Genomic DNA, 124,582 nt, shown 5'->3' with positions numbered 1-124,582 from the left:
TATTGTTTGCTTTGTGCATAATTTTAGCTGTTTGGAAGTTTACCAGATCAGCTCATTTTAATCATTGTGATTTTAGAAATAAAGGGTTTAACTGCTCTTTTTTGTAGCACGCTTAGCGAGTGGAGTGTACTTGTATAATTATTTGCCCATATCTCCACACAATAAGTTAAATATAGCAATACCGGATAACAATAGAGAGTATGGAGTGATTTTTGGTTCAGGTCGAATTTAGCTTTATTCCCTATTGAAGTGTTTCTTTCCACTTAATGTTGTATATTCTTAATGTGGTGTCTCTAACTCATTTTGTCGTCTATTGCAACACATAGAAATTTATTTTGGCTCACCCTGTCAATGTCCACGCCATCTATTTGTATTTGCGTATGAATGTCCTTTCTGCTATTACCAAATAGCATTATTTTAGTTTTACTTAAGTTCACAGATAATCTGTTTTTATCAAACCCTTTTTTTGTATGATCATTTCATCTGTGACTTTATTTATTAGCTCATGTGTGCATCCACCAAAACAAAATGCAATAGTATCATCTGCAAATAATACCAGCTTCAGGTTCAGCTTCACTTTACTTTACAGATGTCATTTATATATAGGTTAAACAGCTTTGGTCCTAGTATTGACCCCTGGGGTACGCCACAAGATATATTTAGGCAGGCAGATGTATATTCTCCTAGCTTCACATATTGCATCCTATTTACTAAGTAGCTTTTTACTCAGTTCAAAACAGACCCTATGATACCATACCGTTCAAGTTTACTAATTAAGATATTGTGGTTAATTGTATCAATTGCGCCCTCTTTGCGGTCTAGCGTTGATCATTTCCTGGGTTATTTTGGTTCCTGCTATTGATGTTGAAATGTTAGTCCTGTATCCGTATTGGCTGTCTGCAAGGAATTCACTCTTATTAATAAATTGATCTAATCTATTGACAGTGTGACCTGGAGGGGCGTGATTGGGAGGAACGGCCTCTCCGATCTTAACTCGTGCGGTTTGATGTTATTTGACTTCTGTGTAAACCACAGTTTGTTCATAACAAACACCATGTTCGAACATAAGGATGTCCACAAGTGCACTTGGCAGATGGCGGGGTGCCGGACAGACCTGGGAGACCCAAATATGTTGTGAGGGTGTGCTGGGAACATCTGGCAGAGTCTCCTGTTTGTCGAGTCTTCAACTCTCACCTCTGGCAGAGCTTCGCCTGCAGGACGAGGATATTGAGTCCGAATGGGCCGTGTTCCATGCCTCCACTGCTGATTGGAGCTGCGGCCACAAGGTGGTCGGTGCCAGTCGTGGCAGCAAGTCCCGTACCCGGTGGTGGACACCAGAGGTCAGGGCAACGATCAAGCTGAAGAAGGAGTCCTATCGAGCATGGATGGCTTGTGGGACTCCTGAAACAGCTAACAGGTACTGGCGGGCCAAGCAGCATGCGACTTTGGCGGTGGTCGAGGCAAAAACTGGGCTGTGGGAGGAGTTCGGTGAGGCCATGGAGCACGACTTTTAGTTGGCCTCAAAGAGGTTCTGGCAAACTGTCCGTTGGATGGTGGAAAGAATGCATTGAGGCCATTCTCAATCCCACTGACATATCTTCCATAGAGAAAGCAGAGTCCGAGGACACGGACAGTCCATCACCGTGGCTGAGGTATCTGGGGTAGTCAAAAAGCTCCCCAGTGGCAAAGTTCCGGGCTGGACAAGTTTCACCCTGAATTCCTCAGAATTCTTTTGAGGGTTTGTCTTGGCTGACACATCTCTTCAACATTGCGTGGAAGTCGGGAAAAGTACCTGTGGATTGGCAGACCGGAGTGGTGGTCCACCTTTTCAAGAAGGCTGACCGGAGGGTGTGTTCCAACTATAGGGGGATCACACACCTCAGCCTCCCTGGGAAAGTCCAGGGTGCTGGAGAGAAGGGTACGACCATTAGTCGAACTTTGGCTACAGGAGGTGCAATGTGGTTTTCGTCCTGGTCACGTACCATTGGACCAGGATACTGGAGGGTACATGGGAGTTTGCCCAGCTGGTCTACATGTGCTTTGTTGACTTGGAAAAGACATTCAACCGTGTCCCTCATGGTGTCCTGTGGGGGGGTGCTCCGGGAGTACGGGATTGGTGGCGCGCTACTACGTGCCATTCAGTCCTTGTACGACCAGAGCAGGAGCCTGGTTCGCATTGCCCGCAGTAAGTTGAGCCTGTTTACGGTGAATGTTGGCCTCCGCCAACTCTGCCCTTTGTCACCGATTCTGTTTGTAATTTTCATAGACAGAAATTCTAGGCGCAGCCATGGCGTCGGGGGAGTCCAGTTTGGGGGCCTTAGGATCTCGTCTCTGCTATTCGCAGACGATGTGGTCCTGATGGCCTCATCGGGCTGTGACCTTCAGCGTTTACTGGGGTGGTTTGCAGCTGAGTGTGAAACTTGTGGGATGAGACTCAGCACCTTCGAATCCGAGGCCATGGGTCTCAGTTGGGAAAGGGTGGATTGCAGCCTTCTGGTCGGGAATGAGGTCCTGCCCCAGGTGGAGGAGTTCAAATATCTCTGGGTCTTGTTCACGAATGAGGGAAGGTTGGCGTGTGAGGTCGATGGGCAGATCGGCGCAGCGTCTGCAGTAATGCGGCCGCTGTACCGGACCCCTTCATATCAAGAGGAGCCAGTTGAGGTGGCTCAGGCATCTAGTCTAGATGCCTCCCAGACGCCTCCCTGGTGAGGTGTTCCGGGCATGCCCAGCCGGAAGAAGGCCCCGGGGCAAACCTAGGACACACTGGGGGGATTATGTCTCACTGCTGGGCTGGGAACGCCTTGGTGTCCTCCCTGTGGATCTGGAAGAGCTGGCCGGGGACCGGGAAGTCTGGACTTCCCTACTTAGATTGCTGCCCCTGCGACCCGGACCCGAATAAGTGGAAGAAAATGGATGGATGGATGGGTAGATGAGTGTTTGAGCCCTAAACTTATACAGAATGACACAACACAGGTCAAAGGTTTGAAGATGCCTTGTCATCTTATCGTATGAGAAAGTGTCCAAAATTTTGACTGGTAGTATACATCAAGCTGCTGCCATTTTGAACTTGTATGAAAATGAAGACAATTACAATTAAACTACTAAATAACTATTGACTTAACCTTCAGGGATTACAGTGTAATCAGTGTAATTAAGTTAGATAATAGTTACATACATACATTAAATATTAATATAGACCATGTAAACCAGGGGTGTCCACGTTTTTTCCAGCGAGGGACACATAGAGAAACATCAAAGGATGCAAGGGCAACTTGGATATTTTGTAATGCAACACATGTAGATATGCTAAGAAGGGTTTTTTCAATTTTTCAAATATTTCAACTTTCTTCGTAGTTAATCTTCGTAAATTTTTGTTTCACAATATTATGACTTTATTCCCCTAATATTTTGTTGTTTTGTTTGTCTGTCATAATATTACGACTTTTACAAAAAAGCTTCTTTTTTCTTTAATATTTCAACTTTATGCTACTAAAATTATGTGATTTTTCCTCATAAAATTGCATTATTCTTGTAAAAATACGATTTGTCATGTTAGATTACAACTTTTTCCTCTTAATATTTTGGCTTTACTCTTGTAAAATTGCAGATTTTACAAGAATTTACAACAATATTAAAAAAAAAGAAATAAAAGTTTTCTTGTTAAATTATATTTTTAGAATGTGCTGCAGGCCAGTAAAAAACAGCCGTGGGCTGCAAATGGACAGAATAATATTTTAAAAGACTGAAATAATAAGTAATTGCGTGTCTCCCGTTGAGAAACCACAAAAGCTGCAGAAAAGTTATATATGGGCCGTTGTGCTCAGTGGCATCAAAACATGCTTAAAGAACATGAAATCAAGTTTAATTGACATAAAAATCACGTTGGGAGAGAAAAATAATAATTACACGAATCAAGGGAAATAGCAAAATAATAATGACACAAATACATTGAAAAATAAATTACATGAAGATAAATAAATAAAGAGATTATAGATAGATGAAGGAACAAATAAGTACCACGGAAGTATTACAATAATATAATAGTAATATTATGAATGATTATGAATGATAGTCAGGATTAATTAGAGTCGTTGCCTGCTATTTGTGGGGGTTACCTTTACAGACCACACATGAACAGGGAAAAAAGGTGAGTAAATGTCTATTTTTGACACTTTGAATCAAGTCTGGATGATGCCGTACAGAACTGTTGTCATTATCAGGTTAGATTCTTTCTTTAATTGCCATTGTTTGCTCACAACGAAGGATGCTTACAAGCTAAATGCATTGACGCATAATGCAGGTTTATGCCCTAAATCTGCCTCACACACTTATGAAACACATGTAAAGCATAACATGTACGGGTTCTCCCGACCAATGAATGATAATGAAAGGTATTCAATAGAACAGATGGAATTGGAGTTACGGTCTGGCCTTTGGCTTGGTTGTCAGGTTAGCGCTAAAACCGCACGTCCATCTGTTGTGGCACCGCCTCCATCTCCCTCTGAAGGAGCTGGGCCACGCAGGCCTCTGGGCCACCCTACCTACAGTAACTATCATGCTGTCCTGGAAGCTAACCTAAATATTTTGTCTTGCAGGTGAAGGACGTGTTTCTGTGGAAGGATTTGTTTGATTTGCTTTGTGGTTTTTTTTCAAGTCAAGTTGAGGATGGTGCGCAATGTTGACGATCTGGACTTCTGCTTGTCCTCGCATGCTCAGAGCATCCTGGAGGGCCTGCGCTCGCTCTGCTCTCAGCCCAAACTGGTGGACGTGACGCTGAGGGCCGGCGGACGTGACTTCCCGTGCCACCGCGGCGTGCTGGCCCTCTGCAGCTCCTACTTCCGCTGCATGTTCTCGGGCGACTTTGTGGAGAGCATCGCTGCGCGGGTGGAGCTTCAAGACGTGGACCCAGATATTCTGGGCTGCTTGCTGGACTTCGCCTACACGGGCAAGCTGACCATCAACCAGAGCAACGTGGAGGGCCTCATCCAAACCTCCAGCCAGCTGCAGTTCCAGACGGTGCGAGCCGTGTGCAGCCGCTACCTCCAGCACCAGATTGACGCCACCAACTGTCTGGGGATCCTGGAGTTCGGCGAGATCCACGGCTGCCCCGAGGTGATGGCCAAAGCACGGGCCTTCCTGCTGGAGAACTTTGAGGCGGTTCAGCAAGGCGAGGAGTTCCTCTTACAGGAGAAAGAGCGGCTCGTGTCCTGCCTGCGCGACGAGGGACTGCAAGTCCGCTCCGAGTGCGCCCGTGTGGAGGCCATCCTCAAATGGGTCGGTCACCGCAAGGAGTCTCGGCTCTGCCACCTCCCAGAACTTCTGAGCCTGTGCCGTCTGGCCCTGCTCAGCCTGGACTACCTGGGGGGTAGACTGCTGCAGGACGGTCTGGTGCAGGCGTCCGCTGGCTGCAGGGAGGCTGTGGAGAAGGTTCACATGGAGGTTTGTGCTCAGGACTTTTAAAGCATTCAGGGTCTGAACCCCAAAAAATACAGTAGAGTGCAAAAGCCACCAGTCAAAGGTGACTGGTAGGACAATTCCAGGTTCCAAGATGACCCAAAAAACGACCTCATTTTGGATCAAATCTGGACAAATTTACAGTATTTTCATTATTTGACTGCCTACATTTTTTTCCCAGAAAATGCATTTGGTCCCGGAGTGCACAGGTCGAGCCAACTCGTCAACAAGTCCACAGCCCAACCTGCAGGAGGTGCTGTTCGTCATGGGGGGTCGTTCCCTGGACGACGACTCAGACGACGACGACTCGGAGGAAGACAATGAACAAAGTCCGAGAGAGAGTAGAGTGCAGCCCAGGAACTGCGGCTTCTACAACACCAAAACAAGTACGAACACGAAAGCTTCCTTTCCAGAATTTGAATTGTGGAGCTCAGTACGCCTTGAAGGAGGCAAAAATTCCCACAGACAATTCCCACAATTACAATTTTTTACTGATACTATGATATTATGACTTCTACTATTTTAACTTTATTCTTGTAAAATTTGTGCTCATTTTCCATTTTCTTGTTGCTTTTGTTAGTTTTGTTGTAAAAAAAATGGTCTAAAAAAGGTGCAGAGGACTGATAAAAAAAATGACCCTGCGACGCACTTGAGACACCCCTGCTGTAAATGATCATAACTTGGCTCAATAAGGTCAGATCTTCATCGCCACTCGAAGAAGCTATGCATCGGTCACTTCCTGAATTTGTCTCAGCGCCCCCCAGTGGCGACAGGAAATTTTAAAGAAGCCGACAAATTTCCTTCAAACTGGCGATACTGGCGTCGAGTCCTGCATCCCTTGTACCTGCCGACTCATGTGAACCGCAAGTTGTGTGGGTGTAATTTACTCTAAGTCAATAATAATTCATGAATTACTGTAAGTGTTGAGACTAAATTGGAGAACAATGGGAAGCTATCAGGAGGGTTTGGAGGGGGAGGAGCTAGCCGTGTGTCAAAAATAGATATTTTTATGGTCATATTAATTACTTGTGGATTTTCGCCATTTGCTGGTGGGTCCGGAACGGAACCTTTGCGAAAAGGTTTTCACTGTCTGTTTGCTTTGCAGAACAGTGGCACGAGCTCCCAAACTTCCCCAACCCCAACAAGTGGGGCTTCTCCATGGTGTCTCTCAACAATGACGTCTACGTCACAGGTGTGTGTGAGCACTTTGAAGGACTGCGTTTTTTTTATATTTATTTTTATTTCACCTTTATTTTACCAGGTAAAATCAACTACGATCAGTTTCTCATTTGCAATGATGACCTGGCAAGAGGCCCCAGCATAAAGTAAAAACAAAACATATATAACATTTGGCCTGCAGGAGGTTCGCGGGGCTCCAACACCAACACCTGGTCCACCACGGAGACTTGGAAGTACATCACGAAGGAAGGGAGGTGGGTCACCGTGGCGCCAATGCTCCGACCTCGCACCAACCACTCGTCGGTGGCACTCAACGGGGAGATTTACGTCATCGGAGGTAAGAAATCTGAAATTAGGAACCGCTCAAAAATCATTGGCATTAATAGGTGTGGCTGTAGGCAACCTCCGGATGTACCTTTTTAAATTAACTATTAACTAAGTAGTCGGTTTTACTTGACTCTGCATGCTCTTTAAAATGTTGCTACTCAGCTGGTTTATGTGTGTTACACTTGTCGTACTGCTGTTTACAATCAAATCATCAGTGCTATTAATGCTAACTGAGCACTTTGCTCCTCACAGCTATTACAACATTGGTTGTGTTGCTGCTGTGTTGTGCAATATACTTATTAAAAAATGAATGACCATGTGGTCAGAGAGCTACGGTATCCTTCCCACTTTCGCAGGCACTCCAAATGATTATTATTATTCATTATTATTATTGCCTGCTTCCAATTAATGCCTGTGTACCTAATGATGTGGCCGGTGAGTACGCACGGGTCGCTCATTTCTCCGCCTGCTGCCTTCAGGTACGACATCAGACCGCGTGGAGATGGAGCATTACGATCCGTACCACGACACCTGGGCCTCCACGTGTCCCGCCTTAAAATACGTGACCAACTTCACAGCCGCGGCGTGCCAGGGGAAGCTGTATGTGATTGGCTCCTGCGCAGTCAAGTACAACGCTTTGACCATGCAGTGCTACAACCCCGTCATAGGTAAAGATGCCAGACGATCTTTTAAACGTTTTAGCAAAGAAATCCTGTACTAAGGAGCCTAATGTTATTAATATTTGTGTTATATTATTATAAATAATCATTTGTATTTTTTTATTTACCATATGTATCTTTTTATTATAAATATTTTTATCAATTATAATTTTTACATTAATTACAAATCAATTCATAAAAAATAAAATATTATTATTATTCATATTTGAATACATTGATGTTAAATTACTTTAAGTATGTATTATGTATGTATTATTTTAAACATTTGATAATCTTTTTTGAGATTTAGCGGTCTATTGAGGCGTGATTGGAGGGGTTTGCTGTGGAAGAACACTTTTGGGACCTCACAAAAGTACAAAAATCCTTACAGACACACTCCGCTATCTTGTGGAAGCTGTTCTAGCTGCAGAGACTCCACGTTTTCTTCACTTTTCACACCTCGTAGGTGTCCCGGGACCGGTGTCCACGCAGTCATCCGTGTCATGCTGTTGTTTTATTCTGACAGACAGCTGGATGAGCATCTGCTCACCCTTCATCCCCAAATATCTGTCGTCTCCTCGGTCCGTGTGCGTGGAGGGGATCATCTATCTGCTGGCAGACAACACAAAGAAGGTCTACTGTTATGACCCGGATGCCAACATGTGGCAGAAGGTGGGTTCATGAATGATACCGCTGAGGTGATCTTATCTTAACGTTTCCAAGCAACACTGATAGGACTCTTCCGCTCTGCAGATCCAACTTCTGCACATGCTCCATGAGAACGGCGGCCTGGTCACCCTAGATGGGAGGCTCTTTGTAACCGGAGGCCACTGGAAGGGCATGGAGGGCGACTACGGGGTGGAGGTGGAGGTGTACAATCGGGCTTGCGACACCTGGGAGGTGGAGAGCTTCCTTCCCAGACTGTGGTTCTACAGCGGCCTCTCCACTATCTTCCTCGACCCCGCCCACTGGCCCGAAATCTTCCCAGCAGACGCTACGTAGCTCGCGCCACGTGGTGAAACCTGGGGGTCAGCGGGACAAGCTTGTGTCATGATAGGATCCGGAATGTTCGTCCCGGGATGGCCCAAAATAGCCGTCACATGAGCCACGCGTCCTCTCTGATGTTAGAACTATTTGGTGCTACTGAATGTGAATGAGTGTGCAGACTACTAAATGTGTTATAGGCTTTTTTTTTATTAGAAATATAAAAATAAGTGTTAAAATCACACCACTTGTGACTATTAATCCTAAGGAATCCAGTTCTCTCTCTCAGTAGCGTCTGTCTATATCCTGCCAAGGCAACACTTAAACAACACTCCATTTCCATGGCTACGACGCCAAGGCGTGTGGTCGCCATGGCAACCTGGCCTGTGGTCGCGAGGAAGTCAAGTCGGTGCTCGTGAAGTTTGAACAGCTGACTTTTTTCTTCCCACTTTTTTCATTTCCAGCTAATTTATATTATTTCTAATATTCTTTAATCAATCGCCATACTCTTTCATGAAACTCTTGATTTTGATTTTTAGATTTGACTGCTTTCGGTTTGAAAGTTTTATTTCAGTCAGGCATAGCGACATGCTGCTATATTTACGGTCCTTCATTTTCAGGGAGCTACAATAAAGCTTTACATTTATTGTCACTTTTTTTCACTTTTTTTTTCATTCATTTTTTTGTAATGAGTTCCTTACGGGAAGAAAACAAGCTTTCACCTGCATTGGATGTCATCATTCAGGTTGGTAGACCACTTCTTTCATTTTTAAACCTATTTCATTCATTATTTAACGTGAATAACTTTTCGCCATTAGTTCTCCTTAAGGAGAAGACTAAACGATTTATATACGGTTGTGGACAGAATCTTTACAGTGGTTTGAAAAAGTGTTTGCCAGCCACATTTGAGGGTTTTCCAGCATGAAGCGCCTTTTGAAGGTCATGCCACAGCATCTTAATAGGATTCAGGTCAGGTCTTTGACTAGGCGACTCCAAAGTCTTCATTTTGTTTTTCTTCAGCCATTCAGAGGTGGACTTGCTGGTGTGTTTTGGATCATTGTCCTGCTGCACAACCCAAGTTGGTTTCAGCTTGAGGTCACCAACAGATGGCCGGACATTCTCCTTCAGGATTTTTTCCTAGACAGCAGAATTCATGGTTCCATTTATCACAGCATGTATTACAGGTCCTGAAGCAGCAACACAGGCCCAGACCATCACACTACCACCACCATATTTTACTGTTGGTATGAGGTCTTTTTCTGAAATGCAGCGTTACTTTTACGTCAGATGTAATGAGACACACACCTTCCAAAAGGTTCAACTTTTGTCTTGAAATACTCTTTTTTTTCTCTCTTTTTAATTGACTTTGATGCTTGTTATAAAGCAAATTTGGAGCGACCGGACCGGAGCAGGAGGGGACAGAGAAGAAGAGAAAATGATGAGAGGGGGACAAAAAAAAAAGAGAGACAAGAGACAAGGACAACAGCAGCAAGAACAACAATTGTGACAACAAGAACAAAACAACAGAAACATACAGAACAACATCAGCAAATAAATGTCTGTGACAACTATAAAGATGAACAACGACATAAGGACAAAGGATAAAACAATATCAACAACCACAATGACAACGCTGTCAATGACAATCACACATAATAGTAGTCATGAAATGATGAACTATGATAATGATCACAATGACAATACTGCATTGAAACAGTCACACATAATAGCAGTCATGAAATGATGAATTATGATAGTGATCACAATGACAATACTGCATTGAAACAGTCACACATAATTGTAGTAATGAAATGATTATCCATGATAGTGAACAGAATGATAATTACTGGGATCATTGTAAAAAAAAACTATAGTCATACTGCTGATATCACCATTGCTGTAATAAAACCAACAACATAATAACACCCTGGTTAACTCAGTGAGTAATGTGGGGAAGTACCTATGTACTGTGAGTGTGCATATGTACAGGTATCTCTGTATGTGGGGAAGACTTCATATATATAAAGGTGCAAGAATGTGTGGGCGTGTAATTGTCACTGAGAATGCATGAAAGGAAAGGGGCCGCCTTCCACCTCCCAGAGAGCCCCGCCCCAAATAGCCAGGCCGAGCCCCCGCCGTCAGAAGGCCACCAGGCCCACAGGGACAGGCAGCACAAAGATCAGTGCCCCAAGAGCCAGCCCAGAGAGCCCTCACCCCCTGGAAGACCAGCAAGGGGCCGAAGAGAGGTAATCCCAGCCAAGGACAGGGCCCCGGCGGGCCGGAGGACTGCCGACCCCTGAGACCAGCGAAAGATCACACCCCACAAAGGCAGACGACTACCGGGGGCCACAAACCGGCAGGCCCAGAGACGCTCCCACAACCGGAAAGTAGCCCGCCCGTGCCGGAAGCGCCAATCCCCGCCCCCCCGCCACCCCCACCCCCAGGGAGCGGAGCCCGGCCTGCCCCGGGCCAACCCCCACCCGACCCCCGACACAGGGCCGCCCCGCCCAGGGATGCAGGAGGCACACCCTCCACCCAACCGGCGGAGGCACGGGCGGCAGAGATGTATCACCCAGCACCTGACCCCACGAAGCAAACCCCTGTATGCCCCTCCCAAAAATAAATAACTAAAATAAATAAATAAATAAATAAAAGTACACACACGCACGCACATACACACTCCTCTGCACCCACACGCACGCACATACACACCCCTACGCCCCCACGGGCATGCACATACACACTCCTACGCACTCAAGCGCGCACACACATGCACGCACACGCACGCACACACGCGCGCGCACACACACACGCACGCACACACACAGTGGTCAACTGCCCGACACCCGGGAGCCTCACCCTATCCTCCGTTGGTAACCCAAGGAGCAGCGGAGCCGGGGACCCCGGGGTCCCAGACATACAATCCAGATTCCCGGCGCGGAGAGCGCGGACCGCCGGGGAGCAGGAAGACACCAGGCCACACCCTCCCAACGGTAGGACGCCACCAGCAAGGCAGACAGGGGAGCCAGCGAGGAGGAAAGCGGGAAACTGAGCAGGTGGGCGGGAAAACGGGCGAGCAGCCAGGCGAACCACCACACAGCGCCAACCGACACCCGCGGGCCAGCAAACCCCGAAGAGGGAGTGGGAGCACCGCACCCCAAGCCGCAGCGAGCACAAGCACCAGAGCCGAGAAGGCGAGACCAGCAGCAGACCAGCCGACGGACCCCACAAACCACCAGAAGCCAGACCAGCCACATGCCACCAGAGCCGACAGCATGCCACCCGCGCACCGGAGCCCCACCCCCGACAAGCCCGCAGAAAGACCGGGGGAGGAGAGGACACAGACAGCGGCCCAGCAGAGCACAAAGCGCAACGGCGACAAACGCCCAAGCGCCCGGCAGAGCACAACCCCCCCAGCGGGCCCGGCCCCAGGGCAACCACCCCGCCACCCAGGCCCACAGTACCCGCAAGCATGACCAAGCCCCAACCCACCAGCCGGCCCGGCGCCCCAGCAGCACACAGGCCACCCGCAGCACCGGCACCGCCCCCGGGAGACCGCCGAACCCGCCCCAAGAGCGCAGAAGCGCCCGCAGCTCGTGTCAGTCCAGGAGAAGCACCGCAAGCCGCCCCCCCCCGGCGCACGCCCCGGCATCAACAGGCCGCAGAGGGCCACCCCAGGGAAGGGCAGGCAAACCAGACATAGGCATCCCACAGGCCAGGCCACCCCGGGCGAGCCACTGTGACGGCCAGGCCCCCGGCCACACCGCCGACCCTGGCGGGCAGGCGCCGCAGTGCACGAGGCACCCCAATCCAGCCCGCCCCACCCGTGTATGTGATAAGGTGTGATTGTGTCTATAATGCAATTTAAAAAAATAATAAATAAATAAAATAAAATAAAAGAGGACACCTATGAAAAGCTGGTCTCTGTGTCCCTGAGGGGTGTATCTGTGTGCATGTATATGGGGTGTATGTGGATGATAGCTAATGATGCAATTAAAATCGGAGGGTCCCTCACCTGACCAGCCCCCCCAAACCCTAAGTGTCTACTCTGCGATTAAAATTGGGGGACAACAGGTCAGTGGCACGGCAGGAGCAAAGGAGCCCCGCAAGGCAGCTCCCCTCCCCAACCACGCCCGACCGTAGGCCACCCCCCAAAGTCCGATATATATGTGAGGTGGTGCAGTGGCACAGGAAGGACGGGGGCCACACACCCCAACGCCACCCAAACCGAGCGGGGGGGGACCAAGGACACATGACCGACCGGCCACCCACCACAGCCCAGGCTCGGGCGAGCCACAGGCCGCAGGACACACCACAGGCCCTACCCGGCCCGCCAGGATGCCCAGTCCGGCCCACCCAACCCCCCAGAGGCGATACCCCCAGCGCCCCCCAACACCGGAGCCCCACCGGAGGTAGCGTCCACAGCGCCACCCCCAAACCGCCAAACACCACGGACCAGCCACGACCGCCACCAGGACAGCGGGAACCACGCCCACGCGCCTCCCGCATACCACCACGGCCGGCAAGGGAGCAACACCACGACGACCACAAGAGCACCGGACCCCACATAGAGCGGAGCACGGCCACACCCACGAAGCACGCAAGCCAGAGGCGCCAGGGAGGGACAGAGAAGCAAGCACCACACGACAGGGCCCACGAAAGGAGCGGCCCCCCCAAGCAGATGCCCCCGCCCGCCCCGCCCCCCGACACGCCGCAGACCGGCCACCACTACAGCCCCCGCCCATCCACCAACACGCCAAGGGAGAAACCCCGGAGGGAGAGAGACAACCGCCGGCCAGGAAGCAGAGACCAGCCAGACACCAGCAGGTAGCAGGGACCGCCCGCCAGCCCCCCGCCAACAAGACCCCCAGGGGCGGAGACAGACGCCCTCACCCCCCTGAGAGTCAGGTCAGGGAATTAATTATTGGTGCCCATATAGATTGAAATTCTGACATTTGTTCCTTAGATTCAGCAGACATTCTCTCCATAGCTATATGATCTAACAAAAGATTTTTGTAAAGAGCTATGTTCAGTTTCTTCCTTGATTTCCAATTGATGAGAATGGTTTTCTTGGCGATGCTTAATGCAGTGATGAGAAGCTGTGTTTGGTTTGTTTCTACATCAATTGTGGAGAGATCGCCCAGCAGGCACAGTAAAGGGGAGGTAGGAATGGAGAACCCAAGTGCCAAAGATAGGTACTCACACACTCCGTGCCAATAATTATTTTTAATGGGAGCACAGGTCCACATGGAGTGCAAGTAGTCATCTATTCTATGGTCTGAGCAGTGTGTACAGATGTTAGAGTCAGTTAAGCCCATTCTAAACATTCTATGTCCTGTGTAGTGTACTCTATGAAGGATTTTAAACTGAATCAGCTGTAGGTTGGGATTATTGATTAACCGGGAAGCATTAAGACATATTTGCTTCCAGAATTCAGGGTCACAGCTTGTAGATAAATCTGAGCTCCATTTGGAGATTGGTACTCTGATTGTGTTGTCATTTTTTGAAAGTAGAATATATAATTTAGATAATGTTTTAGGGGCAGATATTTTAAAAAAATCATTGGTCAATAGTAGTATTGCTTTCCCATGATATAGTCCTGAAACGTGCTTTAATTATAGATTTAATTTGTATGTATTCAAAAAATTTGTTATGATTTATTCCATACTGTGTAACAAGGTTGTTAAATGAGATAAAGTTGTTTCCTATAATTATATTTTTCATACAACTTATTCCTTTTTCGTGCCATGTTGGGAAATGTAATGGTTTCTTTTTAAGCAAGATGTCAGGATTAATCCAGATGGGAGTGTATTGGCAAGGAGTGAGCGAGAATTTTGTTATTTTTAGAAATTCCCACCAAGCTGTCAGAGTGGTGCTTATACCTGTATTTATACTTTTAAAACAATTATTTTTCCGGAGGATTTGGTTAATGAAGGGCAGGTTACAAATTGGGATTTCGTGGCTAAGTGATTGTTCTATGTCTACCCATAAATAATCCAATGGGTTAGGTTTGATCCATTTTAAGATATACTGTAACCTGTTTGCAAGGAAGTAGTTGGAGAAGTTTATTCTTTAGATTTTTGTAAAGTTTTGAGACTTATTCGTGCTGGCTTATTTTTCCAAAGAAATTTATTTATATATGAATCTAATGACTTGAACCAAATTATAGATGGTTTGGTGGGGATCATGGAAAATAGATAATTAACCTTTGGTAAAATCATCATTTTCACGGTGGATACTCTGCCTGTAAGTGAGATGGGCAAGGTTCTCCAACGTGCAAGATCATCCTCTATTGACTTCAATAGTGGAGTATAATTCAAGCGGATCAGGTCTTGTCTTGAAATACTCTGACCACAGAGTATTTTCCCAAAGGTTCTTGGGGATCATGAAGATGTTTTCTGCCACAATTGAGACGAGCCTTAATGTTCTTTTTGTGCAGCAGTGGTTTTTGGCCATGCAAGCCATTTTTGCCCAGTGTCTTTCTTATGGTGGAGTCATGAACACTGACCTTAACTGAGGCAAGTGAGACCTGCAGTTCTTTGGATGTTGTTGTGGGGTCTTTTGAGACCTCTTGGATGAGTCGTTGCTGCGCTCTTGGAGTCATTTTGGGTGGGCGGCCACTCCTGGGAAGGTTCACCACTGTTCCAGGTTTTCACCATTTATGGATAATGGCTCTCACTGTGGTTTGCTGGAGTTTTTTTGGGGTAAAAACAAGAAATCAGGAAGTGGCAAACACTTCCTGATGCCTTTTCCCAGCTTGGCAAGTGCTGATCCCTGCAGATAAAGTCTGATTGGAAGGATTGTGTTACTCCCCCATTTTCACTTTGTTCACAAGTCAATTCACTCAACTTTTTCCAGCAGGAAGATGCTTTGACAAGACATGCTGTTGTGTAACTGCATGTTTTGTAACTTCAATACTGTATGTCTGTAACTGTTTTTATTGAGTAAAATTGCATTTAAAAGGTTTAGATGATCAAAAATAGGCACTTTTTTAATAGTGCATCCGTTATCCATGTTTTTTTGCCATGAATACTGATGGTCTACTGTACTCTTTTAAACCCATTGGATAATTTAAGGCATGATAATTATTATCGAAACATTTCCAACTCTGGTGTCATTCCCAAGCTGCTCACTGCCTCTAGGAGGAATATTAGAATAGTGTACCGTCATGTTCTGTTATGGTGAATTTTGGCAATGAGTAGTATTTCATGAAACCTGTCACTTGAGTCCTGAGCCAATTTGTGCAATGTTGTCCTCACCAGGGGGAGCCCCTATTTTGGCCTGCCGCATGACAACACTTCCATGTGCTTCTCATTGCAGCAATAAGACACTCCACTCGACTTGTCAGTGGTGACACACTAAACAACTTTCCCAACCAGCGGGGGGCTTTGGGGCGATGGACATCCGCTCCAGCTGTGTTTAGCAATCTGAAGGATAGTGTGCTCCATTAATTCCCATTATTAAGCCTCTCGGCTCAGGCCAGGCCAAACGATTGCAGATGTAACCCTTTGCATGCCGGCCACACCGCCAGATGTCCTCAACGTAGTGTCAGGGAGGCTTTATCAGCTGACTGCAAGCTGACTGAAGTTGGCCGAAGTATTTATCCGAGGAGACAATATGAGGAGTGGCACAAATCATAGATATCAAGAAATATAAAAAGATAATTCAAAGCACATTTTAAGAGGCGTGGCACTCTTCCACTTTGGAAATATGAGCCGGGCTGTAGAAGCGGATACTCAGGGGTGTAGGGTGAAAGGCAACCATAGCAACCATATGGAGCCGTGAAATGACAAAAAGACTCCACGCTACATAAATATCACAGTGGACATTGTTGCAGAGCAGCTGTAGTGACGTTAGCAGAAGAGGTGTATGGTCCGGGAGCCCAGGAAGCCCACTTAGTTGGGAGGATTGGGATGACTGGCCTGTCCCTTGGGTGTATTTACAGACATCATGCATTGGGGATAATGAGCACGCTTGCAGGTGCTGAGATGTAATTATTAAAACGCAGCTTGGTAGGACATGATGATGCTGGTGGGGGGCAGGGTGGGGTCGCGACAACAAACTATTACAGCCCCCTCCTGGGAGCTTCCGGCATGGAGCATGGCTAATCCAGAGCAGCAGGCTGGGGAGGAAGTCCTTCAAAGAGACAACCCATACTTTAATTTGTTGGAGTCCGGCATAGTTTTTACATAGTTTTGTGTTTATCTTTATACCTCACCTTAAAAACGGTTTATCTTGGCTAGGAAGGTTCCCTTTTTTTCCATACAACCTAATGTGTGTGACTGTAGTTCGAGTTTCATTTTGACTTAAGCCTCGTTTCCACTTGCACACACTTTGTCCCTGCAGTGGTACGCAATTTTGCATGCCAATGGTGTGCCACTGAGTAAATTGGTTCTAAATAGGTGCGAAGTATGTGTAAAGTGTGTGGAGCTGCGTGCCAGTGTGCAGAAACAATTTTGAAATGTTCAAAATTTGGGGCACGCATAATTTCCATCGTTAATGCAACTTGCACGCACTGCGAACGCACCACACACAGCGAATGCACCGCAATCTACTGTATGTGCAAACAATGCGGGTGTATCAAAGGTATATCAAAGGGTGTATCAAAGCGTGCCCTAGCGTGTTTCATCCACATCATTCGCGTAATTTCTGTAGCCTCTCGGATTTTCTATTAACAAGTGATAATAATGCCCAAAGCGATGTATTTTAGTCAGAAATTCCCTCTCCCACACCGTGCGTCCTTTTTTCTAGTTTATTGCCTCCTTCCTGCTCTTTGTACATTCTTTATCTGTAGCTACAGGAAAATATAGACTTGCCTTTTTTTCCTACATGAACTTCTCCTCTGGAGTTTGATATCCTGTAGGTCTCTTGCAAATAGAGGAATTAATGAAGCTAGGGCTGATGCCTGCTGTTGTGTGGCGTCATGTGAGACACAGTGGAACCCAGCAGGACCAAATAATGCCATGACTGCTTCACTGATGAGGTTTTCTTAGGAGATGTTTCGCCTCCCATCCGAGCAGGCTTCATCAGTTCATGATCAGTGACTAGATAGGACAGCTCTAGTGTGAGGGGTTGTTACAGGATCCAAAGTATTTGTCCTCTAAAGGTAGAGAGAGACATGTCCGGATAAGAACGGTTTTGCTCTTTTGTGGCGTCAAATGAGAGTGGTTAAGATACAATAGAGTGGGACCTGTCATTAGGGTGGAATCACTCCGTTAGTATTTTGTTCAGATGTAATGATGGTCATCGACATGTCTGAAACCAAGGTGACTGAGTCTTTGTTTATTTGCTAGAGGTTAAATTATTGAATCTTTTAGGGAGAGATGAAAGGACAGCATTGTATATTTGGGATTGGTGGTGTCGCAGGCCTCCTCCTCTGTTCAGAGATGGTTTCTCAACTTTTGACCTAGCTGACCTCCCTCCCTACCCTTTCTCTGTGCAGAATATGTACAGTTTAGTCCTCACAGGAAAGACTATTAATACACTGGGCCTAAAATGACCCCAAAATTGTGACCCCAGTATTATTCAGTTTGGCGGGTGGCCACAAATAAATAAATGTGTGGGAAACATTGCTGATGCACTCAAAATAAGTATCAGTTAAATAATTAGTAATAAATACAAGTTGGCTTGCTATAGAACACAAAATATCAGTGTAATGATTGTGGTCTTTGATGGACATGATGCACGTCCATTGATGATGTGCACACTGCAAGCACAGCTACCTGTGTATGTGCGTGTGCGTGTGTGTGTGTGTAGAAAAACACCACAAGGCCAAAGCCAACGATGCACGATGTCCGTAAATTTGTTTAAACCTGTGAGCATAATGGTAACAAAGTGGTTGCGTGAGACTGTTTTTGTTGTTGTTCTTGCCTTGATTGGATACCTGGAGTTGAGATGAGGTACAGGAGTGGGGAGGTGGTTGGGGGAGGGTCACGGGGTTGATTTTGAAGAGTTTGTATGGTGCTTTGGTGACAGGATGGGGGTGGGTTATTTAAGGGAGAGGGGGTTCTGGGGCAGTGTGTTTGCCGTGCTCCTGGCCCATGTGGTTCCTATTAGTGAAGACAGGGTGTCTGGCACCGGCACACAGTGGATGCTTCACAACCACTTTGGCTTGCGTGAGGTTGAGAGGTTACAGGACTTTTGGAATGCAGGACTTGGAGGAACAGTGTCACATACAGTACATGCACATGATTATGATGATGTTCTCATCACTTCTTAGTTCACCGTGGATACTGTCAGTGTGGTCATTAGTATTCTTTACTGTCATAAAGTGTAGAAAGGAGTTAACCTCTGTTGGTTTTCGCAAAATGTCACCTAGTGGCATCTAGTAGTACTGCTATGCAGTCATCAGCGTTGGGTCGTGACCGAAAGAAGGAGATCACACGTACAAGCGGCTGAAATGAGTTTCCTCCGTAGGGTGGCTGGATTCACCCTGCTTATCTACACTACCACTCTGATCCTGTAGGTGGCACTGAAAAGACAACCAAAGCTTCCAACTGCATGACTGTCTGTGTTTGACTACAGCAATAAAGTGTCACAGAACAATTTTGTTTTTTATTTTTGCAAATATGAGTGACGATAAAGTGGCTTCCAAAAAAAACATCACTAAAAAACTTTGCTTGTAGCTAAGGTTGGGCATCGAGTCTCGAGCATCAATGAGAACCGGGACTAACATTCTAATTCTCCTTGCATCGTTCAAATTTTAAAATTTCAATTACTAGTTTGATGCCCAGTGCGCCGAGCGGAAGAAATACCCACGAACACCAACGAGGAAAAAGCCGGCAAACACCAAGGAAGCAGAAGGGGCTGCAAAGTTCGGCTTAACTTCATAAAAAAAGCAGTCGGCTCAGTGCAACATTTGCAACACAATGATATCATAAGGGTGTCATAAAAAATAGCTTACACCCTAGCTTCGGGGTACGCCAATTGTAATAGGGGGTACGTGAATAAAAATGAAAAGTAATTAACACTTAACACTCAAAATTAAGAATATGCGAGAACAGAGCAGAAGGAGACAGGATGAAGTTGTTCATTGCTTTGTGTGCATCATATGAACAAATAAGTAAGTTTGATGATTATTTTGTGTTTTAAGAGTGTTTAATCTTGAAGATTTCATTTATATTGGTGTTCCAATACCCGCACGGTGCAGGGGTGAAAACATGTCACTATGAGTGGGGATTCCCTCGAAAATCAAGCTTTGTCATTGGTTGTACAGTATATATTAGTTGGTTGCTTACACCAACATTGAGGCAGCAGAGTATAGAAGTGTAACACGTATAGCTCATAGACAAACCTTTTACAAACCTGCACCCAGGTTAGTGTATGTTTAAGTGCCTGCAGCCTCACACACTCACATACAAACAACAGCAAATGTGGAACTGTTTTTTCATGAGCACCTTTTGTGAAAGTGTGCTCCTGTGAAAATAGATTAGTGAGAAATTCATATTAAAGTTGATAAAGTTAATATCGTTAATAAATTAATGGGGGAATTTCAGACATTTCATTCAATAAGAACTGTGGTTAGCGCCCTCACACACTTTTATGGCCCTTAAAAGCATTTTAATTGTTAGGAACCGTAATCGAAACAAGGATTCGGAATCAGGACCGGAATCATTCAAATACAAGCAATGTCCGACCTTTCTTGTAGCCATACAGCCAAACGACACAATCACACATAATTCCTCCTTCCAGGAAGCTTTCTGACATGCGAGGTGAGTGTGCCGCGGCCAGCCAGCAGCTTCACATCACTTGTCAGAACCTTTAGTCCAGGGCGACGCAGGAGAGCGCCTCTTTTGGTGCGGAGGTGTCGGCACTGGAGAGGCAGCTGAAGGTCAAGCTCAGAGAGGCCATGCAGCTGCAGGGTCACAGCGATGCTGAGAAAGTAGAGCTCTTCTCCAGGCACGGAAGCATGACTAAGGGACTATTAAGGACAATTGTAATGTCTTGAGGAACTCTAGTCTGTCCATGTTGGTGCATTCAGGGTTGTAGAGCTGGTGGACACAGTACAGCACCTACGCAGCCAAAACAACGAGAAGTACTCCACCATCAGTAGCATGCAGACCAGCTTGGACATGATGGTGAGACGTGAACAATCAGGATTGGGGGTTGGAGATCGAATTGGTTTAACACTTCTAAAGTAGGGGCAGTCTGGGCAATTTCAGGCTCCTGTTGTTGGTTTGACCATTGTCGTTTCCTGCTCAGGAGATGAGGAGAACTGAGGACAGTCATTGAGAATGGCTAGCATTGATCCTTGACAAGCACAAAGACTGCATTTTTCAACATGTCTTCAGATTGTCTCTAGAATCTCAATCATCCAGATCAGGCAAAACCATAAAGGTTGAATCGAGGCGATTGGACTTTTCTTTTTTGTTGAAGACGCTTCACCTTTCGTTCAAAAGGCTTCTTCACTTTACAGCAGTTTAGAACTGAAGAAATCTGTTGGACGAAAGGTGAAATGTCTCAACAAACAAGGACAGTCTTTTTGCCTCAATTTCACCTTTGCGAAGTGTTCAAACCACACATACAAAACATTTTGCACCCTAAGCAAGAATCATACCCCTATGAGCCCTGTACAATGGAATAGAACTCCAATCAAAAAATTCAGACACAACTGGAAAAAGGCTTCTTTCTATCATAATGACTTTACAAAATCAACCCTTAGCGTGAAAGTGAGCAAGCAGAACTTAGGCCCTCCTGAACTGTTGGCTGCTTTCTTGTCCAAACCACTGAATCAAAACAAATGACAACAACTCAATCATGACTAATTTACTATACCTGGTCATAGAGTTGCAACTCAAGGGCTCGTCCGGCATTTGAACCCGAGACCTCTTGCACCCGAAGCGAGAATCATACCCCTAGACCAACAAGCCCTGTGTTAAAAGTCGAAGTATGTAAATCTGGGACCCTTCCCGCTCCCAGATTTGTTGAACAGATTTCGAGCAGCTTGGTTTGGCCGATTACATTTTACATTGGATCAAATAGGGTCTCCCCGTGTTGACCGAGCCCTCCAGTAGCCCTCTTCCAGTCATTGAGAATGGCTAGCATTGATGCTTGACTAGCACAAAGACTGCATTGTTCAACATGTCTTCAGACTGTCTCTCGATTTTCAGTCATCCAGATCAGGCAAAACCACAAAGGTTGAATCGAGGCGATTGGACTTTTCTTGTTTGTTGAAGACGCTTCACCTTTTGTTCAAAAGGCTTCTTCAGTTTACAGCAGTTTAGAACTGAAGAATGGTTTTGGAAATTAAAGACAGTTCATGCTTGCCTCCAAACATGAACTCAGCTACAATCAGTCTCCTGCTGAAACCGGATAAGGACCCAACACTACCTTCCAGTTATCGTCCAATTTCACTGATTAATGCAGATCTTAAAAAAATATGCAAAGCGTTAGCTATCAGGCTGGAAAAAGTTACCCCTCATATAATACACCCTGATCAATCAGGATTTATCAAGGGGAGAAACTCAACTAGCAATGTACGCCGTCTAATCAATCTGATTGATTACTCTATCATCCATAATTTAGAAACCACAATTGTCTCATTAGATGCTGAAAAAGCATTTGACAGAGTAAACTGGAAATTTCTCTTTGCAACACTACAAAAATTTGGCTTTGGAGATTCATTTAGAACATGGATTAAAATATACTGCTCAAAAAAATTAGAGGAACACTTCAAAAACACATCAGATCTAAACTGGGGGAAAAATGATCTTGAATATATTTCCTGACAATAATTGGGTGATGTATTAGTAACAAAATGATGCCACATAATTTGATAGAAATGAAAATGATCACCCTATAGAGGGGGGAAATCAAAGACACCCCAAAAATGAGGGGCATCTGCTTGGGCGCCGGGCGGGGAGCCGCTCCTCTTGTGGGCCCTGTTGTGCGGTGCTTGCTTCTCTGACCCTCCTTGGCGCCTCTGGCTTGCGTGCTTCGTGGGTGTGGCCGTGCTCTGCTCGATGTGGGGTCCGGTGCTCTTGTGGTCGCCGTGGTGTTGCTATGGCGCTGTGGACGCTATCTCCAGTGGGGCTCCGGTGTTGGGGGGCGCTGGAGGTATCGCCTCAGGGGGGTTGGGTGGACCGGACTGGGCATCCTGGCGGGCCGGGTAGGGCCTGTGGTGTGTCCTGCGGCCTGTGGCTCGCCCGAGCCTGGGCTGTGGTGGGTGGCCGGTCGGTCATGTGTCCTTGGTCCCCTCCTGCTCGGTTTGGGTGGCGTTGGGGTATGGGGCCCCCGTCCTTCCTGTTCCACTGCACCACCTCACATCCATATAGGACTTTGGGGGGTGGCCTACGGTCGGGTTGGGGAGGGGAGCTGCCTTGCGGGGGCCCGCTGGGGGTTTCTGCTTTGCCGGGCGCTTGGGCGTTTGTCGCTGCTGGTCTTTGTGCTCTACTGGTCCGCTGTCTGTGTCCTCGCCTCCCCCGGTCTGTCTGCGGGCTTGTCGGGGGTGGGGCTCCGGTGCGCGGGTGGTGCGCTGTCGGCTCTGGTGGCATGTGGCTGGTCTGGCTTCTGGTGGCTGGTGGGGTCCGCCGGCTGGTCTGCTGCTGGTCTCGCCTTCTCGGCTCTGGTGCTTGGCCTCCCTGCGGCTTGGGGTGCAGTGCTCCCTCTCCCTCTACGGGGTTTGCTGCCCCGCGGGTGTCGGTTGGCGCTGTGTGGTGGTTCGCCTGGCTGCTCGCCCGTTTTCCCGCCCACTTGCTCATTTTCCCGACTTCCTCCTCGCTGACTCCTCTGTCTGCCTTGCTGGTGGCGTCCTACCGTTGGGAGGGTGTGGCCTGGTGTCTTCCTGCTCCCCGGCGGTCCGCGCTCTCCACGCCTGGGTTCTGGATTGTATGTCTGTCTCCGCTGCTCTTTGGGTTACCAACGGGGGATAGGGCAAGGCTTCCGGGTGTCGGGCAGTCGACCACTGTGTGTGTGCGTGTGTGTGTGTATGCCTGTGCGTGCGTGTGTGTGTGTGCACGTGGGTGTGTAGGAGTGTGTATGTGCGTGTGTGTGTGTGTGTGTGTGTGTGTGTGTATTTTTATTTATTTATTTATTTTAGTTATTTTTGGGGGCAGGGGGCATACAGGGGTTTGCTCCGTGGGGTCGGGTGCTGGGTGATACATCTCTGCCACCCGTGCCTCCGCCGGGTGGGTGGAGGGTGTGCCTCCTGCATCCCTGGGCGGGGCGGCCCTTTGGCTGGAGTTGGCCCGGGGCGGGCCGGGCTCCGCTCCCTGGGGGTGGGGGTGGTGGTGGTGGGGGGGATTGGCGCTCCCAGCGTGGGTGGACTTCTTTCCGGTTGTGGGGGCGTCTCTGGGCCTGGCGGTTTGTGGCCCCCGGTACTCGTCTTGCTTTTGTGGGGTGTGATATCTCGCTGGTCTCAGGGGTTAGCTGTCCTCCGGCCCGCCGGCGCCCTGTCTTTGGCTGGAATTACCTCTCTGTGGCCCCTTGCTGGTCTTCCGGGGGGGGAGGACTCTCTGGGCTGGCTCTTGGGGCATTTATCTTCGTGCTGCCTGCCCCTGTGGGCCTGGTGGCCTTCTGGCCGCGGGGGCTCGGCCTAGCTATTTGGGGCGGGGCTCTCTGGGAGGTGGAGGGCGGCCCCTTTCATTTCATGCATTCTCATCCCACACATTCTTGCACCTTTATATATATATATGAAGTCTTCCTCACATACAGAGATACCTGTACATATGCACACTCACAGTACATACGTACTTCCCCACATTACTCACTGAGTTAACCAGGGTGTTATTATGTTGTTGGTTTTATTACAGCAACGGTGATATCAGCAGTATGATTATAGTTTTTTTTACAATGATGTGCATTACGGTAATTATCTTTCTGTTCACTATCATAGATCATCATTTTATTACTACAATTATGTGTGACTGTTTCAATACAGTATTGTCGTTGTGATCACTATCATAGTTCATCATTTCATGACTACTATTATGTGTGATTTTCTCAATGCAGCATTGTCATTGTGGTTGTTGATATTATTTTGTCCTTTGTCCTGATGTCCTTGTTCGTCTTTATAGTTGTCACAGACATTTATTTGCTGATGTAGTTCTGTATGTTTCTGTTGTTCTGTTCTTGTTGTCACAATTGTTGTTGTTGCTGCTGTTGTCCTTGTCTCTTGTCTCTTTTTTTTTGTCCCCCTCTTATCCTCGCACTCCCCCTCTGTTTCTCTTCTTCTCTGTCCCCTCCGGTCGCTCCAAATTTGCTTAATAACAAGCATCTGAGTCAAACAAATTCTGTATAATAGGGGAATTGTATATCACACTTCTCCCTGGCAGAGTAAATCTGTTAAGCACTTGACGGCATTTAGATCTGCAATTCTATCTGCTTTAAAGGCTGAACAGGACAGGGGTAAAACAACAACAACAAAAAAAAAAGAACGGAAGAAATCTTTTGGACGAAAGGTGAAATGTCTCAACAAACAAGGACAGTCTTTTTGCCTCAATTTCACCTTTGCGAAGAGTGTTCAAACCACACACACAAAACATTTTGCAACCTAAGCAAGAATCATACCTGTAGGAGCACTGTACAATGAAACTGAACTGCAATCAGACAAATTCAGACAGAACTCGAAAAAGGCTTCTTTCTCTAGTAATGACTTTACAAAATCAACCCCTTGTGTGAAGGTGAGCAAGCGGAATTGAGGCCCTCCTGAACTGTTGGCTGCTTTCTTGTCGAAACCACTGAATCAAGACAAATGACAACCACGACTAATTTACTATACCTGGGCATAGAAGTTCAATTCAAGGGCTCGTCCGGGATTTGAACCAGGGACCTCTCGCACCCTAAGCGAGAATCATATCCCTAGACCAACGAGCCCTGTATTAAAAGTTGAAGTATGTAAATATAGAACCGCATCCGCCCCAAGATGTATTGACCAGATTTCGAGGAGCTAGGTTTGGCCAATGACATTTTACATTGAATCAAATAGGGTCTTCCCATGTTGACCGAGCCCTCCAGTAGCCCTCTTCCAGTCATTGAAAATGGCTAGCATTGATGCTTGACTAGCACAAAGACTGCATTATTCAACATGTCTTCAGACTGTCTCTCGATTCTCAGTCATCCAGATCAGGCAAAACCACAAAGGTTGAATCGAGGCGATTGGACTTTTCTTGTTTGTTGAAGACGCTTCACCTTTCGTTCAAAAGGCTTCTTCAGTTTACAGCAGTGCAGAACTGAAGAAATCTTTTGGACAAAGGTGAAATGTCTCAACAAACAAGGACAGTCTTTTTGCCTCAATTTCACCTTTGCGAAGAGTGTTCAAACCACATACACAAAACATTTTGCAGCCTAAGCAAGAATCATACCTGTAGGAGCACTGTACAATGAAACTGAACTGCAATCAGACAAATTCAGACACAACTGGAAAAAGGCTTCTTTCTATCGTAATGACTTTACAAAATCAACCCCTTGTGTGAAGGTGAGCAAGCGGAAATGAGGCCCTCCTGAACTGTTGGCTGCTTTCTTGTCCAAACCACTGAATCAAGACAAATGACAACCACGACTAATTTACTATACCTGGGCATAGAAGTTCAATTCAAGGGCTCGTCCGGGATTTGAACCCGGGACCTCTCGCACCCTCAGCGAGAATCATACCCCTAGACCAACAAGCCCTGTATTAAAAGTTGAAGTATGTAAATCCAGGACCCCACATGCTCCCAGATTTGTTGACCAGATTTCGAGCAGCTCGGTTTGGGCGAATCATACGCCTAGACCAATGAGCCCTATACTAAAAGTTGAAGTATGTAAATCTAGAACCGCACCCGCCCCAAGATGTGTTGAGCAGATTTCGAGCAGCGAGGTTTGGCCAATTACATTTTACATTGAATCAAATAGGGTCTTCCCATGTTGACCGAGCCCTCCAGTAGCCCTCTTCCAGTCATTGAAAATGGCTAGCATTGATGCTTGACTAGCACAAAGACTGCATTATTCAACATGTCTTTCGACTGTCTCTCGATTCTCAGTCATCCAGATCAGGCAAAACCACAAAGGTTGAATCGAGGCGATTGGACTTTTCTTGTTTGTTGAAGACGCTTCACCTTTCGTTCAAAAGGCTTCTTCAGTTTACAGCAGTTCAGAAGAAGAAATCTTTTGGACGAAAGGTGAAATGTCTCAACAAACAAGTACAGTCTTTTTGCCTCAATTTCACCTTTGCGAAGTGTTCAAACCACACACACAAAACATTTTGCACCCTAAGCAAGAATCATACCTGTAGGAGCACTGTACAATGAAACTGAACTGCAATCAGACAAATTCAGACACAACTGGAAAAAGGCTTATTTCTATCGTAATGACTTTACAAAATCAACCCCTTGTGTGAAGGTGAGCAAGCGGAATTGAGGCCCTCCTGAACTGTTGGCTGCTTTCTTGTCCAAACCACTGAATCAAGACAAATGACAACCACGACTAATTTACTATACCTGGGCATAGAAGTTCAATTCAAGGGCTCGTCCGGGATTTGAACCCGGGACCTCTCGCACCCAAAGCGAGAATCATACACCTCGACCAACAAGCCTTGTACCAACAGTTGAAGTATGTAAATCTATAACCGCATCCGCCCTAAGATGTGTTGACCAGATTTCGAGCAGCTAGGTTTGGCCAATTACATTTTACATTGAATCAAATAGGGTCTTCCCATGTTGACCGAGCCCTCCAGTAGCCCTCTTCCAGTCATTGAAAATGGCTAACATTGATGCTTGACTAGCACAAAGACTGCATTATTCAACATGTCTTCAGACTGTCTCTCGATTCTCAGTCATCCAGATCAGGCAAAACCACAAAGGTTGAATCGAGGCGATTGGACTTTTCTTGTTTGTTGAAGACGCTTCACCTTTCGTTCAAAAGGCTTCTTCAGTTTACAGCAGTGCAGAACTGAAGAAATCTTTTGGACAAAGGTGAAATGTCTCAACAAACAAGGACAGTCTTTTTGCCTCAATTTCACCTTTGCGAAGAGTGTTCAAACCACATACACAAAACATTTTGCACCCTAAGCAAGAATCATACCTGTAGGAGCACTGTACAATGAAACTGAACTGCAATCAGACAAATTCAGACACAACTGGAAAAAGGCTTCTTTCTATCGTAATGACTTTACAAAATCAACCCCTTGTGTGAAGGTGAGCAAGCGGAAATGAGGCCCTCCTGAACTGTTGGCTGCTTTCTTGTCCAAACCACTGAATCAAGACAAATGACAACCACGACTAATTTACTATACCTGGGCATAGAAGTTCAATTCAAGGGCTCGTCCGGGATTTGAACCCGGGACCTCTCGCACCCTCAGCGAGAATCATACCCCTAGACCAACAAGCCCTGTATTAAAAGTTGAAGTATGTAAATCCAGGACCCCACATGCTCCCAGATTTGTTGACCAGATTTCGAGCAGCTCGGTTTGGGCGAATCATACGCCTAGACCAACGAGCCCTATACTAAAAGTTGAAGTATGTAAATCTAGAACCGCACCCGCCCCAAGATGTGTTGAGCAGATTTCGAGCAGCGAGGTTTGGCCAATTACATTTTACATTGAATCAAATAGGGTCTTCCCATGTTGACCGAGCCCTCCAGTAGCCCTCTTCCAGTCATTGAAAATGGCTAGCATTGATGCTTGACTAGCACAAAGACTGCATTATTCAACATGTCTTTCGACTGTCTCTCGATTCTCAGTCATCCAGATCAGGCAAAACCACAAAGGTTGAATCGAGGCGATTGGACTTTTCTTGTTTGTTGAAGACGCTTCACCTTTCGTTCAAAAGGCTTCTTCAGTTTACAGCAGTTCAGAAGAAGAAATCTTTTGGACGAAAGGTGAAATGTCTCAACAAACAAGTACAGTCTTTTTGCCTCAATTTCACCTTTGCGAAGTGTTCAAACCACACACACAAAACATTTTGCACCCTAAGCAAGAATCATACCTGTAGGAGCACTGTACAATGAAACTGAACTGCAATCAGACAAATTCAGACACAACTGGAAAAAGGCTTCTTTCTATCGTAATGACTTTACAAAATCAACCCCTTGTGTGAAGGTGAGCAAGCGGAATTGAGGCCCTCCTGAACTGTTGGCTGCTTTCTTTTCCAAACCACTGAATCAAGACAAATGACAACCGCGACTAATTTACTATACCTGGGCAAAGAAGTTCAATTCAAGGGCTCGTCCGGGATTTGAACCCGGGACCTCTCGCACCCAAAGCGAGAATCATACGCCTAGACCAACGAGCCCTGTACTAAAAGTTGAAGTATGTAAATCTAGAACCGCACCCGCCCCAAGATGTGTTGAGCATATTTCGAGGAGCTAGGTTTGGCCAATGACATTTTACATTGAATCAAATAGGGTCTTCCCATGTTGACCGAGCCCTCCAGTAGCCCTCTTCCAGTCATTGAAAATGGCTAGCATTGATGCTTGACGAGCACAAAGACTGCATTATTCAACATGTCTTCAGACTGTCTCTCGATTCTCAGTCATCCAGATCAGGCAAAACCACAAAGGTTGAAGAGAGGCGATTGGACTTTTCTTGTTTGTTGAAGACGCAGGACCCCACCTGCTCCCACATTTGTTGAGCAGATTTCGAGCAGCTAGGTTTGGCCACTTACATTATCCATTGGATCTTGTCCAAACCACTGAATCAAGAAGAATGAAAACCACTCAATCATGACTAATTTCCTGTTCCTGGGTATACACTTTCAACTTAAGTGCTCGTCCGGGATTTCAACCCGGGACCTCTCACATCCTAAGCGAGAATCATACCCCTAGACCAACGAGCCCTGTATTAAAAGTTGAAGTATGTAAATCCAGGACCCCACATGCTCCCAGATTTGTTGACCAGATTTCGAGCAGCTAGGTTTGGCCAATTACATTTTACATTGAATCAAATAGGGTCTTCTCATGTTGACCGAGCCCTCCAGTAGCCCACTTCCAGTCATTGAGAATAGCTAGCATTGATGCTTGACTAGCAAAAAGACTGCATTATTCAACATGTCTTCAAACTGTCTCTCGATTCTCAGTCATCCAGATCAGGCAAAACCACAAAGGTTGAATCGAGGCGATTGGACTTTTCTTGTTTGTTGAAGACGCTTCACCTTTCGTTCAAAAGGCTTCTTCAGTTTACAGCAGTGCAGAACTGAAGAAATCTTTTGGACAAAGGTGAAATGTCTCAACAAACAAGGACAGTCTTTTTGCCTCAATTTCACCTTTGCGAAGAGTGTTCAAACCACATACACAAAACATTTTGCACCCTAAGCAAGAATCATACCTGTAGGAGCACTGTACAATGAAACTGAACTGCAATCAGATAAATTCAGACACAACTGGAAAAAGGCTTCTTTCTATCGTAATGACTTTACAAAATCAACCCCTTGTGTGAAGGTGAGCAAGCGGAAATGAGGCCCTCCTGAACTGTTGGCTGCTTTCTTGTCCAAACCACTGAAACAAGACAAATGACAACCACGACTAATTTACTATACCTGGGCATAGAAGTTCAATTCAAGGGCTCGTCCGGGATTTGAACCCGGGACCTCTCGCACCCTAAGCGAGAATCATACCCCTAGACCAACAAGCCCTGTATTAAAAGTTGAAGTATGTAAATCCAGGACCCCACATGCTCCCAGATTTGTTGACCAGATTTCGAGCAGCTCGGTTTGGGCGAATCATACGCCTAGACCAACGAGCCCTATACTAAAAGTTGAAGTATGTAAATCTAGAACCGCACCCGCCCCAAGATGTGTTGAGCAGATTTCGAGCAGCGAGGTTTGGCCAATTACATTTTACATTGAATCAAATAGGGTCTTCCCATGTTGACCGAGCCCTCCAGTAGCCCTCTTCCAGTCATTGAAAATGGCTAGCATTGATGCTTGACTAGCACAAAGACTGCATTATTCAACATGTCTTTCGACTGTCTCTCGATTCTCAGTCATCCAGATCAGGCAAAACTACAAAGGTTGAAGAGAGGCGATTGGACTTTTCTTGTTTGTTGAAGACGCAGGACCCCACCCGCTCCCACATTTGTTGAGCAGATTTCGAGCAGCTAGGTTTGGCCACTTACATTTTCCATTGGATCAAATAGGGTATTCCCGTGTTGACCGAGAAGATGCGATTGCATTGTTCAAAATGCCTTCAGACTGTCTCTCGATTGTCAGTCATCCAGATCAGGCAAAACCACAAAGGTTGAATCGAGACAATTGGACTTTTCTTGTTTGTTGAAGACGATTACCTTTTGTTCAAAAGGCTTCTTTTGTTTCCAGCAGTTAAGAACTGAAGAAATCTTTTGGACGAAAGGTGAAATGTCTCAACAAACAAGGACAGTCTTTTTGCCTCAATTTCACCTTTGCGAAGAGTGTTCAAACCACACGCACAAAACATTTTGCACCCTAAGCAAGAATCATACCTGTAGGAGCACTGTACAATGAAACTGAACTGCAATCAGACAAATTCAGACAGAAATGGGAAAAAGGCTTCTTTCTCTCCTAATGACTTTACAAAATCAACCCCTTGTGTGAAGGTGAGCAAGCGGAATTGAGGCCCTCCTGAACTGTTGGCTGCTTTCTTGTCCAAACCACTGAATCAAGACAAATGACAACCACTCAATCATGACAAATTTCCTGTACGTGGCTATAGAGTTTCAACTCAAGGGCTCGTCCGGGATTCGACCTCTCGCACTCTAAGCGAGAATCATACCCCTAGACCAACGAGCCCTGTGTTAAAAGTTGAAGTATGTAAATCCAGGACCCCACATGCTCCCAGATTTGTTGACCAGATTTCGAGCAGCTCGGTTTGGCCGAATCATACGCCTAGACCAACGAGCCCTGTACTAACAGTTGAAGTATGTAAATCTAGAACCGCACCCGCTCCCACATTTGTTGAGCAGATTTCGAGCAGCTAGGTTTGGCCAATTACATTTTACATTGAATCAAATAGGGTCTTCTCATGTTGACCGAGCCCTCCAGTAGCCCACTTCCAGTCATTGAGAATAGCTAGCATTGATGCTTGACTAGCACAAAGACTGCATTATTCAACATGTCTTCAGACTGTCTCTCGATTCTCAGTCATCCAGATCAGGCAAAACCACAAAGGTTGAATCGAGGCGATTGGACTTTTCTTGTTTGTTGAAGACGCTTTACCTTTCGTTCAAAAGGCTTCTTCAGTTTACAGCAGTTCAGAAGAAGAAATCTTTTGGACGAAAGGTGAAATGTCTCAACAAACAAGTACAGTCTTTTTGCCTCAATTTCACCTTTGCGAAGTGTTCAAACCACACACACAAAACATTTTGCACCCTAAGCAAGAATCATACCTGTAGGAGCACTGTACAATGAAACTGAACTGCAATCAGACAAATTCAGACACAACTGGAAAAAGGCTTCTTTCTATCGTAATGACTTTACAAAATCAACCCCTTGTGTGAAGGTGAGCAAGCGGAATTGAGGCCCTCCTGAACTGTTGGCTGCTTTCTTTTCCAAACCACTGAATCAAGACAAATGACAACCGCGACTAATTTACTATACCTGGGCAAAGAAGTTCAATTCAAGGGCTCGTCCGGGATTTGAACCCGGGACCTCTCGCACCCAAAGCGAGAATCATACGCCTAGACCAACGAGCCCTGTACTAAAAGTTGAAGTATGTAAATCTAGAACCGCACCCGCCCCAAGATGTGTTGAGCATATTTCGAGGAGCTAGGTTTGGCCAATGACATTTTACATTGAATCAAATAGGGTCTTCCCATGTTGACCGAGCCCTCCAGTAGCCCTCTTCCAGTCATTGAAAATGGCTAGCATTGATGCTTGACGAGCACAAAGACTGCATTATTCAACATGTCTTCAGACTGTCTCTCGATTCTCAGTCATCCAGATCAGGCAAAACCACAAAGGTTGAAGAGAGGCGATTGGACTTTTCTTGTTTGTTGAAGACGCAGGACCCCACCTGCTCCCACATTTGTTGAGCAGATTTCGAGCAGCTAGGTTTGGCCACTTACATTATCCATTGGATCTTGTCCAAACCACTGAATCAAGAAGAATGAAAACCACTCAATCATGACTAATTTCCTGTTCCTGGGTATACACTTTCAACTTAAGTGCTCGTCCGGGATTTCAACCCGGGACCTCTCACATCCTAAGCGAGAATCATACCCCTAGACCAACGAGCCCTGTATTAAAAGTTGAAGTATGTAAATCCAGGACCCCACATGCTCCCAGATTTGTTGACCAGATTTCGAGCAGCTAGGTTTGGCCAATTACATTTTACATTGAATCAAATAGGGTCTTCTCATGTTGACCGAGCCCTCCAGTAGCCCACTTCCAGTCATTGAGAATAGCTAGCATTGATGCTTGACTAGCAAAAAGACTGCATTATTCAACATGTCTTCAAACTGTCTCTCGATTCTCAGTCATCCAGATCAGGCAAAACCACAAAGGTTGAATCGAGGCGATTGGACTTTTCTTGTTTGTTGAAGACGCTTCACCTTTCGTTCAAAAGGCTTCTTCAGTTTACAGCAGTGCAGAACTGAAGAAATCTTTTGGACAAAGGTGAAATGTCTCAACAAACAAGGACAGTCTTTTTGCCTCAATTTCACCTTTGCGAAGAGTGTTCAAACCACATACACAAAACATTTTGCACCCTAAGCAAGAATCATACCTGTAGGAGCACTGTACAATGAAACTGAACTGCAATCAGATAAATTCAGACACAACTGGAAAAAGGCTTCTTTCTATCGTAATGACTTTACAAAATCAACCCCTTGTGTGAAGGTGAGCAAGCGGAAATGAGGCCCTCCTGAACTGTTGGCTGCTTTCTTGTCCAAACCACTGAATCAAGACAAATGACAACCACGACTAATTTACTATACCTGGGCATAGAAGTTCAATTCAAGGGCTCGTCCGGGATTTGAACCCGGGACCTCTCGCACCCTAAGCGAGAATCATACCCCTAGACCAACAAGCCCTGTATTAAAAGTTGAAGTATGTAAATCCAGGACCCCACATGCTCCCAGATTTGTTGACCAGATTTCGAGCAGCTCGGTTTGGGCGAATCATACGCCTAGACCAACGAGCCCTATACTAAAAGTTGAAGTATGTAAATCTAGAACCGCACCCGCCCCAAGATGTGTTGAGCAGATTTCGAGCAGCGAGGTTTGGCCAATTACATTTTACATTGAATCAAATAGGGTCTTCCCATGTTGACCGAGCCCTCCAGTAGCCCTCTTCCAGTCATTGAAAATGGCTAGCATTGATGCTTGACTAGCACAAAGACTGCATTATTCAACATGTCTTTCGACTGTCTCTCGATTCTCAGTCATCCAGATCAGGCAAAACTACAAAGGTTGAAGAGAGGCGATTGGACTTTTCTTGTTTGTTGAAGACGCAGGACCCCACCCGCTCCCACATTTGTTGAGCAGATTTCGAGCAGCTAGGTTTGGCCACTTACATTTTCCATTGGATCAAATAGGGTATTCCCGTGTTGACCGAGAAGATGCGATTGCATTGTTCAAAATGCCTTCAGACTGTCTCTCGATTGTCAGTCATCCAGATCAGGCAAAACCACAAAGGTTGAATCGAGACAATTGGACTTTTCTTGTTTGTTGAAGACGATTACCTTTTGTTCAAAAGGCTTCTTTTGTTTCCAGCAGTTAAGAACTGAAGAAATCTTTTGGACGAAAGGTGAAATGTCTCAACAAACAAGGACAGTCTTTTTGCCTCAATTTCACCTTTGCGAAGAGTGTTCAAACCACACGCACAAAACATTTTGCACCCTAAGCAAGAATCATACCTGTAGGAGCACTGTACAATGAAACTGAACTGCAATCAGACAAATTCAGACAGAAATGGGAAAAAGGCTTCTTTCTCTCCTAATGACTTTACAAAATCAACCCCTTGTGTGAAGGTGAGCAAGCGGAATTGAGGCCCTCCTGAACTGTTGGCTGCTTTCTTGTCCAAACCACTGAATCAAGACAAATGACAACCACTCAATCATGACAAATTTCCTGTACGTGGCTATAGAGTTTCAACTCAAGGGCTCGTCCGGGATTCGACCTCTCGCACTCTAAGCGAGAATCATACCCCTAGACCAACGAGCCCTGTGTTAAAAGTTGAAGTATGTAAATCCAGGACCCCACATGCTCCCAGATTTGTTGACCAGATTTCGAGCAGCTCGGTTTGGCCGAATCATACGCCTAGACCAACGAGCCCTGTACTAACAGTTGAAGTATGTAAATCTAGAACCGCACCCGCTCCCACATTTGTTGAGCAGATTTCGAGCAGCTAGGTTTGGCCAATTACATTTTACATTGAATCAAATAGGGTCTTCTCATGTTGACCGAGCCCTCCAGTAGCCCACTTCCAGTCATTGAGAATAGCTAGCATTGATGCTTGACTAGCACAAAGACTGCATTATTCAACATGTCTTCAGACTGTCTCTCGATTCTCAGTCATCCAGATCAGGCAAAACCACAAAGGTTGAATCGAGGCGATTGGACTTTTCTTGTTTGTTGAAGACGCTTTACCTTTCGTTCAAAAGGCTTCTTCAGTTTACAGCAGTTCAGAACTGAAGAAATCTTTTGGACGAAAGGTGAAATGTCTCAACAAACAAGGACAGTCTTTTTGCCTCAATTTCACCTTTGCGAAGAGTGTTCAAACCACAAACACAAAACATTTTGCACCCTAAGCAAGAATCATACCTGTAGGAGCACTGTACAATGAAACTGAACTGCAATCAGACAAATTCAGACACAACTGGAAAAAGGCTTCTTTCTATCGTAATGACTTTACAAAATCAACCCCTTGTGTGAAGGTGAGCAAGCGGAATTGAGGCCCTCCTGAACTGTTGGCTGCTTTCTTTTCCAAACCACTGAATCAAGACAAATGACAACCGCAACTAATTTACTATACCTGGGCAAAGAAGTTCAATTCAAGGGCTCGTCCGGGATTTGAACCCGGGACCTCTCGCACCCAAAGCGAGAATCATACGCCTAGACCAACGAGCCCTGTACTAAAAGTTGAAGTATGTAAATCTAGAACCGCACCCGCCCCAAGATGTGTTGAGCATATTTCGAGGAGCTAGGTTTGGCCAATGACATTTTACATTGAATCAAATAGGGTCTTCCCATGTTGACCGAGCCCTCCAGTAGCCCTCTTCCAGTCATTGAAAATGGCTAGCATTGATGCTTGACGAGCACAAAGACTGCATTATTCAACATGTCTTCAGACTGTCTCTCGATTCTCAGTCATCCAGATCAGGCAAAACCACAAAGGTTGAAGAGAGGCGATTGGACTTTTCTTGTTTGTTGAAGACGCAGGACCCCACCTGCTCCCACATTTGTTGAGCAGATTTCGAGCAGCTAGGTTTGGCCACTTACATTATCCATTGGATCTTGTCCAAACCACTGAATCAAGAAGAATGAAAACCACTCAATCATGACTAATTTCCTGTTCCTGGGTATACACTTTCAACTTAAGTGCTCGTCCGGGATTTCAACCCGGGACCTCTCACATCCTAAGCGAGAATCATACCCCTAGACCAACGAGCCCTGTATTAAAAGTTGAAGTATGTAAATCCAGGACCCCACATGCTCCCAGATTTGTTGACCAGATTTCGAGCAGCTAGGTTTGGCCAATTACATTTTACATTGAATCAAATAGGGTCTTCTCATGTTGACCGAGCCCTCCAGTAGCCCACTTCCAGTCATTGAGAATAGCTAGCATTGATGCTTGACTAGCAAAAAGACTGCATTATTCAACATGTCTTCAAACTGTCTCTCGATTCTCAGTCATCCAGATCAGGCAAAACCACAAAGGTTGAATCGAGGCGATTGGACTTTTCTTGTTTGTTGAAGACGCTTCACCTTTCGTTCAAAAGGCTTCTTCAGTTTACAGCAGTGCAGAACTGAAGAAATCTTTTGGACAAAGGTGAAATGTCTCAACAAACAAGGACAGTCTTTTTGCCTCAATTTCACCTTTGCGAAGAGTGTTCAAACCACATACACAAAACATTTTGCACCCTAAGCAAGAATCATACCTGTAGGAGCACTGTACAATGAAACTGAACTGCAATCAGACAAATTCAGACACAACTGGAAAAAGGCTTCTTTCTATCGTAATGACTTTACAAAATCAACCCCTTGTGTGAAGGTGAGCAAGCGGAAATGAGGCCCTCCTGAACTGTTGGCTGCTTTCTTGTCCAAACCACTGAATCAAGACAAATGACAACCACGACTAATTTACTATACCTGGGCATAGAAGTTCAATTCAAGGGCTCGTCCGGGATTTGAACCCGGGACCTCTCGCACCCTCAGCGAGAATCATACCCCTAGACCAACAAGCCCTGTATTAAAAGTTGAAGTATGTAAATCCAGGACCCCACATGCTCCCAGATTTGTTGACCAGATTTCGAGCAGCTCGGTTTGGGCGAATCATACGCCTAGACCAACGAGCCCTATACTAAAAGTTGAAGTATGTAAATCTAGAACCGCACCCGCCCCAAGATGTGTTGAGCAGATTTCGAGCAGCGAGGTTTGGCCAATTACATTTTACATTGAATCAAATAGGGTCTTCCCATGTTGACCGAGCCCTCCAGTAGCCCTCTTCCAGTCATTGAAAATGGCTAGCATTGATGCTTGACTAGCACAAAGACTGCATTATTCAACATGTCTTTCGACTGTCTCTCGATTCTCAGTCATCCAGATCAGGCAAAACCACAAAGGTTGAATCGAGGCGATTGGACTTTTCTTGTTTGTTGAAGACGCTTCACCTTTCGTTCAAAAGGCTTCTTCAGTTTACAGCAGTTCAGAAGAAGAAATCTTTTGGACGAAAGGTGAAATGTCTCAACAAACAAGTACAGTCTTTTTGCCTCAATTTCACCTTTGCGAAGTGTTCAAACCACACACACAAAACATTTTGCACCCTAAGCAAGAATCATACCTGTAGGAGCACTGTACAATGAAACTGAACTGCAATCAGACAAATTCAGACACAACTGGAAAAAGGCTTCTTTCTATCGTAATGACTTTACAAAATCAACCCCTTGTGTGAAGGTGAGCAAGCGGAATTGAGGCCCTCCTGAACTGTTGGCTGCTTTCTTGTCCAAACCACTGAATCAAGACAAATGACAACCACGACTAATTTACTATACCTGGGCATAGAAGTTCAATTCAAGGGCTCGTCCGGGATTTGAACCCGGGACCTCTCGCACCCAAAGCGAGAATCATACACCTCGACCAACAAGCCTTGTACCAACAGTTGAAGTATGTAAATCTATAACCGCATCCGCCCTAAGATGTGTTGACCAGATTTCAAGCAGCTAGGTTTGGCCAATTACATTTTACATTGAATCAAATAGGGTCTTCCCATGTTGACCGAGCCCTCCAGTAGCCCTCTTCCAGTCATTGAAAATGGCTAACATTGATGCTTGACTAGCACAAAGACTGCATTATTCAACATGTCTTCAGACTGTCTCTCGATTCTCAGTCATCCAGATCAGGCAAAACCACAAAGGTTGAATCGAGGCGATTGGACTTTTCTTGTTTGTTGAAGACGCTTCACCTTTCGTTCAAAAGGCTTCTTCAGTTTACAGCAGTGCAGAACTGAAGAAATCTTTTGGACAAAGGTGAAATGTCTCAACAAACAAGGACAGTCTTTTTGCCTCAATTTCACCTTTGCGAAGAGTGTTCAAACCACATACACAAAACATTTTGCACCCTAAGCAAGAATCATACCTGTAGGAGCACTGTACAATGAAACTGAACTGCAATCAGACAAATTCAGACACAACTGGAAAAAGGCTTCTTTCTATCGTAATGACTTTACAAAATCAACCCCTTGTGTGAAGGTGAGCAAGCGGAAATGAGGCCCTCCTGAACTGTTGGCTGCTTTCTTGTCCAAACCACTGAATCAAGACAAATGACAACCACGACTAATTTACTATACCTGGGCATAGAAGTTCAATTCAAGGGCTCGTCCGGGATTTGAACCCGGGACCTCTCGCACCCTCAGCGAGAATCATACCCCTAGACCAACAAGCCCTGTATTAAAAGTTGAAGTATGTAAATCCAGGACCCCACATGCTCCCAGATTTGTTGACCAGATTTCGAGCAGCTCGGTTTGGGCGAATCATACGCCTAGACCAACGAGCCCTGTACTAACAGTTGAAGTATGTAAATCTAGAACCGCACCCGCTCCCACATTTGTTGAGCAGATTTCGAGCAGCTAGGTTTGGCCAATTACATTTTACATTGAATCAAATAGGGTCTTCTCATGTTGACCGAGCCCTGCAGTAGCCCACTTCCAGTCATTGAGAATAGCTAGCATTGATGCTTGACTAGCACAAAGACTGCATTATTCAACATGTCTTCAGACTGTCTCTCGATTCTCAGTCATCCAGATCAGGCAAAACCACAAAGGTTGAATCGAGGCGATTGGACTTTTCTTGTTTGTTGAAGACGCTTTACCTTTCGTTCAAAAGGCTTCTTCAGTTTACAGCAGTTCAGAACTGAAGAAATCTTTTGGACGAAAGGTGAAATGTCTCAACAAACAAGGACAGTCTTTTTGCCTCAATTTCACCTTTGCGAAGAGTGTTCAAACCACAAACACAAAACATTTTGCACCCTAAGCAAGAATCATACCTGTAGGAGCACTGTACAATGAAACTGAACTGCAATCAGACAAATTCAGACACAACTGGAAAAAGGCTTCTTTCTATCGTAATGACTTTACAAAATCAACACCTTGTGTGAAGGTGAGCAAGCGGAATTGAGGCCCTCCTGAACTGTTGGCTGCTTTCTTTTCCAAACCACTGAATCAAGACAAATGACAACCGCGACTAATTTACTATACCTGGGCAAAGAAGTTCAATTCAAGGGCTCGTCCGGGATTTGAACCCGGGACCTCTCGCACCCAAAGCGAGAATCATACGCCTAGACCAACGAGCCCTGTACTAAAAGTTGAAGTATGTAAATCTAGAACCGCACCCGCCCCAAGATGTGTTGAGCATATTTCGAGGAGCTAGGTTTGGCCAATGACATTTTACATTGAATCAAATAGGGTCTTCCCATGTTGACCGAGCCCTCCAGTAGCCCTCTTCCAGTAATTGAAAATGGCTAGCATTGATGCTTGACAAGCACAAAGACTGCATTATTCAACATGTCTTCAGACTGTCTCTCGATTCTCAGTCATCCAGATCAGGCAAAACCACAAAGGTTGAAGAGAGGCGATTGGATTTTTCTTGTTTGTTGAAGACGCAGGACCCCACCCGCTCCCACATTTGTTGAGCAGATTTCGAGCAGCTAGGTTTGGCCACTTACATTTTCCATTGGATCAAATAGGGTATTCCCGTGTTGACCGAGAAGAGGCGATTGCATTGTTCAAAATGCCTTCAGACTGTCTCTCGATTGTCAGTCATCCAGATCAGGCAAAGCCACAAAGGTTGAATCGAGACAATTGGACTTTTCTTGTTTGTTGAAGACGATTACCTTTCGTTCAAAAGGCTTCTTTTGTTTCCAGCAGTTAAGAACTGAAGAAATCTTTTGGACGAAAGGTGAAATGTCTCAACAAACAAGGACAGTCTTTTTGCCTCAATTTCACCTTTGCGAAGAGTGTTCAAACCACACACACAAAACATTTTGCACCCTAAGCAAGAATCATACCTGTAGGAGCACTGTACAATGAAACTGAACTGCAATCAGACAAATTCAGACAGAACTGGAAAAAGGCTTCTTTCTCTCGTAATGACTTTACAAAATCAACCCCTTGTGTGAAGGTGAGCAAGCGGAATTGAGGCCCTCCTGAACTGTTGGCTGCATTCTTGTCCAAACCACTGAATCAAGACAAATGACAACCACGACTAATTTACTATACCTAGGCATAGAAGTTCAATTCAAGGGCTCGTCCGGGATTTGAACCCGGGACCTCTCACACCCAAAGCGAGAATCATACGCCTAGACCAACGAGCCCTGTACTAAAAGTTGAAGTATGTAAATCTAGAACCGCACCCGCCCCAAGATGTGTTGAGCAGATTTCGAGCAGCGAGGTTTGGCCAATGACATTTTACATTGAATCAAATAGGGTCTTCCCATGTTGACCGAGCCCTCCAGTAGCCCTCTTCCAGTCATTGAAAATGGCTAGCATTGATGCTTGACTAGCACAAAGACTGCATTATTCAACTTGTCTTTCGACTGTCTCTCGATTCTCAGTCATCCAGATCAGGCAAAACCACAAAGGTTGAAGAGAGGCGATTGGACTTTTCTTGTTTGTTGAAGACGCAGGACCCCACCTGCTCCCACATTTGTTGAGCAGATTTCGAGCAGCTAGGTTTGGCCACTTACATTATCCATTGGATCTTGTCCAAACCACTGAATCAAGAAGAATGAAAACCACTCAATCATGACTAATTTCCTGTTCCTGGGTATACACTTTCAACTTAAGTGCTCGTCCGGGATTTCAACCCGGGACCTCTCACATCCTAAGCGAGAATCATACCCCTAGACCAACGAGCCCTGTATTAAAAGTTGAAGTATGTAAATCCAGGACCCCACATGCTCCCAGATTTGTTGACCAGATTTCGAGCAGCTAGGTTTGGCCAATTACATTTTACATTGAATCAAATAGGGTCTTCTCATGTTGACCGAGCCCTCCAGTAGCCCACTTCCAGTCATTGAGAACAGCTAGCATTGATGCTTGACTAGCAAAAAGACTGCATTATTCAACATGTCTTCAAACTGTCTCTCGATTCTCAGTCATCCAGATCAGGCAAAACCACAAAGGTTGAATCGAGGCGATTGGACTTTTCTTGTTTGTTGAAGACGCTTCACCTTTCGTTCAAAAGGCTTCTTCAGTTTACAGCAGTGCAGAACTGAAGAAATCTTTTGGACAAAGGTGAAATGTCTCAACAAACAAGGACAGTCTTTTTGCCTCAATTTCACCTTTGCGAAGAGTGTTCAAACCACATACACAAAACATTTTGCACCCTAAGCAAGAATCATACCTGTAGGAGCACTGTACAATGAAACTGAACTGCAATCAGACAAATTCAGACACAACTGGAAAAAGGCTTCTTTCTATCGTAATGACTTTACAAAATCAACCCCTTGTGTGAAGGTGAGCAAGCGGAATTGAGGCCCTCCTGAACTGTTGGCTGCTTTCTTGTCCAAACCACTGAATCAAGACAAATGACAACCACTCAATCATGACAAATTTCCTGTACGTGGCTATAGAGTTTCAACTCAAGGGCTCGTCCGGGATTCGACCTCTCGCACCCTAAGCGAGAATCATACCCCTAGACCAACGAGCCCTGTGTTAAAAGTTGAACTATGTAAATCCAGGACCCCACATGCTCCCAGATTTGTTGACCAGATTTCGAGCAGCTCGGTTTGGGCGAATCATACGCCTAGACCAACGAGCCCTATACTAAAAGTTGAAGTATGTAAATCTAGAACCGCACCCGCCCCAAGATGTGTTGAGCAGATTTCGAGCAGCGAGGTTTGGCCAATTACATTTTACATTGAATCAAATAGGGTCTTCCCATGTTGACCGAGCCCTCCAGTAGCCCTCTTCCAGTCATTGAAAATGGCTAGCATTGATGCTTGACTAGCACAAAGACTGCATTATTCAACATGTCTTTCGACTGTCTCTCGATTCTCAGTCATCCAGATCAGGCAAAACCACAAAGGTTGAATCGAGGCGATTGGACTTTTCTTGTTTGTTGAAGACGCTTCACCTTTCGTTCAAAAGGCTTCTTCAGTTTACAGCAGTTCAGAAGAAGAAATCTTTTGGACGAAAGGTGAAATGTCTCAACAAACAAGTACAGTCTTTTTGCCTCAATTTCACCTTTGCGAAGTGTTCAAACCACACACACAAAACATTTTGCACCCTAAGCAAGAATCATACCTGTAGGAGCACTGTACAATGAAACTGAACTGCAATCAGACAAATTCAGACACAACTGGAAAAAGGCTTCTTTCTATCGTAATGACTTTACAAAATCAACCCCTTGTGTGAAGGTGAGCAAGCGGAATTGAGGCCCTCCTGAACTGTTGGCTGCTTTCTTGTCCAAACCACTGAATCAAGACAAATGACAACCACGACTAATTTACTATACCTGGGCATAGAAGTTCAATTCAAGGGCTCGTCCGGGATTTGAACCCGGGACCTCTCGCACCCAAAGCGAGAATCATACACCTCGACCAACAAGCCTTGTACCAACAGTTGAAGTATGTAAATCTATAACCGCATCCGCCCTAAGATGTGTTGACCAGATTTCAAGCAGCTAGGTTTGGCCAATTACATTTTACATTGAATCAAATAGGGTCTTCCCATGTTGACCGAGCCCTCCAGTAGCCCTCTTCCAGTCATTGAAAATGGCTAACATTGATGCTTGACTAGCACAAAGACTGCATTATTCAACATGTCTTCAGACTGTCTCTCGATTCTCAGTCATCCAGATCAGGCAAAACCACAAAGGTTGAATCGAGGCGATTGGACTTTTCTTGTTTGTTGAAGACGCTTCACCTTTCGTTCAAAAGGCTTCTTCAGTTTACAGCAGTGCAGAACTGAAGAAATCTTTTGGACAAAGGTGAAATGTCTCAACAAACAAGGACAGTCTTTTTGCCTCAATTTCACCTTTGCGAAGAGTGTTCAAACCACATACACAAAACATTTTGCACCCTAAGCAAGAATCATACCTATAGGAGCACTGTACAATGAAACTGAACTGCAATCAGACAAATTCAGACACAACTGGAAAAAGGCTTCTTTCTATCGTAATGACTTTACAAAATCAACCCCTTGTGTGAAGGTGAGCAAGCGGAAATGAGGCCCTCCTGAACTGTTGGCTGCTTTCTTGTCCAAACCACTGAATCAAGACAAATGACAACCACGACTAATTTACTATACCTGGGCATAGAAGTTCAATTCAAGGGCTCGTCCGGGATTTGAACCCGGGACCTCTCGCACCCTCAGCGAGAATCATACCCCTAGACCAACAAGCCCTGTATTAAAAGTTGAAGTATGTAAATCCAGGACCCCACATGCTCCCAGATTTGTTGACCAGATTTCGAGCAGCTCGGTTTGGGCGAATCATACGCCTAGACCAACGAGCCCTATACTAAAAGTTGAAGTATGTAAATCTAGAACCGCACCCGCCCCAAGATGTGTTGAGCAGATTTCGAGCAGCGAGGTTTGGCCAATTACATTTTACATTGAATCAAATAGGGTCTTCCCATGTTGACCGAGCCCTCCAGTAGCCCTCTTCCAGTCATTGAAAATGGCTAGCATTGATGCTTGACTAGCACAAAGACTGCATTATTCAACATGTCTTTCGACTGTCTCTCGATTCTCAGTCATCCAGATCAGGCAAAACTACAAAGGTTGAAGAGAGGCGATTGGACTTTTCTTGTTTGTTGAAGACCCCACCCGCTCCCACATTTGTTGAGCAGATTTCGAGCAGCTAGGTTTGGCCACTTACATTTTCCATTGGATCAAATAGGGTATTCCCGTGTTGACCGAGAAGATGCGATTGCATTGTTCAAAATGCCTTCAGACTGTCTCTCGATTGTCAGTCATCCAGATCAGGCAAAACCACAAAGGTTGAATCGAGACAATTGGACTTTTCTTGTTTGTTGAAGACGATTACCTTTTGTTCAAAAGGCTTCTTTTGTTTCCAGCAGTTAAGAACTGAAGAAATCTTTTGGACGAAAGGTGAAATGTCTCAACAAACAAGGACAGTCTTTTTGCCTCAATTTCACCTTTGCGAAGAGTGTTCAAACCACACACACAAAACATTTTGCACCCTAAGCAAGAATCATACCTGTAGGAGCACTGTACAATGAAACTGAACTGCAATCAGACAAATTCAGACAGAAATGGGAAAAAGGCTTCTTTCTCTCCTAATGACTTTACAAAATCAACCCCTTGTGTGAAGGTGAGCAAGCGGAATTGAGGCCCTCCTGAACTGTTGGCTGCTTTCTTGTCCAAACCACTGAATCAAGACAAATGACAACCACTCAATCATGACAAATTTCCTGTACGTGGCTATAGAGTTTCAACTCAAGGGCTCGTCCGGGATTCGACCTCTCGCACTCTAAGCGAGAATCATACCCCTAGACCAACGAGCCCTGTGTTAAAAGTTGAAGTATGTAAATCCAGGACCCCACATGCTCCCAGATTTGTTGACCAGATTTCGAGCAGCTCGGTTTGGCCGAATCATACGCCTAGACCAACGAGCCCTGTACTAACAGTTGAAGTATGTAAATCTAGAACCGCACCCGCTCCCACATTTGTTGAGCAGATTTCGAGCAGCTAGGTTTGGCCAATTACATTTTACATTGAATCAAATAGGGTCTTCTCATGTTGACCGAGCCCTCCAGTAGCCCACTTCCAGTCATTGAGAATAGCTAGCATTGATGCTTGACTAGCACAAAGACTGCATTATTCAACATGTCTTCAGACTGTCTCTCGATTCTCAGTCATCCAGATCAGGCAAAACCACAAAGGTTGAATCGAGGCGATTGGACTTTTCTTGTTTGTTGAAGACGCTTTACCTTTCGTTCAAAAGGCTTCTTCAGTTTACAGCAGTTCAGAACTGAAGAAATCTTTTGGACGAAAGGTGAAATGTCTCAACAAACAAGGACAGTCTTTTTGCCTCAATTTCACCTTTGCGAAGAGTGTTCAAACCACAAACACAAAACATTTTGCACCCTAAGCAAGAATCATACCTGTAGGAGCACTGTACAATGAAACTGAACTGCAATCAGACAAATTCAGACACAACTGGAAAAAGGCTTCTTTCTATCGTAATGACTTTACAAAATCAACCCCTTGTGTGAAGGTGAGCAAGCGGAATTGAGGCCCTCCTGAACTGTTGGCTGCTTTCTTTTCCAAACCACTGAATCAAGACAAATGACAACCGCAACTAATTTACTATACCTGGGCAAAGAAGTTCAATTCAAGGGCTCGTCCGGGATTTGAACCCGGGACCTCTCGCACCCAAAGCGAGAATCATACGCCTAGACCAACGAGCCCTGTACTAAAAGTTGAAGTATGTAAATCTAGAACCGCACCCGCCCCAAGATGTGTTGAGCATATTTCGAGGAGCTAGGTTTGGCCAATGACATTTTACATTGAATCAAATAGGGTCTTCCCATGTTGACCGAGCCCTCCAGTAGCCCTCTTCCAGTCATTGAAAATGGCTAGCATTGATGCTTGACGAGCACAAAGACTGCATTATTCAACATGTCTTCAGACTGTCTCTCGATTCTCAGTCATCCAGATCAGGCAAAACCACAAAGGTTGAAGAGAGGCGATTGGACTTTTCTTGTTTGTTGAAGACGCAGGACCCCACCTGCTCCCACATTTGTTGAGCAGATTTCGAGCAGCTAGGTTTGGCCACTTACATTATCCATTGGATCTTGTCCAAACCACTGAATCAAGAAGAATGAAAACCACTCAATCATGACTAATTTCCTGTTCCTGGGTATACACTTTCAACTTAAGTGCTCGTCCGGGATTTCAACCCGGGACCTCTCACATCCTAAGCGAGAATCATACCCCTAGACCAACGAGCCCTGTATTAAAAGTTGAAGTATGTAAATCCAGGACCCCACATGCTCCCAGATTTGTTGACCAGATTTCGAGCAGCTAGGTTTGGCCAATTACATTTTACATTGAATCAAATAGGGTCTTCTCATGTTGACCGAGCCCTCCAGTAGCCCACTTCCAGTCATTGAGAATAGCTAGCATTGATGCTTGACTAGCAAAAAGACTGCATTATTCAACATGTCTTCAAACTGTCTCTCGATTCTCAGTCATCCAGATCAGGCAAAACCACAAAGGTTGAATCGAGGCGATTGGACTTTTCTTGTTTGTTGAAGACGCTTCACCTTTCGTTCAAAAGGCTTCTTCAGTTTACAGCAGTGCAGAACTGAAGAAATCTTTTGGACAAAGGTGAAATGTCTCAACAAACAAGGACAGTCTTTTTGCCTCAATTTCACCTTTGCGAAGAGTGTTCAAACCACATACACAAAACATTTTGCACCCTAAGCAAGAATCATACCTGTAGGAGCACTGTACAATGAAACTGAACTGCAATCAGATAAAATCAGACACAACTGGAAAAAGGCTTCTTTCTATCGTAATGACTTTACAAAATCAACCCCTTGTGTGAAGGTGAGCAAGCGGAAATGAGGCCCTCCTGAACTGTTGGCTGCTTTCTTGTCCAAACCACTGAATCAAGACAAATGACAACCACGACTAATTTACTATACCTGGGCATAGAAGTTCAATTCAAGGGCTCGTCCGGGATTTGAACCCGGGACCTCTCGCACCCTAAGCGAGAATCATACCCCTAGACCAACAAGCCCTGTATTAAAAGTTGAAGTATGTAAATCCAGGACCCCACATGCTCCCAGATTTGTTGACCAGATTTCGAGCAGCTCGGTTTGGGCGAATCATACGCCTAGACCAACGAGCCCTATACTAAAAGTTGAAGTATGTAAATCTAGAACCGCACCCGCCCCAAGATGTGTTGAGCAGATTTCGAGCAGCGAGGTTTGGCCAATTACATTTTACATTGAATCAAATAGGGTCTTCCCATGTTGACCGAGCCCTCCAGTAGCCCTCTTCCAGTCATTGAAAATGGCTAGCATTGATGCTTGACTAGCACAAAGACTGCATTATTCAACATGTCTTTCGACTGTCTCTCGATTCTCAGTCATCCAGATCAGGCAAAACTACAAAGGTTGAAGAGAGGCGATTGGACTTTTCTTGTTTGTTGAAGACGCAGGACCCCACCCGCTCCCACATTTGTTGAGCAGATTTCGAGCAGCTAGGTTTGGCCACTTACATTTTCCATTGGATCAAATAGGGTATTCCCGTGTTGACCGAGAAGATGCGATTGCATTGTTCAAAATGCCTTCAGACTGTCTCTCGATTGTCAGTCATCCAGATCAGGCAAAACCACAAAGGTTGAATCGAGACAATTGGACTTTTCTTGTTTGTTGAAGACGATTACCTTTTGTTCAAAAGGCTTCTTTTGTTTCCAGCAGTTAAGAACTGAAGAAATCTTTTGGACGAAAGGTGAAATGTCTCAACAAACAAGGACAGTCTTTTTGCCTCAATTTCACCTTTGCGAAGAGTGTTCAAACCACACACACAAAACATTTTGCACCCTAAGCAAGAATCATACCTGTAGGAGCACTGTACAATGAAACTGAACTGCAATCAGACAAATTCAGACAGAAATGGGAAAAAGGCTTCTTTCTCTCGTAATGACTTTACAAAATCAACCCCTTGTGTGAAGGTGAGCAAGCGGAATTGAGGCCCTCCTGAACTGTTGGCTGCTTTCTTGTCCAAACCACTGAATCAAGACAAATGACAACCACTCAATCATGACAAATTTCCTGTACGTGGCTATAGAGTTTCAACTCAAGGGCTCGTCCGGGATTCGACCTCTCGCACCCTAAGCGAGAATCATACCCCTAGACCAACGAGCCCTGTGTTAAAAGTTGAACTATGTAAATCCAGGACCCCACATGCTCCCAGATTTGTTGACCAGATTTCGAGCAGCTCGGTTTGGCCGAATCATACGCCTAGACCAACGAGCCCTGTACTAACAGTTGAAGTATGTAAATCTAGAACCGCACCCGCTCCCACATTTGTTGAGCAGATTTCGAGCAGCTAGGTTTGGCCAATTACATTTTACATTGAATCAAATAGGGTCTTCTCATGTTGACCGAGCCCTCCAGTAGCCCACTTCCAGTCATTGAGAATAGCTAGCATTGATGCTTGACTAGCACAAAGACTGCATTATTCAACATGTCTTCAGACTGTCTCTCGATTCTCAGTCATCCAGATCAGGCAAAACCACAAAGGTTGAATCGAGGCGATTGGACTTTTCTTGTTTGTTGAAGACGCTTTACCTTTCGTTCAAAAGGCTTCTTCAGTTTACAGCAGTTCAGAACTGAAGAAATCTTTTGGACGAAAGGTGAAATGTCTCAACAAACAAGGACAGTCTTTTTGCCTCAATTTCACCTTTGCGAAGAGTGTTCAAACCACAAACACAAAACATTTTGCACCCTAAGCAAGAATCATACCTGTAGGAGCACTGTACAATGAAACTGAACTGCAATCAGACAAATTCAGACACAACTGGAAAAAGGCTTCTTTCTATCGTAATGACTTTACAAAATCAACCCCTTGTGTGAAGGTGAGCAAGCGGAATTGAGGCCCTCCTGAACTGTTGGCTGCTTTCTTTTCCAAACCACTGAATCAAGACAAATGACAACCGCGACTAATTTACTATACCTGGGTAAAGAAGTTCAATTCAAGGGCTCGTCCGGGATTTGAACCCAGGACCTCTCGCACCCAAAGCGAGAATCATACGCCTAGACCAACGAGCCCTGTACTAAAAGTTGAAGTATGTAAATCTAGAACCGCACCCGCCCCAAGATGTGTTGAGCATATTTCGAGGAGCTAGGTTTGGCCAATGACATTTTACATTGAATCAAATAGGGTCTTCCCATGTTGACCGAGCCCTCCAGTAGCCCTCTTCCAGTCATTGAAAATGGCTAGCATTGATGCTTGACTAGCACAAAGACTGCATTATTCAACATGTCTTTCGACTGTCTCTCGATTCTCAGTCATCCAGATCAGGCAAAACCACAAAGGTTGAAGAGAGGCGATTGGACTTTTCTTGTTTGTTGAAGACGCAGGACCCCACCTGCTCCCACATTTGTTGAGCAGATTTCGAGCAGCTAGGTTTGGCCACTTACATTATCCATTGGATCTTGTCCAAACCACTGAATCAAGAAGAATGAAAACCACTCAATCATGACTAATTTCCTGTTCCTGGGTATACACTTTCAACTTAAGTGCTCGTCCGGGATTTCAACCCGGGACCTCTCACATCCTAAGCGAGAATCATACCCCTAGACCAACGAGCCCTGTATTAAAAGTTGAAGTATGTAAATCCAGGACCCCACATGCTCCCAGATTTGTTAACCAGATTTCGAGCAGCTAGGTTTGGCCAATTACATTTTACATTGAATCAAATAGGGTCTTCTCATGTTGACCGAGCCCTCCAGTAGCCCACTTCCAGTCATTGAGAACAGCTAGCATTGATGCTTGACTAGCAAAAAGACTGCATTATTCAACATGTCTTCAAACTGTCTCTCGATTCTCAGTCATCCAGATCAGGCAAAACCACAAAGGTTGAATCGAGGCGATTGGACTTTTCTTGTTTGTTGAAGACGCTTCACCTTTCGTTCAAAAGGCTTCTTCAGTTTACAGCAGTGCAGAACTGAAGAAATCTTTTGGACAAAGGTGAAATGTCTCAACAAACAAGGACAGTCTTTTTGCCTCAATTTCACCTTTGCGAAGAGTGTTCAAACCACATACACAAAACATTTTGCACCCTAAGCAAGAATCATACCTGTAGGAGCACTGTACAATGAAACTGAACTGCAATCAGACAAATTCAGACACAACTGGAAAAAGGCTTCTTTCTATCGTAATGACTTTACAAAATCAACCCCTTGTGTGAAGGTGAGCAAGCGGAAATGAGGCCCTCCTGAACTGTTGGCTGCTTTCTTGTCCAAACCACTGAATCAAGAAAAATGACAACCACGACTAATTTACTATACCTGGGCATAGAAGTTCAATTCCAGGGCTCGTCCGGGATTTGAACCCGGGACCTCTCGCACCCTAAGCGAGAATCATACCCCTAGACCAACAAGCCCTGTATTAAAAGTTGAAGTATGTAAATCCAGGACCCCACATGCTCCCAGATTTGTTGACCAGATTTCGAGCAGCTCGGTTTGGGCGAATCATACGCCTAGACCAACGAGCCCTATACTAAAAGTTGAAGTATGTAAATCTAGAACCGCACCCGCCCCAAGATGTGTTGAGCAGATTTCGAGCAGCTAGGTTTGGCCAATTACATTTTACATTGAATCAAATAGGGTCTTCTCATGTTGACCGAGCCCTCCAGTAGCCCACTTCCAGTCATTGAGAACAGCTAGCATTGATGCTTGACTAGCAAAAAGACTGCATTATTCAACATGTCTTCAAACTGTCTCTCGATTCTCAGTCATCCAGATCAGGCAAAACCACAAAGGTTGAATCGAGGCGATTGGACTTTTCTTGTTTGTTGAAGACGCTTCACCTTTCGTTCAAAAGGCTTCTTCAGTTTACAGCAGTTCAGAAGAAGAAATCTTTTGGACGAAAGGTGAAATGTCTCAACAAACAAGTACAGTCTTTTTGCCTCAATTTCACCTTTGCGAAGTGTTCAAACCACACACACAAAACATTTTGCACCCTAAGCAAGAATCATACCTGTAGGAGCACTGTACAATGAAACTGAACTGCAATCAGACAAATTCAGACACAACTGGAAAAAGGCTTCTTTCTATCGTAATGACTTTACAAAATCAACCCCTTGTGTGAAGGTGAGCAAGCGGAATTGAGGCCCTCCTGAACTGTTGGCTGCTTTCTTGTCCAAACCACTGAATCAAGACAAATGACAACCACGACTAATTTACTATACCTGGGCATAGAAGTTCAATTCAAGGGCTCGTCCGGGATTTGAACCCGGGACCTCTCGCACCCAAAGCGAGAATCATACACCTCGACCAACAAGCCTTGTACCAACAGTTGAAGTATGTAAATCTATAACCGCATCCGCCCTAAGATGTGTTGACCAGATTTCAAGCAGCTAGGTTTGGCCAATTACATTTTACATTGAATCAAATAGGGTCTTCCCATGTTGACCGAGCCCTCCAGTAGCCCTCTTCCAGTCATTGAAAATGGCTAACATTGATGCTTGACTAGCACAAAGACTGCATTATTCAACATGTCTTCAGACTGTCTCTCGATTCTCAGTCATCCAGATCAGGCAAAACCACAAAGGTTGAATCGAGACAATTGGACTTTTCTTGTTTGTTGAAGACGATTACCTTTTGTTCAAAAGGCTTCTTTTGTTTCCAGCAGTTAAGAACTGAAGAAATCTTTTGGACGAAAGGTGAAATGTCTCAACAAACAAGGACAGTCTTTTTGCCTCAATTTCACCTTTGCGAAGAGTGTTCAAACCACACACACAAAACATTTTGCACCCTAAGCAAGAATCATACCTGTAGGAGCACTGTACAATGAAACTGAACTGCAATCAGACAAATTCAGACAGAAATGGGAAAAAGGCTTCTTTCTCTCGTAATGACTTTACAAAATCAACCCCTTGTGTGAAGGTGAGCAAGCGGAATTGAGGCCCTCCTGAACTGTTGGCTGCTTTCTTGTCCAAACCACTGAATCAAGACAAATGACAACCACTCAATCATGACAAATTTCCTGTACGTGGCTATAGAGTTTCAACTCAAGGGCTCGTCCGGGATTCGACCTCTCGCACCCTAAGCGAGAATCATACCCCTAGACCAACGAGCCCTGTGTTAAAAGTTGAACTATGTAAATCCAGGACCCCACATGCTCCCAGATTTGTTGACCAGATTTCGAGCAGCTCGGTTTGGCCGAATCATACGCCTAGACCAACGAGCCCTGTACTAACAGTTGAAGTATGTAAATCTAGAACCGCACCCGCTCCCACATTTGTTGAGCAGATTTCGAGCAGCTAGGTTTGGCCAATTACATTTTACATTGAATCAAATAGGGTCTTCTCATGTTGACCGAGCCCTCCAGTAGCCCACTTCCAGTCATTGAGAATAGCTAGCATTGATGCTTGACTAGCACAAAGACTGCATTATTCAACATGTCTTCAGACTGTCTCTCGATTCTCAGTCATCCAGATCAGGCAAAACCACAAAGGTTGAATCGAGGCGATTGGACTTTTCTTGTTTGTTGAAGACGCTTTACCTTTCGTTCAAAAGGCTTCTTCAGTTTACAGCAGTTCAGAACTGAAGAAATCTTTTGGACGAAAGGTGAAATGTCTCAACAAACAAGGACAGTCTTTTTGCCTCAATTTCACCTTTGCGAAGAGTGTTCAAACCACAAACACAAAACATTTTGCACCCTAAGCAAGAATCATACCTGTAGGAGCACTGTACAATGAAACTGAACTGCAATCAGACAAATTCAGACACAACTGGAAAAAGGCTTCTTTCTATCGTAATGACTTTACAAAATCAACCCCTTGTGTGAAGGTGAGCAAGCGGAATTGAGGCCCTCCTGAACTGTTGGCTGCTTTCTTTTCCAAACCACTGAATCAAGACAAATGACAACCGCGACTAATTTACTATACCTGGGTAAAGAAGTTCAATTCAAGGGCTCGTCCGGGATTTGAACCCGGGACCTCTCGCACCCAAAGCGAGAATCATACGCCTAGACCAACGAGCCCTGTACTAAAAGTTGAAGTATGTAAATCTAGAACCGCACCCGCCCCAAGATGTGTTGAGCATATTTCGAGGAGCTAGGTTTGGCCAATGACATTTTACATTGAATCAAATAGGGTCTTCCCATGTTGACCGAGCCCTCCAGTAGCCCTCTTCCAGTCATTGAAAATGGCTAGCATTGATGCTTGACTAGCACAAAGACTGCATTATTCAACATGTCTTTCGACTGTCTCTCGATTCTCAGTCATCCAGATCAGGCAAAACCACAAAGGTTGAAGAGAGGCGATTGGACTTTTCTTGTTTGTTGAAGACGCAGGACCCCACCTGCTCCCACATTTGTTGAGCAGATTTCGAGCAGCTAGGTTTGGCCACTTACATTATCCATTGGATCTTGTCCAAACCACTGAATCAAGAAGAATGAAAACCACTCAATCATGACTAATTTCCTGTTCCTGGGTATACACTTTCAACTTAAGTGCTCGTCCGGGATTTCAACCCGGGACCTCTCACATCCTAAGCGAGAATCATACCCCTAGACCAACGAGCCCTGTATTAAAAGTTGAAGTATGTAAATCCAGGACCCCACATGCTCCCAGATTTGTTAACCAGATTTCGAGCAGCTAGGTTTGGCCAATTACATTTTACATTGAATCAAATAGGGTCTTCTCATGTTGACCGAGCCCTCCAGTAGCCCACTTCCAGTCATTGAGAACAGCTAGCATTGATGCTTGACTAGCAAAAAGACTGCATTATTCAACATGTCTTCAAACTGTCTCTCGATTCTCAGTCATCCAGATCAGGCAAAACCACAAAGGTTGAATCGAGGCGATTGGACTTTTCTTGTTTGTTGAAGACGCTTCACCTTTCGTTCAAAAGGCTTCTTCAGTTTACAGCAGTGCAGAACTGAAGAAATCTTTTGGACAAAGGTGAAATGTCTCAACAAACAAGGACAGTCTTTTTGCCTCAATTTCACCTTTGCGAAGAGTGTTCAAACCACATACACAAAACATTTTGCACCCTAAGCAAGAATCATACCTGTAGGAGCACTGTACAATGAAACTGAACTGCAATCAGACAAATTCAGACACAACTGGAAAAAGGCTTCTTTCTATCGTAATGACTTTACAAAATCAACCCCTTGTGTGAAGGTGAGCAAGCGGAAATGAGGCCCTCCTGAACTGTTGGCTGCTTTCTTGTCCAAACCACTGAATCAAGAAAAATGACAACCACGACTAATTTACTATACCTGGGCATAGAAGTTCAATTCCAGGGCTCGTCCGGGATTTGAACCCGGGACCTCTCGCACCCTAAGCGAGAATCATACCCCTAGACCAACAAGCCCTGTATTAAAAGTTGAAGTATGTAAATCCAGGACCCCACATGCTCCCAGATTTGTTGACCAGATTTCGAGCAGCTCGGTTTGGGCGAATCATACGCCTAGACCAACGAGCCCTATACTAAAAGTTGAAGTATGTAAATCTAGAACCGCACCCGCCCCAAGATGTGTTGAGCAGATTTCGAGCAGCTAGGTTTGGCCAATTACATTTTACATTGAATCAAATAGGGTCTTCTCATGTTGACCGAGCCCTCCAGTAGCCCACTTCCAGTCATTGAGAACAGCTAGCATTGATGCTTGACTAGCAAAAAGACTGCATTATTCAACATGTCTTCAAACTGTCTCTCGATTCTCAGTCATCCAGATCAGGCAAAACCACAAAGGTTGAATCGAGGCGATTGGACTTTTCTTGTTTGTTGAAGACGCTTCACCTTTCGTTCAAAAGGCTTCTTCAGTTTACAGCAGTTCAGAAGAAGAAATCTTTTGGACGAAAGGTGAAATGTCTCAACAAACAAGTACAGTCTTTTTGCCTCAATTTCACCTTTGCGAAGTGTTCAAACCACACACACAAAACATTTTGCACCCTAAGCAAGAATCATACCTGTAGGAGCACTGTACAATGAAACTGAACTGCAATCAGACAAATTCAGACACAACTGGAAAAAGGCTTCTTTCTATCGTAATGACTTTACAAAATCAACCCCTTGTGTGAAGGTGAGCAAGCGGAATTGAGGCCCTCCTGAACTGTTGGCTGCTTTCTTGTCCAAACCACTGAATCAAGACAAATGACAACCACGACTAATTTACTATACCTGGGCATAGAAGTTCAATTCAAGGGCTCGTCCGGGATTTGAACCCGGGACCTCTCGCACCCAAAGCGAGAATCATACACCTCGACCAACAAGCCTTGTACCAACAGTTGAAGTATGTAAATCTATAACCGCATCCGCCCTAAGATGTGTTGACCAGATTTCAAGCAGCTAGGTTTGGCCAATTACATTTTACATTGAATCAAATAGGGTCTTCCCATGTTGACCGAGCCCTCCAGTAGCCCTCTTCCAGTCATTGAAAATGGCTAACATTGATGCTTGACTAGCACAAAGACTGCATTATTCAACATGTCTTCAGACTGTCTCTCGATTCTCAGTCATCCAGATCAGGCAAAACCACAAAGGTTGAATCGAGGCGATTGGACTTTTCTTGTTTGTTGAAGACGCTTCACCTTTCGTTCAAAAGGCTTCTTCAGTTTACAGCAGTGCAGAACTGAAGAAATCTTTTGGACAAAGGTGAAATGTCTCAACAAACAAGGACAGTCTTTTTGCCTCAATTTCACCTTTGCGAAGAGTGTTCAAACCACATACACAAAACATTTTGCACCCTAAGCAAGAATCATACCTGTAGGAGCACTGTACAATGAAACTGAACTGCAATCAGACAAATTCAGACACAACTGGAAAAAGGCTTCTTTCTATCGTAATGACTTTACAAAATCAACCCCTTGTGTGAAGGTGAGCAAGCGGAAATGAGGCCCTCCTGAACTGTTGGCTGCTTTCTTGTCCAAACCACTGAATCAAGACAAATGACAACCACGACTAATTTACTATACCTGGGCATAGAAGTTCAATTCAAGGGCTCGTCCGGGATTTGAACCCGGGACCTCTCGCACCCTCAGCGAGAATCATACCCCTAGACCAACAAGCCCTGTATTAAAAGTTGAAGTATGTAAATCCAGGACCCCACATGCTCCCAGATTTGTTGACCAGATTTCGAGCAGCTCGGTTTGGGCGAATCATACGCCTAGACCAACGAGCCCTGTACTAACAGTTGAAGTATGTAAATCTAGAACCGCACCCGCTCCCACATTTGTTGAGCAGATTTCGAGCAGCTAGGTTTGGCCAATTACATTTTACATTGAATCAAATAGGGTCTTCTCATGTTGACCGAGCCCTCCAGTAGCCCACTTCCAGTCATTGAGAATAGCTAGCATTGATGCTTGACTAGCACAAAGACTGCATTATTCAACATGTCTTCAGACTGTCTCTCGATTCTCAGTCATCCAGATCAGGCAAAACCACAAAGGTTGAATCGAGGCGATTGGACTTTTCTTGTTTGTTGAAGACGCTTTACCTTTCGTTCAAAAGGCTTCTTCAGTTTACAGCAGTTCAGAACTGAAGAAATCTTTTGGACGAAAGGTGAAATGTCTCAACAAACAAGGACAGTCTTTTTGCCTCAATTTCACCTTTGCGAAGAGTGTTCAAACCACAAACACAAAACATTTTGCACCCTAAGCAAGAATCATACCTGTAGGAGCACTGTACAATGAAACTGAACTGCAATCAGACAAATTCAGACACAACTGGAAAAAGGCTTCTTTCTATCGTAATGACTTTACAAAATCAACACCTTGTGTGAAGGTGAGCAAGCGGAATTGAGGCCCTCCTGAACTGTTGGCTGCTTTCTTTTCCAAACCACTGAATCAAGACAAATGACAACCGCGACTAATTTACTATACCTGGGCAAAGAAGTTCAATTCAAGGGCTCGTCCGGGATTTGAACCCGGGACCTCTCGCACCCAAAGCGAGAATCATACGCCTAGACCAACGAGCCCTGTACTAAAAGTTGAAGTATGTAAATCTAGAACCGCACCCGCCCCAAGATGTGTTGAGCATATTTCGAGGAGCTAGGTTTGGCCAATGACATTTTACATTGAATCAAATAGGGTCTTCCCATGTTGACCGAGCCCTCCAGTAGCCCTCTTCCAGTCATTGAAAATGGCTAGCATTGATGCTTGACAAGCACAAAGACTGCATTATTCAACATGTCTTCAGACTGTCTCTCGATTCTCAGTCATCCAGATCAGGCAAAACCACAAAGGTTGAAGAGAGGCGATTGGATTTTTCTTGTTTGTTGAAGACGCAGGACCCCACCCGCTCCCACATTTGTTGAGCAGATTTCGAGCAGCTAGGTTTGGCCACTTACATTTTCCATTGGATCAAATAGGGTATTCCCGTGTTGACCGAGAAGAGGCGATTGCATTGTTCAAAATGCCTTCAGACTGTCTCTCGATTGTCAGTCATCCAGATCAGGCAAAGCCACAAAGGTTGAATCGAGACAATTGGACTTTTCTTGTTTGTTGAAGACGATTACCTTTCGTTCAAAAGGCTTCTTTTGTTTCCAGCAGTTAAGAACTGAAGAAATCTTTTGGACGAAAGGTGAAATGTCTCAACAAACAAGGACAGTCTTTTTGCCTCAATTTCACCTTTGCGAAGAGTGTTCAAACCACACACACAAAACATTTTGCACCCTAAGCAAGAATCATACCTGTAGGAGCACTGTACAATGAAACTGAACTGCAATCAGACAAATTCAGACAGAACTGGAAAAAGGCTTCTTTCTCTCGTAATGACTTTACAAAATCAACCCCTTGTGTGAAGGTGAGCAAGCGGAATTGAGGCCCTCCTGAACTGTTGGCTGCATTCTTGTCCAAACCACTGAATCAAGACAAATGACAACCACGACTAATTTACTATACCTAGGCATAGAAGTTCAATTCAAGGGCTCGTCCGGGATTTGAACCCGGGACCTCTCACACCCAAAGCGAGAATCATACGCCTAGACCAACGAGCCCTGTACTAAAAGTTGAAGTATGTAAATCTAGAACCGCACCCGCCCCAAGATGTGTTGAGCAGATTTCGAGCAGCGAGGTTTGGCCAATGACATTTTACATTGAATCAAATAGGGTCTTCCCATGTTGACCGAGCCCTCCAGTAGCCCTCTTCCAGTCATTGAAAATGGCTAGCATTGATGCTTGACTAGCACAAAGACTGCATTATTCAACATGTCTTTCGACTGTCTCTCGATTCTCAGTCATCCAGATCAGGCAAAACCACAAAGGTTGAAGAGAGGCGATTGGACTTTTCTTGTTTGTTGAAGACGCAGGACCCCACCTGCTCCCACATTTGTTGAGCAGATTTCGAGCAGCTAGGTTTGGCCACTTACATTATCCATTGGATCTTGTCCAAACCACTGAATCAAGAAGAATGAAAACCACTCAATCATGACTAATTTCCTGTTCCTGGGTATACACTTTCAACTTAAGTGCTCGTCCGGGATTTCAACCCGGGACCTCTCACATCCTAAGCGAGAATCATACCCCTAGACCAACGAGCCCTGTATTAAAAGTTGAAGTATGTAAATCCAGGACCCCACATGCTCCCAGATTTGTTGACCAGATTTCGAGCAGCTAGGTTTGGCCAATTACATTTTACATTGAATCAAATAGGGTCTTCTCATGTTGACCGAGCCCTCCAGTAGCCCACTTCCAGTCATTGAGAACAGCTAGCATTGATGCTTGACTAGCAAAAAGACTGCATTATTCAACATGTCTTCAAACTGTCTCTCGATTCTCAGTCATCCAGATCAGGCAAAACCACAAAGGTTGAATCGAGGCGATTGGACTTTTCTTGTTTGTTGAAGACGCTTCACCTTTCGTTCAAAAGGCTTCTTCAGTTTACAGCAGTGCAGAACTGAAGAAATCTTTTGGACAAAGGTGAAATGTCTCAACAAACAAGGACAGTCTTTTTGCCTCAATTTCACCTTTGCGAAGAGTGTTCAAACCACATACACAAAACATTTTGCACCCTAAGCAAGAATCATACCTGTAGGAGCACTGTACAATGAAACTGAACTGCAATCAGACAAATTCAGACACAACTGGAAAAAGGCTTCTTTCTATCGTAATGACTTTACAAAATCAACCCCTTGTGTGAAGGTGAGCAAGCGGAATTGAGGCCCTCCTGAACTGTTGGCTGCTTTCTTGTCCAAACCACTGAATCAAGACAAATGACAACCACTCAATCATGACAAATTTCCTGTACGTGGCTATAGAGTTTCAACTCAAGGGCTCGTCCGGGATTCGACCTCTCGCACCCTAAGCGAGAATCATACCCCTAGACCAACGAGCCCTGTGTTAAAAGTTGAACTATGTAAATCCAGGACCCCACATGCTCCCAGATTTGTTGACCAGATTTCGAGCAGCTCGGTTTGGGCGAATCATACGCCTAGACCAACGAGCCCTATACTAAAAGTTGAAGTATGTAAATCTAGAACCGCACCCGCCCCAAGATGTGTTGAGCAGATTTCGAGCAGCGAGGTTTGGCCAATTACATTTTACATTGAATCAAATAGGGTCTTCCCATGTTGACCGAGCCCTCCAGTAGCCCTCTTCCAGTCATTGAAAATGGCTAGCATTGATGCTTGACTAGCACAAAGACTGCATTATTCAACATGTCTTTCGACTGTCTCTCGATTCTCAGTCATCCAGATCAGGCAAAACCACAAAGGTTGAATCGAGGCGATTGGACTTTTCTTGTTTGTTGAAGACGCTTCACCTTTCGTTCAAAAGGCTTCTTCAGTTTACAGCAGTTCAGAAGAAGAAATCTTTTGGACGAAAGGTGAAATGTCTCAACAAACAAGTACAGTCTTTTTGCCTCAATTTCACCTTTGCGAAGTGTTCAAACCACACACACAAAACATTTTGCACCCTAAGCAAGAATCATACCTGTAGGAGCACTGTACAATGAAACTGAACTGCAATCAGACAAATTCAGACACAACTGGAAAAAGGCTTCTTTCTATCGTAATGACTTTACAAAATCAACCCCTTGTGTGAAGGTGAGCAAGCGGAATTGAGGCCCTCCTGAACTGTTGGCTGCTTTCTTGTCCAAACCACTGAATCAAGACAAATGACAACCGCGACTAATTTACTATACCTGGGCAAAGAAGTTCAATTCAAGGGCTCGTCCGGGATTTGAACCCGGGACCTCTCGCACCCAAAGCGAGAATCATACGCCTAGACCAACGAGCCCTGTACTAAAAGTTGAAGTATGTAAATCTAGAACCGCACCCGCCCCAAGATGTGTTGAGCATATTTCGAGGAGCTAGGTTTGGCCAATGACATTTTACATTGAATCAAATAGGGTCTTCCCATGTTGACCGAGCCCTCCAGTAGCCCTCTTCCAGTCATTGAAAATGGCTAGCATTGATGCTTGACAAGCACAAAGACTGCATTATTCAACATGTCTTCAGACTGTCTCTCGATTCTCAGTCATCCAGATCAGGCAAAACCACAAAGGTTGAAGAGAGGCGATTGGATTTTTCTTGTTTGTTGAAGACGCAGGACCCCACCCGCTCCCACATTTGTTGAGCAGATTTCGAGCAGCTAGGTTTGGCCACTTACATTTTCCATTGGATCAAATAGGGTATTCCCGTGTTGACCGAGAAGAGGCGATTGCATTGTTCAAAATGCCTTCAGACTGTCTCTCGATTGTCAGTCATCCAGATCAGGCAAAGCCACAAAGGTTGAATCGAGACAATTGGACTTTTCTTGTTTGTTGAAGACGATTACCTTTCGTTCAAAAGGCTTCTTTTGTTTCCAGCAGTTAAGAACTGAAGAAATCTTTTGGACGAAAGGTGAAATGTCTCAACAAACAAGGACAGTCTTTTTGCCTCAATTTCACCTTTGCGAAGAGTGTTCAAACCACACACACAAAACATTTTGCACCCTAAGCAAGAATCATACCTGTAGGAGCACTGTACAATGAAACTGAACTGCAATCAGACAAATTCAGACAGAACTGGAAAAAGGCTTCTTTCTCTCGTAATGACTTTACAAAATCAACCCCTTGTGTGAAGGTGAGCAAGCGGAATTGAGGCCCTCCTGAACTGTTGGCTGCATTCTTGTCCAAACCACTGAATCAAGACAAATGACAACCACGACTAATTTACTATACCTAGGCATAGAAGTTCAATTCAAGGGCTCGTCCGGGATTTGAACCCGGGACCTCTCACACCCAAAGCGAGAATCATACGCCTAGACCAACGAGCCCTGTACTAAAAGTTGAAGTATGTAAATCTAGAACCGCACCCGCCCCAAGATGTGTTGAGCAGATTTCGAGCAGCGAGGTTTGGCCAATGACATTTTACATTGAATCAAATAGGGTCTTCCCATGTTGACCGAGCCCTCCAGTAGCCCTCTTCCAGTCATTGAAAATGGCTAGCATTGATGCTTGACTAGCACAAAGACTGCATTATTCAACATGTCTTTCGACTGTCTCTCGATTCTCAGTCATCCAGATCAGGCAAAACCACAAAGGTTGAAGAGAGGCGATTGGACTTTTCTTGTTTGTTGAAGACGCAGGACCCCACCTGCTCCCACATTTGTTGAGCAGATTTCGAGCAGCTAGGTTTGGCCACTTACATTATCCATTGGATCTTGTCCAAACCACTGAATCAAGAAGAATGAAAACCACTCAATCATGACTAATTTCCTGTTCCTGGGTATACACTTTCAACTTAAGTGCTCGTCCGGGATTTCAACCCGGGACCTCTCACATCCTAAGCGAGAATCATACCCCTAGACCAACGAGCCCTGTATTAAAAGTTGAAGTATGTAAATCCAGGACCCCACATGCTCCCAGATTTGTTGACCAGATTTCGAGCAGCTAGGTTTGGCCAATTACATTTTACATTGAATCAAATAGGGTCTTCTCATGTTGACCGAGCCCTCCAGTAGCCCACTTCCAGTCATTGAGAACAGCTAGCATTGATGCTTGACTAGCAAAAAGACTGCATTATTCAACATGTCTTCAAACTGTCTCTCGATTCTCAGTCATCCAGATCAGGCAAAACCACAAAGGTTGAATCGAGGCGATTGGACTTTTCTTGTTTGTTGAAGACGCTTCACCTTTCGTTCAAAAGGCTTCTTCAGTTTACAGCAGTGCAGAACTGAAGAAATCTTTTGGACAAAGGTGAAATGTCTCAACAAACAAGGACAGTCTTTTTGCCTCAATTTCACCTTTGCGAAGAGTGTTCAAACCACATACACAAAACATTTTGCACCCTAAGCAAGAATCATACCTGTAGGAGCACTGTACAATGAAACTGAACTGCAATCAGACAAATTCAGACACAACTGGAAAAAGGCTTCTTTCTATCGTAATGACTTTACAAAATCAACCCCTTGTGTGAAGGTGAGCAAGCGGAAATGAGGCCCTCCTGAACTGTTGGCTGCTTTCTTGTCCAAACCACTGAATCAAGACAAATGACAACCACGACTAATTTACTATACCTGGGCATAGAAGTTCAATTCAAGGGCTCGTCCGGGATTTGAACCCGGGACCTCTCGCACCCTCAGCGAGAATCATACCCCTAGACCAACAAGCCCTGTATTAAAAGTTGAAGTATGTAAATCCAGGACCCCACATGCTCCCAGATTTGTTGACCAGATTTCGAGCAGCTCGGTTTGGGCGAATCATACGCCTAGACCAACGAGCCCTATACTAAAAGTTGAAGTATGTAAATCTAGAACCGCACCCGCCCCAAGATGTGTTGAGCAGATTTCGAGCAGCGAGGTTTGGCCAATTACATTTTACATTGAATCAAATAGGGTCTTCCCATGTTGATCGAGCCCTCCAGTAGCCCTCTTCCAGTCATTGAAAATGGCTAGCATTGATGCTTGACTAGCACAAAGACTGCATTATTCAACATGTCTTTCGACTGTCTCTCGATTCTCAGTCATCCAGATCAGGCAAAACCACAAAGGTTGAATCGAGGCGATTGGACTTTTCTTGTTTGTTGAAGACGCTTCACCTTTCGTTCAAAAGGCTTCTTCAGTTTACAGCAGTTCAGAAGAAGAAATCTTTTGGACGAAAGGTGAAATGTCTCAACAAACAAGTACAGTCTTTTTGCCTCAATTTCACCTTTGCGAAGTGTTCAAACCACACACACAAAACATTTTGCACCCTAAGCAAGAATCATACCTGTAGGAGCACTGTACAATGAAACTGAACTGCAATCAGACAAATTCAGACACAACTGGAAAAAGGCTTCTTTCTATCGTAATGACTTTACAAAATCAACCCCTTGTGTGAAGGTGAGCAAGCGGAATTGAGGCCCTCCTGAACTGTTGGCTGCTTTCTTGTCCAAACCACTGAATCAAGACAAATGACAACCACGACTAATTTACTATACCTGGGCATAGAAGTTCAATTCAAGGGCTCGTCCGGGATTTGAACCCGGGACCTCTCGCACCCAAAGCGAGAATCATACACCTCGACCAACAAGCCTTGTACCAACAGTTGAAGTATGTAAATCTATAACCGCATCCGCCCTAAGATGTGTTGACCAGATTTCAAGCAGCTAGGTTTGGCCAATTACATTTTACATTGAATCAAATAGGGTCTTCCCATGTTGACCGAGCCCTCCAGTAGCCCTCTTCCAGTCATTGAAAATGGCTAACATTGATGCTTGACTAGCACAAAGACTGCATTATTCAACATGTCTTCAGACTGTCTCTCGATTCTCAGTCATCCAGATCAGGCAAAACCACAAAGGTTGAATCGAGGCGATTGGACTTTTCTTGTTTGTTGAAGACGCTTCACCTTTCGTTCAAAAGGCTTCTTCAGTTTACAGCAGTGCAGAACTGAAGAAATCTTTTGGACAAAGGTGAAATGTCTCAACAAACAAGGACAGTCTTTTTGCCTCAATTTCACCTTTGCGAAGAGTGTTCAAACCACATACACAAAACATTTTGCACCCTAAGCAAGAATCATACCTGTAGGAGCACTGTACAATGAAACTGAACTGCAATCAGACAAATTCAGACACAACTGGAAAAAGGCTTCTTTCTATCGTAATGACTTTACAAAATCAACCCCTTGTGTGAAGGTGAGCAAGCGGAAATGAGGCCCTCCTGAACTGTTGGCTGCTTTCTTGTCCAAACCACTGAATCAAGACAAATGACAACCACAACTAATTTACTATACCTGGGCAGCCCCTGGGATTTGAACCCGGGACCTCTCACACCCAAAGCGAGAATCATACGCCTAGACCAACGAGCCTTGTACTAATACTTGAAGTATGTAAATCTAGAACCGCACCCGCCCCAAGATGTGTTGACCAGATTTCGAGCAGCGAGGTTTGGCCAATTACATTTTACATTGAATCAAATAGGGTCTTCCCATGTTGACCGAGCCCTCCAGTAGCCCTCTTCCAGTCATTGAAAATGGCTAGCATTGATACTTGACTAGCACAAAGACTGCATTATTCAACATGTCTTCAGACTGTCTCTCGATTCTCAGTCATCCAGATCAGGCAAAACCACAAAGGTTGAATCGAGGCGATTGGACTTTTCTTGTTTGTTGAAGACGCTTCACCTTTCGTTCAAAAGGCTTCTTCAGTTTACAGCAGTGCAGAACTGAAGAAATCTTTTGGACGAAAGGTGAAATGTCTCAACAAACAAGTACAGTCTTTTTGCCTCAATTTCACCTTTGCGAAGTGTTCAAACCACACACACAAAACATTTTGCACCCTAAGCAAGAATCATACCTGTAGGAGCACTGTACAATGAAACTGAACTGCAATCAGACAAATTCAGACACAACTGGAAAAAGGCTTCTTTCTATTGTAATGACTTTACAAAATTACCCCCTTGTGTGAAGGTGAGCAAGCGGAATTGAGGCCCTCCTGAACTGTTGGCTGCATTCTTGTCCAAACCACTGAATCAAGACAAATGACAACCACGACTAATTTACTATACCTGGGCATAGAAGTTCAATTCAAGGGCTCGTCCGGGATTTGAACCCGGGACCTCTCGCACCCAAAGCGAGAATCATACGCCTAGACCAACGAGCCCTGTACTAAAAGTTGAAGTATGTAAATCTAGAACCGCACCCGCCCCAAGATGTGTTGAGCAGATTTCGAGCAGCGAGGTTTGGCCAATGACATTTTACATTGAATCAAATAGGGTCTTCCCATGTTGACCGAGCCCTCCAGTAGCCCTCTTCCAGTCATTGAAAATGGCTAGCATTGATGCTTGACTAGCACAAAGACTGCATTATTCAACATGTCTTTCGACTGTCTCTCGATTCTCAGTCATCCAGATCAGGCAAAACCACAAAGGTTGAAGAGAGGCGATTGGACTTTTCTTGTTTGTTGAAGACGCAGGACCCCACCCGCTCCCACATTTGTTGAGCAGATTTCGAGCAGCGAGGTTTGGCCACTTACATTTTCCATTGGATCAAATAGGGTATTCCCGTGTTGACCGAGAAGAGGCGATTGCATTGTTCAAAATGCCTTCAGACTGTCTCTCGATTGTCAGTCATCCAGATCAGGCAAAGCCACAAAGGTTGAATCGAGACAATTGGACTTTTCTTGTTTGTTGAAGACGATTACCTTTCGTTCAAAAGGCTTCTTTTGTTTCCAGCAGTTAAGAACTGAAGAAATCTTTTGGACGAAAGGTGAAATGTCTCAACAAACAAGGACAGTCTTTTTGCCTCAATTTCACCTTTGCGAAGAGTGTTCAAACCACACACACAAAACATTTTGCACCCTAAGCAAGAATCATACCTGTAGGAGCACTGTACAATGAAACTGAACTGCAATCAGACAAATTCAGACAGAACTGGAAAAAGGCTTCTTTCTCTCGTAATGACTTTACAAAATCAACCCCTTGTGTGAAGGTGAGCAAGCGGAATTGAGGCCCTCCTGAACTGTTGGCTGCTTTCTTGTCCAAACCACTGAATCAAGACAAATTTCCTGTACGTGGCTATAGAGTTTCAACTCAAGGGCTCGTCCGGGATTTGAACCCGGGACCTCTCGCACCCTAAGCGAGAATCATACCCCTAGACCAACGAGCACTGTCCTAAAAGTTGAAGTATGTAAATCTAGAACCGCACCCGCTCCCACATTTGTTGAGCAGATTTCGAGCAGCTAGGTTTGGCCAATTACATTTTACATTGACTCAAATAGGGTCTTCCCATGTTGACCGAGCCCTCCAGTAGCCCTCTTCCAGTCATTGAAAATGGCTAGCATTGATGCTTGACTAGCACAAAGACTGCATTATTCAACATGTCTTTCGACTGTCTCTCGATTCTCAGTCATCCAGATCAGGCAAAACCACAAAGGTTGAATCGAGGCGATTGGACTTTTCTTGTTTGTTGAAGACGCTTCACCTTTCGTTCAAAAGGCTTCTTCAGTTTACAGCAGTTCAGAAGAAGAAATCTTTTGGACGAAAGGTGAAATGTCTCAACAAACAAGTACAGTCTTTTTGCCTCAATTTCACCTTTGCGAAGTGTTCAAACCACACACACAAAACATTTTGCACCCTAAGCAAGAATCATACCTGTAGGAGCACTGTACAATGAAACTGAACTGCAATCAGACAAATTCAGACACAACTGGAAAAAGGCTTCTTTCTATCGTAATGACTTTACAAAATCAACGCCTTGTGTGAAGGTGAGCAAGCGGAATTGAGGCCCTTCTGAACTGTTGGCTGCTTTCTTGTCCAAACCACTAAATCAAGACAAATGACAACCACGACTAATTTACTATACCTGGGCATAGAAGTTCAATTCAAGGGCTCGTCCGGGATTTGAACCCGGGACCTCTCGCAACCAAAGCGAGAATCATACACCTAGACCAACGAGCCTTGTACTAATACTTGAAGTATGTAAATCTAGAACCGCACCCGCCCCAAGATGTGTTGACCAGATTTCGAGCAGCGAGGTTTGGCCAATTACATTTTACATTGAATCAAATAGGGTCTTCCCATGTTGACCGAGCCCTCCAGTAGCCCTCTTCCAGTCATTGAAAATGGCTAGCATTGATACTTGACTAGCACAAAGACTGCATTATTCAACATGTCTTCAGACTGTCTCTCGATTCTCAGTCATCCAGATCAGGCAAAACCACAAAGGTTGAATCGAGGCGATTGGACTTTTCTTGTTTGTTGAAGACGCTTCACCTTTCGTTCAAAAGGCTTCTTCAGTTTACAGCAGTGCAGAACTGAAGAAATCTTTTGGACAAAAGGTGAAATGTCTCAACAAACAAGTACAGTCTTTTTGCCTCAATTTCACCTTTGCGAAGTGTTCAAACCACACACACAAAACATTTTGCACCCTAAGCAAGAATCATACCTGTAGGAGCACTGTACAATGAAACTGAACTGCAATCAGACAAATTCAGACACAACTGGAAAAAGGCTTCTTTCTATTGTAATGACTTTACAAAATTACCCCCTTGTGTGAAGGTGAGCAAGCGGAATTGAGGCCCTCCTGAACTGTTGGCTGCATTCTTGTCCAAACCACTGAATCAAGACAAATGACAACCACGACTAATTTACTATACCTGGGCATAGAAGTTCAATTCAAGGGCTCGTCCGGGATTTGAAACCGGGACCTCTCGCACCCAAAGCGAGAATCATACGCCTAGACCAACGAGCCCTGTACTAAAAGTTGAAGTATGTAAATCTAGAACCGCACCCGCCCCAAGATGTGTTGAGCAGATTTCGAGCAGCGAGGTTTGGCCAATGACATTTTACATTGAATCAAATAGGGTCTTCCCATGTTGACCGAGCCCTCCAGTAGCCCTCTTCCAGTCATTGAAAATGGCTAACATTGATGCTTGACTAGCACAAAGACTGCATTATTCAACATGTCTTCAGACTGTCTCTCGATTCTCAGTCATCCAGATCAGGCAAAGCCACAAAGGTTGAATCGAGACAATTGGACTTTTCTTGTTTGTTGAAGACGATTACCTTTCGTTCAAAAGGCTTCTTTTGTTTCCAGCAGTTAAGAACTGAAGAAATCTTTTGGACGAAAGGTGAAATGTCTCAACAAACAAGGACAGTCTTTTTGCCTCAATTTCACCTTTGCGAAGAGTGTTCAAACCACACACACAAAACATTTTGCACCCTAAGCAAGAATCATACCTGTAGGAGCACTGTACAATGAAACTGAACTGCAATCAGACAAATTCAGACAGAACTGGAAAAAGGCTTCTTTCTCTCGTAATGACTTTACAAAATCAACCCCTTGTGTGAAGGTGAGCAAGCGTAATTGAGGCCCTCCTGAACTGTTGGCTGCATTCTTGTCCAAACCACTGAATCAAGACAAATGACAACCACGACTAATTTACTATACCTAGGCATAGAAGTTCAATTCAAGGGCTCGTCCGGGATTTGAACCCGGGACCTCTCACACCCAAAGCGAGAATCATACGCCTAGACCAACGAGCCCTGTACTAAAAGTTGAAGTATGTAAATCTAGAACCGCACCCGCCCCAAGATGTGTTGAGCAGATTTCGAGCAGCGAGGTTTGGCCAATGACATTTTACATTGAATCAAATAGGGTCTTCCCATGTTGACCGAGCCCTCCAGTAGCCCTCTTCCAGTCATTGAAAATGGCTAGCATTGATGCTTGACTAGCACAAAGACTGCATTATTCAACATGTCTTTCGACTGTCTCTCGATTCTCAGTCATCCAGATCAGGCAAAACCACAAAGGTTGAAGAGAGGCGATTGGACTTTTCTTGTTTGTTGAAGACGCAGGACCCCACCTGCTCCCACATTTGTTGAGCAGATTTCGAGCAGCTAGGTTTGGCCACTTACATTATCCATTGGATCTTGTCCAAACCACTGAATCAAGAAGAATGAAAACCACTCAATCATGACTAATTTCCTGTTCCTGGGTATACACTTTCAACTTAAGTGCTCGTCCGGGATTTCAACCCGGGACCTCTCACATCCTAAGCGAGAATCATACCCCTAGACCAACGAGCCCTGTATTAAAAGTTGAAGTATGTAAATCCAGGACCCCACATGCTCCCAGATTTGTTGACCAGATTTCGAGCAGCTAGGTTTGGCCAATTACATTTTACATTGAATCAAATAGGGTCTTCTCATGTTGACCGAGCCCTCCAGTAGCCCACTTCCAGTCATTGAGAACAGCTAGCATTGATGCTTGACTAGCAAAAAGACTGCATTATTCAACATGTCTTCAAACTGTCTCTCGATTCTCAGTCATCCAGATCAGGCAAAACCACAAAGGTTGAATCGAGGCGATTGGACTTTTCTTGTTTGTTGAAGACGCTTCACCTTTCGTTCAAAAGGCTTCTTCAGTTTACAGCAGTGCAGAACTGAAGAAATCTTTTGGACAAAGGTGAAATGTCTCAACAAACAAGGACAGTCTTTTTGCCTCAATTTCACCTTTGCGAAGAGTGTTCAAACCACATACACAAAACATTTTGCACCCTAAGCAAGAATCATACCTGTAGGAGCACTGTACAATGAAACTGAACTGCAATCAGACAAATTCAGACACAACTGGAAAAAGGCTTCTTTCTATCGTAATGACTTTACAAAATCAACCCCTTGTGTGAAGGTGAGCAAGCGGAAATGAGGCCCTCCTGAACTGTTGGCTGCTTTCTTGTCCAAACCACTGAATCAAGACAAATGACAACCACGACTAATTTACTATACCTGGGCATAGAAGTTCAATTCAAGGGCTCGTCCGGGATTTGAACCCGGGACCTCTCGCACCCTCAGCGAGAATCATACCCCTAGACCAACAAGCCCTGTATTAAAAGTTGAAGTATGTAAATCCAGGACCCCACATGCTCCCAGATTTGTTGACCAGATTTCGAGCAGCTCGGTTTGGGCGAATCATACGCCTAGACCAACGAGCCCTATACTAAAAGTTGAAGTATGTAAATCTAGAACCGCACCCGCCCCAAGATGTGTTGAGCAGATTTCGAGCAGCGAGGTTTGGCCAATTACATTTTACATTGAATCAAATAGGGTCTTCCCATGTTGATCGAGCCCTCCAGTAGCCCTCTTCCAGTCATTGAAAATGGCTAGCATTGATGCTTGACTAGCACAAAGACTGCATTATTCAACATGTCTTTCGACTGTCTCTCGATTCTCAGTCATCCAGATCAGGCAAAACCACAAAGGTTGAATCGAGGCGATTGGACTTTTCTTGTTTGTTGAAGACGCTTCACCTTTCGTTCAAAAGGCTTCTTCAGTTTACAGCAGTTCAGAAGAAGAAATCTTTTGGACGAAAGGTGAAATGTCTCAACAAACAAGTACAGTCTTTTTGCCTCAATTTCACCTTTGCGAAGTGTTCAAACCACACACACAAAACATTTTGCACCCTAAGCAAGAATCATACCTGTAGGAGCACTGTACAATGAAACTGAACTGCAATCAGACAAATTCAGACACAACTGGAAAAAGGCTTCTTTCTATCGTAATGACTTTACAAAATCAACCCCTTGTGTGAAGGTGAGCAAGCGGAATTGAGGCCCTCCTGAACTGTTGGCTGCTTTCTTGTCCAAACCACTGAATCAAGACAAATGACAACCACGACTAATTTACTATACCTGGGCATAGAAGTTCAATTCAAGGGCTCGTCCGGGATTTGAACCCGGGACCTCTCGCACCCAAAGCGAGAATCATACACCTCGACCAACAAGCCTTGTACCAACAGTTGAAGTATGTAAATCTATAACCGCATCCGCCCTAAGATGTGTTGACCAGATTTCAAGCAGCTAGGTTTGGCCAATTACATTTTACATTGAATCAAATAGGGTCTTCCCATGTTGACCGAGCCCTCCAGTAGCCCTCTTCCAGTCATTGAAAATGGCTAACATTGATGCTTGACTAGCACAAAGACTGCATTATTCAACATGTCTTCAGACTGTCTCTCGATTCTCAGTCATCCAGATCAGGCAAAACCACAAAGGTTGAATCGAGGCGATTGGACTTTTCTTGTTTGTTGAAGACGCTTCACCTTTCGTTCAAAAGGCTTCTTCAGTTTACAGCAGTGCAGAACTGAAGAAATCTTTTGGACAAAGGTGAAATGTCTCAACAAACAAGGACAGTCTTTTTGCCTCAATTTCACCTTTGCGAAGAGTGTTCAAACCACATACACAAAACATTTTGCACCCTAAGCAAGAATCATACCTGTAGGAGCACTGTACAATGAAACTGAACTGCAATCAGACAAATTCAGACACAACTGGAAAAAGGCTTCTTTCTATCGTAATGACTTTACAAAATCAACCCCTTGTGTGAAGGTGAGCAAGCGGAAATGAGGCCCTCCTGAACTGTTGGCTGCTTTCTTGTCCAAACCACTGAATCAAGACAAATGACAACCACGACTAATTTACTATACCTGGGCATAGAAGTTCAATTCAAGGGCTCGTCCGGGATTTGAACCCGGGACCTCTCGCACCCTCAGCGAGAATCATACCCCTAGACCAACAAGCCCTGTATTAAAAGTTGAAGTATGTAAATCCAGGACCCCACATGCTCCCAGATTTGTTGACCAGATTTCGAGCAGCTCGGTTTGGGCGAATCATACGCCTAGACCAACGAGCCCTGTACTAACAGTTGAAGTATGTAAATCTAGAACCGCACCCGCTCCCACATTTGTTGAGCAGATTTCGAGCAGCTAGGTTTGGCCAATTACATTTTACATTGAATCAAATAGGGTCTTCTCATGTTGACCGAGCCCTCCAGTAGCCCACTTCCAGTCATTGAGAATAGCTAGCATTGATGCTTGACTAGCACAAAGACTGCATTATTCAACATGTCTTCAGACTGTCTCTCGATTCTCAGTCATCCAGATCAGGCAAAACCACAAAGGTTGAATCGAGGCGATTGGACTTTTCTTGTTTGTTGAAGACGCTTTACCTTTCGTTCAAAAGGCTTCTTCAGTTTACAGCAGTTCAGAACTGAAGAAATCTTTTGGACGAAAGGTGAAATGTCTCAACAAACAAGGACAGTCTTTTTGCCTCAATTTCACCTTTGCGAAGAGTGTTCAAACCACAAACACAAAACATTTTGCACCCTAAGCAAGAATCATACCTGTAGGAGCACTGTACAATGAAACTGAACTGCAATCAGACAAATTCAGACACAACTGGAAAAAGGCTTCTTTCTATCGTAATGACTTTACAAAATCAACCCCTTGTGTGAAGGTGAGCAAGCGGAATTGAGGCCCTCCTGAACTGTTGGCTGCTTTCTTTTCCAAACCACTGAATCAAGACAAATGACAACCGCGACTAATTTACTATACCTGGGCAAAGAAGTTCAATTCAAGGGCTCGTCCGGGATTTGAACCCGGGACCTCTCGCACCCAAAGCGAGAATCATACGCCTAGACCAACGAGCCCTGTACTAAAAGTTGAAGTATGTAAATCTAGAACCGCACCCGCCCCAAGATGTGTTGAGCATATTTCGAGGAGCTAGGTTTGGCCAATGACATTTTACATTGAATCAAATAGGGTCTTCCCATGTTGACCGAGCCCTCCAGTAGCCCTCTTCCAGGAATTGAAAATGGCTAGCATTGATGCTTGACAAGCACAAAGACTGCATTATTCAACATGTCTTCAGACTGTCTCTCGATTCTCAGTCATCCAGATCAGGCAAAACCACAAAGGTTGAAGAGAGGCGATTGGATTTTTCTTGTTTGTTGAAGACGCAGGACCCCACCCGCTCCCACATTTGTTGAGCAGATTTCGAGCAGCTAGGTTTGGCCACTTACATTTTCCATTGGATCAAATAGGGTATTCCCGTGTTGACCGAGAAGAGGCGATTGCATTGTTCAAAATGCCTTCAGACTGTCTCTCGATTGTCAGTCATCCAGATCAGGCAAAGCCACAAAGGTTGAATCGAGACAATTGGACTTTTCTTGTTTGTTGAAGACGATTACCTTTCGTTCAAAAGGCTTCTTTTGTTTCCAGCAGTTAAGAAATGAAGAAATCTTTTGGACGAAAGGTGAAATGTCTCAACAAACAAGGACAGTCTTTTTGCCTCAATTTCACCTTTGCGAAGAGTGTTCAAACCACACACACAAAACATTTTGCACCCTAAGCAAGAATCATACCTGTAGGAGCACTGTACAATGAAACTGAACTGCAATCAGACAAATTCAGACAGAACTGGAAAAAGGCTTCTTTCTCTCGTAATGACTTTACAAAATCAACCCCTTGTGTGAAGGTGAGCAAGCGGAATTGAGGCCCTCCTGAACTGTTGGCTGCATTCTTGTCCAAACCACTGAATCAAGACAAATGACAACCACGACTAATTTACTATACCTAGGCATAGAAGTTCAATTCAAGGGCTCGTCCGGGATTTGAACCCGGGACCTCTCGCACCCAAAGCGAGAATCATACGCCTAGACCAACGAGCCCTGTACTAAAAGTTGAAGTATGTAAATCTAGAACCGCACCCGCCCCAAGATGTGTTGAGCAGATTTCGAGCAGCGAGGTTTGGCCAATGACATTTTACATTGAATCAAATAGGGTCTTCCCATGTTGACCGAGCCCTCCAGTAGCCCTCTTCCAGTCATTGAAAATGGCTAGCATTGATGCTTGACTAGCACAAAGACTGCATTATTCAACATGTCTTTCGACTGTCTCTCGATTCTCAGTCATCCAGATCAGGCAAAACCACAAAGGTTGAAGAGAGGCGATTGGACTTTTCTTGTTTGTTGAAGACGCAGGACCCCACCTGCTCCCACATTTGTTGAGCAGATTTCGAGCAGCTAGGTTTGGCCACTTACATTATCCATTGGATCTTGTCCAAACCACTGAATCAAGAAGAATGAAAACCACTCAATCATGACTAATTTCCTGTTCCTGGGTATACACTTTCAACTTAAGTGCTCGTCCGGGATTTCAACCCGGGACCTCTCACATCCTAAGCGAGAATCATACCCCTAGACCAACGAGCCCTGTATTAAAAGTTGAAGTATGTAAATCCAGGACCCCACATGCTCCCAGATTTGTTGACCAGATTTCGAGCAGCTAGGTTTGGCCAATTACATTTTACATTGAATCAAATAGGGTCTTCTCATGTTGACCGAGCCCTCCAGTAGCCCACTTCCAGTCATTGAGAACAGCTAGCATTGATGCTTGACTAGCAAAAAGACTGCATTATTCAACATGTCTTCAAACTGTCTCTCGATTCTCAGTCATCCAGATCAGGCAAAACCACAAAGGTTGAATCGAGGCGATTGGACTTTTCTTGTTTGTTGAAGACGCTTCACCTTTCGTTCAAAAGGCTTCTTCAGTTTACAGCAGTGCAGAACTGAAGAAATCTTTTGGACAAAGGTGAAATGTCTCAACAAACAAGGACAGTCTTTTTGCCTCAATTTCACCTTTGCGAAGAGTGTTCAAACCACATACACAAAACATTTTGCACCCTAAGCAAGAATCATACCTGTAGGAGCACTGTACAATGAAACTGAACTGCAATCAGACAAATTCAGACACAACTGGAAAAAGGCTTCTTTCTATCGTAATGACTTTACAAAATCAACCCCTTGTGTGAAGGTGAGCAAGCGGAATTGAGGCCCTCCTGAACTGTTGGCTGCTTTCTTGTCCAAACCACTGAATCAAGACAAATGACAACCACTCAATCATGACAAATTTCCTGTACGTGGCTATAGAGTTTCAACTCAAGGGCTCGTCCGGGATTCGACCTCTCGCACCCTAAGCGAGAATCATACCCCTAGACCAACGAGCCCTGTGTTAAAAGTTGAACTATGTAAATCCAGGACCCCACATGCTCCCAGATTTGTTGACCAGATTTCGAGCAGCTCGGTTTGGGCGAATCATACGCCTAGACCAACGAGCCCTATACTAAAAGTTGAAGTATGTAAATCTAGAACCGCACCCGCCCCAAGATGTGTTGAGCAGATTTCGAGCAGCGAGGTTTGGCCAATTACATTTTACATTGAATCAAATAGGGTCTTCCCATGTTGACCGAGCCCTCCAGTAGCCCTCTTCCAGTCATTGAAAATGGCTAGCATTGATGCTTGACTAGCACAAAGACTGCATTATTCAACATGTCTTTCGACTGTCTCTCGATTCTCAGTCATCCAGATCAGGCAAAACCACAAAGGTTGAATCGAGGCGATTGGACTTTTCTTGTTTGTTGAAGACGCTTCACCTTTCGTTCAAAAGGCTTCTTCAGTTTACAGCAGTTCAGAAGAAGAAATCTTTTGGACGAAAGGTGAAATGTCTCAACAAACAAGTACAGTCTTTTTGCCTCAATTTCACCTTTGCGAAGTGTTCAAACCACACACACAAAACATTTTGCACCCTAAGCAAGAATCATACCTGTAGGAGCACTGTACAATGAAACTGAACTGCAATCAGACAAATTCAGACACAACTGGAAAAAGGCTTCTTTCTATCGTAATGACTTTACAAAATCAACCCCTTGTGTGAAGGTGAGCAAGCGGAATTGAGGCCCTCCTGAACTGTTGGCTGCTTTCTTGTCCAAACCACTGAATCAAGACAAATGACAACCACGACTAATTTACTATACCTGGGCATAGAAGTTCAATTCAAGGGCTCGTCCGGGATTTGAACCCGGGACCTCTCGCACCCAAAGCGAGAATCATACACCTCGACCAACAAGCCTTGTACCAACAGTTGAAGTATGTAAATCTATAACCGCATCCGCCCTAAGATGTGTTGACCAGATTTCAAGCAGCTAGGTTTGGCCAATTACATTTTACATTGAATCAAATAGGGTCTTCCCATGTTGACCGAGCCCTCCAGTAGCCCTCTTCCAGTCATTGAAAATGGCTAACATTGATGCTTGACTAGCACAAAGACTGCATTATTCAACATGTCTTCAGACTGTCTCTCGATTCTCAGTCATCCAGATCAGGCAAAACCACAAAGGTTGAATCGAGGCGATTGGACTTTTCTTGTTTGTTGAAGACGCTTCACCTTTCGTTCAAAAGGCTTCTTCAGTTTACAGCAGTGCAGAACTGAAGAAATCTTTTGGACAAAGGTGAAATGTCTCAACAAACAAGGACAGTCTTTTTGCCTCAATTTCACCTTTGCGAAGAGTGTTCAAACCACATACACAAAACATTTTGCACCCTAAGCAAGAATCATACCTGTAGGAGCACTGTACAATGAAACTGAACTGCAATCAGACAAATTCAGACACAACTGGAAAAAGGCTTCTTTCTATCGTAATGACTTTACAAAATCAACCCCTTGTGTGAAGGTGAGCAAGCGGAAATGAGGCCCTCCTGAACTGTTGGCTGCTTTCTTGTCCAAACCACTGAATCAAGACAAATGACAACCACGACTAATTTACTATACCTGGGCATAGAAGTTCAATTCAAGGGCTCGTCCGGGATTTGAACCCAGGACCTCTCGCACCCTCAGCGAGAATCATACCCCTAGACCAACAAGCCCTGTATTAAAAGTTGAAGTATGTAAATCCAGGACCCCACATGCTCCCAGATTTGTTGACCAGATTTCGAGCAGCTCGGTTTGGGCGAATCATACGCCTAGACCAACGAGCCCTATACTAAAAGTTGAAGTATGTAAATCTAGAACCGCACCCGCCCCAAGATGTGTTGAGCAGATTTCGAGCAGCGAGGTTTGGCCAATTACATTTTACATTGAATCAAATAGGGTCTTCCCATGTTGACCGAGCCCTCCAGTAGCCCTCTTCCAGTCATTGAAAATGGCTAGCATTGATGCTTGACTAGCACAAAGACTGCATTATTCAACATGTCTTTCGACTGTCTCTCGATTCTCAGTCATCCAGATCAGGCAAAACCACAAAGGTTGAATCGAGGCGATTGGACTTTTCTTGTTTGTTGAAGACGCTTCACCTTTCGTTCAAAAGGCTTCTTCAGTTTACAGCAGTTCAGAAGAAGAAATCTTTTGGACGAAAGGTGAAATGTCTCAACAAACAAGTACAGTCTTTTTGCCTCAATTTCACCTTTGCGAAGTGTTCAAACCACACACACAAAACATTTTGCACCCTAAGCAAGAATCATACCTGTAGGAGCACTGTACAATGAAACTGAACTGCAATCAGACAAATTCAGACACAACTGGAAAAAGGCTTCTTTCTATCGTAATGACTTTACAAAATCAACCCCTTGTGTGAAGGTGAGCAAGCGGAATTGAGGCCCTCCTGAACTGTTGGCTGCTTTCTTGTCCAAACCACTGAATCAAGACAAATGACAACCACGACTAATTTACTATACCTGGGCATAGAAGTTCAATTCAAGGGCTCGTCCGGGATTTGAACCCGGGACCTCTCGCACCCAAAGCGAGAATCATACACCTCGACCAACAAGCCTTGTACCAACAGTTGAAGTATGTAAATCTAGAACCGCATCCGCCCTAAGATGTGTTGACCAGATTTCGAGCAGCTAGGTTTGGCCAATTACATTTTACATTGAATCAAATAGGGTCTTCCCATGTTGACCGAGCCCTCCAGTAGCCCTCTTCCAGTCATTGAAAATGGCTAACATTGATGCTTGACTAGCACAAAGACTGCATTATTCAACATGTCTTTAGACTGTCTCTCGATTCTCAGTCATCCAGATCAGGCAAAACCACAAAGGTTGAATCGAGGCGATTGGACTTTTCTTGTTTGTTGAAGACGCTTCACCTTTCGTTCAAAAGGCTTCTTCAGTTTACAGCAGTGCAGAACTGAAGAAATCTTTTGGACAAAGGTGAAATGTCTCAACAAACAAGGACAGTCTTTTTGCCTCAATTTCACCTTTGCGAAGAGTGTTCAAACCACATACACAAAACATTTTGCACCCTAAGCAAGAATCATACCTGTAGGAGCACTGTACAATGAAACTGAACTGCAATCAGACAAATTCAGACACAACTGGAAAAAGGCTTCTTTCTATCGTAATGACTTTACAAAATCAACCCCTTGTGTGAAGGTGAGCAAGCGGAATTGAGGCCCTCCTGAACTGTTGGCTGCTTTCTTGTCCAAACCACTGAATCAAGACAAATGACAACCACAACTAATTTACTATACCTGGGCAGCCCCTGGGATTTGAACCCGGGACCTCTCACACCCAAAGCGAGAATCATACGCCTAGACCAACGAGCCTTGTACTAATACTTGAAGTATGTAAATCTAGAACCGCACCCGCCCCAAGATGTGTTGACCAGATTTCGAGCAGCGAGGTTTGGCCAATTACATTTTACATTGAATCAAATAGGGTCTTCCCATGTTGACCGAGCCCTCCAGTAGCCCTCTTCCAGTCATTGAAAATGGCTAGCATTGATACTTGACTAGCACAAAGACTGCATTATTCAACATGTCTTCAGACTGTCTCTCGATTCTCAGTCATCCAGATCAGGCAAAACCACAAAGGTTGAATCGAGGCGATTGGACTTTTCTTGTTTGTTGAAGACGCTTCACCTTTCGTTCAAAAGGCTTCTTCAGTTTACAGCAGTGCAGAACTGAAGAAATCTTTTGGACGAAAGGTGAAATGTCTCAACAAACAAGTACAGTCTTTTTGCCTCAATTTCACCTTTGCGAAGTGTTCAAACCACACACACAAAACATTTTGCACCCTAAGCAAGAATCATACCTGTAGGAGCACTGTACAATGAAACTGAACTGCAATCAGACAAATTCAGACACAACTGGAAAAAGGCTTCTTTCTATTGTAATGACTTTACAAAATTACCCCCTTGTGTGAAGGTGAGCAAGCGGAATTGAGGCCCTCCTGAACTGTTGGCTGCATTCTTGTCCAAACCACTGAATCAAGACAAATGACAACCACGACTAATTTACTATACCTGGGCATAGAAGTTCAATTCAAGGGCTCGTCCGGGATTTGAACCCGGGACCTCTCGCACCCAAAGCGAGAATCATACGCCTAGACCAACGAGCCCTGTACTAAAAGTTGAAGTATGTAAATCTAGAACCGCACCCGCCCCAAGATGTGTTGAGCAGATTTCGAGCAGCGAGGTTTGGCCAATGACATTTTACATTGAATCAAATAGGGTCTTCCCATGTTGACCGAGCCCTCCAGTAGCCCTCTTCCAGTCATTGAAAATGGCTAGCATTGATGCTTGACTAGCACAAAGACTGCATTATTCAACATGTCTTTCGACTGTCTCTCGATTCTCAGTCATCCAGATCAGGCAAAACCACAAAGGTTGAAGAGAGGCGATTGGACTTTTCTTGTTTGTTGAAGACGCAGGACCCCACCCGCTCCCACATTTGTTGAGCAGATTTCGAGCAGCGAGGTTTGGCCACTTACATTTTCCATTGGATCAAATAGGGTATTCCCGTGTTGACCGAGAAGAGGCGATTGCATTGTTCAAAATGCCTTCAGACTGTCTCTCGATTGTCAGTCATCCAGATCAGGCAAAGCCACAAAGGTTGAATCGAGACAATTGGACTTTTCTTGTTTGTTGAAGACGATTACCTTTCGTTCAAAAGGCTTCTTTTGTTTCCAGCAGTTAAGAACTGAAGAAATCTTTTGGACGAAAGGTGAAATGTCTCAACAAACAAGGACAGTCTTTTTGCCTCAATTTCACCTTTGCGAAGAGTGTTCAAACCACACACACAAAACATTTTGCACCCTAAGCAAGAATCATACCTGTAGGAGCACTGTACAATGAAACTGAACTGCAATCAGACAAATTCAGACAGAACTGGAAAAAGGCTTCTTTCTCTCGTAATGACTTTACAAAATCAAGCCCTTGTGTGAAGGTGAGCAAGCGGAATTGAGGCCCTCCTGAACTGTTGGCTGCTTTCTTGTCCAAACCACTGAATCAAGACAAATTTCCTGTACGTGGCTATAGAGTTTCAACTCAAGGGCTCGTCCGGGATTTGAACCCGGGACCTCTCGCACCCTAAGCGAGAATCATACCCCTAGACCAACGAGCCCTGTCCTAAAAGTTGAAGTATGTAAATCTAGAACCGCACCCGCTCCCACATTTGTTGAGCAGATTTCGAGCAGCTAGGTTTGGCCAATTACATTTTACATTGACTCAAATAGGGTCTTCCCATGTTGACCGAGCCCTCCAGTAGCCCTCTTCCAGTCATTGAAAATGGCTAGCATTGATGCTTGACTAGCACAAAGACTGCATTATTCAACATGTCTTTCGACTGTCTCTCGATTCTCAGTCATCCAGATCAGGCAAAACCACAAAGGTTGAATCGAGGCGATTGGACTTTTCTTGTTTGTTGAAGACGCTTCACCTTTCGTTCAAAAGGCTTCTTCAGTTTACAGCAGTTCAGAAGAAGAAATCTTTTGGACGAAAGGTGAAATGTCTCAACAAACAAGTACAGTCTTTTTGCCTCAATTTCACCTTTGCGAAGTGTTCAAACCACACACACAAAACATTTTGCACCCTAAGCAAGAATCATACCTGTAGGAGCACTGTACAATGAAACTGAACTGCAATCAGACAAATTCAGACACAACTGGAAAAAGGCTTCTTTCTATCGTAATGACTTTACAAAATCAACGCCTTGTGTGAAGGTGAGCAAGCGGAATTGAGGCCCTCCTGAACTGTTGGCTGCTTTCTTGTCCAAACCACTGAATCAAGACAAATGACAACCACGACTAATTTACTATACCTGGGCATAGAAGTTCAATTCAAGGGCTCGTCCGGGATTTGAACCCGGGACCTCTCGCACCCAAAGCGAGAATCATACACCTCGACTAACGAGCCTTGTACCAACAGTTGAAGTATGTAAATCTAGAACCGCATCCGCCCTAAGATGTGTTGACCAGATTTCGAGCAGCTTGGTTTGGCCAATTACATTTTACATTGAATCAAATAGGGTCTTCCCATGTTGACCGAGCCCTCCAGTAGCCCTCTTCCAGTCATTGAAAATGGCTAACATTGATGCTTGACTAGCACAAAGACTGCATTATTCAACATGTCTTCAGACTGTCTCTCGATTCTCAGTCATCCAGATCAGGCAAAACCACAAAGGTTGAATCGAGGCGATTGGACTTTTCTTGTTTGTTGAAGACGCTGCACCTTTCGTTCAAAAGGCTTCTTCAGTTTACAGCAGTGCAGAACTGAAGAAATCTTTTGGACAAAGGTGAAATGTCTCAACAAACAAGGACAGTCTTTTTGCCTCAATTTCACCTTTGCGAAGAGTGTTCAAACCACATACACAAAACATTTTGCACCCTAAGCAAGAATCATACCTGTAGGAGCACTGTACAATGAAACTGAACTGCAATCAGACAAATTCAGACACAACTGGAAAAAGGCTTCTTTCTATCGTAATGACTTTACAAAATCAACCCCTTGTGTGAAGGTGAGCAAGCGGAATTGAGGCCCTCCTGAACTGTTGGCTGCTTTCTTGTCCAAACCACTGAATCAAGACAAATGACAACCACGACTAATTTACTATACCTGGGCATAGAAGTTCAATTCAAGGGCTCGTCCGGGATTTGAACCCGGGACCTCTCGCACCCAAAGCGAGAATCATACACCTCGACTAACGAGCCTTGTACCAACAGTTGAAGTATGTAAATCTAGAACCGCATCCGCCCTAAGATGTGTTTACCAGATTTCGAGCAGCTAGGTTTGGCCAATTACATTTTACATTGAATCAAATAGGGTCTTCCCATGTTGACCGAGCCCTCCAGTAGCCCTCTTCCAGTCATTGAAAATGGCTAACATTGATGCTTGACTAGCACAAAGACTGCATTATTCAACATGTCTTCAGACTGTCTCTCGATTCTCAGTCGTCCAGATCAGGCAAAACCACAAAGGTTGAATCGAGGCGATTGGACTTTTCTTGTTTGTTGAAGACGCTTCACCTTTCGTTCAAAAGGCTTCTTCAGTTTACAGCAGTGCAGAACTGAAGAAATCTTTTGGACAAAGGTGAAATGTCTCAACAAACAAGGACAGTCTTTTTGCCTCAATTTCACCTTTGCGAAGAGTGTTCAAACCACATACACAAAACATTTTGCACCCTAAGCAAGAATCATACCTGTAGGAGCACTGTACAATGAAACTGAACTGCAATCAGACAAATTCAGACACAACTGGAAAAAGGCTTCTTTCTATCGTAATGACTTTACAAAATCAACCCCTTGTGTGAAGGTGAGCAAGCGGAATTGAGGCCCTCCTGAACTGTTGGCTGCTTTCTTGTCCAAACCACTGAATCAAGACAAATGACAACCACGACTAATTTACTATACCTGGGCAACCCCTGGGATTTGAACCCGGGACCTCTCACACCCAAAGCGAGAATCATACGCCTAGACCAACGAGCCTTGTACTAATACTTGAAGTATGTAAATCTAGAACCGCACCCGCCCCAAGATGTGTTGACCAGATTTCGAGCAGCGAGGTTTGGCCAATTACATTTTACATTGAATCAAATAGGGTCTTCCCATGTTGACCGAGCCCTCCAGTAGCCCTCTTCCAGTCATTGAAAATGGCTAGCATTGATACTTGACTAGCACAAAGACTGCATTATTCAACATGTCTTCAGACTGTCTCTCGATTCTCAGTCATCCAGATCAGGCAAAACCACAAAGTTTGAATCGAGGCGATTGGACTTTTCTTGTTTGTTGAAGACGCTTCACCTTTCGTTCAAAAGGCTTCTTCAGTTTACAGCAGTGCAGAACTGAAGAAATCTTTTGGACGAAAGGTGAAATGTCTCAACAAACAAGTACAGTCTTTTTGCCTCAATTTCACCTTTGCGAAGTGTTCAAACCACACACACAAAACATTTTGCACTGTACAATGAAACTGAACTGCAATCAGACAAATTCAGACACAACTGGAAAAAGGCTTCTTTCTATCGTAATGACTTTACAAAATCAACCCCTTGTGTGAAGGTGAGCAAGCGGAATTGAGGCCCTCCTGAACTGTTGACTGCTTTCTTGTCCAAACCACTGAATCAAGACAAATGACAACCATGACTAATTTACTGTACCTGGGCATAGAAGTTCAATTCAAGGGCTCGTCCGGGATTTGAACACGGGACCTCTCGCACCCTAAGCGAGAATCATACCCCTAGACCAACGAGCCCTGTATTAAAAGTTGAAGTATGTAAATCCAGGACCCCACATGCTCCCAGATTTGTTGACCAGATTTCGAGCAGCTCGGTTTGGCCGAATCATACGCCTAGACCAACGAGCCCTGTCCTAACAGTTGAAGTATGTAAATCTAGAACCGCACCCGCTCCCACATTTGTTGAGCAGATTTCGAGCAGCTAGGTTTGGCCAATTACATTTTACATTGAATCAAATAGGGTCTTCCCATGTTGACCGAGCCCTCCAGTAGCCCTCTTCCAGTCATTGAAAATGGCTAGCATTGATGCTGACTAGCACAAAGACTGCATTATTCAACATGTCTTTCGACTGTCTCTCGATTCTCAGTCATCCAGATCAGGCAAAACCACAAAGGTTGAATCGAGGCGATTGGACTTTTCTTGTTTGTTGAAGACGCTTCACCTTTCGTTCAAAAGGCTTCTTCAGTTTACAGCAGTTCAGAAGAAGAAATTTTTTGGACGAAAGGTGAAATGTCTCAACAAACAAGAAAAGTGGCTGCTTTCTTTTCCAAACCACTGAATCAAGACAAATGACAACCACGACTAATTTACTATACCTAGGCATAGAAGTTCAATTCAAGGGCTCGTCCGGGATTTGAACCCGGGACCTCTCGCACCCAAAGTGAGAATCATACGCCTAGACCAACGAGCCCTGTACTAAAAGTTGAAGTATGTAAATCTAGAACCGCACCCGCCCCAAGATGTGTTGAGCAGATTTCGAGCAGCGAGGTTTGGCCAATGACATTTTACATTGAATCAAATAGGGTCTTCCCATGTTGACCGAGCCCTCCAGTAGCCCTCTTCCAGTCATTGAAAATGGCTAGCATTGATGCTTGACTAGCACAAAGACTGCATTATTCAACATGTCTTTCGACTGTCTCTCGCTTCTCAGTCATCCAGATCAGTCAAAACCACAAAGGTTGAAGAGAGGCGATTGGACTTTTCTTGTTTGTTGAAGACGCAGGACCCCACCCGCTCCCACATTTGTTGAGCAGATTTCGAGCAGCTAGGTTTGGCCACTTACATTTTCCATTGGATCAAATAGGGTATTCCCGTGTTGACCGAGAAGAGGCGATTGCATTGTTCAAAATGCCTTCAGACTGTCTCTCGATTGTCAGTCATCCAGATCAGGCAAAGCCACAAAGGTTGAATCGAGACAATTGGACTTTTCTTGTTTGTTGAAGACGATTACCTTTCGTTCAAAAGGCTTCTTTTGTTTCCAGCAGTTAAGAACTGAAGAAATCTTTTGGACGAAAGGTGAAATGTCTCAACAAACAAGGACAGTCTTTTTGCCTCAATTTCACCTTTGCGAAGAGTGTTCAAACCACACACACAAAACATTTTGCACCCTAAGCAAGAATCATACCTGTAGGAGCACTGTACAATGAAACTGAACTACAATCAGACAAATTCAGACAGAACTGGAAAAAGGCTTCTTTCTCTCGTAATGACTTTACAAAATCAACCCCTTGTGTGAAGGTGAGCAAGCGGAATTGAGGCCCTCCTGAACTGTTGGCTGCTTTCTTGTCCAAACCACTGAATCAAGACAAATATCCTGTACGTGGCTATAGAGTTTCAACTCAAGGGCTCGTCCGGGATTTGAACCCGGGACCTCGCGCACCCTAAGCGAGAATCATACCCCTAGACCAACGAGCCCTGTATTAAAAGTTGAAGTATGTAAATCCAGGACCCCACATGCTCCCAGATTTGTTGACCAGATTTCGAGCAGCTCGGTTTGGCCGAATCATACGCCTAGACCAACGAGCCCTGTCCTAACAGTTGAAGTATGTAAATCTAGAACCGCACCCGCTCCCACATTTGTTGAGCAGATTTCGAGCAGCTAGGTTTGGCCAATTACATTTTACATTGAATCAAATAGGGTCTTCCCATGTTGACCGAGCCCTCCAGTAGCCCTCTTCCAGTCATTGAAAATGGCTAGCATTGATGCTTGACTAGCACAAAGACTGCATTATTCAACATGTCTTTCGACTGTCTCTCGATTCTCAGTCATCCAGATCAGGCAAAACCACAAAGGTTGAATCGAGGCGATTGGACTTTTCTTGTTTGTTGAAGACGCTTCACCTTTCGTTCAAAAGGCTTCTTCAGTTTACAGCAGTTCAGAAGAAGAAATCTTTTGGACGAAAGGTGAAATGTCTCAACAAACAAGAAAAGTGGCTGCTTTCTTTTCCAAACCACTGAATCAAGACAAATGACAACCACGACTAATTTACTATACCTGGGCAAAGAAGTTCAATTCAAGGGCTCATCCGGGATTTGAACCCGGGACCTCTCGCACCCAAAGCGAGAATCATACGCCTAGACCAACGAGCCCTGTACTAAAAGTTGAAGTATGTAAATCTAGAACCGCACCCGCCCCAAGATGTGTTGAGCATATTTCGAGCAGCTAGGTTTGGCCAATGACATTTTACATTGAATCAAATAGGGTCTTCCCATGTTGACCGAGCCCTCCAGTAGCCCTCTTCCAGTCATTGAAAATGGCTAGCATTGATGCTTGACGAGCACAAAGACTGCATTATTCAACATGTCTTCAGACTGTCTCTCGATTCTCAGTCATCCAGATCAGGCAAAACCACAAAGGTTGAAGAGAGGCGATTGGACTTTTCTTGTTTGTTGAAGACGCAGGACCCCACCCGCTCCCACATTTGTTGAGCAGATTTCGAGCAGCTAGGTTTGGCCACTTACATTTTCCATTGGATCAAATAGGGTATTCCCATGTTGACCGAGAAGAGGCGATTGCATTGTTCAAAATGCCTTCAGACTGTCTCTCGATTGTCAGTCATCCAGATCAGGCAAAACAATCATACAATCATACTTGTAGGAGCACTGTACAATGAAACTGAACTGCAATCAAACAAATTCAGACAGAACTGGAAAAAGGCTTCTTTCTCTCGTAATGACTTTACAAAATCAACCCCTTGTGTGAAGGTGAGCAAGCGGAATTGAGGCCCTCCTGAACTGTTGGCTGCTTTCTTGTCCAAACCACTGAATCAAGACAAATGACAACCACTCAATCATGACAAATTTCCTGTACGTGGCTATAGAGTTTCAACTCAAGGGCTCGTCCGGGATTCGACCTCTCGCACCCTAAGCGAGAATCATACCCCTAGACATAGACTGTCTCTCGATTCTCAGTCATCCAGATCAGGCAAAACCACAAAGGTTGAATAGAGACAATTGGACTTTTCTTGTTTGTTGAAGACGATTACCTTTCGTTCAAAAGGCTTCTTTCTATCATAATGACTTAACAAAATCAACCCTTAGTGTGAAGTGAGCAAGCAGAACTGAGGCCCTCCTGAACTGTTGGCTGCTTTCTTGTCCAAACCACTGAATCAAGACGAATGAAAACCACTCAATCATGACTAATTGAACATACTTGATCATACATTTTCAATTCAAGGACTTGTCCGGGATTTCAATCCGGGACCGCTTGCACCCAAAGCGAGAATCATTCGCCAAGACCAACAAGCCCTGCATTAAAACGCAGGACCCACCTGCTCCGAGATGTGTTGAGCAGATTTTGAGCAGCTAGGTTTGGCCAATTACATTTTATGTTGGTTCAAATTGGCTCTTCCCGTGTTGACCGAGAAGATTCTATTGCATTGTTCAACATGTCTTCAGACTGTCTCTTGATTCTCAGTCATTCAGATCAGGCAAAACCACAAAGGTTGAATCGAGGCGATTGGACTTTTCTTGTTTGTTGAAGACGCTTCACCTTTCGTTCAAAAGGCTTCTTCAGTTTACAGCAGTTCAGAACTGAAGAAACCTTTTGCACGAAAGGTGAAATGTCTCAACAAACAACGAAAGTCTTTTTGCCTCAATTTCACCTTTGCAAAGAGTGTTCAAACCACACACACAAACCATTTTGCACCCTTGACCTGCAGGAAGTGATGTCTCGGCCCTGCAGGATATCGGCTTATGATCGACAATTATGTAGAACATCCCTACTCTGCAAATTCCACACCTTCATTCAAACCACTGTCTACATTATTGATGTGGGAAATACTCAAAAAAGTCCAAGAGTCAAGGAGCTCAGGGCCAGGATTTTAAACACCGATTGATAGGATAGTGATGTTCACTTGTTTTATTTATTTTTTATTTGACACATTGTCATGCATTTTTTCCTCACAAGTTAAAACGCACCTTGATCATTTTTACAAGTTAACAGCTTTATGTGAAACTGAAACAAATGCTGTATGTCCATTCTTTGATGTGAGTTCTTCTGAGGTGTTGAGTTCAAACTGGGTGAAAAGCTATGGAACTGAATATCATATTGGTATGCTTGTGTGCCCCAAGAAAGAGCAAGATCTTCCAATTCTCAACAGGATAACCAGCATTGTCATTAATGACAATCAAGCATTCCTTTTGATGTGCAAAATGGACACACATTATTTTGATGAACACTTCAATGCTTATTGTATAAAGGGCACAGGAGATTACTTTTCTGTTTAATCTGTAGGTGACTTGATGTATTACAGACCATATGACATGCAGTTTTCAAATGAAATGGATGAAAGAATTTACATTTTTGGACATTGTCACATTGTTTAACCCCCTTTAGATTTGTACTGTATGTAGCTCTGTTGAATGGTGTGCCCATTTAATCAAATTTTGTTCAAATTGGCAATATTTTTGTATTTCAGGTTTTTGTAAGGCATTAAAAAGGGCTTATTTAACACAAAAGTGTGATTAAAAAATGACACTTAAGAAGTGTTGATGAAGGTGTTAAAATAGGTGAGTTAAAAGCAACTCAAAATTTGTTTAATGCAACGATTTCAAGTGTTTGCTGCATCACTTTCCCTGTGCTAAACCTGAAACACTTTGAAAAGTGTTGTTTGTAATATCTAGTGTGGACCATATATAGCAAACTGAAAGTGGTCACACTAACTCGATATGAGTTGGATTTGCTTTTTAGCTTCACCGAAAGCGTGATTGTTGCCAAAGACACAATGTGGCAGCAAGATAAACACAGAAACCACCTTTCTGTTTTGCCATGAGTTATTTCTTGAATTCAATAGGGTTTCTCACCTTCTTCATCAAAATGATGGCACTTGCAACTTTCCTTGACTCCCTTTGGTTTATTTTTCAGCCGTGATCAAAAGAAAAGCAGACACTTGAGGTGAGAAACACAATTGAATTCAAGAAATAACTCATGGCAAAACAGGAAAGTGGTGTCTGTGTTGATCTCGCTCCCACATTGTGTCCTTGGCATAATTGTAAAACTATAAAAACGTTTTGTGTTAACATTTTTGGCTTTTTGGAACGGATTAATTGGATTTACATTATTTCTCATGGTAAAAATTAATTCAGTTAGAGTACGTTTCAGCTAGAGTTGGACTTTCTGCAACGGACTCATGACGTTAACCAAGGTTCCACTGTATATTGTATTTAACCCCAAAGTTTTCATTGGCGTTATTAGTAGTTTTTTCTGTATGTTGTGTCTATATGCTTTATTTTTCCCTTTTTTTGTTTTTGTTTTATTTCTGCAACATACCGCAGGCCAATAAAAACAAGCCATGGGCTGGAAATGGCCTCCAGGCCACACTTTGGACACCCTGCATTCGGGCAAGGTGATTATCTGAATGTGATCCATCAACATCGATAAGCATTGATGCATGTGAACGTTGTGATGATGAACGATGCCTGCAGGCCGCTGCTCGTCCTGAGACCATTTGTGATCTCGCCTTTTGCTGCTGACAAACCACAAATGTGTGTGTGTGCGTGTGTGTGTGTTCGCAGAGTGTGAGCCCAGTTTAAAGCAAGCCTTTGATTACCATAGACCCGCCCAGTGGTTATCCAGTTACCAGCCCCTTTGCCGCCATTGGCTGCCCCCAGCTAGTTATGCAAGGTAGTGAATCCCCATGGGGGAGGTGTGGCCAAAAGTGAAAGGACTGCTTTGGCAGGCAGAATAGAGCTTTTATTGAGGATATCTCAAAGCTCACCATCAGGGACCAAATCGAGGGATTGTTGAGGAAATCTTTGCTGCTGCCGCTCTTTCATTCCTTCCCTGCAGCCAAAGCAGAGAGCAGAATGCAAGGAATCTGCAGTATTTCTCACCTCCTGTATTCAGGTGTGTGCCGCCTCGCTCCCCTCCTCCCTTCCTACCTGCCTATCTTTCCTCTTCCCTCACCCCTGGGCTGCCTGCTGTCGACTCCATTCCCAGGCAGGGTGTCTGAGGCCATGGTGCTGCTCTCCCTGCTGCCCTGCCTCTGCACTCTGCTTTCTCCGGACCTCCTGCCTCGGGCGGAGGCTGGATTTCTACCCCTTTGGTCTGGACCAGGGGGACTCTCAGACCGTAGCCCAGGACGATGGGGGCTCCGGACTTGTGGTGATCTCTGTGGCATTCCCCTTCTTTGGAGATTGGCACACGGGGCTCTATGTGAGTACAGCAGTGTGTTTATGTCTATATACATATATATAAAGTGTGTGTGTGTGTACTTGGCAAGGCACAGTGACAAGGTGTGGACTGCAGAGCCACAGGGGGATGCGATGGAGGCACGCAGCCAAGCGCTACTCTGCAGCAGTCCGCTGAGAGTTTGTATGTTTGCCTGCGCTCCACCGCTGTGTAACCTCACTTGTACAATATTAGCTTTCCTGCCCACGGCGGGAATCACCATCCATCCCGATCATGACCTTCCCCGGCAGAGATCCTTGCGCCGAGCATCCGTTCACACACTTTGATCTGCCCTGGTCGTTTGCACAAGACAGAACCATAAAAAAGGCACCACCTGTCGCGGTTATGCTTGCATTGTGTGTGAATGTAAAATGAATGGACAGTCAGGTTTTTACATGATATGCATATGTGAATGTGTAAACTAGTGTGTAAACTAGAGTGTTTGTGTATGTGAATGGCTAAACTCATGTTTAAATTTTGTGTTATGTGACCGGACTAATGTTTATCTCGTGTGTGTGTTCACGTGTGTGTGCGTTTGTGTGTGTGAATGGACACACAGGTTTACATGATGTGCATATGTGAATGCATAAAATGAGGATAAATTGGACAGACTGTTGTGTGAATGCCGTGAGCATGACTTCTTCTTCTTCTGCTACAGATGGAGAACTGCAACCAGCCGGCCATCATAACCAAAGATATCCGCATGGTGTTTCATTCTCGCAACACAAAGCTCTTGGCGACTTGCTCCATTCGCAAGCCTGCGAGGGGCAGATATCACAAGGTGGTGAAGCAGAGTCTGGCTCCTCTCCTCCACTAAAAAGCTTCCTCTTCCTCTTCTCTACAAACCATGTAACCGGCATGGATGAGGTCAGCCTGCGCAACCTGGTGGAGCGCAGGAATTCCAGTTAAGAGTCAAGATTTGAGGCGCCCTTCTGGAGAGCTTTGTAATCTACCGCTGCCCTGTGTCCATCGCAAGGCATGCCGAGGTGACGCAGGCGGGTGCTGCACACATCAGTGGCCTATGTCAGCAGGGAGGAGAACCTGGCCGGGTGAAGGCCTGCTTCAAGATGTGATCGCAAAAAACACAATCGTAGACCATCAGTCTATATCCGCTAGTCCCAAACAAGCAAGTTGTTTGATGTTTCCGATCCATCATTTTTGTCCTTCAGGTGGAGAAGACCAAACATTTCCTCTTACTGAGAGAGAAGCTGGAGTCCACCCTGCTGGCAGGTCACCCCCACCCTCCGAGGCTGAGCCGTATGTTAGCGCTGGTTCAGAACTCACCACTGAGAGGCAGCGCGAGCTCGCCGCTAAGGTCGCCTATCGCTCAGATCCTCACTTTCATCTTGTTTTTGTTGCCCAGGTATAGTTCTTCCTGCAGATATGCTGTATATCAATAAATGCTATGCTTTTCTACACACAGTGTCTGTAGCTGCTGACTCACTCCTTCGACAGAGAGTACAGCCACGTATGCGTCAGCGCCAGTGAAAGCAAAAGTACTTCCTCTTCAGACCTGCACCAGGCAAACACTTTCTTTCACAATGCTAACACACATTTGCGGCCGTGTGTTTGCAGATATCTGAGATGTCCGTCGCCTCCATCTCTGCCCTCAACCATTGCACCCTCCTTCTCCAGGGTTGCTATAGGAATTTTAAACTCAGGTCTGCCCTCAGACGCTTGTGTGCTTGTTGTTGCTGTTACGTATCAACGCAAGGCAGGAAATAAGACCATTATATACTGTATGATGTACTAAATAACTATCGTACATTAGATGGTACATTCATTTGGTGTAAATATGGTACATTATTAGATGGTACTTTAAAAATGATGTAAAATGGTAGATTAGATGCTCATTAAATATGATGTAAATATGGTACATTAGATGGTACATTAAATATGATTTATATACGATACATTAAATATGGTGTAAATACGGTACATTAGATGGTACATTGAACATGATGTAAATTTTGTACATTGGGGGTACATTAAATATGATGTAAATACAGTACATCAGAGGTACATTGAATATGGCGCATTAGAGGAACATTAAATATGATGTAAATTCAGGATGTAAATCTCTTTGTGATAGACGATTCGATATGTAAAAAAGTTGTAATCTAATGAGAAAAAGTAATTTTTCTAGAATAATGTAATACTATGAGGAAAAATAACAGCTTTAATAGTGTAAATTTAAATGTAAATTATATTTAAATTAAATCACTTTATAAGAATAAATTCAAAATATTAAGAGAAAAATCTAATGAGAAAAAGGCATAATTTTATGTGAATAACGTCATACTATTATGAGGAAAAATAATGCCATTTTAGCAGCAAAATTTGAAATATGAATATATTATAATATAATAATATATAATATTTGTTAAAGTTGTAACATGATGAGAAACAAACAAAACAACTATTGAAGTTGTCTTTTTTTTTGTAGCCCTAACCCTTTGCATCCTTTCATTTTTTAGCGCAGGATCCTCAGAGGACAAAGTTTGTACACCCCTGTGCTACACAACGCCACAGTACAATTCATCGTTCCCCTCAATGAACCACAGCTCCCCCAGTGCCGGCAGCACTTCTGCACCACCACCATGCTCAGCTTTAGACAAGGATCAATTATCTTGTGAATCACTTGTGCTGCCCAGTATTGGTTGTGTACTGGTTCATTTTCAGTGGAAAGTAAATCTATACTGCTATACAAGCTGTACACGGACTACTCTAATGTACTGTATATCCAAGTTTATTTTCAATAGAAGTGCTTCCCAACGTTTATGTAGCCAAGCCACATTTACATTAGAAAAATCTCACGGCGCACCACCAAGCAAAAATGTATGAATGGCAACAGGTGGATTCACAAGTTAATTGTGTACCTCCTGCCCTCTAGTGGAAGGTCATTGAATTGTTCTACATGTCACTATATACTGTAAGTGGTTGTCAATTTTTTTCTGTCATTCCCCCACTGGGGCACAGAAATGTTTTCGCACCCCCCAATTTGAAATACTATTAAGAAACTGATATCTATTAATTTACCTGTACTGTACAGACTCAACTCCAAACTGAAACCAGCGAAATGTGAAAAAATGGAGAGCAGTGAAGCATACAAGCGTATTCAAGGGTCAACTTGCATGCTGAGTACGACAAATTCATACGTGTTGGCACGTCTGCACTAATATTGAAAGTCCACCCTGCCTCTCACGCCCTTGACAGTTCACAGCGCCCGAGGGAGCCCCACCCCATGTGTTTGTGAAGCACTGCACTGTATGTGCCCATGGGCACCTGGTCGGCCATTAGGATCACATGAGTCACTCGCCAGCCTGTTCTAAAAATAAAGCTCCACTTACCAGTGAGTTGCATCTAATTTTTTTGGTTGGTATTCTTGTTTAAATCACACTTACATGTAAACTGGAAATGACAATATTGTGGTGGCCACTAGGGGGCATGTCTCTCACCCAGTCGGGAGTCGACTAGGGGGCGTGGTTAGAGTCCAGGTTTGGGCGCACAAGTGTTAGCGCTATAAAAGAGATGTTCCATCTTTTTCAAGATGAGTAGTGTGCAGTTGGAGAATAAAGCTCTGCATGAGACCAAACCTTGAGTCTTCCTTGCAACTGCCACAATATATAAATACTGTATATATAATTTATATAATTTATTGTAAATATATAATTTGTAACAGCGCCAAATTAACTTCAAATTTAAATCACGTTAAGAGATGGCACACATGTCTGAAAATCTATTTACCTAACACTGGTTTCTGTAATAGCAGAATATTTGAATCAGACTGTGTTATTATGAGCAATGAGGAGTGGCGTTCAAAGACACCACGTCATTTAAGTTGCATTCACATATTTTGAGTTTGATTTCCGAGCACACTTAAATGCAGAAAATTGTACTTCCGCATTAAGAGTTACAAAGTGAGTGATAAGAATATCCACGTATTGATTTTCATTGCATTTCTGTTTATTGACCACCCATACACGCATGATAAAGACCTTGGGATGATGTTCGGAGTGTCCATGAACGCCTCTCGCTGTATGTCTCGTGACAGTGAGGAAGTGTTGTTGCAATGAATGGACTAAAGACGTGTTTGTTTGAACTATTGTGTTGGATTGCACTGCTGTTGATGTGTTCAGGTAAGAATAAAGTTATAAATGAGCGTTACGCTGTGGGGTGCTACACTGTACCGCCGTCTGTTGTCATAATAGAGAGCCTTGACTTGCCATGATGCCTGTGTGTTAATTGCGCAAAAAAAATGTAACGTAATTAATGAAATATATTAGTTACCGCCGTTAACGCACAATTTTAGACAGCCCTATTATTAACATTTCAGCCTCTTTGTACATTGGGCCTTTATTGCTTTATATTTACCATTTCCCGTGTAATTTTATTTCTACAATGTGGCGCTGGCCTCAAATGGCCCCCAAGCTGCAGTTTTAACATCCCTGCTTTAGTGGAACAAGTATTATTTGTAATAAGCAAATGATTTCTTAGGTAAATTTGCACACATGATAATGTACCACACAGCACAGTGGTTGGGAATCCCTGGTCTACAGTATGGTAGGACACGTTATAACCGTGAAATGGACTGCAGATGCGTGAACCACCAGATGTCCACTGGTGCCACCCTGTTCTACCTGGCTTGCCAGGAGGGACACGTGCACATGGCAGAGCACCTGGTGAAGAACTGTGGCACCAATGTGCACGTGAGGGCCCACGACGGCATGAGCTGCCTGCACGCTGCCACCAACACGGGCCACAAAGACGTGGTGGCGTGGCTGGTGAGCGGCCATCCTACCTCCACATTCCCGCTTAAGCCTTCACCTGGATGAGCTGCTTGTTTCCTTATACAGGTGAGCCACACGGACATCAGCCTCTCCTGCCAGGATGAAGAGGGAGCCATCATGCTGCACTTTGCCGGCAGTAGGGGGCACTCCCGCATCGTGGAGTGGCTGCTTGAGGCCGGGCAAAGATCATGAGGGATTATAGGGGCGAGACGCCCCTGCATGATGTGGCAGACAACGGAGAGCTGGACGTTGTCTTTGGTGTTGTTATATTTGAATTGTAACTAAACTAAAGAGCAGCCATAAATCACATGTGCATATTTGTGCCCTGTCAGTGCTGTAAAAGCATACTGGCCCGCCACGCCAAGCCCGCTGACAGAGATGTTGATGAACCCGCGGCGGCTGAGCCGAGTATAACGGGAACCATGACTGTGCCAAATACCTGCATGCAATAGAGAACAACGTAAGCACACCTCCTGTGATTTTTTTTTTCTTCCACTCCTCGGAGCCATCTGGGTCGGTACTGACCGTCTGTGATCTTTGGCGTGGTCGGGGAGGTAAGAGCAAACATCTGGGAAGCTGAGCCAATCATTTTGTTTAATTTGTAACACCAAATGTCACTGAGGTCACTCGCATTTGCTCTCGCTTTCCGGAAAATGAAAGCGTGTGTGTGAGAAGAAGAAACAGTGACATCACATTTTTTGTAGTTCTTTATGCAAAAAAAAAATGAACTGAAATGTGTTAGCGCATGATTACGTGACTTGCACAAACACAACCCTCATAGACCTGATCTTGTCAAACACAAAACCCCACAAACAATACAAATAATCCACTCAAACAGGCTTTATGGACGGAAGAGAGTTTTCAAGCTCTGGATTCTCCTTGGCACTGTCGCTAGCCATGACTCCCGCTTCACGCTTCCAGTTCCTTGGCTTCACTCTATAACAGTTTATCAAAAATATACAAAATAATAAATCATGCTGTTTCATGGTTGTATAGAGCCTATTATTACGAAAAAAATGCATATTGAAACAAATTTTACGTTTTTTTGCCGCAGTTAAGCATTTTCAAGCATAAAAATGAAATAAAATATAGAAACAGTAATCCCTCAATTATCGCTGTTTACTGGTTCCAGACCAAACTGTGATAAGCAAATTTTTGCGAAATTGGATTCCTTATTCATAAGTTGAATATTTTCATAGTTAGAGCATAGAAACCTGTTTTTGACCTTCTAAATATGTTTTTTTAACACGACTAGAGCCCTCTAGACATGAAATAACACCCCGAAAGTCACCTTCACACTGCTATTATCCAATATGGTTGACGCAATAAGAGTAAATAACCATTTAAGACATAAATATGACTCGTGCTTGTGTGTGTTGCTGTAAATGTGTTACGGTGCCAGGGGAGGCCTCGTTCGGGGCTGTTATGCCTGTTGTGACATCATTCAAACCTGCAATAAAAGCCTGTTTTTCCGCCGATCCAGTCTGGTGCTTGTTTGTCTCACCCAACATTACAGTAACATTACTGACATCTAGTGACCAGTGTAGAATACATATCATCACAATGTCTTTGAACATGTTTTCTGAATGCCTTATATTTGTTTTTTAGTTCACTTAGCCATATTTATGCTTGAAAAAGCTTAATTTTTAATTAATAGGCTTTATTCAACCACGAAATGGCATGATTTGTTAATATTATTTGAAAAATTGTGATTGTGTGAGGCCGTGAAATTCTAAGAGCAAAGTGACGAATGATGACTGTAAAAGGCATTCAGATGACGCATTCAGATGACGCATTCAAAGATGTTGTGATGATATGTAGTATTCTACACTGGTCACTAGGTGTCAGTGATGTTACTGTGATGTTGGGTGAGACACACAAGCACCAGACTTGGCTGGAATACTTTCACAACAGGCCCAATAGTAGCTAACATGCGTTAGTTTATATTATGTCTTATTTATGTCTTAAATGGCTTATTTTCTCTTCTTATGTCTACCATATTGGGTAATAGGAGTTTAACACTCGAACTCCCAAGGCAGTCATTTTGACTGTTTTCAAAATTTGCAATGTCATAACTTAGTTTAAAAAAAACCTATGGACCCATAGGACCCTGACTTTTCCTAAATGTGTGTATATTTTATTCTAACATTGTTTTATCATTACAATTTCAAAACACAAAAGAGATCTGAGTGTTACTACCGCGAATGACCATAGCAGTCAAATTGACTGCCTGCTTTTTACAGGGGGTGTAATATTTCACTATTTGCTACATTTTTTTTGTTTGTTTTTTATGCTTTGTGATGCTAAAACCTAGCTATAGCTTCACTCTAAACCCAAGAGAGACAAAAATGACAAGTAGAAAGAAGGTGACAGCTATGGAGGCTTTAGCCTTGCTTCAGAGAAGATGGTTGCAGTTCGAGTTTGCATGTGTAATTGCAGAGAAGTGTTGTTGTGTCAATTCAATCAAACACTCAATCACTATATTTTTCATTTACTGTCCTGATGTGTTTTTTACCTATTCCACCAATTTATTTTGAGATCTTTTTAATGATAATCCAAATTACATACAAAGAGTCAAAATGACTGCTATGGTCATTCTAGTAGTTGCAGAATTCTGGTAGACCGAGTGTTAAACGGGACTACACGGGTGTTATTTCATGTCTAGAGGGCTCTAATGCTAAAAAAAAAAAATTAGAAGGTCTTAAACAGGTTTTGCATGCTGTAACTGCGATGATATTTCATAAATAACAAATCCTACACTGTGGAAATTCACTTATTTAAGAAAGACGGGACTGTGCATATTAATTAGCATTTTCATTTAAATATGCAAGATTAGTGGCTAATTTTCAACTACCCTGAAAGTACAGTAACAATACCATTTAAAAAAAGAGAGCAATGAATCAATGAAAACAGTAAAACAATAAGCAGTAAATAATGTGCATTTGACAGAATCTTAACATTTGGCTAGACATAAAGTCCTTGACTGCTAAAGTGATAAAGTATTTGAGTGCTAAAGTGCTTGGTGCCATCGTATCAGAACCTGTTGATGTTATTATGTTTTTTTTTTTTATGATGGCTTAATTAAAAAGACAATTTGTGTTGAGTGAGGACACGTTTGGTGATGCTGGAGTCTTACTGGAAGAAATACTAGAAAAAAACTCAAAGAGCAATCTTTAGAGGTGAGGTTTGAGTCAAGAGGACGTGCTGTCTGCGGATTTATGATTTGTTGTCCATCAAAAGGGCAGCGGAGTAATCAGGGAATTGTTAGCTGACAGCAGACTTGCTGCACCTCAAAGCATCAGCAGGTGCTGAGCCGGGCCACACATGATGATCCGCGGCTGGCGTCCAACGGAATCCATGAATAAGTCAGCAGTGAAGTGCAGCACACGCACATGAAGAGGATGACGAATGCGAGCCAGCGAAGCGCAGCTGCTGAGCTCTTCCCTCACACATAATCCTCCCTCGCAACATCCATCCATCCATTAATATTTTATGCCGCTTACCCTCATTAGGCTCGTAGGGGTATGCCTATCCCAGCAGAATTAATGCGAGGGGTGGGGTACAACCTGAACTGGTCGCCAGCCAATGGCAGGGCACATATAGACGAACAACCATTCACACTCACATTCATACCTATGGACAATTTAGAGTCTCCAATTAACCTAACATGCATGTTTTTGGAATGTGGGAGGAAACCGGAGTACCCGGAGAAAATCCACACAGACACGGGGAGAACATGCAAACTCCACACAGAGATGCCCAAGTGGAGATTCGAACCCAGGTCTCCCCAATCTCCTTCCCTTGGAAGAATGGAGGGCTAATTATGTAGGCGCCGGCCCGTTGGTGATGCCCCGAATGCCGCCTGGAGCCCCCACCTGCCTGGCGTTTTTTTTCCCTCTTGGGCGGCTCAGGTGGAAGGCCCCGAGGCCGAGCCTGTTATGAGATCCACAAGGTTAGGTTTCAGAGTTTTCACCATCCCGATGCCTGGAAGCGGCAACTCAATCCCTGGTAAGGACCGGGAGAGCAGGATGTCTAGCGCACGTCTGACTCGAGGGAAGCTCTGCCTGTCACCTTCTGGTACCGCTAAGAATCACCAGCACACGGAGTGCGCGGTCACGTGGGCTTAAGAAAGCAGCAGCGGTGCTTTAATTACATCTGTTCCGGTGTCTGGAAAGCAAAGGTTCTACATTGTCAGTCAGGTACCTCGGTTGAACGGGCGGAGGTGGAAAGACGGGATGGACTCCAACAACAACCAGGTCACTGTCAAGCAGCTCGCTTCATTTTGCAATTCAGGAGGATCTGCAGTCTGATGAACAGTAAAAGTTACTGGTTACTTTATTTGTATATATATCGTCGCTCTCCACATTGCGGTTCGAATGTCACGGCTTCACACTATCACGGTTTTTCAAACTTATATTAATTAATAGATAATGCTGTTTTGAGATTACAGCCTTATTAGTCAAGAAATATGCATATTGAAGCAAATGTCACATATTTTTTTGGCTAAATTAAGCTTTGTCAAGCATAAAAATGGCTAAATGAACTGAAATAAAAATACAGTAGGCCCTCGTTTATAGCGGTTAATTGGTTCCAGACCTGACTGCAGTAAAGCAATTTCCGCTATATAGGACTCAATGTTAATAAATTTAATATTTTCGTAGCGAGAGTAAAGAAAACCTGTACAGTATATGACTTTGTAAAGACAGTTTTTAACACTATTAGAGCACAGCAAACATGAAATAACACCCATATGATTCCCTTTACACTCCTGTTGTCCATTGTTTATAACACATTCCTCAACTCTTATGCTACAGGGGGCTCGAGACGGCCGCTAGCCAGCAAGATAGCAAGTTAAAAAGCTAACCATTTAGCCTAGAATTTATTTCTTCTTAACTAGGGCTGTCAAAGTTAAGTTTCCTTTAACGGCACCATTTTTTATTGCCCTCCTTTTTTGGTTAAGCGACCTGTATTAACATAAAAAAAAAGGAGTGGAGCGGGCTGGATTGGGGTACCTCCTGCCTGTTCCGCGGTGCCTGTCCGCCGGGGTCGGGTATGCGGCCGTGGAGCTGGCCGTCGCGGCACAGTGGCTCGCCTGGGGTGGCCTGGCTTGTGGGGTGCTTTTGTCTGGTTTGCCTGGACGGTCCTTTGGACTCCGTGGAGGAAGTGGGGGAGAGAAGGATGTTGGCTAAGCTGACATCCATCATGGACAACACCTCTCACCCACTACATGACACTGTTGTTTCCCTGGGCAGCTCCTTCAGCAGCAGACTGTTACACCCACGGTGTAAGAAGGAGAGGTTCCGCAGGTCCTTCATACCGACCGCTATCAGGCTCTACAACACCTGAACCATTTTGTATTTCACTATGTCTATGTCTATGACTATGTCTATGACTATGCATTCTTTACTTGTGTACATACTTGTGTATCTTGCTTGCTGCTGTAACAGATGAATTTCCCTGCTGTGGGATTAATAAAGTACTACTACTACTGGCCTTCCCTGGGGTGGCCCGTTGGGACCTGTTGATGCCGGGGCTTGCGCCAGGGGGCGGCTTGCGGTGCTTCCCTCGGACTGACTTGGGCCGTGGGCACCTCTGCGATCTTGGGGTGGATTCGGCAGTCTGCAGGGGGCGGTGCCGGTACTACGGATGGCCCACATGCCGCCATGGTGGCTTGTGGTTGCTGCGCTCTGGTGGCTGCTGGGACGCTGGGCTGTCTGGTGTGGTGGGGCTTGGTCCTGCTCGCGGGGACCGTGGGCCTGGGTGACGTGGGGCGGGCTGGCGCTTCCGGCGTGGCCGAGTTTCTTTCCGGTTGCAGGGGCGTCTCTGGGCCTGCTGGTATGTGGCCCTCGGTGCCCGTCTGCCTTTGTGGGGTGTGATCTCTCCCTCAGGGGTTGGCTGTCCTCCGGCCCGCCGGCGCCCTGTTTCTGGTTGGGATTGCCTCTCTGCGGCCCTTTGCTGGTCTTCCCAGGGGGGAGGGCTCTCTAGGCTGGCTCTTGGGAGGGCTGATCTTTGTGCTGCCTGCCCCTGTGAGCCTGGTGGCTTTCTGGCGGTGGGGGTTCAGCCTGGCTATTTGGGGCGGGGCTTTCTGGGTGGTGGAGGGGGGGCCCTCTCCCTTCATGCATTTTCAGTGACAATTAGTAGCTCACCCACTCACGCACCTTTATACAGGGTCGGGCAAAATGATTTGACACATTTGTAGGTTAAATAAAAGGCAAATAAAGTAAAGAAACAAAAAAGTGTTTTTATTTTCGAAAAGTACATATAATGCCATTTTTTTCATATAATGCCATTTTGCTTTGTTTCTTTATAATGCCATTGTTTTTCATTTCTTTTTCAGTTGCTGCCATGAATTGGACTGGTGAGCATCGAGCTTTCATTGTGGAAACGTTTATCAAAACAAACGAATCTGGAACTGCAACACAACGAGCGTTCCGTTTGCACTTCAATCTTGGCAGACATGATCCTGTACCAGCTCCAAACACCATCTTGTTATGGGTTCCCAACTTCACAGCTACTGGATCTGCATTGAGTGTGTGGACAGTAATGGAACCCATTTGACTGATTTAATTTTTAAAACATAATGAAACAGATTGGCATTATATGTACTTTTCGAAAATAAAAACACTTTCTTGTTTCTTTACTTTATTTGCCTTTTATTTAACCTACAAATGTGTCAGATCATTTTGCCTGACCCTGTATATATGAAGACTTGCACACATACAGAGATACCTGTACACACGTACACGTACATATGCACACTCACAATACATACGTACTTCCCCACATTACTCACTGAGTTAACTGGGGTGTTATTATGTTGTTGGTTTTATTACAGCGACGGTGATGTCGGAATATGATTATAGTTTTTACAATGATGTACATTACAGTTATTGTCATTCTGATCAGTATCATAATTAATAATTTCATTACTACTATTATGTGTGTCTATTTCAATGCAGTATTATCATTGTGGTTGTTGATATTATTTTGCCCCTTCCGTCAGGGTCTTTATAGTTGTCACAGACATTTATTTGCTGATGTCGTTCTGTATGTTTCTGTTGTTCTGTTCTTGTTGTCACAATTGTTGTTGCTGCTGTTGTCCTTGTCCCTGTCCTTTTTGTCCTCCTCTTATTCCCCCCCCCCCGTTTTCTTTTCTCTTCTTCTCTGTCCCCTCCTGCTCCAGCCCGACCCCTCCAAATTTGCATAATAACAAAGCATCCAAGTCAAATATATTCTGTATAACAGGGGAAGTGTTTCCCTGGCAGAGTAAATCTGTTGAGCACATGAGGGCATTTAGATCTACAATTCTATCTGCCTTAAAGGCTGGACAGGACAGGGGAAAAAAAAGAACCTCACAAACCTCATCGCGTGCCACTGTTACTTAATATAAACAAAGTGGTCTAACATAGAAGAAAAAATAACATCCAATTCCACCTCAAGAAAGCAGAACAGTGTTGCCAACTTGGCGATTTTGTCGCTAAATCTGGCAACATTCCAAACCCTCTTGCCGACATATTTTCTCAAAAGGCACTAGTGACAAATCTAGCAACTTTTTTCTGTTGTCGTTGGAGAGTTTTCTGGTATTTGGGACTTAACAGTGAAAGCATGTATTGTTCTGCAGTTTGTGTTCTCACTGAGCAGCAGCAGGTGCTGCTGAGAGGTCCGCCCCACCCCTAAGCACTCGCAAATGGTCAGCTCTCTGTCAGCTCCACACTGAGAGCATAGTGGAGCTCTACGCATCCATGAATCACGCTTGCGAGAGGCGCGATGCTGCGGGGGAGGATCTCGCCCTGCTTTACGGAGCGGGATCTAAAACGTAAATGTTTCTTAATCTTCGTTAAATTACGACTCATTACACTGAAGCCTCATTTGGACTCGGTGATTTACCCGTCAGTGTGTCAGAACGTGTGATGTAAGAACGTTGTGTGATAAATGAAACAAGTAATCCTAACTGCAAGATAAATGGTGGAGGCTGGAGGCGAGAATGTAATTATTACGCCGTCTAGATTTTGAGAGGCGCTGGCAGAGATAAAATATTACAATTATTTTATTTTAATGAAGTGAGGGCCAATTTAAAAATTGTAAAACAAACCAAGAATCAAGTTTATTTGTAGTTCTAAACATAATTAAGGTGAGCGTTACTCACTTTTTTGTCTCTCCTACGAAGTTATGTTTTTTTTCCTACAATAGCTGTTACTTCATATGCGAATAATATGCAAATTAGCCGAGGATGTCACCTAGCGACTTCTAGGACAGCCAATGGCTACTTTTGTTACTGAGGAGTTGGCAACAGTGAAGCAGAATAAAACATCCTTGATCATCCAGAGGGAAACGTCAGGCCTGTGTTGGGATTTCCAAGCTATGATGCGCGTCTTTGAATCAGTTGGCCTATTGATGGCACTGTAGGCTCACCTTTCCCCCCTTCTCTCCCTCTGCAACCAAACGGCTGTCCATATTTTGATTGATTGATGACAGGCTTTTTCCCACCATTAGTAAGGTGCTGTCATGTTTCATTGTGTGTTTACTTTTACTTAGAAGGCGGCTATTTTCCTACAAATAAGAAATAACGCATTGACACAGTGACAAAATTACAATAAGCATTATTGATCATAAATCTGATTCCCACTAACCCTAAACCTAACCTGATTTTCACCATTTAAAGACTTGTAGGCAGTTTGAAGTCTTCACTTTGGACGCAAGTTTAAAAGTCATCATGCTATGCTATCTGCTTTTCTGTGTCTGTGTTTTGAAGCGTCAGATAAGTAAATATTCTGTCAGTGTTTCCTAACATGTCCTCATATTCGCCATGCCGGATGTGCCTCACGTCACACTTTACATTGCAAAAGGAGTTCATCAGGGGTGAAGTTCAGTGACAAAATCCTGAAAATGGCCGCGGTGGGTGCTTGTTTTTCAAGCATCCGTCATGTGCTCAGGTGTGACGGTGTTGCATTGTCTTTCACCGGTCCTTTCCAGCTGAGAGTTCACCTCATTCAATGATCCAGAGTGGAATGAGCCAACATCATGAGATGAAATGTCTCTTTTCAAGCAACTTTGACAAGTCTTCTGATGAAGCATAAAAATGGCTAAATGAACTAAAATACAAATGTAACGCATTTAGAAGACGCATTCATGTGATGATAACAGTGAATGTGATGTAATGTTACTGTAATGTTCGGGGAAACCCACTAGCTCCAGACTTGATTGCTATAACAACATTCTTTTATTGCAGGTTTGAATGGTCTCATAACAGGCACAATAATCCCTAACATGGGCTACTGTTGCGACCGAAAAAAATCAGATCTGAACCCCCGACGTCACTTATTTTCTGTTATTCTGTTATTATGTTTACTATATTGGGTAATAGGAGTTTAAAGGTCACCATAGGGGTGTTAATTCATGTCTGGAGGGCTGTAATCATGTTAAAAAGCGTATTTAGAAGATTGTAAACATGTTTTCTGTGCTCTAAATACAGAAATATTCTATTTAAAATAAGGAATCCTAATTCGCAGAAATTCACCTATCACGGTCGGGTCTGGAACCAATTAACCAGGATAAACGCAGGATTACTGAATATACAGAGAAAAGAATGTGTGAATTTACTGTACACCACATGGTGGAGCTGTAATACACCCCCATAAATTGGATTGCCTTGGAATTTCTCACACAGCTGATGTGCTCTACACTGGAACTTTAGGGTTTGGTACACGCTTGTAGGGGACTGACAAGCACAGGAGTGTCAAATTTGAGCAAGACTGGTTAAAAAACATGGCGGACATCAAGCAAAAGGGGTATGGCTTAGGAACTAATTGTCCATAAGTCACTGAGCATTTGTCTAATGATTATAAAACTTTGAGGATATCTGTATTACATGAATGCTAGCATGTCTTGCCACAAATGTCATTTGCATTCCTGTAAAAATATGAGGAGTTCCCGCCATTTCTCAGCTTCCCACCACTGACCTGACCTGCGGGAAACCCGAGTGTGTGAACATGTGAGGGGATGTGTAGTTACACCGCAGCCTAGCGTGTGTGTGTGTGTGTGTGTGTGTGTGTACATCCCCCACGTTGCGATGTCGCAAACATTTGGCTGATCAGGTTGTTATGAATGCGTCCGCGCACTGCAAGTTTGTTAAAAACGCTGGCGGGCTTGTGACACGGTTAACTAGAGCACAGAGCGAGGTCGTGAAGTCTTGGCTCCTGATCTGTAGTGATCCGGTTTTTGATAAAGGACGAGCTGGGCTTGTGTGTGTGTGTGTGTGTGTGCGCGTGCATATGTGTGTGTGTTGCAGCTGAGAAGTGGTGTTGATGAAAACCAAATGCCTCCCTGCCACTGGGTCCAATTAAAAGCACGCACAGGGATGGGCCCGTTGGAGCTGCGAGGACGTTGAACTCTTACGAGAAGGGTCACCCAGGAAGCGGGACCTCCTCCCTTTTGCGCGCTCTTCTCCTCTTGTTTATCTGTTTGGGGATTGCACAACTTCGGGGAAGCTGGAGCGGCATAGTGAGAGGAAGTGGCGACGACCGGCTCGCTTTGTGTTTGATGTCGGATTGATCGCGATGAGGTCATGTGAGGAACACATGAGGACAGTGCATCTAAACGCTCCCATGCATCCTCCATCACTGCTGAAGCTTTTGTCCTACTTTCTTAAGGTTGATAAGAACTTTTCATTGAAATTAGTTGTTTAAAGTACAGTGGTATCTTGATTTTTGTCATCCATTTGTTCCAAAAGGTTCGACAAAAACTGATATGTTTGAAAAGCGAGGTTATTTTTCCCATAGGAAATGTGGTAAATCCAATTCATCTCTTCCAGAAACTTGAAAATATTAACAAAAAAAAATATGGTGAATAATTCTAGTTAATCATGCAGGAAATAATGCAAACTAGCTATAAATAACGAATGGATGGAACTTAGTTGATGCGGAGTCTGCAGTGCGTTGGGTGCTTTGTTTTATGATGATGATTTTGATGATTTAATTTATTTGAACATTCTTTTTTTCTCACATTCTTTCACATCAGTATACATCACATATCACAATTCCGAATGTCCAAAAGGAGTAGGAAGAAGCAGAGATTCAATTCTACACCCTCTTTGTTTCACATCCATTAGCTAATACATGTCTCAATTACTAATACATTTCACATCAATTGCCGATGCATTTGTTCATTTCCCATTCAGTATGTTCCCTTTACCAGTTCTGAATAGCATGAGGAAATGGTAAAGCAATATAACAGCGTGTTACAATGAAGCGGAGGTTTGTAAATCTGCATAAACAAACTGCTGCAAATTTAATAAAGTGCAGTTGTCATATGGCTTAGCATAGCATTTCTCTGTGGTTCATGATTCTTCTTTGTTATATTTTGTAAACATCACCATGGCCAAGAGGAGAGGATTGCAGATTGACTCTCTACAAAAATGTAAAATAAACTTACGATTGTGCCTCACTTGGATCAATATCATTTTTTAAACAATGAACAGGATAGGGCCCCTTTAAAGTGCGGGACAGAAGAAGACAAGCATTATACGTTGTACGATACTAGCATAGGTATGTGATGCTAAAGTGATAACATTCCACTCACATCCAAACATCATGCTAGGGTAGCCTATTTGCTGACGAAAACCTAACTGATCAAACTTACAGCTCTCACGTCTGTAGCTGAGTGACGACTCCTGGCAGAACTCTTGCTCTAAGATGTGTAGCGAAGCCTTTTTTTTAATAAAGTGGCGGGTGCATACACGGGGTAAGGTCATCTATCTAGGGATGGGTCAGAGGCAGTATCATTTCCATGAGGAAGGAGGCTTTTCCTCAATGAAACAACTTCAAGAGCTCATGCACATGTTCCCATTAGAACGTCATTAAAAAGTCATCATTGTGTCACAGGAGTCCCTTAAAAAAATGACGTTTGACTTGATCAGGGGTGCCCAAACTATTTCCACCGAGGGCTATGTACTGAAAAACGAAAGAATGCGGGGGCCACTTTGATATTTTATATTTTGTAAACCAAGCCATGGACTGTAGCTTTGCTAAGAAGCTGGATATATATATTTGAATATATTTCATAAAAAGCAGCGTCCATCTGAAGCTTTGTGTTATAGGACAAGAAGTGTATTATTTATATGAACTTTTTCTCCTTACAATCCACTTCTTTGCTCATTTTTGCATTAAAAACATTTTTTTTCAACAAATATTTCAACTTTATTCTTGTGAATCTTTTTTCTCATAATGTAAAGATTTTGGGTTAAAATATTTTGACTTAATTTTCATAATATTATAACAGTTTTCCCAAACTAATTGCACATTTACTCATTGTTTTGTTTTTTCTCTTTGATATTACAACTTTTGAAAAACTATCCCCTTTTTTTCTTTAATGTTTCAACTTTATGTTTTATCTTTTATTATTAGAACATTATTTCCTTAATATTTTGACACAATTACTGCTCCTTTCTTCCACATTTGCAGGTTGTTTTTTTTATTTTTAGAATGTGCCGAGGGCCATTAAAAAAGAGCTGCAGGCCGCAAATAGCCCCCGGGCCACACTTTGCTCATGTAGGCAACTTGAGAGCAACACAGATATTCATCACTTGTGTGTTCCGTCACAAGCTCTGGCTTAGAAGCACCCGAAGTTGCTTGGGAGCACACAGGAGTCACAGGATCAGTCGCACGAGTGGAAAAAAGACTCCCAGTCCAGAAAACGTGTTGAACAAAAACTCCCGGGCTGCTGTTCAGAGAACTTAGTGGAGCGCTGGAGCGAGAGCAAAGAGAGAGTCCATTAAAGTGTAGGCCAGCTCTGCTCTAACAGCCAAGAAGAGCATATCTTCAAAATAAACCTGACAGATGAAAGCAAGACTTCTTGCTTGGAATTTCATGGGACGGGATTGATCATTCCAGGCCGCCGGTGCTGATAAGTCCATCATCATCCCAGCAGAGGAAATGTCGCGGCGCAGGAGGCGGCAGCGAGAGCGTCCTGATGGACAACTTGAAGGTGCTTGTCCTCTGTACGTCCACGTCACATGAAGCCACAAACCTCAAAATAACCTAAAATGCTTCCTCTTCTCACTCCAAGCAACCTGAGAGGGAGGAGACCTCAGCAGCAAGATATCCTCAGCCACCTCCCTTACCTTCTTCTCCATCCACGCCCGCCCAGCCGGAAAAGAGCATCATCCCAACAATTTAGTAGGTTCAAGGAAGCGGCAGGTGATGGTGAGGCAGCTGCAGGCCCGGCTGCCGGACAAGGAGGACCAGAGGAAGGTAACACGCCAAAGCTCCAAACAGTTGTCACGTCATGTGGTGCCACCATTTTATTCTATCTTTTTACTGTACAGTACAATGAAGAGTAGTCAGTGCACACAGTGTGGAGGTGTTTTTGAACTACGGACTCAATCTGCGAACAATCTGCTTCCCATTGTCACAGTACGTGTTGGAATTCATCTTTACGCTCGACGAACCACAGCTTCCCGGTGCTGACAGCACTCATTCATTCCTGTATCATAAAGCTACCACCACCATGTTTGACACAATTATCTTGCCACTCACTTGTGACAACAGTGATTGCGTTTTGACTCATTTTCGGTGGGCTGCCACAAAAAAATGAACCGCCACAAATAGATGTGATTCTACCTGTTGGCCCTCACTCATACACACATTATAAAGGGACTGAATGTGAATGCAGCTTGTCGTTTTCATATGCATCTGGACTGCCAGAGATTAAGAAGATGTAGCAGGAGGGATGAGTGTTGTCAACGTAGCGACCCTGTCGCTAAAATGGGGCCCGCGACAAATCTAGCAACTTTTTATGGTCTCATTGGGCACGTTCTAAAAATATAATTTAACGACAAAACAAACAAAAAAAACAACAGCAAAAATGGAAACATTTGCAGTAGTTTTTTTTAATAAAGCCAAAATATTAAGAGAAAAAAGTTTAAATCTAACGAGAAAAAGTCATAATTTTACGAGAAAAACATTGTAATATTGTGCGGAAAAATCACATAATTTTAATAGCATAAAGTTGAAATATTAAAGAAAGAAATTATTTTTTAAGCCGTAATATCATGAAAAACAAAAAAAACAGCGAATAAAATTGTCCATCCATTCATTTTCTTCCGCATATCTAGGTCCAGGTCGCGGGGGCAGCAGTCTTAGTAGGGAAGTCCAGACTTCCCGGTCCCCAGCCACCTCTTCCAGTTCCACTGGGAGGACACCAAGGCGTTCCCAGGCCAGCTGTGAGACATAATCCCTCCAGCGTGTCCAAGGTCTGCCCCGGGGCCTTCTCCCCGAGCCACCTCAATTGGCTCCTCTCAATGTGTAGGAGCGGTGGCTCTACTCTGAGCCCCTCCCGGATGACAGAGCTCCTCACCCTATCTCTTAGAGTGAGTCCAGCCACCCTACGAAGGAAACTCATTTCAGCTGCTTGTATCCGCAATCTTGTTCTTTCGGCCACGACCCAAAGCTCATGACGATAGGTGAGGGTGGGAACATAGATTGACCAGTAAATTGAGAGTTTTGCCTCCTGGCTCAGTTCTGTCTTCACCACGACGGTCCGGTACAGCGACCGCATTACTGCAGACGTTGCGCCGATCCTCCTGTCGCCCTCACACTCCAACCTTCCCTCACTAGTAAACAAGACCCAAAGGTACTTGAACTCCTCCACCTGGGGCAGGACCTCATTCCCAACCCGGAGGGAGCAATCCACCCTTTTCCCACTGAGAACCATGGCCTCAGATTTGGAGGTGCTGAGTCTCATCCCAGAAACTTCACACTCAGACGCAAACCGTCCCAATAAATGCTGAAAGTCACAGCTCGATGAGGCCATCAGGACCACTACGTCTGCAAATAGTAGAGACGAGATCCTAAGGCCCCCAAACTGGACTCCCTCGGCACCTTGGCTGCACCTAGAAATTCTGTCCATAAAAATGATGAACAGAACCGGTGACAAAGGGCAGACTTGGCGGAGGCCAACGTTCACCGGAAACAGTCTTGACTTAGTGCTGGCAATGGAAACCAGGTTCTTGCTCCGGTTGTACAAGTTTGCACAAATTGTAATTTTTGGAAAATTAGGTTGAGGAAAACATTATAATATTATGAGAATAAAGTCAAAATATTATGGGAATAAAGTCACAATTTTCCAAGAAGAATATTTATGAAGATTATTTAAGAAGAAAGTTGAAATGTGAGGAAAATAAAAATTAAAAACATCAGCAAAAATGTGAGGGAAAAAAAAAGACCCAAGCTCATACTGATAATGCACTTTTTCACCTATATCACAGAGGTGAGATGCAGTTTTTTCTTGAAATATACTGTATACAGTATAACTTAGCATATTGTTAGGTGTTGCTTTACAAAATATCAAAGTAGCCCTTGCATCCTTTCATTTTTCAGCCCTGGCTGGAAAGAGTTTGCATGCCCCTGCTGTAACATGAAAGCACGTATTTCTCTTCTCAACGAGCAGAGGGTGCTGCTGTGGGCCCCCATCTAAAGGCATTCACAGGCAGCTCTCATGACTTGTTTGTCATGTAAAAAAAGCACAATAAGAAGCAACAGACGAATGTTCATTTGTATTTCTAAATGTATTTGTTTCACTTTTCATGTTAGTTTGTAAGGTATTGTCCCTTAAGAAGACATACTACAGTAAAAACTAGGGATGCTACGACTGATTGACCACCGATCAGTATCGGCTAATTTCCTTAAAAAAAACCCTCATTGGCATATGCCGATACAACACTGGCAACGGCGATCAGAAAAGCCAATCACTTGTGGCTAGCACTATTGCAGGACCCTTTCAAGCAGTGTAGTGTCTTAACCTAACTAACGTCTTTGGCAATGTCGTCCTCCCACCTCCTTCAAAACAAAAACAATCATGTCTGCCGTGTGGAACCTAACTGCTAACTAGGGGTGTAACGATTTGTTTTAATAACGATTCGATTCGTATGACGATTCATTGTTGCCGATACGATTCAAGGTCGATATTGGTTCATTTAGAGCGATACGATCCGAAAGGATTCAGTAACTTTGAATCGATTCAGCAACTTTTTGGCCAAAAATTCAATCAGTGTGACTGTGAAATAAATAACTGGATAGTAGACAGTGCAGGTGAAGTTTCCTGGATTCCTGTTTTTCTTTTGTAAGGGAATCAGGTATAAATTATTGCTAATGTGGACATACGTAAGAGTAAAATATCAATGAGTACAAAAAATTAGTTAAAAATGCAATACAAATCAGGATGAACAGAAGGTTGTATAGCTTTCCTTGATGAATTATTTACTTTAACTGCAATCCAAACCTGCACTTTGCACCCAATGAGGGACTATGCAAATTTCTCAGCAAATGAATGTGGTATGGTTTCTTCAGTTAGGTGTTCGTTTCCACGCCACACACATCTGCAAGTTTGACTATTACATGTGGAGTACCTCAGGGGTCAATGCTGGGACTATAACTGTTCAACTTGTACATCAATGACATCTCTAAAGTGACGAAAGACTTCAAGTTGGTATTATTTGCGGATGATACGACTGCCTTTTGTTCTGAAGAGAGCACAAAAGAGCTAATTAAAAAAGTCACGGATGAAATGGCCATATTAAAAAGATGGTTTGACAAAAACAGATTATCCTTGAACTTACATAAAACTAAAATAATTCGATTTAGTAATAGCAGAAAGGACACGTACGACCAAATACAAATGTACGGAGCTCGCACCACGTGGTGAAACCCGGGGGTTTGCGGGACAAGCATGTGTCATGATAGGATTTGGAATGTTCGTCCCGGGATGGCTGTCACATGATCTGCGGGTCCTCTCTGGTGTTAGAATTATTTAGTGCTACTGAATGTGAATGAGTGTGCAGACTACTAAATGTGTTATAGGCTTTTTTTAAAAATTAGAAATATAAAAATAAGTGTTAAAATCACACCACTTATGACTACTAACACTAAGGAATCCAGTTCTTTCTCTGAGTGGCGTCTGTCTATATCCTGCCAGGGCAACACTCAACAACACTCCATTTCCATAGCAATGACTCCAAGGCATGTGGTCGCCATGGCAACCTGCCCTGGAGTCGTGAGGAAGTCAAGTCGATGCTCATGAAGTTTGGCCAGCGACTTTCCCCCCCACACTTTTTCACTTCCAGCTAATTTTTTTTATTATTTCTAATATTCTTTAATCAATCGCCATACTCTTTCATGAAACTCTTAACTGTGTCTTTTAAATTTGACCGCTTTATTTCAATCAGGCGTAGCGACGTTCTGCTATATTCCCAGTCCTTAATTTTCAGGGAGCTACAATAAAGCTTTAAATGTATTGTCCATTTTTTCATTGATTATTTTTTTTGTTCACGATTGTGGGAACGATGTAACCCAAGATCAACAGGCGAATTGGTGTGGCATCTGCAGTGATGCAAACTCTGCATTGGTTCGTTTTGTTGAAGAGGGAACTGAGCCGAAAGGCAAAGTTCTCAATTTACCGGTCAATCTAGGTTCCTACCCTCACCTATGGTCATGAGCTTTGGGCGGTGACCAAAAGCACAACATTGTGGGTCCAAGCGGCCGAAATTAGTTTTCTCCGGAGGCTGGCTGAGCTCTCCCTTAGAGACAAGGTGAGAAGCACATCTTGGAGTAGAACCGTTGCTCCTTTGCATTGAGAGGAGTCAGATGCAGTGGGTCAGGCAGCTGATCAGGATAATCAGAATGCCACCAGGATGCATCCCTCCTCCACAGCGGAGGTGTTCAGGGCACATCTGACCGGTAGGAGGCTTCAAGGAAAACCCAAGACACTTTGGAGAGACCATGTCTCTCAACTGGCCTGGGAACGCCTCGGGATTGAGGAGCTGGATGAAGTAGCCGGGGAGAAGGAAGTCTGGGCTTCCCTGTGTGGGCTGCTGCGCCCACGACGCCAGCGGAAGACGGACGGATGGCCATGGACAGAGACAGCAGCAACTGTTTCGCTGTTTTCGCCCGCTAGTGCCGAAAGGCGAGCATTTATTACGGCCATAGAATAGAACTAATAGAAATAATAATAATAATATTAGTAATAAAAGTAGTAATGACAGTAGTAGTGATAACAGAAGAAAAAAGATGACGATGACAATGATAATAATAATAAGTGTCAAATTAGCCGTGGGATGAGTAAAGAGGTAGAAAGGACTATGCATCAAGCCTAGTGTGTGTCATTTGGAGCTGTTGCTGGTTGACCTGGGGATGCAGCAATGACCTCGCAAGAGGGCTTATATATACTGTATATATTATATTAGTAGAATTATATTACATGTTACATTGTATTATATATTATATTATATATTTAAAAACAAAGCTTGGTGTTATTGTTAGTTATTAGTATGAACATTTCAACTTCTTATCTTTGCATTTTGCCTTTTTGCTCTATTTTCCCCAGTTTTGCAGTTTTTGGGGTTTTTATTTAATTTCTACAATGTGCCATGGGCCAATAAAAAACAAGCTGCCAATGGCCCCCGGACCGTACTTTGGACACCCCTGGTTTAATGTATCAAAAATATGAATTTTTTTTTTTGGCCCGCCACCAACCCCCCACTTCTGGAGCACCACTTAATTTTTCTTTACAAAAACTATGAAGTCGGACAACATAAGGTTTTATACTTTAAAAGTGTGTGACTAATGACCCCTGCAAGTTCATCAATCCAACCATTTTCTTTGCCGCTTATCCTCATTAGGGTCGCAGAGGTATGCTGGAGCCTATTCTAGCTGACTTTGGGCGGGGTACACTCTGGACTGGTCACCAGACCCCTCCAAGTTATCCTCGGAATCATAATTTGACATAATTAATAAAATCATGCTGTTTCGTGGTTGAATGAGGCTCATCATTAGTCCAAAAATATGCATATTTAAGCAAATTTTACTTTTTTTGCCTAAATTGCCTAAGGAATTTTTCAGCATAAAAATAGCTACATGACATACAATACCAATTTTAAGACATTCTGAAGACGCATTCAAATATGTGATATGTAGTATTCTACTCTGGCCACTAGGTGTCAGTAATGTTACTGTATGTTGGGTGAGACACACAAGCATCAGAATTGTTCGTCGGGACAACAGGCTTTTACAGTATTGCAGGTTTGAATGATCTCACAACAGGCACAATAATCCCTAACACAGACTATTGTTTGTTTTGTGTGTGTTTTTGTTTTGGGAACTGCAGTTCATTCCAGTAGAAAGATAGACTTTTTTAAAATAATGAATTTTAACATGATAAAATGTAAATATATTTCAGAAAAAAAGATCATATTGGGTTCATGCAATATCTTGTGGCTCAGAGCCAGTCCGCAGTGTGCTCACCTTTTTGTGTATTTCACCTTTTTTTCACAGCAGCTTCATGTTGTTTGGAATCTGACATCAGTCCGGCATCACGGTCAGAGCCCCCCCAAAATAACCCAGCCAGCGTCCCAGTGACTTGGCACAAGCTTCCCCTCCCCGACATGTTGCTGCAAACAACAGCCTTGTGCCGCAGGATGAGCCTCGCCGCATCCATGATGAGTTTGTTTGTGTGCTGGTACACTTCTCGCTGTTTTATGACAGGAAACTTTCATTTACTGTCGGCTTCAGACGTGCTTTGAAGCAACACCCTGTCAGCTTTGTTGCTGACCCATAAACAAACACTGTCATGCTACATGTCAGCTTTTTTCCATTTTGTGTTTGAAGCCTAAACTTTATACAAAGTGACACAACACAGGTCAAAGATTTGAAGACACTTTATCATGTTATCGTATGAGAAAGGGTCTCCAAACTTTTGACTAGTAGTATCAATCGATATGTTGCCATTTCCAACTTGTATGAAAATGAAGACAATTATAATTAAACTACTAAATAATTATTGAAGCAACCTTCAGGGATTACAGAACAATCAGTGTAATAAAATTATAATATAATTACATACATCCATTAAATTTTTATGTAGACCATTTAAAGCAGGGATGTCCAAACTTTTACCAGTGACGGCCACATAGAGAAAAATGAAAGGATGCAAGGTCCACTTTGATATTTTTGTAGATATGCTAAGAAGTGAATGTATTTTGAGAAAACAATTGCATCTCATCCTTGTGATACAGGTGAAAAAGCCTATTATTAGTAGGGATGTTCTTTGCTCTTTTTTCCCCCATTTTTGCAGTTTTTTTTTCTTTTTTTTTTCTTTGGAAATAATCTTTGTAAATATTCTTTCCGCAATATTATGACTTTCTTCCCATGATAGTTTGACTTTATTCTGTGAATATTTTGACTTTAGTCCTATAATATTATAACTTTTTCCCCAACGTAATTTTCCAAAAATACCAACTTTATTTTGTTTTGTTTTTTTCTCATAATATTACAACTTTTAAAAAAAATGACATATTTTTAATTTAATATTTCAACTCTATGCTACTTAAATTACATTATTTTTTCTCAGCATATTAAGGTTTATTGTCATAAAATTGCAATTTTTTCCAATCTTTAAAATACAACTTTTTTCTTGGAATATTTTGACGTTATTCTCGTAAAATTACAGCAGTTTTTTTCCATTTCTGCTGTCGTTTTTTAAATTTTCCAACTGTCTCAACTTTCCTCTTGTACATTTTCTTCTCGTAATTATGACTTTGTTCCCATAATATTTTTTCGTCACTTTTCACACAGTCTCCAGTCTCCAGTCTCCACGCAGTCATCCATGTCATACTGTTGTTTTATTCTGACAGACAGCTGCATGAGCATCTGCTCGCCCTTCATCCCCAAATCCCAAATATCTGTCGTCTCCTCGCTCCGTGTGCGTGGAGGGGATCATCTATCTGCTGGCAGACGGATGCCAACATGTGGCAGAAGGTGGGTTCATGAATGATACAGCGGAGGTGATCTTATCTTAAAATTTCCAAGCAACACTGATAGGACTCTTCCGCTCTGCAGATTCAACTTCTGCACATGCTCCATGAGAATGGCGGCCTGATCACCCGAGATGGGAGGCTGTTTGTAATGGGGGGCCTCTGGAAGAGCATGGAGGGCGACTACGGTGTGGAGGTGGAGGTGTACAACAGGACTTGCGACACCTCGGGGGTGGAGAGCTTCCTTCCCAGACTCTGGTTCTACAGCGGCCTCTCTACCATCTTCCTTGGCCTCGCGCACTGGCCCAAGATCTTCCCCGCAGACGCTACGTAGCTCACACCACGTGGTGAAACCTGGGGGTTAGCGGGACAAGCTTGTGTCATGACAGGATCCGAAATGTTCATCCCGGATGGCTGTCACATGATCTGCGGGACCTCTCTGATGTTAGAACTATTTGGTGCTACTGAATGTGAATGTGAATGTGAGTGTGCAGACTACTAAATGTGTTATAGGCTTTTTTTTAATTAGAAATATAAAAATAAGTGTTAAAAATCACACCACTTGTGACTATTAATCCTAAGGAATCTAGTTTTCTCTCTCAGTGGCGTCTGTCTATATCCTGCCAACACTCCTGGTAACACTCAACAACACTCCATTTCCATGGCAACGACTCCAAGGCGTGTGGTCGCCATGGCAACCTGGCCTGTGGTCGCGAGGAAGTCAAGTCGGTGCCACTGATCTGGGTCGGTGCTCATGAAGTTTGGCCAGCGACTTTCACCCCCGCACTTTTTCCCTTTCCAGCTATTTTCTTTTTAATTATTTGTAATATTCTTTAATCAATCGCCAAACTCTTTCATGAAACTCTTGACTGTGTCTTTTAAAATTGCCTGCTTTATTTCAGTCAGGCATAGCGACGTGCTTCTATTTCCCAGTCCTTAATTTTCAGGGAGCTACAATAAAGCTTTAAATGTATTGTCCTTTTTTTCATTGATTATTTTTTGTAATGAGTTCCCCACGGGAGGAAGACGAGCTTTCACCTGCATTGGACGTCATCATTCAGGTTGGTAGACCTCTTCTTTCATTTTTAAACCTACTTTATTTAATTATTTAACGTGAACCGCTTTTCGCCATTACTTCTCCACGAGGAGAAGACTAAACGATTTATATACGGTTGTGGAAAAAATCTATATATACGTCGAATAAACTACAACAATATAAGACAATGGAACAATATAAAAAAATAATACAATGATTCCCTTTTATTGCATTCAATTATTTGAGAAAAATAGTGCTACTACGATTGGCACTCATTTAAATCCTTTGGGTATTTAGCAGCAAAGCAATGTAATATTAAAAACACAATGAAAAACAGACGTTTGTGAAAATAAATTTAAAAGAGAACTGAAAAATATCCATCTCATCACCCTACTCTCAATCTGATACTGATGACACTTTTGGTGGATCCTTTTAGCGTCTGTGTTTTATTGTATTAAATAAATACAATAAAGTATCAAACAGACAGATTGCTTTAAACATACAGAAATGGCTCAATTTAACCGAAGTGACTTTTGTTTGGTTACTAAAATATCCAAGACATGAGTCAAATATTTCATTGTGACAATATTTAAGCGTGATAACTAGCATCAAATGTTTACAAATACAATACAAAGCTACACTGAATTATGACAGAAAATCACAAAGATGTGAAATAATTTGGAATCAATCACTTGTAGAAGCTGAAGGAGTCTGTGCTTGACCTAGAGGGACACTCAAAAGAGACTCTGACTGTCCCAGGACATGAATCGGGCTCTGGAGCGGTATCGGCGCCTGTCTCGACCCTCGTCCGCCGGATCATCACCTGTAACCTGGCGGGTGGGGACACCAGTGCCTGCCATACAATCCAATACAGGCCTGAAGAGACTGAATTGTGTATAAATGACTTGTTTTCCTGGTGGAAGGTGAAAGCTGTGAGGCCGCTAAGATGGACGACAACCAGCTGGAGTCCAGTTCTCAGACCCAGACTGGCCTCGACGAGTCACCAGTCAAACAGTGCAGCCTCACACAGAAGGTAAGAGTGACAAATCACCTTTTATATCATTTATCCTTAACCTGCACTTCATGCACTATTTGGAATAGTTTTTTTCCTCTGATTGGACGACTTGTGGATAATATTGGCTGGAGCTGGAAAAATGAGATAATAAGGTTACATCTTGGGGAGGTTTTGCAAAAGTCAGTGTTGTTGTTACAGTTGTTCTCATAGCACATGATGGGAATTAAATGGTCCGTTCCAGGGTCAAACTGTGGCCATCATAAAGCCTTCCTCAACTGCGCTGGTTTTCAGTCACATTGGAACATTCTTAACAGTTATCCAAGTGTAAAAAGAAGAGAAGCAGTGTTATTACTAATGCGTATAGTGACACTGGAGCGTGTGATTATGTGCCGCCTGAGTGCGTATATTTGTTGGTGGGAATAAATGTTTAGGTGTGTGAGTGGGGGTTCATGAAGGCTCCCCTTGTGATGTCTTCAGGTACAGCCGATCCTGCTGCGCTCGTAAGGACTAGCGTCTCGTTCTCAAGAAAAAGCTCATTTTTGCCGCCGTACAAAGCAGCCATTTGTGATAACACTGCAGTCATTCTGTCTGCTTAGCTCGCCTTTTTTAAAGCTTGTACTATAAATGTTTCTTAATTAGTTTGTTTCGCTACTTTGAAATGTATGACCCGCATGAGACCAAATCTTAATCTTTTTCACACTGGAGTAAAAACTTCACTGGAATCCCACACATGACCTCCAGTGACCAAGTTGCGGGTGGACCTTGACCCACTGTGGGAGTTTGGAGACATGTCGTGGTGGATTCTGAACCCTGCGTATTGCTATTGGAGCGTCGCCAGCGACCGGCCTCGTCATCACACCACCGCCGTGTGGCAGATAAACTCCCTGATGAGTGATCCCTGACACCACATGCCATTTTCCAACAGTCCCTGCCTGCACAGAGGCCCAAAATGTCAGACTCCCCCCCCCCCCCCCCCCCCCAAAAAAAAAAAAAAGAAATTGTAAAAATTAATTGGCCTCCCTTGAGAAAACATGCCCGGAAAAAGCCTCATTGTGTGAATGTTATTTTCTGCACGGACATAAAAAACTAAATCGGGGACAAAAAAATAGAGATCACCTGAAAACACTAAGCATCCGTTTAGATTTCTACTCTTAGCTACTAGGTGGTGTAGTTTCTGTGGATATTAGCTTGAGTTATCAATACACTGTCCCTACTTTTCAAATTGATAGATGCAAGACACTCCAGTAATCAGTTCAAGGACTTCAGTGCTAAACTTGTTCCCATACCAGGAATTGAACCCAGGCCACTTGGGTGAAAACCAAGAATCATAACCACTAGGCCATATGGGACATGTCCAAAGACTTGTCATCTATAAAAAAAATGATGTCTTGGCATCCAATCAACTGTCATATTACCTACTTACGTTTCTCAGTTTTGATGCAAAGTAATTCCTCTCCTCTTTGCACTTTGAATTTTGTAGCGTCATGTTTTTGGAGAATTAAACATTTTTCAAGCATAAAAATTGCTAAATGAAATAAAATACAAATTCAGAAGATGCATTCAAAGACGTGGCGATGATATGTCGTATTCCATACTGGTCACTAGGTGTCAGTAATGTTACTGATGTTGGGTGAGACGCACAAGCACCAGACTCGTTTACCACAACAACAGGCTTTTATTGTAGGTTTGAATGATCTCACAACAGGCACAATAATTCCTAACACGGACTGCTATTGCGACCGTAACCCATGCCACGCTAAAACTCAACTCCGAACCCCTGACATGACCTCCTGTCAGCCCCCCACTCAGAACACATTCATTGCAACACACACGAGGCTGACTTATGTCTTAAATCGCTTATTTTCTTTTATTACGTCTACTATATTGGGTAACACGAGTGTAAAGGTGAATATAGGGCTATTATTTCATGTATAGAGGGCTCTAATAATGTTAAAAAAACATTTAGAAGGTGTAAACAGGTTTTCTATGCTCTAACTACGAAAATATTCCATTTATAAATCAGGAATCCTACTTTACAGAAATTCCCTTATCACGGCCGGGTCTGGAACCAATTAACCCTGAAAAATTAGGGATTTTGGATTCTCCTAATCCCTTGAGGAAATTTAAGAAGAAACATGTTCCCATACCTGGAGTCAAACCTAGGGCAGACCTAGGGTAAAATCCAGGAAACAATTTAAGATGAGCACAAACTGTACAAACAAAGGGCTTTGTAGTACAAACGCGGTGCTTCTGTTATGAATCTAGCAGAGGGTGCTGTTTCACAAGTCAATTCACTGAACATTTTCCAGCAGTAAGGTGCTTTCACAAGACTTCAAAACTATGTACTGTATGCCTGTAATTGTTTTAATTGAGTAAAGTTGCATGTTTTAATGTTTTGAAAAAGGCATTTTAGGGCTTTTTATGGATGCTTCCAGTATCTGTGTTTTTTTTTTTGCAGGGATCTACTGTAGTCCCATGAGAGGATTTAGGGCATGATAATTATTTCTAAAATATTTCAGACTTTTTCTCTGGTGTCTTTCTCAAGCTGCTCACTGCCTCCAGGAGGAATATTAGTGCACAGTCATGATTTAATTCATTTCCTTCGTTGGCACTGATGTCCTCTAACGGTGAATTTTGGCAGTGACTTGTATGTTATGAAAATGATCCTTTCACCTGTCCTGTGATCAGCAGTGGAGTCCTGAGCCAATTTGTGCAATGTTGTCCTCACCAGGGGGAGCTGTATTTTGGCCTGCTGCATGACAACACTTCCATGTGCTTCTCATTGCAGCAATAAGACGCTCCACTCGACTTGTCAGTGGTGACACACTAAACAACTTTCCCAATCAGCGGGGGGCTCTCACTGTGTGAAGGGGGGAGCACATGAGTACGACGAGGGCTGGTTTGGGGCGATGGACATCCGCTCCAGCTGTGTTTAGCAATCTGACAGATAGTGCGCTCCATTAATTCCCTTTATTAAGCCTCTCGGCTCAGGCCAGGCCAAACGATTGCAGATGTAACCCTTTCCATGCCGGCCGAACCGCCAGATGTCCTCAACACAGCGTCAAAGGGGCTTGATCAGCTGACTGCAGTGCTGTGACTGCAGAATCATCACGTGCTCAGGGAAATGAATTGGATCTCCATCCGCCACATGAGCGCGGCAGCGATCTTTGGCCCCAACACCAAAGCCTTCACAGGGGCCTTAAGAAGCATTCTCCGCTTGCTCGTTGGCAGGCGAATCAAAGCGCCGACATCCCTTGGAGTTGGCCGAAGTATTTATCAGAGGAGACAATACGAGGAGTGGCACAAATCATAGATATCAAGAAATATAAAAAGATAATTCAAAGCACATTTTAAGAGGCGTGGCACTCTTCCACTTTGGAAATATGAGCCGGGCTGTAGAAGCGGATACTCAGGGGTGTAGGGTGAAAGGCAACCATAGCAACCATATGGAGCCGTGAAATGACAAAAAGACTCCACGCTACATAAATATCACAGTGGACATTGTTGCAGAGCAGCTGTAGTGACGTTAGCAGAAGAGGTGTATGGTCCGGGAGCCCAGGAAGCCCACTTAGTTGGGAGGATTGGGATGACTGGCCTGTCCCTTGGGTGTATTTACAGACATCATGCATTGGGGACAATGAGCACGCTTGCAGGTGCTGAGATGTAATTATTAAAACGCAGCTTGGTAGGACATGATGATGCTGGTGGGGGGCAGGGTGGGGTCGCGACAACAAACTATTACAGCCCCCTCCTGGGAGCTTCCGGCATGGAGCATGGCTAATCCAGAGCAGCAGACTGGGGAGGAAGTCCTTCAAAAAGAAAATTCATACTTTAACCCTTTGGAGTTTGGGGTAGTTTTTAGGTACTGTTGTGGTTATCTTCATACCTCACCTTAAAAACGGTTTATCTTGCCTCGGTAGGTTTCTTTTTTTTTACATACAACCTAATGTGTGTGACTATAGTTACATTTTTATTTTGACATAAGCCTCGTTTACACTTGCACACACTTTGTCCCTGCAGTGGTATGTGTTTTTTTTGTGCCATTGATTAAATTGGTTGCAAACAGGGATAAATATGTGTAAACTGTGCGGGAATGCCTGCCAGTGCGCAAAGAAACTTTTGAAATGTTCAACATTTGTGTCATGCATAATTTTCATGAGCACGCTACGAACGCACCGCAACCCACAGTGGTGTGAAAAAGGGTTGCCCTTTTCCTGATTTCTTTTTTTTTTTGCATGTTTGTCACACTTACCATAAATGTATCAGATCATCAAACAAACCTAAATATTTGCCAATGACAACACAGATGAACACAAAATGCAGTTTTTAAAGGATTCTTTTTATTATTAAGGAGAAAAAATATCCAAACCTACATGGCCCTGTGTGAAAAAGTGATTGCCCCTTCCTTGCCCCCCTCCCCCAGAAAGAAAGTAATTGAGACCTATCAGTCTGGAAAAGGTTATAAAACCATTTCTAAAGCTTTGGGACTCCAGCGAACCACAGTGAGAGCCATTATCCACAAATGGTGAAAACATGGAACAGTGGTGATCCTTCCAAAGAGTGGCCGGCCAACCAAAATTACCCCAAAGACGCGGTGACGACACATCCAAGAGGTCACAAAAGTAATCACAACAACATCCAAAGAAATGCAGGCCTCACTTGCCTAACTTAAGGTCAGTGTTCATGACTCCACCATAAGAAAGACACTGGACAAAAACGGCCTGCATGGCAGAGTTCCAAGACAAAAACCACTGCTGAACAAAAAGAACATTAAGCCTCATCTCAATTTTGCCAGAAAGACTTTTTGGGAAAATACTCTGTGGTCTGATGAAACAAAAGTTGAACTTGGAACTTTGAAAAGTGTGTTTCCCATTACATCTGGTGCAAAAGTAACGCCGCATTTCAGAAAAAGAACACTATACCAACAGTAAAATATGGTGGTGGTAGTGTGATGCTCTGGAGATGGAACCATGAATTCTGCTGTCTCCCAAAAAATCCTGAAGGAGAATGTCCGGCCATCTGTTCGTGACCTGAAATGAACTTGTTTTCTGCAGCAGGACAATGATCCAAAATACACCAGCAAGTCCACCTCTGAATGACTGAAGATAAACAAAATTAAGACTGGCCTTCGTGCCCTAGTCAAAGTCCTGAACTGAATCCTATTGAGATGCTGTGGCATGACCTTAAAAAGACAGTTCATGCTCGAAAACCTTCCAATGTGGTTGAATGACAACCATTCTGCAAAGCGCTGTAAGAGACTCATTGCAAGTTATCAGAAATGTTTGATTGCAGTTTTTGCTGCTCAGCGGGGCCCAAGCAGTTATTAGGTTTAGGGGGCAATCACTTTTTCACACAGGGCCATGTAGGTTTGGATTTTCAACATCCTGGAGGTCTCTTGCAAATAGAGGAATTTATGACGCTAGGCCTGATGCCTGCTATTGTGTGGCGTCACGCGAGACACAGTGGAACTCAGCGGGACCAAATAATGCCACGAGATCTTCACGGATGCGGGAAATGGTGGTGACAATGCTTACCCATGCAATATGGGTTCCCCAGCACTTGATGCAAACAGTACTTGACAAGGGGTAAGTAAGTTGTGCGGGAGCGTTGTCACAAATTGCGTGCCAAGTGTGTAATTTATACGTAAACAGAAACAAGCAAACTAGTCTTCATGTTTTTCAGTCGTGCCATAAATAAATAAATAAATGACATGCATTGCCATGGCAGGACAATGTAGAGGCGAAATGCATGCAAGTGTAAAAGCTGCGTTTGTCTATTAATACATTGCCTGTGAATATTCTCATTCATCCAGGTCATTGTATTCTCATGGCATGGATCTCATGGAATCGATCACAACTAGACTGTTCAGGTTCTCTCAGAAGATGTTTTGCCTCTCATCGGAGCAGTCTTCATCAGTTCATGATCAGTGACTAGATTGGACAGCTCTAGTGTGAGGGGTTGTTACAGGATCCAAAGTATTTGTCCTCTAAAGGTAGAGAGAGACATGTCCGGATAAGAACGGTTTTGCTCTTTTGTGGCGTCAAATGACAGTGGTTAAGATACAATATAGTGGGACCTGTCATTTGGGGTGGAATCACTCCGTTAGTATTTTGTTCAGATGTAATGATGGTCATCGACATGTCTGAAACCAAGGTGACTGAGTCTTTGTTTATTTGCTAGAGGTTAAATTATTGAATCTTTTAGGGAGGGATGAAAGGACAGCATTATATATTTGGGAGTGGTGGTGTCGCAGGCCTCCTTCTCTGTTCAGCTTTTGACCTAGCTGGCCTTCATCACTCCCCTTTCAAACCATCTTTCCAAAATATGTACATTTTAGTCCTCAAAGGACAAAGACTATTGATACATTGGGCCTAACATCACCCAAAAAACTCAAATCTGAGTAGTGAAAAAATGTTTTAGTGTAAAAATGAACTTAGAATGCAGATATAAAATGTGTAATTCGCCACAAATAAATGAATGCATGGGAAACACTGCTGATGCATTCAAAATAAGTATTAGTTATATAATTAGTAATAAGTACAGAAGTTGTCTTGCCGTAGAACACACAATATCAATGTGCTGATTGTGGTCCTTGCTGGACATGATGCACGTCCATTGATGCTGTGCACACAGATGTTTCTCTGTAAGCACAGCTGCTGTGTGTGTGTGCGTGTGTGTGTGTGTGTAGAAAAACACCAAAGCCCCAAAGCCAACGATGCACGATGTCCGTAAATTTGTTTAAACCTGTGAGCATAATGGTGACAAAGTGGTTGCGTGAGACAGTTTTTTTTGTTGTTTTTTTTTTGCCTTGATTGGACACCCGGATTTGAGATGAGGTACAGGAATGGGGAAGTGGTTGGGGGAGGGTCACGGGGTTGATTTTGAAGAGTTTGTATGGTGCTTTGGTGACAGGATGGGGGTGGGTTATTTAAGGGAGAGGGGGTTCTGGGGCAGTGTGTTTGCCGTGCTCCTGGCCCATGTGGTTCCTATTAGTGAAGACAGGGTGTCTGGCACCGGCACACAGTGGATGCTTCACAACCACTTTGGCTTGCGTGAGGTTGAGAGGTTACAGGACTTTTGGGATGCAGGACTTGGAGGAACAGTGTCACATACTGTACAGTACATGCACATGATTATGATGATGTTCTCATCACTTCTTAGTTCACCGTGGATACTGTCAGTGTGGTCATTAGTATTCTTTACTGTCATAAAGTGTAGAAAGGAGTTAACCTCTGTTGGTTTTCGCAAAATGTCACCTAGTGGCATCTAGTAGTACTGCTATGCAGTCATCAGCGTTGGGTCGTGACCGAAAGAACGAGATTGTGGCTACATTGCGATAATCAATAAATCAATTAATCGTACCACAAATAAAAATGAATGCCGGCATGTTTGCGTGTTTGTTTTCCTCCTCTCTCTTTACCAAACAAGCTGGATGACAAGAGAGTTCACTCTGTACATCTGTCTCAACACCTGAGCATGTTGCTTCTGTAGTGGAATGAACGGAGTGAGTGAACCCTCCTGTCAGTCAGTCAGTCTCTTTGTCCCAGTGGGGAGAGGCTGGACGCTAGCAAGTGTGCACTCACTAGCTACTGTATGTGTGTCGAGTGCTACACGGTGCCTGTT

At 43.9% G+C, this 124,582-nt stretch overlaps 3 protein-coding genes and 41 non-coding genes across 47 annotated transcripts in view; 3 read left to right on the top strand and 41 right to left on the bottom strand.

Moving 5' to 3' along the window:
- Positions 1-4,451: 4,451 nt before the first annotated feature.
- klhl30 (kelch-like family member 30) lies at positions 4,452-9,217 on the top strand. The gene is made up of 7 exons (XM_054790107.1): positions 4,452-5,439; positions 5,636-5,840; positions 6,560-6,646; positions 6,815-6,970; positions 7,440-7,628; positions 8,146-8,291; positions 8,373-9,217. Exons 1-7 carry the CDS (start codon positions 4,666-4,668, stop codon positions 8,619-8,621), a joined length of 1,806 nt encoding a protein of 601 aa, XP_054646082.1. The 5' UTR covers positions 4,452-4,665; the 3' UTR covers positions 8,622-9,217.
- A 16,920-nt stretch (positions 9,218-26,137) lies between these two features.
- trnap-agg (transfer RNA proline (anticodon AGG)) lies at positions 26,138-26,209 on the bottom strand. The gene has a single exon. It is a non-coding gene; the product is annotated as a tRNA-Pro (tRNA).
- Positions 26,210-27,833: 1,624 nt separating this feature from the next.
- trnap-agg (transfer RNA proline (anticodon AGG)) lies at positions 27,834-27,905 on the bottom strand. The gene has a single exon. It is a non-coding gene; the product is annotated as a tRNA-Pro (tRNA).
- An 830-nt stretch (positions 27,906-28,735) lies between these two features.
- Positions 28,736-28,807, bottom strand: trnap-ugg (transfer RNA proline (anticodon UGG)). The gene has a single exon. It is a non-coding gene; the product is annotated as a tRNA-Pro (tRNA).
- A 1,265-nt stretch (positions 28,808-30,072) lies between these two features.
- On the bottom strand, positions 30,073-30,144 carry trnap-agg (transfer RNA proline (anticodon AGG)). The gene has a single exon. It is a non-coding gene; the product is annotated as a tRNA-Pro (tRNA).
- A 1,962-nt stretch (positions 30,145-32,106) lies between these two features.
- trnap-ugg (transfer RNA proline (anticodon UGG)) lies at positions 32,107-32,178 on the bottom strand. Its single transcript has one exon. It is a non-coding gene; the product is annotated as a tRNA-Pro (tRNA).
- A 1,265-nt stretch (positions 32,179-33,443) lies between these two features.
- Positions 33,444-33,515, bottom strand: trnap-agg (transfer RNA proline (anticodon AGG)). Its single transcript has one exon. It is a non-coding gene; the product is annotated as a tRNA-Pro (tRNA).
- A 1,966-nt stretch (positions 33,516-35,481) lies between these two features.
- trnap-ugg (transfer RNA proline (anticodon UGG)) lies at positions 35,482-35,553 on the bottom strand. Its single transcript has one exon. It is a non-coding gene; the product is annotated as a tRNA-Pro (tRNA).
- Positions 35,554-36,818: 1,265 nt separating this feature from the next.
- trnap-agg (transfer RNA proline (anticodon AGG)) lies at positions 36,819-36,890 on the bottom strand. Its single transcript has one exon. It is a non-coding gene; the product is annotated as a tRNA-Pro (tRNA).
- Positions 36,891-38,514: 1,624 nt separating this feature from the next.
- On the bottom strand, positions 38,515-38,586 carry trnap-agg (transfer RNA proline (anticodon AGG)). The gene has a single exon. It is a non-coding gene; the product is annotated as a tRNA-Pro (tRNA).
- An 834-nt stretch (positions 38,587-39,420) lies between these two features.
- trnap-ugg (transfer RNA proline (anticodon UGG)) lies at positions 39,421-39,492 on the bottom strand. Its single transcript has one exon. It is a non-coding gene; the product is annotated as a tRNA-Pro (tRNA).
- A 948-nt stretch (positions 39,493-40,440) lies between these two features.
- Positions 40,441-40,512, bottom strand: trnap-ugg (transfer RNA proline (anticodon UGG)). Its single transcript has one exon. It is a non-coding gene; the product is annotated as a tRNA-Pro (tRNA).
- A 2,961-nt stretch (positions 40,513-43,473) lies between these two features.
- On the bottom strand, positions 43,474-43,545 carry trnap-agg (transfer RNA proline (anticodon AGG)). The gene has a single exon. It is a non-coding gene; the product is annotated as a tRNA-Pro (tRNA).
- Positions 43,546-45,504: 1,959 nt separating this feature from the next.
- On the bottom strand, positions 45,505-45,576 carry trnap-ugg (transfer RNA proline (anticodon UGG)). The gene has a single exon. It is a non-coding gene; the product is annotated as a tRNA-Pro (tRNA).
- A 1,265-nt stretch (positions 45,577-46,841) lies between these two features.
- On the bottom strand, positions 46,842-46,913 carry trnap-agg (transfer RNA proline (anticodon AGG)). The gene has a single exon. It is a non-coding gene; the product is annotated as a tRNA-Pro (tRNA).
- A 1,966-nt stretch (positions 46,914-48,879) lies between these two features.
- On the bottom strand, positions 48,880-48,951 carry trnap-ugg (transfer RNA proline (anticodon UGG)). Its single transcript has one exon. It is a non-coding gene; the product is annotated as a tRNA-Pro (tRNA).
- A 1,265-nt stretch (positions 48,952-50,216) lies between these two features.
- Positions 50,217-50,288, bottom strand: trnap-agg (transfer RNA proline (anticodon AGG)). The gene has a single exon. It is a non-coding gene; the product is annotated as a tRNA-Pro (tRNA).
- Positions 50,289-52,819: 2,531 nt separating this feature from the next.
- Positions 52,820-52,891, bottom strand: trnap-ugg (transfer RNA proline (anticodon UGG)). Its single transcript has one exon. It is a non-coding gene; the product is annotated as a tRNA-Pro (tRNA).
- A 1,265-nt stretch (positions 52,892-54,156) lies between these two features.
- On the bottom strand, positions 54,157-54,228 carry trnap-agg (transfer RNA proline (anticodon AGG)). Its single transcript has one exon. It is a non-coding gene; the product is annotated as a tRNA-Pro (tRNA).
- Positions 54,229-55,852: 1,624 nt separating this feature from the next.
- Positions 55,853-55,924, bottom strand: trnap-agg (transfer RNA proline (anticodon AGG)). Its single transcript has one exon. It is a non-coding gene; the product is annotated as a tRNA-Pro (tRNA).
- Positions 55,925-56,758: 834 nt separating this feature from the next.
- trnap-ugg (transfer RNA proline (anticodon UGG)) lies at positions 56,759-56,830 on the bottom strand. Its single transcript has one exon. It is a non-coding gene; the product is annotated as a tRNA-Pro (tRNA).
- A 948-nt stretch (positions 56,831-57,778) lies between these two features.
- trnap-ugg (transfer RNA proline (anticodon UGG)) lies at positions 57,779-57,850 on the bottom strand. Its single transcript has one exon. It is a non-coding gene; the product is annotated as a tRNA-Pro (tRNA).
- A 2,167-nt stretch (positions 57,851-60,017) lies between these two features.
- On the bottom strand, positions 60,018-60,089 carry trnap-ugg (transfer RNA proline (anticodon UGG)). Its single transcript has one exon. It is a non-coding gene; the product is annotated as a tRNA-Pro (tRNA).
- Positions 60,090-61,037: 948 nt separating this feature from the next.
- Positions 61,038-61,109, bottom strand: trnap-ugg (transfer RNA proline (anticodon UGG)). The gene has a single exon. It is a non-coding gene; the product is annotated as a tRNA-Pro (tRNA).
- Positions 61,110-62,374: 1,265 nt separating this feature from the next.
- trnap-agg (transfer RNA proline (anticodon AGG)) lies at positions 62,375-62,446 on the bottom strand. The gene has a single exon. It is a non-coding gene; the product is annotated as a tRNA-Pro (tRNA).
- Positions 62,447-64,843: 2,397 nt separating this feature from the next.
- On the bottom strand, positions 64,844-64,915 carry trnap-ugg (transfer RNA proline (anticodon UGG)). Its single transcript has one exon. It is a non-coding gene; the product is annotated as a tRNA-Pro (tRNA).
- A 932-nt stretch (positions 64,916-65,847) lies between these two features.
- trnap-agg (transfer RNA proline (anticodon AGG)) lies at positions 65,848-65,919 on the bottom strand. The gene has a single exon. It is a non-coding gene; the product is annotated as a tRNA-Pro (tRNA).
- Positions 65,920-66,638: 719 nt separating this feature from the next.
- trnap-ugg (transfer RNA proline (anticodon UGG)) lies at positions 66,639-66,710 on the bottom strand. The gene has a single exon. It is a non-coding gene; the product is annotated as a tRNA-Pro (tRNA).
- A 1,515-nt stretch (positions 66,711-68,225) lies between these two features.
- trnap-ugg (transfer RNA proline (anticodon UGG)) lies at positions 68,226-68,297 on the bottom strand. The gene has a single exon. It is a non-coding gene; the product is annotated as a tRNA-Pro (tRNA).
- Positions 68,298-69,562: 1,265 nt separating this feature from the next.
- trnap-agg (transfer RNA proline (anticodon AGG)) lies at positions 69,563-69,634 on the bottom strand. Its single transcript has one exon. It is a non-coding gene; the product is annotated as a tRNA-Pro (tRNA).
- Positions 69,635-71,258: 1,624 nt separating this feature from the next.
- trnap-agg (transfer RNA proline (anticodon AGG)) lies at positions 71,259-71,330 on the bottom strand. Its single transcript has one exon. It is a non-coding gene; the product is annotated as a tRNA-Pro (tRNA).
- An 834-nt stretch (positions 71,331-72,164) lies between these two features.
- Positions 72,165-72,236, bottom strand: trnap-ugg (transfer RNA proline (anticodon UGG)). Its single transcript has one exon. It is a non-coding gene; the product is annotated as a tRNA-Pro (tRNA).
- A 948-nt stretch (positions 72,237-73,184) lies between these two features.
- On the bottom strand, positions 73,185-73,256 carry trnap-ugg (transfer RNA proline (anticodon UGG)). Its single transcript has one exon. It is a non-coding gene; the product is annotated as a tRNA-Pro (tRNA).
- Positions 73,257-76,217: 2,961 nt separating this feature from the next.
- Positions 76,218-76,289, bottom strand: trnap-agg (transfer RNA proline (anticodon AGG)). The gene has a single exon. It is a non-coding gene; the product is annotated as a tRNA-Pro (tRNA).
- A 2,397-nt stretch (positions 76,290-78,686) lies between these two features.
- Positions 78,687-78,758, bottom strand: trnap-ugg (transfer RNA proline (anticodon UGG)). Its single transcript has one exon. It is a non-coding gene; the product is annotated as a tRNA-Pro (tRNA).
- A 932-nt stretch (positions 78,759-79,690) lies between these two features.
- Positions 79,691-79,762, bottom strand: trnap-agg (transfer RNA proline (anticodon AGG)). Its single transcript has one exon. It is a non-coding gene; the product is annotated as a tRNA-Pro (tRNA).
- A 719-nt stretch (positions 79,763-80,481) lies between these two features.
- trnap-ugg (transfer RNA proline (anticodon UGG)) lies at positions 80,482-80,553 on the bottom strand. The gene has a single exon. It is a non-coding gene; the product is annotated as a tRNA-Pro (tRNA).
- Positions 80,554-81,275: 722 nt separating this feature from the next.
- Positions 81,276-81,347, bottom strand: trnap-ugg (transfer RNA proline (anticodon UGG)). Its single transcript has one exon. It is a non-coding gene; the product is annotated as a tRNA-Pro (tRNA).
- A 1,465-nt stretch (positions 81,348-82,812) lies between these two features.
- Positions 82,813-82,884, bottom strand: trnap-agg (transfer RNA proline (anticodon AGG)). Its single transcript has one exon. It is a non-coding gene; the product is annotated as a tRNA-Pro (tRNA).
- A 1,606-nt stretch (positions 82,885-84,490) lies between these two features.
- trnap-agg (transfer RNA proline (anticodon AGG)) lies at positions 84,491-84,562 on the bottom strand. Its single transcript has one exon. It is a non-coding gene; the product is annotated as a tRNA-Pro (tRNA).
- A 603-nt stretch (positions 84,563-85,165) lies between these two features.
- trnap-ugg (transfer RNA proline (anticodon UGG)) lies at positions 85,166-85,237 on the bottom strand. Its single transcript has one exon. It is a non-coding gene; the product is annotated as a tRNA-Pro (tRNA).
- An 8,121-nt stretch (positions 85,238-93,358) lies between these two features.
- LOC129189106 (espin-like) lies at positions 93,359-100,652 on the top strand. 4 transcript variants are annotated; one of them, XR_008572732.1, is made up of 4 exons: positions 93,359-93,457; positions 93,849-94,102; positions 94,175-94,568; positions 100,446-100,652. XR_008572732.1 is itself a non-coding variant. In XM_054790456.1 (3 exons), exons 1-3 carry the CDS (start codon positions 93,391-93,393, stop codon positions 94,298-94,300), a joined length of 447 nt encoding a protein of 148 aa, XP_054646431.1. In that variant the 5' UTR covers positions 93,359-93,390; the 3' UTR covers positions 94,301-94,989. The 4 variants fall into 4 exon arrangements, 1 of the variants encoding a protein (XP_054646431.1); XR_008572734.1 differs by having other exon boundaries at positions 93,376-93,457; positions 93,916-94,102; XR_008572733.1 differs by having other exon boundaries at positions 93,403-93,457; positions 93,816-94,102.
- A 15,020-nt stretch (positions 100,653-115,672) lies between these two features.
- The window catches only part of crocc2 (ciliary rootlet coiled-coil, rootletin family member 2), a 58,409-nt gene continuing 49,499 nt past the window's right edge, over positions 115,673-124,582 (top strand). The window contains exons 1-3 of the mRNA XM_054790472.1: positions 115,673-115,969; positions 116,643-116,781; positions 116,868-116,977. Coding sequence (XP_054646447.1) covers positions 115,913-115,969; positions 116,643-116,781; positions 116,868-116,977 — 306 coding nt within the window. The 5' untranslated portion in view covers positions 115,673-115,912. The remainder of the gene's footprint in view (positions 115,970-116,642; positions 116,782-116,867; positions 116,978-124,582) is intronic.
- Positions 118,237-118,308, bottom strand: trnae-uuc (transfer RNA glutamic acid (anticodon UUC)). Its single transcript has one exon. It is a non-coding gene; the product is annotated as a tRNA-Glu (tRNA).

Source organism: Dunckerocampus dactyliophorus, chromosome 10 (genome assembly GCF_027744805.1).
Source record: "Dunckerocampus dactyliophorus isolate RoL2022-P2 chromosome 10, RoL_Ddac_1.1, whole genome shotgun sequence".
Classification (NCBI taxonomy): domain Eukaryota; kingdom Metazoa; phylum Chordata; class Actinopteri; order Syngnathiformes; family Syngnathidae; genus Dunckerocampus; species Dunckerocampus dactyliophorus.
The sequence above is the reverse complement of the archived record's forward strand: the minus strand, read 5'-3'. Positions and strand labels throughout refer to the sequence as shown.

Excerpts from the sequence above, each read along its gene's own strand:
- klhl30 (XM_054790107.1), top strand. The coding sequence starts at position 4,666 with ATGGTGCGCAATGTTGACGATCTGGACTTCTGCTTGTCCTCGCATGCT. Across the intron at positions 6,647-6,814 it reads CAATGACGTCTACGTCACAG|GAGGTTCGCGGGGCTCCAAC; the intron begins GTGTGTGTGAGC and ends TTTGGCCTGCAG. Across the intron at positions 8,292-8,372 it reads ATGCCAACATGTGGCAGAAG|ATCCAACTTCTGCACATGCT; the intron begins GTGGGTTCATGA and ends TCCGCTCTGCAG.
- LOC129189106 (XM_054790456.1), top strand. The coding sequence starts at position 93,391 with ATGAATGGACTAAAGACGTGTTTGTTTGAACTATTGTGTTGGATTGCA. Across the intron at positions 93,458-93,848 it reads ACTGCTGTTGATGTGTTCAG|CACAGTGGTTGGGAATCCCT; the intron begins GTAAGAATAAAG and ends TGTACCACACAG. Across the intron at positions 94,103-94,174 it reads AAGACGTGGTGGCGTGGCTG|GTGAGCCACACGGACATCAG; the intron begins GTGAGCGGCCAT and ends TTCCTTATACAG.